Below are 142543 nucleotides of genomic sequence, written 5' to 3' on the forward strand. Positions count from 1 at the left end.
AAAATACCAACCCGGGTTCTAAATGCATGCAAGTTATGTTCCACAGTACTGACTACTAACGCAGTGTTCAACTGGGTGTTTTGCAGTTTGTAGCGATTGCAGACCAGATTTTAAGCAACTGTCCACCACATACATTAACATATGAGGATGTTGCTGGGTCACATGTGGGGGATTCAGCAGAACAGCTCTGCAAGCAGTGGTTGGTTTGCATTGTTGGTAAATGACTAATGTGCTATTTCGTTGGTGTTTCATGCTGGTGGCCACGGTTTCCTTTCAATACATCACTTTTCGTGAGAGCTTTGCTTAAACCACTAGCTGCAATTAAAAAATAAATAAAAATACAATGGATGAAACAAAACCCACACTGAATGTACACATGAAGTTGTTGAGAACCATTGGTCCTGCAAGCTGCAAAACTGATTGCACAATAGATGCTTCTCAACAAACCAAAGACTGCAAATACATGTTTAAAAAGCTCTGAGGAAATCAGCTAAATGAAATGAATAAATGAGGAAGGAAATACTGCTGATTATTTTGATAAATGTCATAGTCACAATGCAAAGGCGTCGAAAAGCCCACTGTCAAATATCTATAGCTAGGTCCTAAATATGGCTCTGGGTCCTCTTTCAGTTGTATAATATTGCTTGAAAATTTGGGGTCAGAATTAAGGAATACTTCAAAAGGGATGCATTAAATTGAACAAAAAGATGATATTTATAATAACACTAAATATTTTAAATAAATGCTGTTCTGCAGAACTCTTTTCAACCCTGATGATAGGAATGGTTTCTTCATCTCTGAATGATTTCTGAAGGATCACGTGGCACTGGAGACTGGAGTAATGATGCTGAAAACTCTTAAAATATATTCAGATTCTAAATACTTATTTAAAATAGTAACAATATTTCACAACAAGAAGTTTTGAATGTATTTTATAATCAAACAACTGCAGCCTTGCTGAGCATGAGAGACTTTCTTCAAAAGAAAAAATCCTTCCCCAACTTTATAATGGCACTATGAGTCTAGTGGGTTCTACTCTCAGAATTTTCTCATGGTTGAATGGTTTAAAACGAGTTACACTACAAAGTTGAATGCTTGGGGTCAGGAGTTTCCTCAAATCCTCAACCCAAAGTTTGCTCAACAGCAAGCTGTACAATGATTCAATGCCATTCAAAAACACTTCAGACGTTTAACTACGAAAATAACTGAATAGCACAAGAACCAGTTCTCCCAGAGTCTTTTAATATAAAACAAAGGGCACAGTACAAATCGAAATGGAAAAAAATGACATTCTAGGCACTTGCCATGACAGAATAGTACTCATCTACTTGTTATCAGATACACAAATAACACAAAAATGTTTCTGGCTGCGAGTGTAATATCAATGCAGCTTAACAACTGATAGTTTTGATGTTACTGAATGGTAACATCAGTAAAGTTCTAAAACTCTGAAAACGATGGATCTCTGATGATTCGTAAAACAGCACCACCCAAATATAATACAAAGGTACTACAGTCATAAGCTCTCTAAAGCTTGCAAAATGGTTTTGTGTTAAATGATGCACAGGCTGGGCAAACAAGGCTGCAAAGTTATAAACACAAATGTCTCCTAGTCAGTGGTGGTGCGGCGATACCAGAATCGAGCTCTGAAGTCATCGCTGCAGGTCATGAAGCCGGGGTTGGTGGGTGAGTGTACGATACAGCGCACGATGTTATTGTGGCCTAATGAGAGCAGGTTTTTCCTCTCGGCTGTGCGTGAATCCCAGCAGCACAGGCTGATGGTTCGCTCATCCGGCAGCAGCACATAGTCCTCCGTGTGGTTGAAAATCCCCTGAGTGCGGTGCGTTTGTCGCCCGCTGAGACCTGCGCCTGCGTAACGGGAAACACAGAGAGGGAGTGTGAGGAATCATGATACAGATTATAGAATTAATTGTTCCAGTCCTAGACGCTGATAACATTTCAGTCTATTACGCTTACAAATAATATACATTCTCTCTCAATTAATAATGTAAATTATATGAGGCAATGTTAGATTGATTTACAGTAAGCCAGTAACCGGTCTTTATAAACTAATTATCAAAAGAAAAGGCTTATGGGAGTTGGACTGCATTAGTTATTGAAAAAAAAAAAAGTAATTAAGAGTAATTTTCTTGTGAACTCGAATGCTTTATGTTTTAGAATAAATCAGATCATAAGAGTCATTTGTCCAGGACTCAGACGCTACTGTTCATGCCGTATGTTTTTTTGACTATTCATAAGCAAATCACTCATGATTCAGTTCAGTACATGTTTTTGATTAACTAGAAAGAACTGGTTCATAAGAGTCATTTGTCTGGGAATCAGAACTCGGTTTATATGTGGTGTTTTTGATGTACTTTAAAGAACTGACAAATTCACTAAAATGAATCGGATTAGAATATACTGGTTGTTGATTCAATATAAAGGACTGACTCGTAGAAGTTATTTTCTTGTGAATCAGACTGCACTGGACAAGCTAGTCAAATAATTAAAAAAAATAAATAAATTGTAACATTTGCCCAGAAATCAGACTAATGAATAGAATTTTTCTTGCCATTATGTTGCAGTACACAGACTTTTTTTTAATAACATTTAATACTGACCGCAAACATTAACATCTTAAGTAAAAAATTATTTGAAAAAAATATAAATGAAAATTCAGCAGCAACAGAACAGAAAAGATTTTAGGAATCGATATCGAGACTGCTTGAAAAAATAAAAAAATAAAAAATGAACACATTGAATCACAATTCTTCATCTAGCCTGCGTGATCTATAATCTAAACCTACCCATAATTCTCCATTTTACCTGTGTACTTGACCAGAGTCCGGCCTGTAGAAATTTCCCAGAGTTTGGCAACAGAATCCTTCCCGCAGGAAAGAACATACTTGGAGTTCTTTGAGAAAACAGCCGAGCAGACCTCAGCGCCGTCGTGGGCTTTCTCAAAGGTGGTCACGCACCGGTTCGACACTCCGTCCCACAACTTGATGCTGCCGTCTTTGCTACAGGTGACGTAGCTGTTAGCGCTGGGATTGTAACAGACTCCGCAGATGGTGTCGGTGTGCTGGTCCAGAGGGTTACAGGACACAAAACACTGGAAAGTGTTAACGTCATAAAGACGCAAGGTTGGGTGTTGCGTGCCGACCAGTAAGAAATCCCCAGATGGATGGAAGGAGATGGAGCGCAACATTTCAGCTTCCTGTAGAAAATAAAAGGGAGAAATATTCCATGCAAACATCTCCAATAAACGAAGGACCACAAATGACCTTTTAAACTCAAATTGAGCTTTTCAAACTAATTCAGAGGCATGACTTATCTTGATTTTATACCTGTATGTGCTTGAAGGCTCTTTTCGCAGACGGCTTTGAATAATCAAAGAGTTTGAGGGTGTAATCACGAGAGCCAGAGGCTAAGATCTGTTCGGTCGGGTGAAAAGCCAGGCATGTGACCTCATCCACATGATCATACAAGGTTCTGATTACAGGGTGGTTCTCCATGTTCTGCTGGGCAGTTTCATTCATCATCACCTAAATCATGATACAAATAAAACATATTATTATAATTTTTTAGGGCAGGAACTTGGTTCTGCATCAGACATTGGAGAAGTGTGGGTGCTAATGTTGTACAAATTTAAAATACAGCTGGATGAAATGTAAGATCTCACCTCAAGAGGCATGGCACTTTTGGCCAGCATGCGCTCAGTATCCAGGATCTTAATGGAGGCGTCAGCGGAGCCCGTGGCTATGAGCTGCCCATCGCGGCTGTAGGTGGCCACACGGCACGGACCCTTATGAGACGTCACATAACAGGTCTCATACTCTGATGCTTCTGGGGACATGGTTTGCACGTCTGCATCAAATTCCAGGTCGATGGCCACACCGGGAGCCACGGTGTCCGAGCGGCCAATGGCGTACTGTACCGCGCTGTCATCATTCTCCATTCCTATGAAAACAGATTAAAGTACTTTTCTGGTTTCTTCGACAAACATTTCTTCAGCCCAACAAAGTTTCTTTTAAAATGATTCATATTTGTGAACTAGTAAATAATAATAAGCATACAGATTGTTTTTCACTCAATTGCTCTTGTATCCGCGCACATAGGTTGCACACACCGTTTACGTATTTGATACTCTACAAAACGGTGCTATAGGGTGACACAGAAGAGACAAATTGTTGTATAAAATCATTATTTTAGTTTTTTTTTTGTGCACAAAAAGTATTCTCCTAGCATCATAAAATTACGGTTGAACAACTGATGTCAGATGGATAATTTTAACGATCTCCTTGCTACATTTCTGAGCCTTGATCATGGTAGGACCGTTGCTGTCAATGGGAGGGTCAGAGAACTCTGGGAATTCATTAAAAATATCTTAATTTGTGTTCCGAAGAATTTTCATTTTTGGGTGAACTATCCCTTTAAAGAACTACTTCAGTTGCTTGTTAAATTCTTTTATGATGTAATACTTATGTTTTAGTTTCAGGATTTTAAGAGTAAAGAGGAAAAAAGTAGATGGAAGTACTTATTAGGCACTTGTTTGGTTCCTTGTTATTTAGCAGTTATACAGTATTGAACACTAAAAGCGTCAGAAAATGCTCGAGTCGTACCTGTCTTGGCCAGCTGCATGAGCTGCTCTGATGGAGACACCACGCTCTGGGGCTTCACCTCATTGATCAGGCTGTTGGCGATGCTGGTGTAGCCGTCATACAGCAGCTGGCTGATGATCAGTCTGTACAGGTGCTGTCTGTCCTTCAGTGTGGGCTTGGGCCGGAACATCTTCGCTATCTGAAATTGAACGAAGCAAGATGCTCAGACTGCAAGAAACGTTTAGTTTAGTGTTTGAAAACATAGTGAGCCGCCTATCGAGACAACACGTTCTATGATACTCAAAATGTTTTCCAGGTAAGTTAAGTTAGGCCACTTGGACTCAAAACAGACCCTTTGTTGTTCATTCTATCTAACGTTAGAGCATTGTTATCGCAAATCGGTTCGTGATATAGATTTCGACGAAACATTTTAGAGGTGGTTTGTGTCTGAATTGAAATAAAGGTGAAAGTAAGCAAAAATTATTATATAAACAGCACTTCATTTATTAAAAAAGTGCATATAATTAACGATTTACCAGTTCAAGACTTCAGGAGGTGCGTGCACACGCGTTGTACGTCTGACGTCACGACGTACGCATATATGGTGGAGTTGTGGGAATAAATCAGACACATTAAAAGTCTCCGGCTGATTTAAAGTAAAAGTCCCTAACTGGCTGTTTTCGTTAACTTGATATTAATAATAAAAAGCTTACATTACGTTATTGCTAAGCAATTTTAGAAGTCAATTAGGAATACAATTAATAAAATGCATGGTCTCCTTTTGCAGATCACTTGCCTCCAGTCGTGAGAAAAATGCTTCTGTGTCAGTCAGGGTTTTTTTCCCCGTGTTCTAATGTTTTTTTTTTTTCAAATGACGTTTATCTGAGGGTTCAAATGAGGGTTATGCTACTGGAGATAGCTAGGGAATATATATGGGAATATTTTTTCACTGTGCCTCTCAATATTAATTCTTATAGATGGTATTATGTTTATACCTTTTTTAAGTATCATTTATTTAAATGATTATTTTCCTTTTAAAATTATGTATTATGTATTTTGCATTTGTTTATTTGTTATTGTTTAGGAGTTACTTTTGTAGTTTATTTGATGTAAAATTCACGTCACAATATCTTAAAGATTCGCTGTTAACCGATTGTATTTCTGGAAAGCACATTGTACGTTTATCATGTTAATACTGAATAAATATGTCATAAAAAATAAAGGAAACAAACAAACAAAGCAAATAAAATATCACAAAGAATATATTTAATATCTAACATATTTAAATATATTTGAACCGAACTGATTTTTTTCATTTATTATTATTCTATGTATTCAAAGACACATAATTAGATGCGTTTAGAATTATATAATAGTGAAAGAGAAATAATTGTGTATTATAAGTAGTTATGCAGCCTTAAACAATCAAGATCTTAATGAACTATGTTTCTTGACACACTTTTCATATTATATATGCTTGTTAATAAGAATTACTTAATGTTTGCTTAAATATTAACAGAGTAAAAAGGACAAATATTTTTTTTAAAACAATATCAAAAATGAGGCAAAAAAAAAAAAAAAAAATTAATTGAATTAAAAAAAACATCAGCAAACAATCGGTTCAAGATGCAGCAGGCGTATTAGCAAAATCCTGTAAATTTCCCTCCGAAGACAAACAGCACACCATCACGGTCATTTTTAATTCTTATTTTTCTCTTTAATGTATTTACAAGCTTAACATTTCCTCTGTAGTTCTTCATTACAAGTACACTGAGCAGTTTTCTGACCTGCATTAGTGTTTGGATTTCACCTTTAATGCATACAGGTGAGGTATTTGATGATGATGATGTCGGAATTTTTATTCCATTCAGGATGCATATTCATTTTTACCGTGTTTCCCATGTTATTTGGAAAGTCCGTTGAGCAAAAGGCAAAGCGGAAGAACCAGTGGCAGGTGTTTCTCAAAACAGCCTTAGCTTTCAGCAACATCAACCAGCCCCCACCTTGAGCCAAAAATTTTATGCATTTTTCTTTTTGATTTCTGAGGAAACACTTTATTTGTTTTGAAGTGTATCACATGAATCCAGGGAGGCTGCTGACACATTGAAACAAAATTAATATTATTGTTATGATACGTTTATTCTGTTATTTCTATCGATGTTCTTTTTTGCCTGCAAATGTTAAATAGAACTCCATACTTGCAGTCTCTTAAAAAAATAATAAATTAAAGAGTTCAGAACCTCTTAAGTCTCTTCTTTTAAAAGTAAAAAAAAAAAAAAAAAGTCAAACTTTAAAAAAAAAATATTTTCTATATATATATATATGATACAAGTATTTAGTGTTCCCTCCGTTTCGTAGAGAGTTCCATCTTAAGGTGGCCAGCATTTCAAAGTCAAATTTCCTTTAGTTTGGATGTATTTTTAAGTTTGTGTCAGTAGGGGGCGTCTGGGCGTCGGCTATCTGTTTATGTCAATTATCCTCAGACTCCTCCTCCGCCTCGCGTAACCAGGTGAAGAAAGCAGTGACCGACTTCAGCGCTACGCCTTTTCCCAGCTGTTCCGCCGGGTCTTTACTCGTTTCCCATTGATAGAAAGCATCCTCCGAAATAACGTCCTCATCGTAAAGACAGTCGAAAAACATTCGGAGTAGATCTGTGAAAAGAAGTAGATCAAAATGACAATCCTAGAAGTCATTCGTTTAGTTTGGCATCTTTATTTGCATCTGCTACATACTGGGTGGTTGATCCAGCGTGACAATCAAAGACTGAAGAGCGTAAAGTGCTTGCAGCTGCCGCTCGGTGTCTGAGTTAAGGTACTTATGTAATATAGGCAGGCGTCTCTGGATGATAGCAGTGTCCACTCTACAGGATGTGCTTTCATCTGGAGAAGAAAAAGGTGAAAGTAATTGGTAAAGGGAAGATGGAGATGAAGCCATTGAATAAAAGGCCCAAGAGCAATTAGTTTGCTCACCTTTAACTGCTGCTTTACAAACAGCAGTCATTAAAGCTCTCAAAAATGGAGAGGAACTCATTTGAGAGTCGTCCAAATTAGCCTGAAAAGAAAAGCAGCTTTTTTTGATAAGGTTTCATACACTTGAATTTTGGCTTTGCAGAACTGCTTGATCCATATAATAGAGGTCCATGGAATCGGTCTCACCTCGACCCAGTCGAAGATCTGTTCATCACTAGCTATGTCTTCCAGCAGAAGGTGCTCCAACTGTTTAAAGAGCTCCTCAGGACTGAGGCTGGGTTTAGCTGTGGCCAGGGACACAGGGGAGACGTCTGACACAGTGAACTCTAACTTCTGGAAAAAGAGGAAAAAGGACACAACTGGTTGATTTTTTTTTTTTATAAAGATCAGCATTTATATGAAATATACATCTTCGTAACACTTTACATAAAGCCTTTATGTATAATCCATTATACAAGTAGTTAAAATGCATTGATTATGCCTTGTAATGCAAAGCAACAACTAATACATTATAACACTTCATTGTCACATGATGTATTTTGAATTCAGTTATATTATTTACAACAAGATATAATGTATTACAATGCACATTATGAATAATTACAATGCATTATACCCTTTAAAAACCATCATACATGAAGGTTTTAAGTGTTACTGAAATCTTAAAGGTCTTGTGTCCTTGCTGAATAAAGTATTGCATTGCTTAAAAGGAAATCTTACTGCTGACAAACAGTAGTGTATATTTAACAGTATTTATCTAGCATGAAAGCAATGAGGACAGCACCAAAAAAACAGAGTTTAAAACAATGATGAACAGAAGAATAGTATTGTTTTATTACTATGCTCACTAGTATGATTTATTTTAAAGTACCATTTAAACAAAGTAATTCACTCTAATAAGTCATCATTTCTGATTAATAAAACATAGAGCTGACATTGGTTTTTGAAAATTTGAATAAAGCTGAATTACTGTCATAAAACGTACTTAATTTGTAAATGTCTGGGAAGGGTGTTTAAGCTACTTTCTCACCTGTTGTGAGATGAAGGTAGGAAGATGTTCTCCCTCAGGCAGGAAGTCGGCCCAGTTCAGGCCAGACTCTCTCCACAAATCTCCAACTTTCCTGTGGCTCTATAGCACAACCAGACGCATGTAAACACACAAACCCGCAGAACCAAAAACAAAGTACACAAAGCTACTTTACTGCATACTGTCACAGTCATAGAGGTGTCAATGCAAGAAGAGCATCATGCAGAAGCACTAACCCACAGGTGACAACTAGATAAAGATGATGTCACTGCTCTAAACAGCATGTCAACAAAAGTTAAGCTTACCATTTGTTTGCATAGTAGGTGCAGTATTTCAGAAAGTAAGATGGCAGCTCTTCCCACAGGGAGTAGCGGTTTACTTAACTCACTGCAGAAACAAAACAAATCTCCATTAGATGCTAAACTGAATCACTATGACACTATGGAGCCTGCTAGGACCTGGAATGACTGTAACTACTGTGCACTGCCTAAAGCCCCAGAAGTCACAGACCCAATACAATGAGATGTTTCCAAAAAGATGGTTTTTTTTTTAATTACTACTGAATTTTTGTAGTCCATCTCATTCAGATTAAGGGTCTCAAATAACTATCCAATATCCATATAATTTTTTTTTACTAAACTAACATTTCTGACTGCACAACCTGCTTTGGATGCAGCCCACCCTTCGATAACATTGTTTAAACAGATTTTTTTACATAAATTATTAAAAAAATATATGGTACAATGTTCTTGTAGCGTAATAGTGAAAAGGTATGCTTTTTGATAAAATGTTAAAAATTACTACCATTCTGCCTGCTTTAAAAATGTCATTTATTTAAATGAATAAGTAAAAAGTGTGTGTGAGAGAGAGAAGTTGAAATATAATGTATAGATTCAGTAGCGAAGCTATTTTATTAATATAAGTTGTAGGATGGCGTTGTTTTATAATATGAATAATATCTTGACCTTGTACTGGAGAGTTAACAGAACATGCATTTCGTAAATCATCCTTTAAAGGAGATTCCACCTCAAAAGAACATCCATCTATTAATCAAGGACAACATGTAACAGCTTTTTATGGGTGGAATGTCCTTTTAAAGGGTTACTCCACCCTAAAAAGAAAATATTTGTCATTAAATCACTCACCCCCATGTCGTTCCAAACTTGTAAAAGCTCTGTTCATCTTCGGAACACAATTTAAGATATTTTTGATGAAAACCTGGAGGCTTGAGACTGTCCCATAGACTGCCAAGTAAATAACAGTGTCAAGGTCCATAAAAGGTATGAAAAGTCGTCGTCAGAATTCTCCATCTGCCATCAGATGTGCAATCTTGGTTATATGAAGTGACGGAAACACTTTTTGTAAGCGAAGAAAACAAAAAAATAATGACTTTATTCAATAATTCCTTTGTCAACGGTCTCCTCTGTGTCACTCCATGTCACTCTGTGTCCATGTCATATTCTGACAACGACTTTTCATACCTTTTCTGGACCTTGACACTGTTATTTACTTGCCAGTTTATGGGACAGTCTCAAGCCTCCCAGTTTTCATCCAAAATATCTTAAATTGTGTTCTGAAGACAAACAGAGCTTTTACAGGTATACATGGGGGTAAATGATTAATGACAACATTTTCATTTTGGGGTGGAGTAACTGTGCGTTCACACCGCCGGCGTCAAGAGCGTCAAAGTAGCCTGAAGTCATTCATTTTCAATGTAAGCCAGCGTCGAGCAACGGCGAGTAGCGGCGCGGCGCGACTTGGCCGTTGAGAGCGTCGAGGAGAGTTGAAATCAAGGGAACTTTATGGTAATGAGCTATGACGCTGTTGGGCAGCAACCAATCGGAACGTAGAAGTCCACCGCTTGAGAGGATTCCAGAGAACGCAGCTCCAACCACATTAGTTCCCAAGCATAATGGAGGACAGGTTGATTATTGCTGTTTCGCGTTTGCAATAATCTATGATGTGTCCCTGTTTGCGTACAGGGACATAAAAAATAAATTAAAAGTGATACGTGGACCAAGGTGTCTGACATTGTTAATTTTCCTGGTGAGTTGCTGATGTGATGGAATAATAATCTAATGATATAATAAATAATAGTACTGTAGTCCCAGTTTACTTTTAAACAAATTTCCCTGATTATACTTATATTAAGTAATGTTTATACTTGATTATATTTACTTAAGTAGCATTTTCAAATCAAGACTTACTTGCATCAGAGTATTTTTACAGTGCTTTATACATTATTAGGTAAAGGATCTTAATACTTCGTCCACAACAATATTTAATGAGGTTAACTTATAACGTTACCCTCCTTAGTTAGTCTGCACGAGATCAGAAAGCTTGTTTGCTTTGCGGCCGCTTTAAATACAAAATAAGCATTCGAACTACGTCAGAGCGTCTGAGCGCTCACGAATCTTTCAGCAGCGTCGTGAGCAGAGCGGCAAAAACGATTTTTGACGCTCTCGACGCCGGCGGTGTGAACGCACAGTAACCCTTTAATCACGAATTATGCTAAAGCACCAAACAGAACTCATAAGACCTTTCGTTTTCAGTGTGCAATCCTGACCTGAACAACTCTCTCATACTGATTCCTCCCTCTTTCAGCAAAGGACTGAGCAGCTCAGCCAGGTAAAGCCAAATGAAGGGAACATCTATGGCCATATCATCAGCCTGCTCCAGCATCTCTGAAAACCTACAGAGCCAAGAGACGGGGACAAACCACAGTACTTTACTATTATAATAAGAAAGTACTAATAAATACATTTGATCTTAATGTATGTGTGTGTGCTCACCCTTTGTAGAGTTGGGAATGGGGTATGATGCCCTTCTGAACGAGCTGATAGTACAGCAGTCCCATGTGCTCTCGGGCTTTCTGGCTGCGCTCCAGTGTGCACTCCAGACCCATGCGCACAAACACAAACAGCAGAGAGGCCTGATCCATCTCCATTACACACTGCACTGCCTCCTGCACACATGAACAGACAAAACACACATTCAGATGGTTTACTGTACTGACAAACAATCACACAGCAGATATTCAAAGTTACTGTACACATCCTTAATCAAACGCAATAATGAAAAGCTGTATGATGGCAGGCACACACATATTACAATGAAATTTTGTTTTTTCTAAATAAATCAAGGTGAAGAAATGAGAAAGGCCATACTGACAAAACAAAAATACATTTATGACTGCACAAGCTTTCTATAATATATTATTGTCTATAAAAGTAGTGTGTGTTGTTTTAAACAGAATTTTTACATAAATTAGATTCTATAATAGTTTTTATTACTATTTTAAATGCACACCTAGCTGTGGATTATCCCACTTAACATTCCCAAATGAAAGCTGTTATTGATGTTTGCAGTGCAATATAATGTTCAACCTATGAATCAAGTTAATACCAAATATTAATACTTCTATTAATACACCGCAGTTCAAAAGTTTGCGACTGGTAAGATTCTGATTTTTTCTTCAAAACCATGAAACATTTTTCTTCTTTTCAAAGTTCAAATGGGCAGCATTTATTTGAAACACAAATTCATCATAACCTAAATGTATTTCCTGTCACTTTGATTCATTTAATGCATCCATGCTAAAAGCTAACTGCTTCTTTCAAAAATAAATAAATACAATTTGTAGTTACCCCAATCTTTTGAACAGTAGTTTGTTTTTCATTGTACATGTTGTACATGTTGTTTTTGTTACTTGTGGGATAGTGTTAGGGTCCCGTGATGTACCTTGTAGTCATTAATGTGCAGAAACTCATCAATGATGGATTTGGACTTCCGTTCGACCTCCTCTTCGGACAGGATGGGCTTCTCTGAAACACCTGCGACCTGCAGCGTCTCAGATTTCACTGCAATGAAACAGAAGCTCAGTATTTTGAATATATATGTTTAGTACACAAGTAATGGAAAATGCAGCTTTAATGTATGCGTGTTCACATGTGTCCTTCCTCACTATTGTTCTCTATTTCACATTTGTCCTCTGAGATGCTGGCTTTGCGTGGTGTCTGGTGTGACTCCGGTCCCTCCCTCCATGTCTCCTGAGGGGCCACGTTGTCTGTTAGCTCCTTTGCGCTGCTACCTCGGCTGAAGGGCCCCGGTCGTGACGGCCCCAAACTCACCGGCTTTTCACTGCGTTCACGACCGGAGCTGCCTCGACTAGCAGACATACAAAATAAGACGAATGAAAAGATGGCAAACTTCTATACATTTGAACTCTACATTTGTATCTCATCTGGTGGGTACCTTCCCAGTGGGCGTCTGGAATCGGAATCAGAGGTCTGGGCTGTGGACGACTGTAGCGCTGAATAACGGTTCAGGGTGCTACTGGCAGAGCGTGTTAACTCTGGAAGTATGAGAATGGATGTGTACATACATGTTATATGCAGAGTTTTAGTGTTGTAGTGTTTTAGTTTTAGTAACTTGTCAGTTATCTAAACAGCAATCATGAATCTTTTCTGGAGATTGCTCACCGGAGTCACTAGCTTTGGCTCCACCACTGCTGCCCTTCATCCAGTTGCTCTGAGCCCGAGGACACAGCTGGATCTTTTCATCGATTTGAGGCTGTAGTTGGGGTTCATAGGTCATAGAGGGTACGAGAGTATTACTACCTCATCACTACATCACAAATGCTAAAATGACTCATCACTGATTGTTAAAGCACATGGAAATGTAAACCAACAATTATCATTAATACTCAGCAGGTGGCAGTGTTTACCTCAATCAATTCTACCCTCTGATTCATATTAAAAAATGAGGTTTGTGTGTTAAATATGAACAGCGTTTTCCATTTTTTCACCTTGGAGATCTTGGGGATCTTTGTGGGGTCGATGGTTCTGCTGTTCTTAGTAGTGGGCACAGTGTTCCACGTCTCCTCCCTCTGAGAGCGCTGATCTCTCTGATCTAGAACCAAAGACGCAGGACAGGGTTACTTCACAAAAGATCCCCACTAGCCTATAATAGCCACCAAACAGTGAAATCAGAAATGGCAAGGGTTTTATTAACTCCAAATGTGTTTTTTTCCTCTGGGTGGCGCTGTAGTTAGTCTGCTATAGCTAGAGAAACGCACTAAAATGCTGTGAGGAAGTGCTGTGGATCTCACCTGGCCTCCTCTTGATGTCCTTAGACAGAAGCTGCTGATGAACCTTCCTCTGTTCTTCCTGTTCCTCCAGCTTGGCTTCTTTATGGATCTGCTCTATGGTTTTAGGACCCTGGTCTGCTCTCCGGGACACCCAGTTATGCTTGAAAATATAAATGATCAGAGAGAGATTAGATATCTGCGATTAATGGATCAGTGTCATTCTGGGAAATAGATAACAATTACCACAAAATTATAAAACGACAACCAACTATTCAGATCTCTATTTAAAGCTGGGCACAATAAAGGCTTCACAAGGTTGAAAGAAGGATCCCTCCTCTTTTTGTCTATTCTCTCTCATGCATTTTTATCACTCAAAAGCTAAAAACAAAAACTGAGGAGCGCAGAGGAGAGACACCAAGCTGAATTATGCCACTTGCAACCAGATATGAATTTAATGTCATGGCCAAATGCTATGACCTTTCTGATACAGTATTTAACCTGTGGCTGTTTCTGGGCCATTGAGTTCAGTGTTCCTGTTTCTGAATACTAGTTTAAACGTATATTTTTACATTTATGGATTTTAATTTATATAATTTTCATTTAAGATATGGTTTTTATAAATTATTATAAATATGATTATTTCTATTAAATACTCTATATTAAAAAGTAAAGATTTTTATACGCATTTAAAAATGATCTAAAATGCTATTATTTGAGATGAATACTTTAATCAAGAGTACATTAAAATTATAAAAACTGTAATAATTCACCATATTACTGATTTTACTGTACTGTACCATTACACTTTTTTTTTTTTTTTTTAAATAATACAGCACTCTTGGTGAGCAAAGGAGAGGTTTTCTTTTAAAAACATCAAAACATTTTACTGGCCACAAAATCACAAATACAATTTGCAATAATTATAAAAGAAACCCCAAGTAAGTAAATTTTTGTGCCCGTTAAGCCATTATAGATTATATAGATTATGAAGTTTTTAATTAAATAAAAAATAAGAGCGTAAAAACACCACACAGATGTTTTTGCTTTCCCTGTTTCTTGTATCAAAGCCAGGCCTTCCTGTACGCTCTCTCAACACACACATACAAACAAACACACTCACAATCCCCTATGGCACTTACCAGTCTCAAATCTATCACATCCTGTAGCATGAACCGTATCCGTGACGATGTCTTGCGCTCTTTGACAATTTTCTCCATCTGGTTGAAGTACTGGTCCATACGGGGCTATACAAGGACACAGAGCAGCGAGTGATGAGAAACATATCAGTCTAATATCAAACACTAAGTTCATGTGTCCATGTCGATAACAACATCTCTGCAAAATGACTGATTATAAATAAAGACAGACAGCGATGTGTGATCATGCTGCACAGATCTTCCTGTGCCCATCCATTATGGGAGCCATCGTAAATCTAAAAGTAATATTTGAGGTAAAGAACTGCTCCTAAATCAATAAGGTCAATAAATGCAGAACCTATTTCCCAACCTGACTCCCAGCGGGCTGAAAAACGCCTGAAGTTCATGCCGCAAGATCAGCAAGAAAGAAACGAAGGATACAGAAAACATCTACTCTCTTGCCTAATACTTTGCTCCAGGGTTTATGGGCGTCTGTTGGGTCCAGCTGGAACACATTTAGGCTGCGTGTGTACAGTGCTCAAATTATATTTACCCCCATGCCTGAATATCCCTCATTCTTTTTGCATTGCAGCATATTTAAATGGCATTTTCCCAGCTCAGTCTATTGTACAGCTACAATGCCATTCTTTAGGATCAGATTAAAGATGAAAATCTCAAAGCTACCACAGTCATGCTATGACGAGAAGGAGCAGCGCTGGGAAACTGCTCCAGTCAAAGCTCAAAGCCCACTGTAAAAACAACATAAACAGGCTATGTTGAGAAGAATAGCATACTTGCACTAGTGCTGCAGTACATACTACTGTACTATGTGTGTAATGTTCACAGAATGAGCATTTTCTCTATGCTTAAATAAGCAAGGTAAGCTACCTGTACAGTACACAACAGAACACGCTGGGTGGAATTCCATTTCCCACAATGCAGATGTGTTCAATGCAATATGATCTTCCATTTAATTTACAGTATAATTGCATTAAAATATTTCTATATTCAATTCTAATGTTATTTTATTTACTGCATGCTATTTAGAATATGCAGACTGCCACGTAATGCAGTCTCAATACAGAAGCCATACACAAACTAAACAATTAGAACCTGCCCTTCCTCTTTGAGCATCACAGTTAACACCTTACAGCATGTCTTTCCAAAGTACTGGACTGATTTATTAGTAGCCTGTTTTATCAGACAAACAAACAGCAGAGGCGTGCTGAAGGAATGCCAAGTAAACAACAGTGATTATGTGATTAGTTAAGAATTCATCTAAAAATCCAGCTTTTAAGAATCCTTTTGTGCTAAATAAAGCTCTAGTCCTTATATACTGCAGTCTCAGCCTCACACAGACTGCATGTCTGATGCATATCGCACACAAAAATGGCGAAAAGCTTTTTGAAAATGTCAAGCTCTACTCTGATTGGCTGGATTTGTGCAATTGTCCTATTAAAAAAAAATAAAATAAAATAAATGTATTAGTCCCGTTTGAAACAAAACGTCGCCACACTGTGCACTTCGAAGGTGAAACCAATTACAGGATTTGCCAATATTTGCAAGGTGCCGGCATTGAATTGTTCCAGGATATCCAATAATTTTCTTTGAGGAACTTAACTTTGAGGAAGCACATCTCTACTTGATTTACATTTACATTTAATAATTTAGCAGAAACTTTTATCCAAAGCGACTAACAAATGAGAACAATAGACGCAATCAGACCAACAAGAGAAAAACAACAGAATAAATGCCATGACAAGTGTCAGTCAGTCTAGCACAGAACCCGTAGCTGTTGTTTTTTTTTTTTTTTTTTTCAAAGAATAGGATAGACAAGAAAATGTATGTATGATTTATGATATACCTTCCTGTTAAAAAAAATAAATAAACAGTACAAAAATCGAAGTTTTGCCAAACTTTGACCAATATTTACCAGTCATACTGTGAATATTTCTTGACAATGTTAAGCTGTTTCATATAAAACTTCATCTTTAGCAATCTAGATAAATTGCAATTTTTTTCCACTAAGGTTTAAGTCATTACAAGATGTGCAAGTCATGAAAATGTTTTTCTTTAGTAGATGGTTTGTATGTCTTTAATTCAAACTGAATCGTCACTTACATCATGGAGGGTTACACTATTACTCTAACAATTTGACTTAAACCATGCATTATGTTGCAATTCCTCACAAATCAACCCTATGTCATGGCAAAAAAGAATTTTTAATCTTATTTGGTGCTTGACGGGTGTTAATTTCAGACCCTACTTACTTGTAGTTCCCTTCCTGTCTCACAGGGAAGTTCTTCGGCGGTTTGCTAAGTGAACCATACTTTTTCCATTAGTGAGATGAGGTTTTACAATGGTTCTAGTTTCCGTAATGGTCATATTAGATGATTTAAATAAAAAGCTAAATATTCCATGCCTTTCAAATTTCCCTTTCCAAGGGATTTTCACCACTGATCTTGTGAAATACGAATCAGTGCGGCTCCAGAATGTATAATGACGAACTGTTGGGCAAGTTACCTTGGCTTTCTCGAAGTCAAGGTCTTTGCCGATGGTAGTGAGGAGTCTGCAGAGGCACTCTAAGCTCTCGTTGTCATGGTTTTTTAATAGTTTCACCACACAGTCATGCATGATGGGCTCTGTCAGCATCTTGAGCTTGAACAGCTCACCGATGAATTTGATATTTCCCGTGGAGCGCCGCCGAGCCTTGTCCTTCGCCTCCTCTAGCTCCTCCTGCAGTTTTTCCCTTTCTGTGGGCTAAAAAAAAAGGGTTGCACATAAATCCCATAATTCTTTCAATAATGCCTTTTAAAGGGGTCATGAACTAAGAAATCAAAACTCCCTTGATCTCTGAACATATAACAGGTCAATATTGTTAATAAACATTGCTTCTATTGTCATCATTTGGATAAAGAATCTGCAAAATGACGAAATGTAAATGGCCATTACAGACAGAAAGTCAAAAAGACTACTAAGATGAGCAAGTCTAAATGAATTCTTGATAATCATTATTGAATAATTACTGATGTGGCAGAGTCCAGCTCCTTTTGTTTTCTCTCAAGTACGACGTCGTCCACTTTGTCCCTCTCGAATTCCTTCTGACAGCGGTTCAATAGCAGCTTCCGGAAGTTTACCGTGGTATTAGGTTTATCTGCCGTGGGCACTTTTAGCTACAATTGGATCACAAGAGGAAGAAATACCCACGACATACTTAAGAATGAATAATATGAGGGAAATTAACGCAGACGTGGAAATTTCACAATCGCGCAATGCACAGTTAACTCCAAAGTGTACGAAACGTACCGTAGCCAGGCAGCGACACATGTTGGCGTAGGCCACAGAGAAGCTGGGCTCATCTATGGCCTTCTCAAACACAAGGTCAATGACTCCCTTCAGCCTCTCCTCTGTGTTGATGGTGAGATCCGTCACCTGCTTCATCAGCTGATTGAACATCTGAGGCGTGAGCTTGTTCAAAATGCTACGAACCCTTCGGAACAACTCCTGAAATGCCAGAAAAGCAACAGATTGCCAACACACTGGGGTTCAAAATCGACAAAACTACCTTCGGATAAAATAAACATGCTTTTGCTTAATGTGACAAATCAGTATGTGAGAACGGCAAATAAAACTCTTGTGCCTGACAAGAACAAAAGCCATCATACGTGACAACCGTCTAATTCAATCTCAAGTGTGTATCTCTTGCCGTCTTGAGTGCTTCTTTTACTGTGAATGTTTCAAACACTTATGCATGATAGAAATCCACACCTGGGTTCTCAGGGCCTCTGGGTCATCCATCACACTCTCTCTCTTCAGCCCGGGTTTCCAGGCATTCTCTGCCTTCTTGAGCTGAACGTCATCAATAACAGAAACGTTTACGATGATTTTGCGTGGTGGAAGTCGCCGCACGTTTATAAGCTTCGAATAAAGAACACAGATAGAAAAGAAGAGTTCTATGATGCACATTTTCCCACCAAATTCACATTACAGTAATATTTGTGGATGTTTGACTTTTTGTCATTTCATGTTTCTACTATGAAATGATATTAGAAAATAGGGGAGAAACTGTTTTTTTTTAAAAACAAATTAAAAGCAGTAATATTAAAATTTTAAGTTTTGACAATATTTTTTCATAGTAATGATTTTTGCATTAATGCAGTAATGAGAATTTAGAGGGAAATGTTTAAGGTTATGAAAATAATGTCATAAGACAAAAAAAAAAAAACCTCAATGGCCCCCAAAAAAGTCTTCATTTACTTTGTGCAAAATACAATTACTTCTATCTCACCCCAAAAATCTAAAGAAAGGACCCAGGTATTATTCTTAGTGTTTTTATTTATTTTTTTATAATGGATACATTTATCTACCAAAACTGTTAAATGTTCTCCCAAACTGCTTAATCATACTTGCATGGGTTGATAGATCAAGATGTTTTTGTGTGGGCATACCTTAGCTGTTTTGGTATTCTTGTCTGTAATTGATTATATGATTTATTAAAACTCACTGGAGCACCATGTCCTCCTGGCATCTGCCTGCTGAAGTCAGCAAAAGCAGGAGTGAAATCCTGGGGAGTACCCCTGGAAATCAACCTGGGGTCCACAGACCTCAGCGGCAGCTTGTTTTGGTTAATCTGAAACAGATGAGATCATTTCCAAGAGTTATCCAGCAGGAGGCGCGGTGAGAAATAGAGCTGTGACATGAATGAAACACCAGATCTCCCTCCCCTCCTGCTTATGCTGATCTTGGACTAGCTGTACCCATTTGTATCTTTATCAAAACCAGTATGAGAGAAGCTGGTTTGAGACCAGCCTTCCCTTGCCCTACAGCACTGAGGGGAAACAGTATCTGCCATGGAGACCAGCTCCATTTGTTATTTATATATCAACAACATGTTCAATGATTTACGCTCCGGTCAGCTTGTGACGGAGGGAACCAGAACAGCCAGAAACAGATGTGAGCGAGCACACATGCAAAATAAAATCTAGGAACTGAAATAGGAAACTGAAAGTACTGCGTGTACATTCAGAACAACAGAAACCGATGTGGTCAATAACAGTAACTGAGAAAGTATATATCAATGACAAACTCACTGTAAACTCTCTTTTATCAACACATTAAACTGAAGTTTAAGACTATGAATCGAACAGGGGCAGGGCATTTCTTTTCTAACGTCTTTAGGCTAAATGATGCCTACTGCCAAGTATGACATAACCGTAATGTAATTTTAATGGAAACAGGACGTCAAGGGAGAGTGCAACTCAGTTGAAGTTTAAAGAGTCAGGGGAACATACTTGTATTACTGTAGTTTATATGTTTTAAGCAGCATTAGACTAAAATGTTAAGTCCCTTTTTTCATTTTTCTTTAGGGAAGTAGGCAAAGAATGTGTTTTTGGCTCTGAAAAAGGTTTGGATCACCCTGTTAACCTCTGGTTACGGGATTTCACATTGTACAAAATGGGTTAAGATTTACCTTGCATATTTATGAGGTTAATAACACTGATTAGACATGTATGGCATGTTTTCAAAAGTATTATGCTCACCAAAGCTGCATTTATTGGATCAAAAAGTACATTAACATGCCATTATAAAAATGTAAAATAACTATTTTCTATTTTCTTTTTTTTTGCTATTTTGTGTTTATTTTGATCTTTCATTTCAGTACAATCACAACACAATATATTTCAGTTTACATAATGCTCATTACAATCACAAAGTGTTTTAACAAATGCAGGTATGAACAATTACATACTGTGTTTTAAGTATGACTTGTACTTTAGGTTTGTTCGATTGTTTCAAAATATAATTTATTTCCCTTTTTTACAAAAAACAAAACAAAAACAAGAGCAAAAATAAAAATAGAAACTATATACATCCAGGGAAAGAATATGTGTCTTAGTTAAACTCAATACTTAACAACCTCAGATGGCTTCTTCTATTCTCAAATGACTTATGGGAATGATTATTACATACACATATAAACATATATTATTAACATATATATTATATATTAATCTTGATCTATTTAAGTATAGAAGCAAAATCTGATCTTCTTTCGGATACATATGCAACCCAATTCCTCCATTTTTCCAGAAAAACATCTCTCTTTAAGTTAACAAAAAAGGTAATCTTTTCCATCATATAAATCTCTATGGTCACATCTATCCAGTCATCTAATGTCGGTCTCTCTTGTTGCAACCATTTGCGAGTGATTGCCTTCTTACTGACTGCTAAAAGGACACCCATCAGATATTTGTTATCTACTGCAATAGTTTCTAAGTTAACACAACCAAAATACAGTAGTTTGAATTCTAGAGGTATGTCTCTTCTAAAAATATGTTCAAGAGCATCCTGTAATTCTTTCCAATATTCCTGAATATGTAGGCATTCCCAAAATATATGATAATGGCTATTTTCTTATATATTTTAAAACTGTGATTGCAAAGCTGAATTTTCACCAGCCATTACTCAGTGCCACATGATCCTTCGATATGTTTCATAAATGACACGGTAATACTATTATTTATCAAATGCACATTGTGTGTGTCTACTACAAAATCCAAGAAACAGTCAGACAGCTCAATTTCCAGAAGGTCCCCACTCTTCTGACAACATAAGGAATAACAACAACAAAACCCACCTTGTCTAGCACCACATCGCTGATTTGAGGCAGTCCCTCTGGCTTCAGCACACAGGCCGGCATAAACTGAAAACCCAACAGGAAGTCCCGGTCATACTGTCTCTTTCCATTAGACTGCACAAGACCTGGTTTGGAAAAAGCACAGCAATAGTAGGCCAGATATATTATGCAATTTATCACGCAAACGTAGCAAGGATATAATCCATGTGACATCAGTGGTTCAACCTTAATTTTACGAAGCTACGAAAATACTTTTTGTGCACAAAGAAAACAAAAATAACTTAATTCAACAATTTGTCTCCTCTGCATGACCCTTGCACCATTTTGGAGAGTTTCACATACGTACACAACATATGCTGTTCTGTGTCAGCAGCACTGTATACGGATACGCGGTTTACGTTGTTTCCACTTTGATCTGAATGTAAACAACATATCCGCGTACATACGTTGCTTACGTATGTGATACTCTCCAAAATGGTGCCAGGGTTACACAGAGGAGACAAATTGTTGAATAAAGTCATTATTTTTATTTTCTTTACACACAAGAAATATTCTCATAATAGCTTCATCTAGGCAGGGTCAGAAAGCTCTCGGATTTCATTAAAAATATCTTAATTTGTGTTCCAAAGATGAATGGAGGTCTTACGGAGTTGGAATGACATGAGGGTGAGTAATAAATCAGATAATTCACCCAAAAATAAAATTTCTGTGCTGTAAACCAAAGTCTAATGGCTATTTAACAAACAGGATGAATTTGATCTCCAGTGAACGAAAGAAATACATATCTAACTAGGGGTGTATTGGTACACAAACATAACGGTTTGGATTGTACCTCAGTTTTTATATCGGTTCAGTATGATTTCGGTACAGGAGGGAGGAAAACTATACATAAAATAGCTTTTTTATTATTATTATTAAACAATGGTTTACTGAACAAATGGCTTTTTCTTTAAACTATATTACAATTAAAGTTCAAATTACAATTTTCTTAACGATAAAAATCTACCTTAAATTGTGCTCTAAATAGGGAGCCCTTTTACATACAAGGTTAACTAGGGTTATAATTAACGTCAGAGCCCAAACCTTTAAATATAATAATCAACACTCAACTTAAAAAATAAAATAAAAAAATATGGCAATCAAGTAAATGGCACATAATGGAGTTTTTAAATTAACTTCTAAATTATAAAATTTCTAGCCTATTTGTTGTTGAAATATATTCATTTACACAGTGGCTATTTCAAGTTGTTTCATAACAGATTTAATTAAACATGCATTAAATAATTAAGAAAAAGTAAATTAAAATATGATGAGTAAGTAGTCCAATATTTAGCAAAATGCTTTTTTCTAGACATAATCTCTCTAGTGAACAAACAAGCTGTCGACACTGATGACTCGCCAGAGGTAAATGAAATGCTATGTGATGTACGAGCGTTTTATGTTTTATGTCAACGTTTTAGTGACATCTTCCCATGGTTACAACAATTATTGAGTGTGATTGGGTCAAGAGACATTCATTCACATTTATTTCACATTAAAATGCGTTTATATAGCGATCTGTCTTGCCACATCAAAGAGCACCAAAACGGCATGTATTGTTTGGATTTCCTGAAAAAATTGTCAGAATTTGAAAGATGAGATTTCATAAAAGTAACAATAAATTAAACTGGAAGTTTCTAATCAAGTTCCACTCATGCATTGGTTAAAACAATGCTGTAGCCTATTTGTTCGGTACACACATCTTTGGTACAAATGCATGTACTGTTACACCCCTAATCTTCACTAAAGTTAAAATATCAGAACTTAATTTAGTTCCTGTGGGAAGTCTTACCTTCCGGCATGAGTGGAGTAGGTGAACACATGGACCCCCTGCTGTCCCCAAGTGTAACGCCACTGTCAGTGCTCTCTGTCTCCACGCCATTCCTGAAAGGCTCCGTTTCAGTCTCACCATTCTCCTCTGAGAGCTTCCCCTGGAGCTCAGGCACTGTAAATGAGCTGCTGTAGGTCCCTAAGGTTGGTTCTAATACCATCTCATCACCAGCAGAGCTGTCCTTTGAGGTCTCCTCCTAATGTGACGCAAAGAAAAGCAGCATTACACAAGGGCCTGGAGCTGTTATGTGACATGAATGACTGCATAGAGGTTTATGCAATGATAACAATGTCATTAATCTGTTATGCTATGTGGAGGGATTTTGCAATTCTCCCTTTTCCAACATCCCAATATCCCTTTTCCACCAACAGGGTACCCGTTATTATAATGTAACAATAACCCACAGTGAAACCCACAGAAAACTAAACTGGTAAGACAAACAGAATTATTGTTACTAACACTATTATTGTTGGTTCTATTTATTTATTTAAAAAAATCAGTCTGTTCATTTAGATTTTATTTTACAGGTTTTATTATTTAATAATTTAATATTATAAAAAAAACATTACATTTATCAACACATTTCACATTTTCATGTTTAATCCAGAAGGACTGTAAAGGTTTAATTAGGTTTGTTTTTTTGTAAGCCTTTTTTTTATGAACCCAAAAATCTAAATAAATAAATAAAATTAATTAATAAATAAATAAGTAATAATAATAAAATAAAAAGTAATTTGAAAAATACAAAAATAATTTAGATTTTTTTTGAGCCATGAAAATCCAAAACAAAAAAAAAATATTTTAATTTGAGTTTTCCCAAGTACTGTATGTTATTTTTATTTTAAATAATAAAACAATTTAATTTACTTTTTTTTTTGTTAAGAATAATATCTCACCTCATTTTCTTTCGTTTCCACCATCAGAACATCTTCATTTGGTTTCTTCCAAGACTTTGGTACAACAGAAACGGCTTGAGATATGACAAAAAGGACAATGCAATTAGCAACTTTTAATTTTGCCTGATTTATAACACAAATCATGTCAAGAACAAATACCTGAGGGTATGAACTTTCTAGAGTTGTTCTGAGTTTGTGATTCAGAAGCATCCTGAACCTTTATTTGGACAGTGTCTGAGGACTTGCTTTGCTCTGGCACCTCAAGGACAACTGGCTGCACAAGTGGTGCCAAACCAGGTGGTGGTCCAAGGACAGTAGTGGTGCAGGAGGTGCTTGAAGAGGCCTGTACGGTTGGGATCAAGGGCACATGTACAGCTAGAGAAGGGAGGTGCTTTGTCTGGAGCTCCTCCAAGGCCACTGGAACTTCCTGACTGGACTCCTCCGTGGATGACGTACCCTGGGTTGGCAGCTGAACCTCGCGGGACAATGATATCTTTAGGGCTTCCTGGACCTCAGGTTCTTCGTAGCTTGATAAAGGAGATGGAGACTCTGCAAGGCCATTTACCACTTTGAGGGACGTTGAGGGCGAAGCAGAAAGTCTGAGAGAAGTTTCAGGAATAGAGTCCCCACCAGAATTAACCAGATGTGTTTGAGCCTTGGTAGCTGACGGAGAAATCAATTCCAGTTCTCCCGAAGCAGTTAGTTTAATGCATCCACTTGAAGGATGAGTGGGAAAATCAGAGGCCATCTCTGGAGAAGAAGAGGCTAATAATGGAAGACTTGGGGCATCTCCTTTCTCTAAAGTGGAATCTGAAGGCCTAGGCCCAGGAGATACAGGCTTTATAGGACCAGACTCCATTTTTGGCCTGTCATCTATAAAGGTCAAGAGCAAAGACAGAGTCAAAACATTAATAAAAGGTATGACCTTAAGAGACAAATGTTATCAATAAAAGTGGGTTGGGTCTGGAGTTTTACCCAAACTAGGTTTGCCATCCACCGGCGCAGGGCTTTCTGAGAGTCTCTGAGGTGGGTTGACACATGTTGTTTGTTCAAGGGTCTGACAGTTGCTTGGCTGTTTTAGGGTGAAAAAGAGAGAAAGAAATGCAGACACATCAGTCACCCATCGCATAGCCTGAACTTTGACTATCAGCATAAAGCCTAGCCCACAGCCTAGCTTATTCTGGCCCAGAAAAAGTCTGGGAAGATATGATAATGATAAATTACTATGCATAGTAATGGTAATACAATGTTTTTGGACATCTATCATAGAAATCTTTTTTGGCATGAATCATAGTTGTTGTGAATTCTTTCCTTTGAAGTTTAAGAGTTGCGATCTGCGTTATATTTCAGTAATTACTTGCATAAATAACGTAGTGCAGTATTCATAGTATGTACGGTTGTAGCGTGACCGGTTATTCACTGTTACTTCAGCACGGCAGTCACGCCGCGCACTCTCACTCAGGTGCAGCGTTTATGTGCAAGAGAAAGTGTGTGATAAAGTAAGTTACTTCAATATATATTGTTAATTACCTAGATTATTACAGTATACCACAATCGTGTTAACTTTAACAGTGTTTACGATGTTATTGATGTTTAGCGATCTTTTTCTGTGTAATTTGATCCTGTTTAACGAGCTGTTTAGCCCGCTAGCATCGCAGCGTGCATTGTTCATGTTTACAACTTTATTACATTGAAGTGTAACATTTCATGGAGATAATTCCTTCCAGCAGCTATTACTAACTTCTGTATTAATGATACATTCTCATTTCTATATATATATATATATATATATATTATATTTCGTTGTTTGTAATTTTACTAAGCAGATTATTCTCACAGATATATTGCTGATACATTTCTCAGTTAATACTCTATATATCAGCGCATTTGACAGTTGTTTATTATAGAGTTTGTTATATGTTGAGTTATTTGTAATATGTGAACAATGAGTATTTATATCTGTTGTTTTATTTATTTCAGAAACTACCTCAAATACACTAACATGTGTGTTAGGTCACATCTTGTGCAATAAACCATCAAAATGAATATGATGACTCCGACTCCTTGAAAAGAGTTCTGCAGCGGTCAATAACTATTAACCAAAATTCAGTGGGACAATCCCCAACAATAGTAATACCATGTTTTTTGAACATGGTACCACGGTCACTGCACATTTTTAATATGCACAATGGTAATACAATGTTTTAGGAAAAGGGAATCTCCTGTTTTTTGGACAGGTACCATAGTAATGCCATGTTTTTAATGACATGGTAATCTCATGTATTTTGAACCAAGCTACCATGTTTTTGGACAGATTTCATGGAAATGCCATGTTTTAGGATACAGTGATCTCATGTAAAAAAAATTTGGGGGGGGGGGGGGGGGGGGTACTATGGTAAAACCACGTTTTTGGACAAGATAAGCATGTTTCTTTGGCCAGATACCACAATATTACCATGTTTTTGGACATGATAAGGGTGCATTTTTTGAACAGGTACCATATTAATACATTGTCTTAACAGAACTCAATACAATAAACAGGATAAAATCTGATGTTTTACATGGACAGGTACCATAATAATACCATGTTTTTTGGACATGGTAATTTCAGATTTTTTTTTTGGACAGGTATCATGGCAATATAATTTTTTTTTTTTTTTTTACATAAACCTTGGTACTACTATTGCATTTTTTTTTTTTAAGTACTTTGGCTTATCATATAAATATCATGGTAAATGTGACCCTGGACCACAAAACCAGTCATACGGGTCAATTTTTGATATTGAAGATAGGACTATATTTGGCCGAGATTATTACTATTTGAAAATCTGGAATCTGAGGGTGCAAAAAAAAATCGAAATACTGAGAAAATCACCTTTAAAGATTACTAATTACTTTTACAAAAATATAATATGGCAGTCACATATGATGTCAGATGCTAACACCTTTAAATGGAGTCCTTAAAAAATTTTTTTTAATTTTTATATATTTACGGTAGGAAATTTACTAAATATCTTCATGGAATTTTTGGCTATTGCTACAAATATACCTGTGATACTTATGACTGGTTTTGTGGTCTAGTGTCACATATATGGTTATCCTTCAATCCCACAGTGTATATATTAAAGGTGTTAGCATCTGACATCATATGTGACTGCCATATTATATTTTTGTAAAAGTAATTAGTGCTGGTTAAGGTCGAGAGGAACTTGATTGTGGTAGTCACTGTCATTCACACTTCTGCTGAAACATTTTGCTGCTTGTTGACACACTTTATCGATTCACTTTTTTTGGATTGTCAATAGACCAAAATATAGATAAACATATAATGGTGCAGCCAACAGCCTAACGCTCTCAGTGTGTTCATAAGGATTAGATTGGGGCCAGACTGTGTGAGCTGGAACTAATCCATGCACACCCTGTGTGCCAGAGAGAGAGAGAGGGGGGGGGGGGGGGGGGGGCTATATACATGTCTGGAAAATAGCATTAGACAGGTAAGCTTAAAACAGCTGAGCCAAGGACCCAATGGAAATGAGTAGTGAGAGCTTAAAATGGTGCTAATTATTAAAGACGTGTTAAACACTCAATAACAAATAACTGAGAAAGAACAAAATTCTGGCACCTGATAAATCACTTTCCTAATAAATTACTTGTAATTTTAGCTCAGACTACACCTGCCCCTGTTTGAAGTGATGCCATTTTGTGGAGGTAATGGACAATATGTATTTCTTGCCTGTGGAGGGGTGGGTGTGGAGGACAGGTGTCCCGTGGGTGGGGTTGGTGTCGAGTAGGGCCGTCCTACAGGTGGGGTTAAGGTGGAGGCCGGGTGCCCTGCAGGAGGAGTAGGATTTCGGCTTCCAAACATAATTTCCTCTGTGATGTCTTTTCCACCCTGGTTGGGGTCTCGGATCCGAATCTGGGAGAACAATGGCGCAAAACAACAAATAACTCACTAAAGCATCCGGGTCAATCGCAGTTCCCTAGAGGGTTGTCAGAAGTACCAGTACTTCAGTACCAACTATATTTTAAGTCATTGTTTGCTAAAAACATTCCCCTTTACATTCCTTTATTAAACCACCAATCAAAAGTTGGAGGTCAGTAAAAAAAGGTTTTTTATGCTTTTTTCGCAAGCATCAAATCAGTGTGATTTAGAATAATTTCTGAAGAATCATGTGATTTAAGAAATAGTAAATGGAAAACAGTTTCTTTAAATTGTAATAGTATTTCAAACACTGTTTTACTGCATTTTTGATAATTTTTGAGACTTCTTTCAAAAATATGTTACCCAACTCCAACCTTTTAAATGCGTCTACTGGGTTTCATTTTTCTAGATCCCATCATTAGACCCCAATACTAAAGAGTTACTTCCAATGAAGTTTACAGGAGGCTGGATGATTTCTAACTGGCTTAATTCTCACTTTGGCATGGGATAAAACACTTCGGCTATGCCAACCTCCCAGCATGCAACAAAACCACCATATCAAACAGTCTGTTCCAAATATGTCAGGAGTTGCATGGCACATACATTGACTACATTCCTGGAAAAAAATCAATACTTACTCTTCATCTTAAATTCTGGAAATTTAATAGACTAGGATGACATAATTACACAAAAAGCCAAGGCCATTCCAGGCTAAAACTAATACTTGATGAATATCACTTTTAATCGTGGGTCTTCCAGCCAGAACCGTTGGGATTAAATCCAAGCCTTATTAGTCTAAAATGAATTGAAAACTAAGTGGATCCCTCTGCGTTTCTAAAATGAGGCTTCAGGTACTCACTGGTTTCTTTTCACGCTTGCTTGGTGGAGGTGGCAGTGGTGCAGGCACTATGATGGGTGGAGAGGGAGGGTACACTGTCTGGCCGGTGTAATATGGCGGCCCGGCAGCTGTTGTTGGAAAAGAAAGGAAAAAAGTGAGTCACGTCGCTGTGTGAGCTGCTTTCACATGAGATCTAAACAGCCTGAGTGAATCGCTTTCTGTAAACGGGGTCATTTCTCAGTTAGTTAATCAGAGACACACTAAACTACCTGGAGCTAACACAAACCAGCTGGGTGTGATGCAAGCACTCTAACACTGAAGTGTAGAGAGGCCTGTACTTGCCATAAGGAGCAGGGTATTCCCCGGGGCCGGGTCCTGGGTAGAAGGTTCCAGACCCTGGCGGCTGGATGGCATATTGCTGCGGGGGTCCCACATAAGGTCCACTATGACGATACTGAGTGAAGAGGTGGAGAATTTCATTGAAACATACATTTATATGTGTACGATTGCATGAAAATATATTTATTAATAGTCTCAGAGCTTCGATTATATTCAATTCTACTATAAAAAATACTAATGCTAAAATAAAATAAAACCTTAATGTTTGTATATAAACATTAAATATAAATATATTTAATGGATATTTCATTAATTAAACATTTATGAAAAATTCCTTAATTATGTTGCATATTAAAAATTTCATATTTACTATAAAATATTTTATATATAATAATTTTATATATGTAATATATATTACAAAAATAATTATGAACCATACAAATTCTAGTATACAAATCTAAATAAATCACAATACCATAGCTAAAATTTAATTAATTTATGCCATAAAAAGACAGCAAGTGATCAGTTGTGTTAAACATCCCATTCAGGTTTTATTTAGAAATAAATTAAATAATGAAACCGATATAATGGCAAATTGGGTAAAATTGTGTTAAAACATTTAATAAATCTGTTAAAAAAATTCATGATATTTCGGGGGGCGAGGGGGGGGGGGGTTAACAGGTTAACTGACTCTTTACCTGAGGAATGTAGTATTGGTGTGTCTGGGTAGGAAAGGGCATATGCGTCATAGTCATCATGATGGCCTGGTTGGGGGGATAAACTGTAGCTGTTGGGGTCTGTGAGCCCGGCCGAATGGAGGGGCTGTTGGTAGGAAGGGCAGGCCGTGCTGGCTGTAACTGAGTCCTGTGGAGGAACTGAGGAGGAATTCAAAGAAATGAGAGTTAAGCAGAAATAGAGAGAGAGAAGAAACAAGTCAGTGTTGACACAAGTCAGTTCACCTCAGGACATTCTCCTGTGTCTGTCAGGCAGTGTATTCAAATCATGAGGCATTTGAATTTGCAGTTAATTGACAATCTGATATTCAGACACTGGAACAGCAGTGATCATACATGCTAGATGAATTATATCAATTCTGCTCATCAAATAGACACAATGAAACGAACATAACACACACACGCACACACAGCAGCCTGGAGAAATGAGCAGTATTCTCATTCTCCGCTGTAACAGGGTGGTGGCACAGCTTTGGCACAACGGTTTATTCATCGGGAGAATACTGCATGCCTGCTGGAGGAGTCGTCCCCTCCCCCATCCCTTCCTCCCCCGCTTTCTCTCTATTTCTCTTTCTCTCTCACTCCACACAGCAAATATTACCTCAGCAAACCCAGTCAGTGGGCGCTAGCAGCCGGGCAGCACTGGAGCAAGAGTTGACCTCCCTCTTTCTCTGTCTCCCTCTCTCTACCAGATCCTACACATACTAAAAACACACACCATATGTAGTTTTTCTCATAGCTAGGATTAATAAAATCTGAATGTCTGTCGTTCTGTGGGGTTGATTCTTCCATTAGGGAGAAATTTTCAATCCCTTAAAATGTTTGTAAGAAAAAAAACATTATAGTCGTAAAGGACAGATTGTTATATATTTAGACATTTTATTGTGCCTATTTACTTGTTGTTTTTGTGTGTGGAATGAATACATTTTACAGTTATTTTTGGCTTATTTAGACTTAATATTATTATTATGTTTTGCTTTATCATCCTAGTCAGCACAGTAAAATCCTCTCTGAGAAATGCCATTTCTTACTTCCTTCTATTTAAAGCCAAATCCATCGATGCAGCATAAATATACAAATTCAGCACCTTTAACAATAAATGTCATTGCATCTACTGTTGAAACTTCAGGTTGCCTGTTGTGAGCAATGTTCAAGTTTATTTGAAAGCCCTAGTGGAGAAATTAAAGGACATTACTTTCTATTGTCTACTGCAGATTTTTGGTGCGCTACTCACTCGTGGATGTCTGTCACAACAGACAGATGATTGCTTTAGTAAATAGTTCCAGAAGAAAACAGGTTCAACAAAATGCTGGATTCCAATTTAAAAAAAAAAATCCATCAGACTAAAGTGACATATCAGGCAGTGACATAAATGTTGTGTTTTGTAAAGTTTGCAGCCTAAGCTGTTGTGGTGTTCATTCACATTGCAGCATATGTGTAAGTGTGATTTAGTACTAGTCATGTAAAATCGCTATCGTACTAATTAGATTGTAAGAGCAGACTGATTGCTATAATAGGAAGGAAGAAGTGCTTCCGATCATTGCGTTCTTGTTAGCAATGGTCTCTTCCAAACAAACACATGCAGCCATCATCACTTTGTATTAAATTGTCCTCACATGCACAGAAATTGCTACAAAGAATATTGCATCTGAAAGACCCATTTCCTGGATCATCAAGAACTTCAAGGAGAGAGGTTTGACTGCAGTGAAGAAGTCTTCAGGATGTCCCAGATTATCCATCAAGCACCAGGACCATCTCCTCCTGAGAAGTCAGCTACAGAATCGAGTCTCCAGCTGTGCAGAGCTTGCTCAGGAATGGCAGCAGGTTGGTGTGAGAGCATCTGCATGCACATTGAGGCCAACACTTTTGGACAACAGCCTGTTGTCAAGAAGGGTAGCAAAGAAGCTACTTCTCTCCAAGAAAAACCTCAAGGACAGACTGAAATTCTGCAGGAAGTAAAAGGATTGGACAGCAGAAGACTGGTGCAAAATTATTTTCTCTGATGAAACTTCCTTCTGACTGTTTGGGACATCTAAAAAATCAGTTGTTCAGAGAAGAAAAGGTGAACGCTACCATCCTGAGACGATCCATGTGTGGGGTTGCTTTTCAACCAAGGGAGTGGGCTCTCATAATTCTGCCCGAAAACACTGCCATGAATAAAGAATGATATCAAAACATCCTGTAAAAGTGACTTGATCTGTGCATTTTCACAAAGCAAGAGAGATAAAGAAGTGGCTCGAAGATCATTACATTGACATTTTGGATGCGTGGCCAGGCAACTACCTGGATCTCAATCCCATAGAAAACCTGTGGTCAGTCCTCAAAAGGCAAGTGGACAAGCCGAAGCCCACAAATTGTGATCAACTCCGAGAACTAATAAGGCAAGAATGGATCGCCATCAGCCAGGATTTGGCCCAGAAGCTAATTTCCAGCAGGCCAGAGCGAATTGCAGAGGTTATGAAGAACAAGGGTCAACAATGTAAATATTGACTCATTATTTAATTTTTTTGCCAATAAAAGCCTTATGACATAACTTATGATATGCTTATCATTTTTTTTCAGAATACCATAGAAATGTGGAAACTTAATCTACAAATACGCAGCAAACTTTGCAAAACACAAATTGATGTCACTGCCAACATTTTGGCCATGGCTGTATGTTCCATTTAATATATTTAAATTTTTTTGTCATTTTAAATTTATTTAAGTGTCATTTATTCTTGTGATTGTGAAGTTGAATTTTCAGTAGCCATTACTCCAGTCTTTAGTTTCACATCCGTCCTTCAGAAATCTTTCTAATATGCTTATCTGATGCTCAACAAACATTTCCTATCAGTGTTGAAAACAGTCCTGCTGTCTAATAATTTTGTGGATACTCAGGCTCACCCAAAAACAGCCAACAACATGGCTCAGAATAATCTAAGTCTATCATTAAACAAACCTCTGAGAGATTTCCCAAAGCCACAAGTGTGTGTAGAGACAAGAATAAACGCAGCGGATGCCCCTTGATGGGTGGCTGAAAAGTGATTTAACACCACAGAACAGATCCGCTCATGTCTGAGAGCAGAGCAGAGACTATATGTTACTGTCTGTGCTCACTCAGACTGTCAGTCCTCCAATAAAAATGAAGTTGAGAGTCTTGAGTTGTGCTCATTATCTGACTATCAAAAAGCTCAAGAAGAACTGGATGAGTTGATTTCGTTAAATACACAGAAAATAAAAGACTGACCCAAGCTGGGTTTCACTTTGTACCCTATAAAACGATGTGGTTATGGGACTGGACTGGCATGCTTCGCTGTCAATGGACACACTGTGTGTGGGATGTAATATTAGTGTGGCATGTTGGGGCAACTCACACAGCTCTGACACTAAAACAACTTGCTGAGAGAAACAGCTCTCTAATTAAATCTACGGCATATGAGGACAATACGCTCTGTTTTCAAAAGGACAAAAGGAAACAACAGATTCAGCGAAAAATGAGCAGAGAGAGAAGCCAAGTAAAGATGGTTAATGGCTGAACAAATGCTTAGAAAAAGATGTGGGAAACTTCAATTACAATAATCCCAAAAGTTTAATTTTGTCGTGACTCCATAACAAAATAATACCAAAAATGTACTTTATTTTTTTATACAGAACCTGTCCTCATAAAACACCTAGAATAAATCACATTTTGCTACTAAAATGACCATTTAACTCACTGTGAGGTTTGGTATTTATAAAGTATTTAATACTTCATAAAATATATATTTTTTAAACTGTCATAAAAATTGGTTTACAGACCTTCGGGTGAAAGGCGAAAACAGAGACCTGACAAAGGAAACAAGAAAGAAAAGAAACAGAAGACCACCACTGGAGAACAAACATTGCTTGTGTGTGTGTAATGGGTGATTTCCTCTCACTGTGACTCATACAGGCCGAGTGGATCGAGCGCAGCCTGGGGCAAAGACCACTCTGTGCTAAACTACTGTCGCAATGCCATACAAGTGTGTGTGGTAAAGAGAGATAGTGTGTGAGTGTGGAAATGCCAGGGAGGGATGGAAGCAGAGACTTGGTGTCTGTGTGTTTGTAAGGGATGGAGATAAGAATGAATGCATGTATCTGAACGGCAGAAAGAGAGAGAAAATAGTCAGTGTGCCTGTAGAAATAGTCCATGTGGAATCAGTGGTTCAACTGTAATTTTATGAAGTAATTATGGCATGGTAATTGCATTGCTATCTATATAGGGTCAGAAAGCTCTCGGATTTCATACAAAATATGTTCATTTGTGTTATGAAAATGAATGAAATTCTTAATTTTGAACAACATGGGGGAATTTTCATTTTTGGGTGAACTATCCCTTTAACGAGGCAAAGGGTGGATTATTTGAGCAAAAACACAGTAAAACAGAAATATTGTGAAATATTATTATAAATTTAAAATAACTGTTCTATGTGAATATATTTTAGCTGAATTTTCAGCATCATTCCTCCAGTTTCCAGAAATCATTCTGATATGCTGATTGGTTTGCCACTCAAGAAACAGTTATTATTATCAGTGATTCAAAGAGTTGTGCTGCTCAAATTTGAGTTATTTTGTATTTTTTGATAAATAGAAAGTTTAAAAGAAAAGCATTAATTTAGAACACTTTAGTCTTTATTGTAACTTTTGATCAATTTAATGCAGCCTTATTGAACAAAAGTATTTATTTCTTTAAAACAAGTCACTGAATTAGAATTATATTAAATATATATCCATCTATATATTAAAATTAATATCTAAATATATTTTATCGCAAGTGCTAGAATCTTTCATCATGCACCACAGAGGCTCTGACCTATATGTTCTTCATTTCTCTTCCTCTGGCCAACTATTCCAACCTCTGCTCTGTGTGTGTGTGTGTCACTCCCTTTCCACTCTCTCCTATTTCTGTTTGTTTTCTAATGGCCGGTAGGCATCAGTTTTACCCAGTCTGCACTGGAAGCGAGCTGGGACTTGCCACAGCCACAGGGGAAAAATGAAACCTTAACTCAGCTCTATTAACATCAGCACAGATGTCAAAGCTTCTTTCACTGCTGCACATTACATAGACAAGTGCTGTTCCATAAGGTGAATCCTTCACAGACCTCTGTAAATGATTATGGTATTTTATTTATTTATTTTTTTACAAAAGTATTAAGGAACAAAAGGTCCACTGTATATTTTCCATAATGTAGCAATACATGAAACATCACACATAGAAGTCTTCAGATTTTTCTGATTCTGAACCCACTGCAAAATATGTATGCATGGGAAAATTCCTGATTGTGGCTGGTTTTGTCAGCAAAAATTCACCAATTGACAGCACCTTTACACTCAAGGTGTGGTGGCATTTACAACTGCTCGGCAAAATTTCACAGACGAAATCCAGTCATCTCAATAGGGATCCACATTATCAGGAGTTTTGTGTGATCACATGAATCCGTCATGTTCACTAATAGAAATCTGCTTGATTTGAAAGTGACTTCTGTGTGAGCTTCATTAATTGCTACACTTGACAATGAACAATAGAGCTCTTGCAGCAATCCCGCCAAAGGTTTGCTAATGTGACCGCACCTTAAGACTTTCCTTATAGTTTGCATCAGTATCGTACTGCAAATCTTGTTTTTTCCTGTGATTTTAATTCTGGTGCAAATAAATTTAAGCCACTGGAAATAGAGAAATGTGTAGCAGGTTGGGGCAGAAAGTCACAAAACTTTCCTTACAGGTCAGATGCATTTTGATGCAAAACGCAAAAACAAATCATAAGCAACAAATGACAAATAAGTTTCTCCTTGTAATGAAACACCAAAGCACAGCAGATGGAATATCTGGAACACACACTCTCATGCATGTACAGACAAGTGTAAAGCTGCCCAAAGCAACTTCCATTCTAATGATCTTAATGTCCTCTCAATGCATTCGGTTACGACTGACAAAAGCCCAGTTCTTCTAAACAGGTACAACAATGTTTCTGCTCAGGAAAGTAACACACTGAAGTATTTCATCTTATAAAAGGTGACAAGCATTAGCAATCAGCATCAGTCTTCATCGCACATCTGCTCATCAGATAACATAAATACAAAACATCATCATTTAGACGCTCCTTCAGAAAAGACAAGAAACGGATGAGTCAGAGGAGATACTTCTAATGTCTGCTTCTCAAGGACGGGGAGCTTGTTACACAGTCGAGCTAACACATTAATATGTAATATGAATACATCTCTAGTCGTAATGGTTCATAAAACTGAAGAGAGGCATTTCTGCACCACAAGCATCACCAAACTCACTGGTTGAGCTATTACTTAGGAGTATTTGTAGTAAACTGAATACAGTAGGTGTATTGTAAGTATTTATATTACACATACAATAATATCAGAAATTATAAATGGCAAAAAAAAAAAAAGAGAAACTTCTTAAGAATTGTCTGTGGGATTTACCTGATGGTGGGTCGGCCGAGGCCCCGTCACGAACTAATAGAGATGGCAGCATCAGGAGCAAGAAAGGGTGAGAAAGAATGGCGAGACAGTGAGGATAACAGATGATTCACCTTGAATAACTTTGCATTTCCATTACTAATGAAACAAGAACAGCAAGAGCAGATCCAGGCACTTAAAGGATAAGCCCACGTATCAGGAACAACCTCACGGTAACACTCCTAATTTTGTAACTTTTTTTATATATTAATGAAGCAAGCTAAATTATTTGTGGTATCTTTCAAAAGTCTGGTGTAAGAGTGAATTTTTAAATGAAATCATACTTTATAATGTTGCAAAAGATTTCAATTTCAAATAAAAGCTTTTCTTTTAAACGTTACATTCGTCAAAGAATGATGAAAAAAAATACACCACGGTTTCCGAGTAGCAAAACTGTTTTCAACATTGATAATAAAAAACTTATGTGTTTCTTGAGCAGCAAATCAGCATATTAAAATGATTTGAGGAACGATTTATGACCCTGTATATACATCAATGAAACTGCATGTTCAAGGCCATGCAGAAACGTAGTAAGGACATTGTTATAAAATTATTTTGGTTTTATTTGAGCAAAAAAGTGCAGTGCTTACCGGCCGAGTTTGCGGCTGTACGTTCATTTGCTGCGTCTGTGGCGAATACACCAGAGGGGCGGAGCCTGCATTCTGAGCTGGGTTGTATGGAGGCTAAGAAGTGAATCATAGACAGCGGAAAGGTTACGCAATTTGCTTTTGAAGCATGATATATAGTTTCCATTCACAGCACAGGATACAAAATAGCAAGAGCTCATCATTATCGGAGTGTGTGCATACTGACTTCATTTCTTTGTCAGACAAAACCCAGGTGAATGCATTAACCTCCAATCAATCCACAGCTAAATAGTTTATATAAAAGTGACTGTGGAGTGTGTATATATCGGTCCAGTGTGTGCGTGTGTGTGAAAGTCGTGGGATCATTACAGCACCTGTGTCGGCTGGAAACACTATTTATAAAATAGCGACAGTGTTCCTTCAGGCTGGTGGTAACCATGGTGAGGAGAGCAGAGCAAAAATCACTCATAACACAAAACCACAGCACTCTGTATTGCGAGTGTGTGTGTGTGTGCCAAAACATCAGCTGTCTAAATGTAGTACACAAGTCTAAATGTCACAGTTAATTCAGACCCCACTAAAGCAAAGCACATAACTCATTTCTGGTACAAAATCAGGTGACCCAAAAAAACATGGCAACACCAAAATGTAATGAGTTCTCCTCTTTCTTAAAAGATAAAATATCAGGTGAATAAGCCTAAAATTGTAGACTGTTGTGTAGGGTGTTGGTACTCACCCCTCCACCTGTCTCCCAGCCCTTTAGGATGCGGTACGAGGCGGCCGCAGGGACCGATACCTGAGAGAGGGCTGGGGAATGGCCGGGAGGGGTGCCTGCCAAATTAGGGTGAGTTTTGCTGAGGTCGTGACCTAGGTATGGAGGACCAGGGTGTCTGGATACCTGTGGAAGGACAGCAAACAACATTTACACAAAGCTCCTTTCAGTTATACATAACAATGTTGTATGTTCCCCTGGTCTGCAGTTTATTCTTTATTGTTTCCATTTGCATATTTATATTGTTTTATTTAAATATAACACATTTCTTGAAAAAATTAAAAAGAATAATTTAGTAAGGATGCATCAATTAAGAAAGTAACATTTATGTTACAAAAAATATATAAATTTCAAATAAATGGCACAGTTTCTAGTTTAGTTCACAATAAAGCAGCCTTTACTGTATTTTTTAAATATGTGCAGCCTTAGCGAGAAAAATGTATTTTTTCAAAAACGCTACAAAAATTCTTGCCAATCCTAGACTTCTGAATGACAGTGGGCATATAAATAAACATGTATATATATTAATTTATATAACAAATATTTTAATTCTGGGAATGTGAGCGATGTTAAATAAATTGATAAATGGTCTATTTTAGGTCAACAGCAGTCTGAGGAAAATCTTGCTAATGCAAATTATTCAAAGCTAGTTAAACTGTCAACATGTATATAGCTAGCTCAGACAGACATATATATCAACTGCTTATATTAATAATGACAAAAGAACCTATGTACAATAGGACTACACATATTCACTAAAAGTATGTTTCTGGCCTCAGGACTTGTCTATGTATATACATTGCATGTGTGTGAGATCACTCACACTGTAGACCGCCGCCAACCCAGAGTGGGTGGGAAACATGCGCTCCTCTAGTGATAGCGGTGCTCGATGGATTCTGGAAAGGGTAAAGTTAGAGAAAATCTTGCTAATGGGTTTAAAATGTCAATTTTAGAAGCCAAGAAGGTCAAAAAAACAAAATATTAGCCACCAGCAAAACATAGAGCGTTGTGTCTCATAATGCCAAGCATTCAGTTCATTCAGCGATAATGGTGCAGACTCTTTCACACCAATTAATATTACTGTCAATCCCCTTCAGCGACTTCGAGAAAGTTAACACAAACACATTTTCTCCCTCCCTTCTTCAAAATGTCCAATTCAGTTTTTCAGTAGACCCCGTACCTCCACAGGCCAGGAAGATGTCAGACAGAAATCCTGACATGGAATTTCAAATATGTGAGAAGCGATCAGCGCCCTATTGGACACAGTGTGTTTTCTAACACATGAAACAAATGGCAAATGTTAAAATAATTCCAGAAATGCAAAATCCAAATACTGTTACTGAACCACCAAAAAGGTCCCATCTAAAGCTTATGCACATCTTTACATATGTTGTTCCATTACAAGAAAGTTATAGTAGATATGTTCAGGTTGCAGGTGGTGAGAAAGACATGGGAACCTACAATCTGTATGATATCATCATGTTTTTACCACCAATTATATGTTGAGCAACATTTACACATCACTCATCTGGTCTTGCTTAAAAGAAGTCTTCCAGCAAGGTGAAAGAGTTCATAATGAACTCTGTGCTGTCATACCTCCCTGAGGTGTTCTGTGACACGAATGACAGGGTCGCGCAGACATACAGTCATAGCCACGGAGAGCTACAAAGAGATGGATGGATGTGACAGAAAAAGAGAAAGAAAATATCAGGAACCGGCTCCGGCGGTTACAATATCGGTGTCTATAAGTGAGAGATGAGCAGATCACATGGTTTCGGGGAAAATGAAGGAGGTCTGGCTGTCCTCCTCCGTGCGCTTCATGAACTCATGGACACTTTCTAGTCTTTTGGTGAAAACCTGCCTTCCGATTTGCGCTCTCTTTCCCATTCCTCCCCCCTTCTACCTCTTTGGCCTTCTGCCAAACTAAACTCTGAGGGGAAAAAGGGGGGATGGGGGAAAAAAGAGCTGAGAAAAAAACAGGCAGGAAGAGAGGTATAATGTGTGACAAGAGGTTTTCCTTAATTTGGAACAACCCATGTGAATGCAGGCTTGCATGTAGGGAATCTGACTTCAGAAACCTTTGTTCCAGGTCATCCTCCTAACCCAAGTTCAGAGAGGTGCACCTGAGGAATGCGGCTTGGGAGACGACCCACAAGGCTATTTGATCAGGCTAAAACTGACAGCTGACACTCGTGAAGCTCTGGCAGGAAACAAGGCATGACTTACTGGAATTACAGGCTGATCTGATTCCTGTGTTCGCAGTTCGGCACTCCATTGAATAACCAAATCCCTTTGCATGGTCATGGAAGTGTTTTGATAGCACGACACGCAAGTGTGTGCACACAGGTGTGAAGAAGTGAAGAAAGAATTTCCCCATTTTCCAAAAGCAAACGGTTAGATAAAACATCATGTACAGAACAAATGTTATGTTTCCAATTCAAAACAAACACAATCTATTCAGTAAAGCTCCATTTTGCTTATGGCCAAAATGGGAACGTCAACTCAATTAAGGAAATTTTGGAGGCAGGTCCATTTAGGAGAAATACGGTTGTACATTGGACTTCTAAAAAGAGCAACCCACTAAAAACAAGTAACATTGCCAGGACACTCATTTTCAAAGAGTAAACTAGGTTTTTGAAACAATTAGACAGTTGTTATTAAGCATCACTAAAATATCCTATTAGTGGTAAAGTCTCTGGAGAGTGATGGTCCTTTACTCTCTAAACATTAGATCTTTAATTATTACTTACAGTTGAATGAATACATAGGAAAGCAAAGGATGAGATGGCAAAATGTGTAGCCTTAAACTTTCATGGTAGCTTACTGCAAATCCAATTAAGCACCATATGGAGTGACAGATAGAAGGGAACTGTGGAAGGAATGAACAAACGAAAGAAAGAACTAAAAAAATAAAAGGAAGAAACTGAGGAAAAGGAAGGAATGGAGGAAGGAATCGAGGAAGAAACAACCACAGTAAAAAAAAATAGGGAAGGAAAAAAATGGAAAGTTTAAATGACTGAAGGGAAGAAAAGACTGAAAGGAGTAAAAACAGCGGAAGGTAGAATGATTAAAGAAGGAAGGAAGGAAAAAAGGAAGGACAAGGGAAGAAAAAAAAGAAAAGTTAGATATACCAGAAGTAGATTGTCTACGTGGCAGACAGAGGGTCTACATCTGAGGGAGGGAGAGAAAAAGAGAGAGAAAGCTCAAGAGATTTATTCCTTGAACCTCAGGTCAGAATGTGCTATAAGCACAGCATGATTTTCAGGACTGTGTTCTATGACCACATCTCATGTTATGACCAAGATACACACATACACATGCATTCATATATGTATGCAATGTATGTAATGCACTCTTAGAGGAATATGTCGTAAGTCGCTGGGGTATATTTGTAGCAGTAGCCAACAATACACTGTATGGGTCAAAATGATTGATTTTTCTTTTATGCCAAAAATCATTAGGATATTAATTAAAGATCATGTTCCATGAAGATATTATGTACATTTCCTACAATAAATATATCAAAACATAATTTTCGATTAGTAATATGCATAGCTAAGGACTTAATTTGGACAACTTTAAAGGCGATTTTCTCAGTATTTGATCTTTATAACTGGTTTTGTGGTCCAGGGTCACATATGTAAAATTCATTAAGTGCAGTTCATGTCGTGTTATTGCCAATACAACAACTCTTACAATTGAGAAACAGAAACCTTAAGGTAAAGTCTCATCGCTTGTTGCTTATTTTGCAGACAACTATACATAAGAATTTATTAGTTCTCCCCAAAATTAGAAACACTGCAGTTTTCTGTTTGACTATCCTGACCAGCAACGATGGCTTGACCAATGGCGTGAGTTTGGGACGGTGTTATCCATTTGCCTAACCAATAGCATATGAAGTGTTTGACAAACCTGTGTGAAACCGTTTTTTTTTTTCTCTGTGTGTGGTAACCTCAGTTTAGTGCACAAACAAACACTGCACCTTACTGTTAAAATGAAATCAAAATGAAACATTCTTAAGGTCTTAAGGCCTGTTCACACTAAGAACAATGTTTTTATCATTCATCAGGTGGAAAAAGTTCTTAAATTGATTCCAACGAAATTGTTCTCCTGTGTCATTATTATCATTATATTTGTGGTGTAAACTCCACCAAAGACTATAGAAATACCCAAGACATGTCACTTGTATAGTTTTGAATGGGGAAAAATGCACCGATCAATATGGCCGCTCTATTGAACGAAGCCCCGCCTTCTAAGTAAAAGAGTTGGTTAACCTAATTAAGTCAGTGCATCACTGCAGCTGCCATTATTAGTCCCGGTTGCTATAGAAAAAGTCAGCGTTCTTGAGATGTGCGCTCAGGACTGCACATGTGCAGTAGGCTGATCTAGCCTGAGAAATAAGCTAATGGTACTTGAGCAAAATAAACAACATTTATGATACAGTTCTTGTCAGATTTCATTGGCGATTTCAAATATGGAATTTAATCTTAAGCTTGGCGAGCAGTTTTTGAGAATTTGATGTTTCCCGATTTCGAAGGGACATACTTGCATGCCCGAGAGGCATTTCAAAGATAGCTGCTGAGTGATACGACTCCCCTTAAATGGACTTTGACTCCACTATTATCATAGAATTAGAACAGTTGTAAATGGTTTAAGTATCATTCTTGGGGTGAACGGGCCTTTTCTGTGAATGACTGAAGAAAGGTTTATCTTCATAACCTTACACTAAAATAATTACTTGAGCCGCAATAAGAAAGTAATTTCTTTTATTTTTTTATAAATGAATACCAGTACTTTTATACAGCAAGGATGCATTAAATTGGTTAAAAGTTAAAACCTTTAAAAATTTAAAAAAAAAAATTATATTTCAAATAAATGCTGTTCTTTTGAACTTTTCCACAAAACTATTAAGCAGCACAACTGTTTTCAACATTGATAATAATAAATGTTTTTTGAGGACCAAATCATTTCTGAAGGCTCATGTGACATTGATAACTATAAATTTATAAAAATGTATTAAAATAGAAAATACGATATTTCACAATATTACTGATTTGACTTATCTGATAAAAAAATAAATAAAAATGCAGCCTTGCTAAGCATATGGAATTTCTTAAAAAATATATATAAATAAAAATCTGACTAAGCCCAAACAATTGACCAGTTCCACATTTAATTTCGACATCAAGTGGAAATGCAAAAAATGTGTTGAAACAGGTTTCCCGGTAGTCCCGCCCCCAAACTCATGCCACTGGCTGAGCCAGAAGCTAACACATCAAATTGCTCAATGTAATGTTTTCAACCATCACAGAGCCAGCCTAAGCACACTACAAACAGCTTACTTGGTGTCATCTCTACGCATTAAACTGAGATCAGATAAATTAAAATCACCTACTTCACTTTCAAGAATGAGAGTTCCTTATTCCTCCTTGTTTAGCATCTACCTTTTAGGCATTCAGGGCTGATTGTGAGTGAACAAGATGAAAAGGGGAAAAGCAGGTGACAAGATGTGCTGGAACTAAGAAAGGGGCTGCGTTGAGAGGTTTGGGTTCGCGGCAGGCGTCGTGTGTATGTGTGTGTGTGTGAGACACTCTCTGTGACCTAGGCGATTGTTGGCAGGCGGTGGGAAGTCTCACACTCTGAATGCTAAGCAGCAATGCCATTGTCTGAGGGGTGTAGTGCCAGTCGCATATGTTACCCGTCGCTCTGGCAACCACTCCCTCCAACACCCCATCCCCCCTCCGCCTTACACACAAGCTCTCGACGCAGCATCATCACCAAAGGCACATCCCACGAGTAGGAATCCCATCTACTAGGTCGATTTTCTCGGTTAGATGAAGCAATATAGTGACTCTCTCGCACAGGAAGGGGCTGTAATTGCGATTTATGCAATCATAAAATCTCTACAATTGGAAGACAGTGATATACATCAAGTGATGTAATCACTGCCATCCAACATAAGTGTAACCATGTGTGCACACAATGGTTCATTTTTATGGCCACATGTGGTTTATGGTCGATGTCGATCACTGCTGAACAGCCTGAGCTGATATAATACGATTTCCAATTACAAAGCAATAATGACTCTTTGTGGGAGATATAAAAGCTTTGTCATAGAGAACTACAGTCTGAAACTGATTGGGAAGATCTCAACAAAGCTGAGATCACCGGGTAATACACATGGCACGATATGCCAATGTAATCAATGAAAAATTTGAAGTTTGAAAAACACTGTTAAAACAGTCTGGAATTTCTGCATGGTAGGGAAACAAAAGCAAAATAAAAATCAGTTTAAAAGAAAACCAGGTCCTAAATGTTTTAAGTAAATTGATAAAAATGCATTTATGTTTAATATAATTATGGCTGGGATATATACTGAATATTCGCAATATTATCTCGATACCTTTGGACGATATATCGTATGCGATGATCACGCGCTTCTCGTCAGTAAAGCTGGTTCCCTGATTAGCGGTAAATCTTCATCACATGCTTTCAGATGGAGCGGCATTTAATAGACAGAGCCGTAATGCTGCTCCCTCTGAAAGCAGGTGATGAAGATTTAGCAGTAATCACAGAACCGGCTTTACTGACGAGATGCATGTGATCATCGCATGTGATATATCGCCCAGCCCTAGAAGACCGTAAGCAAAGTTTACACCTTTCTCATTTTAAGAGTATAACACGCACATGTGTATATTTGGGTGCGCACTCTGTGAAGATCATCAAAGATTTCTATTTACAGCTAGTTTTTGAAGCGGCATGCATTTTAGCCAATCACAAATACGTCTGTCGAGCGCATGAACACAATGGCCAATCAGAGGTAAGTTAGAGAGAATTTGTTCTTGTTTCAGCTTTTTTTATGTACAAGCTCTGTATGCTTGCAAATACTTTTTTATAAACACCAAAGTGAGAACACAACGCAAAAAAAAAATATTCATTGAAAAATATTATGATATATATTGAATATGTCTAAATTTGGGGAAAAAATAATGAAAAATAGTTTATTATTGTATTTTTTATATATTTTTGCTATTATATTTTTATTATATCATTAGTATGACAATCTGAGTATACATTTTTAATTTCAGAAATAAAGTTTCTGATGTTTTTCATAGCATTAGGCAATGACTCGACCTGACATGACAAAACTTAAAGGTTATATTATCCAGCATGATTTTAGAGCATCTTGAGCTTTACTGGTAGCAAGAATTTCTGCAATATTTGCATTTTCTCTGATTAATGCCAGAATTTTGCTTATGTGATTAGTAAGACTACATTTTAAATAGATCTGGGCAAAAAAATACAGATTTTTCGATTAATGTTTTTTAAATGATGTTGATTCAATATCGATTTTCAAAAGTGGAAAATCAAACTTTTCCAGTATTTATTTCAGCACACATTTAAAACAAGATCTGATTAAAGGGGTCATATGATGCTTTTTTAAAGATCATTATTTTGTGTATTTGGTGTTCTAGAATATGCTGACATGCTTCAATGTTCAAAAAACACATTATTTTCCAAATACTGTACATTATTGTAGGTCCTCTATGCCCGCCTCTCTCAAACGCAACGTTTTCTTTAAAGTCCCTCCTTCCGACAAGAGCAGTCTGCTCTGATTGGCCAACTAACCAAGTGGATAGTGATTGGCCGAACACCGCAAGCACTCGTTGGAAATGTAATGCCCCTTTCCATAATCGTGAGCTTCAACTTCCAAAATAAATTGAAAGAAGGTTAATAATGTCCTCAGTTTTACTATCAGTTCAAGCCCGAAAGGGGAACAGAGTCGCATGATAGACACCGTGATGAAGCTCGTTTGTGTTTGCAGAACACAAGCCACGGACGGATAAGACAGCTGACTCCAGTGTGTGACCGTCTCTCTCACTCGCACGCGGGAACAAACATACAGACACGATGTGCAAAACTCCTCATTTGAACATTCAATAGCAAATACTTAAACTTATAACAAATCATACTTAAAGTAGCTAATTCAGAATCGCCAGACTGTCAAAGCAAAGTCAGAATAACCTCCTCTCCTAGGTTCACGAAACGGTCGTCCATAAAATGCATTGCTGTTCTGTTGCAAGTAATCTTAAAGATTCCTAAATGCATCTACTTTCGGAAGGCCAGTGCTTTTGCTTTCCCCTAGGTCTACACACAGCATCTCCCTGACATGGCTGCTTCAACATTAACTGTGGTTACGGAAACCATGCCTTCTTTCTTTGCGTGAACATTTGGGCGGCATTACGCAAATATTTCCAAATAGTGACGTAGACATGTGGGGGCATGTTGGAACAAGCCGTTTTAGGGTGGCGTGGCACATTTGATAAAGAATATCTCTTTGGATTTGAGACTTTAGTTTTTCCAACTTTATAGATCTTATTTACGCACCAAGAGCTTGTAACACTCCAAAGAGAAAGGAAAAATTTGAATCGCATAATATGACCCCTTTAACGTGAATCTTATAATTACTCTTCTCCACTAGATGTCACCCTTATTTACCTTGCGCAATGTTACAACGAAAAGCCTGTCATTCATTCAGCACTTATCATAGTGGAGATACTGTTGATGAGAACCAAGAACAAAGTCATATGCGTGATAGGCAATGTCAGGTGAAATGCTTTAGGAATACAATAAATCTGCAGAAGCATTTGATATGGCGCAATGATTTCCGCAATCAGTGAATGAATGGCAGATGGCACGGAGCACTGTTTTACTAACGTACACGCATACTAAATCGCGGACGATGCTCACAGTGTCTTCTCACTATATGATGATTTTGAATACACGAATATCATCTCCAGCTGCTCTGGGAGTCACTTCATTAGCATTTTACCCTTTCAGTTTGAGAAAACTACCGTCATATCACACACACAATAGCTGCAAGTTCTTCATGGCAACCCATCAAAATAAAAGTTTAGTTTAACGCTAAGAAACATCAGAATATATTACTATTTAGCAGTTTTAAGACTCAGTGCTACTACTGCTGATAAATATTAATAAATATTTATTTTTAAAGCAATAATCACATTTGTTTCTTTTTTAATTTTAACCATTAACCTCAAAAAAATAAAAGGGTTTAATTTTCATTTGATTTGGATAAATTAAATTAATCTTTTATGCCTTTATCTGATTATCAGAAAAATTAAGAAGAACATTTTATAGTCCCCTATTATTGTTTAAAAAGTATACAAATTTACCATATTCCAAAAAACAAAATAGGTTTAAAAAACAGGACTGTGGTTCTTAATTTATTTTTATTAATTAACCAACTGTAAACTGATGTTTACTGTTATTTTTTTTAAATATCAATAGAATCTGTATTAATTTTATTCACTGAATGTAATGAAAACAAAATGTGAATTTTTGATTTTTTTTTTTTAAATTTGTTCAAATTGAATCGGGACATCTGAATCGATACACAACCCTAATTTTAAACATTTCAACTTCTATTTTATCTAACTTATTTGTTTTTACAATTAATTAGAATTTCGAAAACTTTATTCACAGGTTTAAATTTGATTGTTGTCTCAAGCCCCTTTCACACTGCCATTCCGGCAAATACACGGGTAAAGTGTTCTGGCAATTGTTCCCGGGTCGCTAGATTTTGCACTTTCACACTGCAAGTGATTACCCGGGATATGTGCGTGCTGTCACACACAACCCGTAAAGATCCCGTAACGACACGTGACATCAGCGCGTGCCGTGTAATGTACGAGTCGAAAACGTTAGGAACGTTATACTTTCACTGAAGCTGGCGAACGATCTCTTCGTCAGCGCGGAAAGTGAGGAACTAACTGATCTCTGCTTCATTACAATTTGCACATATGTTTTTGTGGCGAACGTTGATCTTCCTTCAAAACAGCCGGTAAAAGAGTCGCGCGGTCATCACTTCGAAACGGCATTAGATCTGGCTTTTGTTCACACAGCGCTCGTCCCGGGTTGAACCCGACAATGTTACTAGGTCCCCGACCCGGGTTCAATGCCGGAATCAATCCCGGGACGTGGTTGCTTTCACACAGAAAGGCAACCCGGCAATGTTCCGGCAATATGCCGGGTCCGACGTGCAGTGTGAAAGGGGCTTCAGACTTTTGGACCCCACTGCAAGTCTTTACCATTAAATGATTAAGGTACATGAAAAAGAGCCAAAGGAGTCACTATGCCACATTATGCTACTGAGGAAGAGCTAAATCAGTGTCAAATCAGTGCATGCAAAAGACAAACAAATGATGACATCCTGAGCAGTGCACATCCAGAGTTACAAAAATAATCAAAGATAGATATAGTGAGTGAAGAGTGGTAGATTTCCCTATTGATTGATTGATATGCTAAGAAAACAGGATGTCATCCGTGCTTTGAATGAGGCATTCAATTTTCAGGAGTATAAAGTTTCATTTTCAATCTACTAAACACTGCCGGATTTGACAGATGTGCGCAAATTCAGTAAAGAATTTCAAAATAACAAAAACTGTTGAATAATATATACGTGTTTGGCAGAATACATAAAGTCATACAGGTGTAATGGCATAAGACTGAGTAAACAATGACAGAATGTTCATTTTTGGGTGAACTATCCCTTAAACCTGTTTGAAAACCTTCATTATTTGTGCAGTTCTGTTTGGGCAACACTTAGTAGTGAAAAAACTACACACTTCACCTTTTATTTACCTCAGCAAATCATGGCTCAGACTTGCAGAACGACAAAAATTGTCAAAGAGTTCAAGAGGGTGGCCCAGATTTGCAGTACGCCTATTGCTCAATGACTCAACTTGACTGTGTCTAAACAGCCTTTACTTGACTGATTACCAAAATCATGCATTGATTCCTATCATACATTTAGCCTGACCCACACTAATGAGCAATGCTTTCAATATGTGATGTGATTTACTTTCAAAAGCAGACTAGAATGACATAACATCATATTATTTTGTATGAAAAATGTCTTAAAAGGTGATGACAGCAAATCAGCTTCAAATACAAGCAGTTATATCCAAATCTTGTACTCAAGACACATTTAATGTATGAATGTCTTAGGCTAGATAAGATCAGGATGTGTAAACAATATAACACTAGACTTTCTCTAAACTAACCTCTTTTCTGAGCCATTTTTTGCAACTAGTTTTAACCAGCTCGTCCCTAAGTTATAGTAGCATGCACATATATGAAGTCAATGTCCCTCAAGTTCACACAGGTGCTCTAACATAACCACAGGTGTAGCGGATTGCCTGTCGGATGGATAAACAGACAAAAAAAAATCTCATAAACTCACACTCAAAATGCATCATATCTCTAGAAAATAATATTTTATGAACTTGCAGTTGAGTGTATTTGGCTCAAGCCAACATGTAGCAATTCATACCACCAGTGCAACGTCCTATTCTTGCCCTAGCAACCAGAAACAACACCCAAGCAACTGTACAAATGCCATTCATGGGTCTCTCAAAGGCCATATCTCACAAGTTCCTTAGAAAAAGCCTTTGATCATAAACCTACAAAATGCAGCAGGTAACTAATACAAACATGCACAGATTGTGAGTGATCTGAAACTGTAACAGACCCCTGTGCACAGAGCTGGGATTGTGGAGTTCTATTAACAAAGCAAGTACCAACAGGACCAACAAACAACAACAGACACCAAAGAATCCCTTCGATGTAATCGATGCACACCCTCTTACCCCCCTGGTCACGTTTTTTATGTTAATATTAGTAGTAATAGTAATGCCATCTTATATTAGAACGTTCATTTCATTATCATAATCAGGTAAACATGCCAGGTGATGTGATCACAAAGCAAAATCGCCATTCGTTTCCCCATTGATCTGTGCTGTGGGACACAAGGGGCTTTGTTATGAAGGATACTGGGTAGGCTGCACGGCTGACGGCGGAGGGGCGCTTTGGGCTCCCGGTGGTAACGACACGGAGGTCAGCGCTGCGCGGAGTTGCGTTGGCGGTGCCGGTCCGGTTACGTGTCCACTAACAGCGACGGCGGCCGGTTTCGGGACCACTTTCGGTGGCAAACTCATTGCAGAAATTTAAACCAAAACAAACAATACGCAGCTGAAAACGATCGCACGTTCCAACAATATCTGGCCGTTTCTTCTCTCTACGAAGGCCGGAACGTGTGTATACCCTTATGCCATGGATTTCATTCAGATCTGGCTGTTAGTACCAAAAATGTCATTTTATCTTTGAAGTCGGCGGCTGTAGCTGCTCTATGCATGAGGACGGTAGGGGGTTTGTATCCCCCTTCAGCCACCCTGGATCTCCCCGGTCGAATTGTTCTTCTCCGCCTCCTCAGATGACCGTCTCGCGGTTTGTTTGCTCCGCTTTGCGTAGTAGCATCACATTAGCGAGTCGCATTATATGAATTTCTCATAAAGATGGGAGACTTCGTTCAACATGGCGTTGTTGCGGCTGCTTCCAGCAGTCCGGCTGGACGGACGGCTCGGTAAACCTCGGTTGAGTTCGGAGATGCTCGTGTTCACCTTACGCCACTTCGTATCGATGAGAAGTCCGACACACTTCCAGGAATCGGTTCTTTCGAACAATTCCCTTTAAAGATGCGGTTCGTAAAATGATTCAGTGGCTATTTAACGTCGTGACGTACTAGACACCTCACGTCGTCCCTGACAGAGAGCTTCAAAGTTTATTTGAGCTTTTACACCCGATTTTATTCTTTAATAATTTCTATATTTTTGTAAATTATTATTATTATTATTAAGAACGGAAATGCATGTATGCTGTTAAAAGTTTATGCAATAAGCTAGTCATTTAGAACCGTGCATTTACACAGTACTAAACTTGGACCTTGGACATGTGGCCACACGTAAGGGTCTTTTTTTTTGTAATTGAGATTATATATAATCTGAAAAATGAATAAATAATTGTTGAAAAAACTGAATTCTTCCCTCATGCAATCCATCTCATGTTCACTTGACAATAAACGTGGAACAAAGAACACATTTATTTAACACACATACTTATTTACATTTCAAATGTGTACCTAACATACCCGTAAATACTAAATAGTTTATTATCTACATTGTGTTTTTGATATTTTGCTGATTTTTGCTGTCTGTTTTGTATATTTGTATATTATCTTTTTTTATTATCTCGTCTCGTCAGTCATTCTGTTGCACTGTGGGGCTTCTGTCACAAAAAAAATGTATGTGTAAACATACCTGGCAATAAACCTCATTCTGATTCTGTTTTTTTGGAAGTATGGTTTGTTAGGATCGGACAATACTGGCTGAGATACAACTGTTTGAATATCTGAAATCTGAGGGTGCAAAATAAATCTAAATTTTGAGAAAATCGCCTTTAAAGTTGTTCAAATTAAGTTCTTAGCAATGCAGATAACTAAACCAAAAATTAAGTTTTTATATATTTACAGTAGGAAATTTTCAAAATATCTTATGGAAAATCTTAACTTAATACCCTAATGATTCTTGGCATAAAAAATCGATAATTTTGACGCATTCAATGTATTGTTGGCTATTGCTACAAATATAGGGTAGCTGTGCTCTTGACTGGTTTTGTGGTCCAAGGTCAAATATCTTGAATGAAAAACAAATATGCAACTATTTGTTTGTAAAAAACAACATTATATGTATTTATTATGTATGTTGCTAAAACTGCGAAACCATCAAGCCATAAACATATTTCCAGTATGTTTTATCTGTTATTTCAGTTCTTAAGAGTCGGTGAGTTGTTGACTCGAGAATCACGATTCAGTTCGATCTGTGATCGAATCGTTCAGGCCGGTTTTGTGAACCGGTTCATTGATAAGATCCAAAAAGAACGATTCGTTTACACATCGCAATATGCCAGTGAAAGTGACGTCATAAAGGCAGTCGCCACATGCCTGCACTGTTTCACACAATGAATGGCATCTCCGTTACATTCCAAGCCATTCATAATCAGTGTAAGAGATGAACGAGTCATAATACACAATGTATTACGACTAAATATAAAACTGCAGTTTCACCTTTTTAAAAGGGGTCGCGCCCAAATGTTGGTTGCAGTAGAAATATTACTTCAAATGTTACTCGCGTTTGAGAAAGGCTCAAATAAAATAGAATATATATACGTTTGCCTATGTTGTGAAGTATGTATTTTTGGGGTTAGATGGTAGGAGCATAATAAATAATAAGAACATTATCTTGCTTTTTGATTTGGCATTTCTGATGCCATTAATATATGTGAATGTGGCGACATCTGTCGGTTATATTTCCAGGAGACGGAGAGAAATTATAAACCACAAAATTACTTTTGAATCAATAGATCAATGAAAATTACACCGATCAGTTAATGAACTAACAATAAGCGATATAAATATTAACTCTTGTGCTATGCTGAAAAAATTATACATATTTTAACATTCCCAGTCAAAAATGACCAGCCTTTTAAAAAATTACTTGTAAATTTGTCATAATTTTTTCCCAACTTGCTTTCAGTTAGCACAGGGTTTATATTTCGTTTTGGAACTGACTTATCATAGGCCTCGGTGTTCTGCACATCAGTTTTTGAATGAAAAAACAAACAAACATTATTTGTGGATAAATGTAGGTAATATTAATTTGACAGATGAAAAAGATCTCATTCAAGGAGGCTGAGAAATAAAAAAAATACCTACATGAAAAAACCTGATAAACCTGTGATTATTGAAAGAAAACGTTGATAAAACGATTTAATTCAATATTTGGCAATGTAATAGCATTATGAGAAATTTAAACACTATTTTTTTGTAGGCCGGCCATTTTTGACTGAGAATACCAAAAGTTTAACAAGGTAGCATTAACATGAATGGTTTATTAATGTTAACTAATGTTAACAAATGAAACCTTATTGTGAATCGTTACCTATAATTGCTATTTATTTTGAGGGAAGGAGGGCAGTTTGAATCAGTGTGTAATAAAAATGCAATTTGCATAGTTTTAAAGGCACTTTCTACATATTCAATACTATACCTATTTTTCTTTTGACATTAAGTGACATTGTGAGATTGATTAAAATCAAATTGTTTGCCTGAGTTCAAGTTCATATTGTACAGGCAAATTCAACAAATAAGATATGATGGAACAGTCTTATAAAACTTATCAATCTATGTATTAAAGTTATCTTACAATGTTGCACAATGTGTTGTGCAAGAATTTGCAAACATTACAGACAAAATGTCCCACCAACAATGTAATACAGAGAACATAAATATAATTTCCAATTAGAAAAATAAAAGCATTTGCTCAAAAGGCACATATTCAAAGAAAACATATTTGCAGAAAGGAGAAGTCCTTCTCTCATTATATTTAACCATTAACTTCCAGTGTTTTGAATGTTTGTAAGAACAAAACTCCATTATATAGACTTCCTTGGAGTCCCTATTTACACCATTTCCCCATTAAGAGGCAAGTGAAAGCTGGAAAATATGTAGTCCACTATAAATCCACCAGCTTTTTGGCAGTCTAGATTAGGCAACCTGAGATGGATGTTTGGGATTTTTGAGCGATAAAAGCTCCAGGTTCGGACCCCCATGTAAGAGTAACTGTCACCACATCTCACACTTTCGTTTGGGGTTCATGGGTAAGTCTGCCTTGCAGCCAAAGTGTGTAGAGAACTCATGGGAATTGGAGATGGTCCCAATGACCCGGAAACGTGATGGACTGTGGGGGTCAGTAATAACCCCTTCATGAGAGCTTTCTGGTGTCCGAACTGAGCACCACACCTACAAAAAAAAACAGGGTTTCGTTAGACGATAATAGGACAAAACTAAATTATTACATTTTCAAAGAAGTGGTGAGTGATGCTTGTCTGTGCAAAAGTCATTACCCTGATTCTGTGCTTTTGTGGGAATTAGTATAGTTTTTATTTTATTTTTTCCAATTTTTATTTTATTTTATTTTTAAGACTTTCTAGTTTCAGTTTTTGTTTTATTTAGTATTTTAGGGCTGGAAAGGTTATGACTAACTGGTATCAGTTAAAAATGTTTAACGTTGGTAAATTTCTCAGTACAGTTTAGTTATTGCCATCTCGTTGCATTTTTTTTTTAACACAGATAGATTGTAAAGGTTTGAAGTATTATAATATAATATAAATAAATGAATACTTTTTTTTTTTTTTTAGATAGTTTGAGTAATGAAATAGTATTTTAGTTTAAATATATAAAAAGTTTTCCAGTTATGTTTTGCTATCTATTTTTTTGTTGTTGTTTGCAGTTAAGTCAAGTCATTGCAATCTAAATGTATTTTTGCTATACAGTGTATCAAAATGATGTATAAGTTTGTCAAATTATTTTAGTTTAAATGTATTTTAGCCCCCCCCCCCCCAAGCTTTTTATTAATTTGTTATACAGATAACGGTCTAGTTATTTCAATCTAGTTACAATTTTATCTTTATCACAGGTCTGAAATATTATAATACACACAAATGTATCAAAAACTACAATTAAAGATTTTAGAATTTTTTTCTTTTAGATAGTTTAAGTCATGAAAATGTATTTTAGTTTGAAAGTATTTTATTATATTTGATGTTTTCATTAAAAAAAAACTCACTCTTAAGTCAAAATGAAAATCTGGTTCCTATAGTAGGGATACCACTTTTACAATATATTGGGATTTATATTATTACAATATTATTTTTTTCCAAGTAATAGTATAACCACACCTCTCTTCAACAATCCACATCCAAGGTAAATAATAAAATCAATACTGATTCTCGCCTCAGCAAACAGACAAATAACAGACACCTTTAAATTTGCAAAGGTGGTGACTAGTAAAATCCTTTAAAACTAGTCAAAAACAAGTGTAACAGTAAGCAAACATTGGCACAAACCTGAGCAAATCCCACAAAAAACAGCTGATGATTGGTCATTCCCAGGGCAGGCAGTGTGGCCTCCTCACCATTCTTCTCGATCCAGTTTATATAAGCCTGCAAAGCAAGTGTGAAAACATTAGTCCGGTAATAATTCTGCATGCTACAGCGCTCGCTGGGATCCTAAATCAACAGAACCCTTGTGTCAATGGTTATTTTCCTCTCCATCAGAGAGGTTAACACAAGGTCTTCTCCGGCCATATGCTTCGCGCATCTGCTCTGTAACCTATGACTTTTCAACCAACGGAAAGAATCCGAGTCACTGGAGGTAGAGCGGCCCATTCCGAGCCACCTGTTGCACTGCGAGGCTTTCCAGCGAGATGGGATCACGACGGCCCCAAAGCGATCAAAGCCGCCAATGAGTAAAATATCGAGATCGTTATGGCTTTCATATCAGATTCTCACATGTCATTCGCCGTAGCTGTTTTCATGTTATGGAAAGTAACCATTGGTGTCTCATCTCTTTATAACTCGCTGATGAGAGAAACAATTCTGTTGATTGAATTAGATCCATTTAAATTGTAATTCCAGCCAAGTCTTGTTCCACAACAGGATCTTCACAAACCTTATAAGCTGCCCTTAGGCCTCCGTTGTCAGCAATATTTTCTCCCAAAGTGTGTTTCCCGTTTAGAGGTTCTTTATTTATACTGTAGTTGCTGTACTGCTCCACCATGCACTGGGTCTGCTGTTTAAAAGCCTCCACTGAAGAATTTTGCCACCACTGACGCAAATTCCCTTCCTTATCATACTCTCTTCCTGTAGGACATATTTAAAATAGTTTTAAAACATATATATATATATATATATATACACACACTGGTAAATGTTCACATACACAGTTTTCAAATACACAATACAAGCTGATGTGTTAATTAACATATTCATATTGTTACAAATGATAAAGGATAAATTATTAAAGTATTAAAATATAAATATAAATTTTTTTTTTTACAGCAGCTGAATAAATCTTATATACTGGAGATCTAACAGTCTGAAATAATATGGAGTAATAATTTAGAGAGAAGTACTTTGTTACCTTGATCGTCAAAGGCATGGGTGAGCTCATGCCCCATAACCACACCTATACCACCGAAATTCATTGCTCTAGAAAACAACAAAGACACAATATGATGAGCTCAGTGATATAACACTATTTCAGGACAGGTTTTGTTAGTGGGAGCCTCTTACTTTGGCCAAGCATGGTTGTAAAATGGAGCCTGGAGAATGCCAGCCGGAAGTACCATCTCATTCTTTGTGGGGTTGTAGTAGGCATTAACTGTAGGTGGAGTCATACTCCATCTGTACACAGACAGGAGAACACTGATCACTGGTGTACACGTGAACTGACAATGGGGGAGTTTGAAATAAGTAAGTTCTTTCATCATTTATTCACCCTCAGACCTGTTTGACTTTCTGTATGACACTTTGGAAAATTGACTCTGGGTCTGACGTGCTTTTGTGTTCTTTTGTATTCCACAGAAAAACGAAGTCAAACAGGTTTGGAATGACAAGAGGGTGGGTGAGTAAATGACAGTGACTACAACACAAAACAAAAATCATCTTGTGTGTGAGCTGAGCTGATACTCACTGATCTCTGTTGGGGACTTTTCTCAGCTGGTTAGCAGTCACTCGTGCAGAGAAGTTGTAATAATTCATGACGTTTTGAAAGTAAAGATCTGAATCAACATCAAACTGAAATACAGTTTAGTTGCAAGATGTCAGTATGGGCTCTCTGCAACATCAAACAACATTATCTTCCATGAACCAAAAGCAAACTGAAATTAAGAAAATGTATACATACGTCATTAAACACCTTGTCCAGCTCTTTGGGGTTCATAATAAACTTTGGATAACCAACCATGTTGTATAATGCATCTGCCTAGACAAGAATAAGAAAATGAACACTTCATTACTTTAACACCAGGTGGCATTAAAGAGCATCAATAAGCATAAAACCTTTATATATTTCCCTTGTTTAATGGGATCTCTTTTTTTTGCCAATTTTTACATAAACAACAATAAAGCTAATACAAATTAGGACAAGTCTGAGATTTTAGCAAGGTGTTGATTTCAGCAAGATCCATCCCTGCAGGCGACAGCGGTGAAGAACATCATGTGGCATTGTGTTGGTTCTCACCTTTTCTTTGGCTGCTTTTTTAGTCTCGGGATCCATCCAGCTGACAGTCTTCAGGCTGTCTTCAAAGGCCCATTTGATCTCGGAAACCATATCTTCAACCTGACAAACATATCAGTTGAGAATATAGTGTATAGGCCTGGAGGAAAAGATGGGGATGGTGTGCAAAACATCACAAGACACTCACAAAAGCTTTGCTGTCTTCGGAAAAAGTTGCTTTGACGAAGAGCGCCCCGAGAGCAAAGCCCAGAGCGCTATCCGTGTCGCTGGCACAAAGTTTCCAGCGTGGCATGCAGCTCTGGAAAACACAAAGCTGATATATTAACAACAAACAACCTCATTTGTACCCAAGTCTTCTTATTCTTAAGGTGACATTTCACAAACAATTTACAGGTCTGAACTTCGGCAGTCTAGTTTCCATCTGTACACCACAGGAATTATTAGCGCTTGAGGAAATGATCACAAATAACTTGTTAAACACATACATTTGCCAGTAACATGCTAAACCGAAGGGTTTTTCCCTCTTTATCAGCCAAACAAGACATTTCATTGTTCTCTTGAAGGCTGCTTGAATATGACGCCCAGAGACGGGCAGCAACAGGACTCGTCACCCATTCCACTTCCCATCTCAGAAACTGAGGTGCTAGAGATAAGAGCTAATAGCTCCTAATGCAAGACTATGACGATAAAACAAAGTGAGTCATTCATTAAAAATTAAAATTCTGTCATCACTTACTCACATTTATTAAACCTGACTTTTTTATATTTTGAACAGTAGTTTAAATATTTTCCACGTAAGACCACAAAAAGAAACGAGATGTTATATTTTCTATGCATTGGATGTCAATGGTGGCTCTCTCTCTCTCTAGTCATCCAAATTCATATTATAGTAACTTTAAAGAGACAGTTTACCCAAAAAAGAAAGTCCTGTCATAATTCTTCTTTTGTGTTATGTAGAAGAAAGTAAGTCTAACAGGTCTGGAATGACTAGAGTAAATGATAACAGAAGATGCGAAGATCATCTATCTTCGCTGGCTTTATTTTGGTATTTTAAGCGGTCACGTGACTTCAAAAGTCTCGGAATCCAGCACATACATTGCATGGACTACTTTTACAGTATTTTCATGTTTTGAGAGCTCCATGTCACCATTCACTTAGAGAAAGCAGAGTCAACATTCTGCCTAACATTTAAGTTCCTCAGAAGAAAGTCATACAGGTTTTGAACAACACAAGGGTGTTTAAATGTTTCATTTTTGGACTATCACTTTCAATGCAATAATAAAAGCTATAACCACAATAACATACCAAACTATGTTGAAGGTGACCGTCGTTAAGGTTCCTCTCTCTATCTCTTATCATTACCCATCACACATATACACATGGTCCAGGGCTCTTTGGTTTGTTATTTCAGCCTGACCCCAGCGGAAAGTGAGGTCGGGCGACAGAATCTCCTCCTGATAAGAGTCTGAATAACCCGGCTCCCTGCAGAACAACACACTCCCTCTCCATACACACCAACACTAACACCCCTTCATCTGAATGAAGCCAAAGGGAGGGAGGAGGAGAAGAAAGAAGACGAAGGAAACAAATTGCACTGACCATTTTAACAACTGGGTAATTTTGTTTTAACATAAAATGATTTCTGCACCAAATGATCCTCGTAAGAGGTAGAATCAGTGTAGAGTAGTAGTTCACCTCCAAAAATGTAAACTATTTAGTCATCATCATTTACTTAGCCCAAATGTTTCTAATCCTGTGTTATTTTTAGACACAAAATCCACAATATTCAAGCGCTTGGATTCCAAGTCAAACCTGACATAGATGACAAAAGATTTTTTTTTAACTGGACAGCTTCATAATACGGAGAATAGAATAATGAATAATAGAGAATAATGGCAAAATGTGTATCCATTTCTCAAATTTTATTTCACAAAGCTATCATATGACTTCAGAAGACTTTGAATATAGTACCCAATCATATGGACCACTTTTATGGCGCTTTTTGTAACTTGGCAGTATTACTCTGCATAAAGTCAAAAGTCAATTTATCAAAGAAACAGGCTAAAAAAACATATATATATATATATATATATATATATATATATATATATATATATATATATATATGTGTGTGTGTGTGTGTGTGTGTGTGTGTGTGTGTGTGTGTGTGTGTGTGTGTGTGTGTGTAGACAGAGACAGATAGATAGATAGATGAGAGAGGTGGTGAGCTAGTTCTTTGACTGTGCAAATATTATGTTACCAATAAAGACTAAAAATATGACTCGTTCAGAGACAGCAGTGCCTTGGACTGACAGACAGCAGCTTTGATCTTCATTTCTCACCTTCTTCGTGCCATACATGACTTCAAGGAAGCGCTGCTCTGCATCTTGGAACCTCTGGTCTAAGATGGACACCATTTTCCGCACCACTTTCATGATCATGTAGTTATTCAATATGCTGGGGAAGACACATTAGCTTTGATCTTAGCTAACAGACAATACAGGTCAGTAGCTAGAATTGTGTTGGTTTTTTAGGCCAGTCTTTGTTAATGTTGGCTTACCTCTTGTTGGTGTTGCTGATGAGTTCTGAGACTCTCTGGAGGTATTCTGTTGCATACACAACCACGGGTTCAGAATCATTTAGAGCAACAGGGGCGAACACTGCAGAGAGGAAAGGCATCCAATCTACTGCAGGAGCCAATGTCTATAGCACAGACACAAACACATGACTGAAATCTCATATTAAATGCAACATAACAATTACTGAAAGAATGCTTTTTATGCATCCAGCAAAGGAAACATAACTGCATGATCTGACAGTTGTATTCTCTTTTTCCTAAATCACAATATATGAGATGTATCGCTCATTGAAGCATTTAAACATTTAAGTTAGTGGTTGTCAACTGGTTTTGTTTTAAGCCCCAGTCTGAGTCTGTATGATTTTTATTTAAAGAAAAAAATAAATTGTTACTTCATTCAGCAAGGATGCATTAAACTGATCAAAAATGAGAGCAAATACTTTGTTAAAAACAGCATATTAGAATCATTTCTGAATGATGTGACACTGAATACTGGAGTAATAACTGAAATTCCTGGAAATTCAGCTTTGCAAATCACAGGAATAAATTACATTTAAGAATAAATTACAATAAAAAACTTGCAATAATATTTCACAAAATTTTTATCAAACAAATGCAGCATTGCTTGTTTTAGGACATGAAAAAAATCTTATGAATGGTAGTATAGATTAAACAGAAAAACTGCAAAACCAACAATATTTTTTCTGTACTAAACATTTGTAGTTGGCACAAATGTTTATCCATTGTCAAGCAATCCGCCCATGTTAGTATCTGGATAATCTGACTGTTTTCAGCCAAGTGCCCAAGTACAGTTGGATCTACTATTGGACGATTGTCCTATTTTGCCATAACTATGATTTTCATTGATTGCATTTCACATTTCTATCTATGTAACCATTTTTGGGTCATGACCAACTGGTGTAGAATCATAGATTTCAATCCAACAGTAGCACAGTAAGCGGGCAGTACTCACAGCTAACTCTTTGGCTTGAATTTTATGGTAAATTTTCATCTCGTCACGTCGCTCTTCCTGAGGGACTGTGATGTTTGCCAGGGCCGTTTCAAAGTCTATGATCTCCTGCATCATCTTCTGAGAGGTCTGCTCCGAGCCGCCCAAAAGCATTCCAAGCTCCACCAAGAAGTTCAAGTATGCTTTCAAATACTGACAAAAGAATAAGAACACAAGCTTTAGACCACAGCAGAACATTTCCCACGTTCATAAACAACACAGTTTACCTTTTCATTGGCTGTCTTATTGAGATAGTATTCCCTAGAGGGAAGTCCCAATCCTGACTGATCCACCTGTGGAAAAAGAGGAATCAGAGCATCAGCTGCGTTTCCATTATCACTCAACAAGCTAAGCTACAGTGACATGCAAGATATAAAAGACTGTTAAAATATATTCTGACAGCCATCATAAAACAAAATATGATATCTAAAACAGTGCAGCAGAGGTTCCCCTAGACATTTAAGAATTGATGTTTTTGTGATCAAAATAATATAACTATAAGTGTTCCCACCTGGATGATGTTGCTGTTGGAGCTTTTGGAGTCTGTGCTGACAAAAACAGTGAAAAAGGGGGAGGTTCGGAAGTTGGCTGACACAGTCCTTAAAACCTCCTGGAAGTTATCTTTCTCCCATGGGCCTTTCAAGCCCCAACCTCCTGTCTAGAAAAACAATCTTCCATTATTAAGAATTATATCCCAGAATAAGAGTAAAAGCAGGTTTTCATTAGAGCCAATATATTAACAACAGATCTTTGGCGTTTCATATTGTTAAATAAGGGTTTGTGCGTGCATCTCAGGTCACCTGATTGATGAGATCCTGAAGTGGTTTTGCTCCGAGTGCTTCAATTTTAATCTCATTCATACAAGCTTGGTAATACCACTGGGCTTTTTGTTCTGCTTTGCTCAGGCTCTTCATACTGGTATTCTCTGAATTTTACAAATGAAGAAAATTTCAATGACGATTTACTGAACGGGTTACACATGAAAAATATACGTAAAAAAAGAACTGAATTAAAAAAAACAATTATATATATTAAATAAGTTACAATTATATTACACTAAAATTTTATAAAAAAATTTAATAAAAAATAATGAAAATGTTAAATAATTATAAATTTTTACCTAATAAGTTCTTCATGACGGCCATGTTGTGTTCCCACAGGTTGCTGAAAGGACCCCAGCGGGACTTGCCTTCAGGTAATGGGTTTTTCCTCATCCATCCCCCGCATGCAAAGTTGTAGAAATCCTGGCAGGGGTCCACTGATCGATCAAGAGCCCCCAAGACCGTACTCGCAACACTTACACAAGGCTCTGACAGGCACATTCCTGGATGTGCTGTTAAAACAATATATGTATATAAAAATACTGCTGCATCCATTACACTAGATGCTTTTAGATCACATATAACTGCCAAAACAAATAAGAAAGTCTTCTCGATGTCTTTTTCACTCAGCGTAATTTACACTATAGGGTAATCATAAATGGGATTTTGGTGCGCTCTACCCGATACTGCATTCAGGCTGCACCTCATAAATATGCTCTGAACATCTCTTTGAGGAAGACCCCAGGACATGAACCCATCTGGAACTATTCACTTATTAAGGGTTGGTGCCAAAATCTGGTCTCTGAGAAAAGAACTGTTTTTTTTTTCAAAATCCAGATCAAATGAAGAGAGTCTCTCGCAGTGACCCGTGGAGAGCCATCGATTAAACCCAAGAGAATGTGTTTCCTCTTCATTGAATACTAACGGTCAAAAAAAAAATCTGGGTGATAGGTGAGCTGTTATGGCAAATATTTGTTGCAGCTACCAATATCCTTATCTTCGAAAAGATATTCTCAGACATGTTAAGAAAACGTAATTTACAGGCACGCATGTCTTTGTTTTCATTTTGGCCTGAAGCCTTTGTGGTTAGGCATGATTCCATTGAATGAGGCTATGCAAGTATTACGTCTAATATTGGAAATAATAAGGGTTAAAGGGCACTGTTTTATTCAGCTTGTGAGTGCAGAGAAAACGCAGCTACAATAGATTCACTGTAAGCTCTTCTAAGAAAAACATTTGGCCCAAAAGATGTATCCATAGCTCCTAATCTGAAGAGATAAGGCCAAGAAATTGGAGGCCTCAGGGAGGCTAAGGAAACTGGAGGTAAACAGTCTGAACCGAAGTCGTTGTTCTTTCATACAACAATTTGTCATGGTTGAGCAACAGTGGATGGCTGAATAGCAGGAAGTGGCATTCAGTTCACTCTGCAATAACTTTGAGCTGCAATAAAAGTGAGTAAAGGGAGGTCCAGAGCATATACAGTCTTAACTTATATACTATGATAAATATAACAGGAAGGACTATGAGAAAATCCTGATTTAATGCAGGAATTCAAACTTAAACTTGAAATCTCAAAGAAGGCAGGGTAGTAAAAAAAGTGTTTTTTTTCCCAAAAAATGAATGTTATATGTTGTTACGCATGTATGTAATATTTGCAACATCAACTCACATTTTTTATAGTGCAGACCCAAAGTCATGATGCAAATGAACAGAGCCACAGACAGAGCGCACACGACGACCACTAGCTTCCTCTCAACGTGGGTTTTCTCTGCCCAGCACCGGAGTCCCAGACCACGCTGCAGCCTCACCTGATAAATCACATTAAGAGAAGATAAGGGTTATCACAAAATAAGGGTTAAGACTGAAATCAATATCCCTGCAAATGAGCAATGTACCATAGATGACGCAAATGACACTGAAACGTACTCCAAAGGAGTGATCTTTGGCAAAGAACTGGTCTTTAAGGGGAAAATGTTTATTTTGTGTTTTCTTAATAAAAGTGATATCTTTGACATTTTGTATAACACTGTGCAGGTTTTATATTATATTGCATGAGAAAATGATACATGATCGTGTCCAACAACAATATTAAACTTTGGTGGGACCCAACACTACTGTTTTTCTGCTCCAGTTCTTACGGGTCAAATTCTCACTTCAAATGAAGAATAAAAGGATGATCCCAAATAATAATAATAATAATAATAAAAAAAAGATTTTTGCTGAATACTTCATGTCATTTAACAAAACTATGAGCTTAACAGCTCTGTTTGTTACTGTAAGCACAATTATTTTCTTTGGTAATCGACAGCATATCGCAAATGCCGTCTACAGAAATGAACTGGTATTGAATATATGGGTATCAAATTAACCATTAAATCCTTAGAAAAGAACATTACACATAACAACACAGTAATAAACATCCTACTTTCTAGGAAAGGCTCTCTTCAAGGAAACACTGGCAATGCTCAAGTCTGTTCTGCCAAATACGTTGCTATTCAAACCTAACCGCTGGAAAGAAATATTCTAAATTAGATATCTCCTATGCAAATAGCTCCCATGCTGAATTTTCTGGACCATCAAATTATATCCACATACACATTCAAATGTTTCGGGTCAGTAAGATTTTTTTAAAGTCGCTTACCAAGGCTGCATTCATTTGTTCAAAAACTACAGAAAAAAACCAGTAGCCTACTATTGTGAAAACAACTTTTTTTTTCTACTGTAATATATGTTGAAATGCAAACTTTTCCTCGGATTGATTCTTTTTTGGTCTAGATTTTGTAATAAGGCTTGTGGATATCGTAACTGATCAGCTCTTCACAGAAGAGGTGCATGGGAAACTAAGTAAATCATCTCAAATCAAGTCCTACCGAGCCAATGGAGTTCGCTTTTAGTCACTTTTAGTGGACAGCTGCTTCGTTTGGATGCATGCAGTGTAACTGTGTTTGTATGTGAGGTCTGTCATCAGTTAACCTCGGTGCCTAACTCAGGCCTCTCAAGGGTCAAAGAGAGCAGAGGGAAAAAGTAAAACAGACTGGGAGATGGTTTCAATAAAGATCAAAACATTTTAATACCCCAAGTGATCCAGCTAGCAAAAGATTCTCACTAGCAAAAAAGACTGCACACTAATATGGAGAGAGAACAAGAACATATCTGGACATCTTTTTGGTTGCCTTCAAAATAAACAAGACAAATATTCAGTAATAATTATTGGGAGATACGGCAGAACAGCTTCAAACATTAGTGTTGCAATTTTTTTTAATGGCATCCATATACATGAGCTTATTGAATAAACATAGCAGATATTGATGAATAATTGTCATTTTTAAGATTTAATTTTTTCCTTTCTTTTTTTAAATGCAAAACACTGTTGGTTTTATAAAAGCAACAGAAAAGACAGTCAAAAATGTTCATTCAGGTAATCTAAAAACATGTTGTGTGGCAACATCTAAATTAAAGGCAGAGTAGGTGATTTCAGAGATGCTAGCAATAGCAAGCTAGCTTTGAAAGCATAAGATCCTACCCTCCCTACAAATCAGTCTTCAAAGCCATGCCTCCTCCAAAACACATACTCAACAAATATTCAGCCCGTTTAATTTCCTCAAGTGCAATTTATTATTTCTAAATCTTCATGCACATTATTTTACTTGTGCTTTAAAACTCATTAGGATCTAACAAACAAAAACACCAGCATCTGGTGATGCAAAATTTTTTAATCAAAAATGGTGAAGCAAAAAATACAGCTAGCATTTGTTTTGACAAATACACAAATGAAAAAAAAAACTATTATGTACTTATCAGATCAGAGGAAGTGTCAGGCATATTTACATGACACAAATAGAACAAACACATCTGGGTGGAAAAAAACAAGCTTCAACAGAATGAGGAAAGAGTTAGGCTACATTCAGTAGTGCTAACATACAGCGGATGTATGACAGGAAAACCACGAGAAAGTGACTCGAGACTTCTTGTTTTCCACTGAAATCACTTAGTTTGGTTTAAAAACGATCACTATCTCAATGGATAGTCTTATACGTCAGTACACATACATCAAGAAACAGAAGTTATAAAAATAGTGAACAAGTGAACTCACCTGCATGGTAGAGGTGTGGTAGACCCCATCGGAGCCAGTGTCCAACAGCTCCTCTTCATCCAGTGTGGCTCGTTTGTATGTTGACATCTGGTATGTTAAATGAAGAACAGATTCCCTCAGTGATTCCATAATTAAACAAAAACTTCTAAAAGTGTTTCAGCAGCTTCTGGGAACCCTGGGAATGTTTGTCCTCCTGAGTTCCATCAGGAGAAGACTGTGAAGCTAGTTTTCCCCAAGGACTAGAGAAAACTTTCGGCTCAGGGTGTCTTGTGCTGGGTGATCTCTGTGTTAATGGGGTTTCCTCTTCCACCCCCCTTCACTTCATCCCAAGGCAAATTTCCAACCCCCCAACGTCAGCTACACCTAGGTAATAAACTCCAAAGCATGGTCAGCTCGATCTTCACAACAAACATGTGTTGGGAGATTTCAAAGCGCTCTCTTTAGTCCAGCCCTCCTAGTAAGGAATCCTAAACAAGGGATTCTTGGGAAGCTTGAACTCCTTCCAGTCTGCGACAACACTAGCGTCAGTAAAAAGGCAGGAACTTGTGAAAAACAGGAAGGAGAGAGGACCTGATGAACATACATGAGGGAGAGTGAGGGTGTGTGAGTATACGGATGTAAGAGAGAGAATGTGTGCATTCCACAATGGGCTTTCATTTAGAACTGGGAGGGAACAGTTAGAGGTGAGTTTCCACCCTCTCATTCCTACCAATAGGACATTACAGGGCAGAGGGTGGGGCTTGTACAAGGCCACTCCCATAATATGTTCTTCAGTTGCCAGATTAGAATAGTCACAATACAGTACAACAGTCAGTATTGCTTAACAAATACACACATGCATGCATTTTTTTTTATTAATTTCACATATTAATATTTGATAAAAATTTGCACATGAAACACACACACACACACACACACTCATATATAAAATATTTTTATATTAATGATATAAACTAATATAAATTATAAATACATTAAAAATTGTCATTCTAGTATTTTAAATGAAAATATTTTATATATATTTGAATGTTTGTATATAAATTTTTAAATATGCAATAATGGCTTTGCTTCCTCTTCTTCATTCCAGTGATATTTTATCTTTATTTTGAGGCTTTTTGTATTATTCATTTATAAAGAATTCACAGAAAAATGTACCGTAAAAAAAAAGAGATATTTAACAGCCCAAAAAATATAATTATGTAACTTAGTGTTTTTGTAAAAGTTAAATGTAATTTATTTTTGTCATCTGGCTGCAAGAAAGACAAATTGTCTCGAGTCTTGTCAAAACCAGGCATCTATCATAAGGCCTCTGTGGCATCTGAACAGCAGACAAATATGTTCACTTTATGCCAAACCCCATTTCAGCCAAGCACGTAAAACACAATTCAGACACGCCAAAATGCCAAAACCACAAAATGACCGGTCCAAACATATTCACACCCAGTGCTGCACAGTTAGCATATTGAATAGAATGCTTTGGCCAGACTCACTTCTCACTACCTCAGAGGGGTAAAGCCCTGTCATTTGATGACCCTGATTGGGCGGGAGAGTAACACATGAGGGTACTGACAGAAAGAGCTGAATTTCTTCCAACTCGGAATGCAAAGTCCCTTTGGCATTTACTAAAAACATATTATGAGCCTAATTTATAGTGTCATTTAGAAAGGATGAGACATATATTGTGTGTGTGTGTTATAATAATAATTATTTTATAAGTATGTAAATTAAGTTGATACAATAATTTATTTTAAACACACACACAGTATCAATACACCCAACAAATAACAAATGTCTTGTACTTTCAACAAACAATATAAACATACAATAAAAATATAATTGTGCTATTTTATGACAAGAAAGAAAAAAAGAGAAATAAAAGAAATGTAAGCAATATAAGGTAACAAATTTTGCCTAAGCACAGGACTAATTAGTTTTAATAGTTTGATGATTTTTCTTACAATAAAGTTGGTAAAATGATTGAGATTAATAAAAACAGTCAATGCTAGAATTTAACAGAAATAGAAAGAATAAACTAAATTTATAGAGTATATTTTTCTTCCACTTGGTTGTGCAGTGAAAAGGATCCATATGATGTTAAGTCCTGGGATTTATGGGATGTCCCATTACTTTAATATGGGGAAAATCATGTGGTAACAGGTAAGGAATGGGACAGAAATGTATGAAAAGTGGCTCAAATATTTATACACATTCTTCATATTCATAGTAAATGTACTTATGGTCTTCAGGCATAATTCTATCTGAAGCCGGACTCACAGACACTTTCCTGGCAGGTCTGCCCCAGCAGGTGTGCAGTCAAGTAGCTGCCAACACCATGTCAGCAAGCGGCAATGACAATGGACTCTTCCCTTTACGTCGCTTTCCAGTGTCATGACTCATTGAAAGTTTGGCTGGAGGCTCAGAGACCTGCCTGTATCCGGTCTAGGGGCTTTGACTTGAGGGCCATCTCAAACATCTGTCTATCCCATATCGAAGCAAGGCGCAGGTGTACAGCGCCAGAGCACTGATTCTATCAACAGTGAGGGTGGATTCATTGCCTCTTTCCCATAGCCTATACCTGCTTTAGTATTTACTAAAGGCTAATCTGGGATCATTTCTAGCGTTTTCCATGCTCATAAAGAAAAAGGAAGTTGGTCCCAGCACAGTGTGAAAAACACTGTACAAAATATGCCAACATTCCTAGACCTTGTCTCAAATGCTATCTTTCAGCAAGGCAGTAAAGGCCACTGATCCTGTGAACCGTCCAATTGTTTGAGGCACGAAAGCATTTCCTTGGTATGACTAAAGCATTTGGTTGCCACTGTGCTAATATGTGAAAGTGAATGCACACTATTTGCGGGTATGTGTGTGTGACAGAGAAAGCACATTTCATTCCACAACTGAGTCAGAGACTCTGTGACTTGGATATGGCCTAATTCCTATTCACGTGCCACTTTTTAACAAATATTTTTGGTCTAAGTCATTCAATGTCAATCTGAGTATTAAAGTTCAGGTTTTGATTTTTATGCAAGGCAGAAGAAGCACCTAAATAAAGAAGCACGTTTGATACTTGGTAACTCTGACACATGATCTTCCAGTTTCGTCACGCATTTCTTGAGGGTCATTCCCTGGTGGTAAGAGTAATATTATCATACATCCCCTGTTAATACTTTCAGTAGTTTGAGAGCAAGGGTTTCATTTACATGCGGAGATTACACTCAGATCAGACACTAAAAGTTTTTTTTCCACAGCCAAGTTAAGGTTGCTTCATGCCTGCTCAAAATTCAGTGCCAAAAGACATAATGCTATACAAAAGCCAGACTAAATTATGCCTGCTCTGACCAACTTTATCCCCCAGTTATAAAGTATATAGTTTTGATTGTTGTACAAATGCATTTCAGCCACCTCTGAGCAGAAATGTGAGTATACATAAATCTGTGTAAATGTCACCTTTGCTGAGTAAATTTGACATACGATATTGGAGATTGTAGATTTAAATCAAAATATATGATAGGAAATTATGTAAAGCAGGTTAGAGGTTTTTTTTGTCAGCTGAAACTCTTTGAAGTCTTTAACAATACATTTACATGTTCACAGTTCTCTGATACTGGTTAATGACATGCAGGTAAACTTTAAAATATTTCAATCTTAATTTAGTAAGTGGGTTATTTTGATTTACTAGATTGTTTTATTAAATAATAGCCCTTCATCAATTCATGAAACAAAACCACCTGCAGTTCCCTCGCCAAATGGTTAGTGCAAAAGAGTTAAAGGGGTAAGTTCACCCAAAAATTAAAAATCTGCCATCATTTACTTACTCTAAAGAAGATATTTTGAGAAATGTCATAAGTGTGTGTGTACATACATACATACATATATATATATATTTTTTTTTTTCATAAAGTGGGAGTCAACAGGAAATAAAACTGCTTGGTTACCAACATTCTTCAAAGTATCTTCTTTTGTGTTCCAGGACATGTTAGGACATGACATGAGGGGTGGCAAACATAGACATAATTTTCATTTTAGGTAAACTATCTCTTAAGAGTCTGGCGCCAGTTCCCCTATGCTTCTGTCATCTCTATAACTGTTAATAATAAAAATGTAAATCATATAATATAGAAAATGGTTGTAAATCATTAAATCAAAGATCAAATAAAAAATGTAGAAGGGAAGTGGCAAAAATACCCATGAACACGTAAGCTGTCATCCAAACAGAAACACTTCAGATGTCTGTGTTTCTACATTTCATAACACATCATCATCAGGGATTAAGAAGATGGAAATCCACAGAGGAGAAGACGAACAACAACATGGTGATCTCCTCTCTGGAACATATGACAATGAAGTCTCATGATAACGACCGAGGTCACAACTTCTCGCGTCAGAGATTCCCAGGCGCAGTCTTCCTCTCTAGGATTACACTAAATATAAAAACTGAAACTACTTAAACTCTTGAGGAAATTGTGCAAGACATGCCTTATCATGATGTCAATAAACATCTTGTACTCAGTGTCTGGTTTAGTCCAAAAAGCTTTCTGGAAACCATGCTTGCGGTCACTTGATTAACTGTAAATATATTTAATATAAACACATAAAGGTCTATTATACATAACAAAATAAGCTCCATTTAATAAATAATAAAATAAAAATTAATTTGACAAAAAGTATATACTAAACATGTTTATCCTTGATACAAACATTAGCTAAGGCTCAGAAGCATTCTTGGCAATATAAACATTAGGCTACATAAACATTTAACGTAATATTTTTATTTGAAGCACAAGACTAAAGGGAGTCACAAGCCAGCCTATGTTTACAGCCTTGCTGTTGGTCAGCGTCTACAGCTGTGACTTTGTTGCCTTAGTAAAGACTCTCATGATGAATTCTAGATAATAAGTAACCTCTGAGCAAACTAATGCAGCACACGGATCTAACTAAATGAGTTCAGTTCCATTTTCACAGTAACGTGGATTGAAGTACTAGAACGATTCGACGAATATAAGTGATAACCATAACAAACAGGGAGTTTTATTTAAGAGCAGTTAAATAAACAGGTTTAAGTTCCACCAGAAGAATTCACGTGAATTTAAGCACGTTGTCTGAAACTACTAATGTAGAGACAGAAATACGAAACTGTGTACTGATATATTAAATTACATTTATACAGCTTTATCTGTAAATTATAGGCTACAACACACCGTGAGCAGTGTATTAACATGCCATCAATTGCTATTTTGACAAACAGGGAAAAGTTCCGTGTCCTTACCATATGTTTTAGACACACTCTCTCTCTCTCTCTCTCTCTTTTCTAGGAAGCAGTCCACTTTCCTTTTATAATCTTGATTTTGCAAACTAGTATCCCCTCCTGACTCGACACAACGTGCACACGAGCGAATACAGTTTAACTGCGAGGAACCCGTCGGAATTATAATAGTAACTTCAGTCAACCAATCATATTCCAAAGCAGTTTCCCACTTTCAACTTCTGACCAATTGTATTTCAACTGTGGGCGGGACGTTGGTGACAGCTCAATACTGATACAAAAAGGAATTGTATGATTTTATATGAACTTCGTGTCATAAAGCGCCGCAACTGCATACCCAATATTTTGTTTAAATTATAAAAATAGTTTGATTAAGACCATAAACTGATGTGGCAGATTCCGTTCTAATTAGAAATTGTGTATTAAAAGTAATTTTAAAGACGTGTTGTTGTTAAGAGAACGTGGAAAATTAACAGCTTTAATAGTAGCCTAGCCTTCCTTCTTTTAGAGCAGGTGTGTGGAACGTTGATCCTGGAGGGTCACTGTCCTGCAGAGTTTTGCTCCAACTCTGAAAATAATTACATAAACAAGTAGGCTACCTAGGCTAACTGTATCCCGAAGGACCTTGATTAGCTTGTTGTTTGATTAGGGGTGGAGCTAAACTCTGCTACAGGATCAACTTTTTCCACCCCTGTTTTAGAGTAGCCTATAGACGGATTCAACTCAGTGATTCGAATCTTTTGAATCGGTTCAATCCAAAGATTCAATAGGTGAAAAAAATGAGGCACTGAATAATTTATTCCAAAACATTGCGTCACAAAAAAGTTGAATTGTCCCTCATTAAAACTTAAACCGGTATATCTAATAGGCTCCACGACGAATGTTACATCTTATTTTTTTTTCCATCTATGGCAATTTCGATGCCTGCACTTTATCAATCTATAAAACAAAACAATAGCCTAGGATTGGTTCAGTTCGTGATGTGAATAAATCTCGTTCACAAAAGGGGGGAAAAGGACTGGAGAAAATGTGCCCCTCTCGTTCAGTCTGGGTTTTTAATGTGATATTTCTGTCAGTGGCAGCGCTTCGACCCGCTCAGTGAAGCATATATATTCCTTCAGCAGGTCCAACCAATTAAATGCTCCCACGCCTCGCGCTCGAATGCTATGTTTACCGCCATAATAATATCGTGAATGTCATAAAGCTGCCTGCGCAGTACATTTGTCACACTGTACAACAATAATTACTGTTTTTGCATTATTGTAAGGGGTAGTTTTATGGTTGAGGTATGGGTAGACGTTAATAAAACACAAAATAATAGGTAAAATACTTATTTTATTGTTATAATTTCTGAAATATGAGTATTTTTCAAAAATATGAGTTAAGGCTGCATTGGAATTACACAGAACATTGTATCACTTAAATTATTTATTCACGAAGCAGATGCCAATAGAGATTACTTGGGGGAATGCAGCTTTGTCTATGCGTTCATACTTAGCGATTAGCTACCCTACTACAGTCTATTATTAGTAAACATTAATTTTACGCAAAACTTGTCATTCTTCACGTGAAAACATGATGTCATCCTTTAAGAAGGCTATGTATCGCTGAAATGCTATGTGAAAGGTATTAGGAGGTTTATGTGGATTATTGCGTGCGCAAGGCTTTTCACAGCTGGAAATCACCGCGAGGCAAACGCCAACAGCAGGTCAATGGGCGATTACCAGTCTTTAGACTTTAATGACCATTGCTTAGACTTTTAACTTTAAATGAGCCTCACTACTCTCTGATGGGCAATCAAGCGCATTGTTGCGTTCTTAGTGACATCTTGTGTTAGTCTATCAGAATGTAGATGAAGTAGCCTATCTGATAGATTCAAGTCCGAGAAAAAAGTTCAACGCAAAGACTAAAGGTAACGTTAGGTAAATGCAAACCGCATACGCATCATTAACAGGGCCATAGCTGGGGTTTGCGGGTTGTACCAGTGGGCCATGTTTGAAATTGATTAATTTGTATGTAAGTTCTATTTTTGTTATTTACACAATGTTTAAGTATTTTCAAATTTGTAGGTATAGGTACAGAAAACGAATAATTAATTGTAAAATAGCACTTCAGTCTTCACTGTAAAAATTACACTCAAACCAAAATCTATTCAGACACCTTCAACTTTTTTCACATTATAACAGTTTATTTGCTATAGTTTAGAAAATGGTCATTAAATAAGACAAGAACTCAGAGTTAAACAGTGTCAGAACAAATTCGTCTTGATAATGTCAGATAATTTTGGTAGAAATTAAGTAATGGATTACAATAAACCAAAAACTCCGACAACTGTTAGTACAATATTTACATAACTATAAATACTTTGTTGAATAATTACCACACAGTGCTTAATTTTGTTCAGTCTGTGGTGTAAAAATGTTGCATTAGCAATTTTTTTTAAACACAAAAAGCAAAACATGGACAGGTAAAAGTGTCTGAATTATTTTTTGTCCCAAATCAATTATCAATTTTACTGGTAGTTCACCACTATGAAGATTTTTTGTGTATAATATGTCACAGTTTATTTTGTTATACTTACTTACATATATTAACTATAGTGCCCTGGACCCACTAGTAAAAAAAAAAAAAAAAAACCTATCTAAATCTAAATTTATATCTTGTGTCTGAATTGTTGGTTTAACTGTAGATTAATTATTGTTCAAAATACAAAGAAAATTCCGTTTAGAGCAGTGAGTGATTTCCTTTCATTCACTTTCTTCACTGTCAGAAATATGGGTACAGCAGGGGTCCATTTCTGTCCCCCAAGGTACAATCTACACTAATGTACCCCATAAGGCTTATTATTGGACCTCAAGGTACATATATGTACCTTTTTGAGGGTCAAAAAGGTACATATATGTTCCCAAGCATTAAAAGGTACATATATGTACCATTTCTTTGAAAGGTTAAGGTACAATATCAAGAGCCAGCCTTGATTGGCTGCTTGATTTTCATTCGAAAAGAACGTCCCATTCGCAGTCTTTCTTTTGGCAGAGACGAAGTCATAGATAGCATGGTTCTTACAGGGCTTTCAGTAAAATCAGCAGTGTAATATTTGCAGTGTTAAAAATCATTAATTGCCAAAGAGTTTAATTAAAAACCTACAGTGTTAAATAGTAATCATGTTCAGTGTTGTTATATGGTGTAATTTCACTTTTACACTAAAAGTGCGGAATAAAAAACAAAACCGCCGAATTGTCTGGACTCCGCCCCTCAGTAACGGCTGCCTCGCGAGGTGATGACGACATTCTTTCCTCGAGCGACCGAGACGTAAGTTGGATTGCTTTTCCCTTGATTAAAGTACATTGGAAAAACATTTTTGTTGATAATTTTACTCAAAATATGATTGGTGGTGAACACATTTAGAAATTACTAACTGCGAGTGTTTTTGTCAGGTTTAATGATGATCGTGAGGTGCAGAGAGATGTAAGTTACAGAAGCTTAAAAGTTAATCATCATTCGGTTTCCTCAAAAAAGGTGATTAACGTTATGTGTAAAATAACTTTTTGGAATGTGCTTACAATGTAAGTCATTTATGCTTTACGCTTCTTTCATTTTTGTTGGTCGACACGTCCTCTCTCTGTTCCCGCCGAGGCCTGGGTTTACTGGAGTCTGGCGCTGAAGACTGAAGCGGCTAACTTTACATTCGGTAGGTGTTCTACTCAAATGAGAGAATTCATCAAATGGTAAATGTATTTGTTTTTGAAAGCATTGAGTGCGGTATTTCATTACGCACTAATAACAAATTTGTTTTTGTGACTCATAACACCGTGTTGAAGTGTCTGTCTCGCCGCTGCAGATGTGCAGTCTTTCTGCAGCCAGAGCTGCTATAACGAGGGACATTTACCAGTCATTTGACTGACGTTATCTAAAGCAAAACTCTGAGACTAGAGCACGTTTAAAAACTTATATTCGCCACTGTCTTGTGTTGCTTGTTCTCAGCGCTGAATATCATGTCTGTCATTTCATATCTGCGTCAAGACACAAACGCACTATCATCAAGTTTTTCTTAAGCAAATTAACGTTACGTTTATGCAAGTATCGTGAAAGTATGCGCAGCCCGCCACGTCACCCGTAGGAGAAGAAAATACAGTCCGTAGCGATGGTTTGCAATCCATCCTGTCAGTTCATAAACCGTTATAGATTGTTAAACCGAGGGAACAGTTTAAGAATTTGTGAGTACGGTTTATTAACCGATGGGACGGATTGCAAAACCGTTGCCACGGATTGTATGTTTTTCTCCTACATGTGACGTGCCGGGCTGCGTATGAAAGTGAGTTAAAGGTTACGTAGGTGAAACTGTAAATCTGTCAGTCTTTCAGTTTCCTTCGGTGTTCACTGGCAGAGCTAGCATGTACTTTATCAATTCATATGGCATCCTATTTTGGGTTGAATAATGTCCCAAATGCTTCCAGATATACAAGGTTACGTGTTAATGGAGAAATATGTCTGAATCTATCTATAGTTTCTTTTCACATTATAAATAATAAATAGATAAATTCTTAACAAGTAATGTAGTACACTGTTCATTTTAAGATGTCTTATTACTTATTACTCTGTGATTCCAAACCTGCAAGACTTGCATTCATTTTCGAAACACAAATGGAGATATTTTCAATGAGATAATTTCCTTCCACCAAATTTTCTGAAGAGACTCTTTCACTTTACAATGAACAGAATTGCTTTTTTTTTAACATTGATCAGGGAACATAAACAGAAAATGTGGACTAAACCACATTATACATATAAATTACTTCTCTTTATGGATTAGATCTCTTTATGAAGTATTAAAGTGGTAGTTAAGGGACAGAAATCTTATATTCTATTAAAATATCTTCAGTTGTGTTTCAAATATAACAAAAGGCTGAGTAAACTGATGAAATGTTTATTTTTAACGAACCCTGTAATAAAAGTATATGGCCATATGTGTCACCCAAGATGTGTGCTATTGCCAGGTTGTGAACAGAGCCATAGTGTGTCTACACAATCAACTGAGTAGAATGGTTCCTGAGAGAGATGTTGTCATTAATTGTTGTTTTGTTGTTGTCATTGTTTTTTTCTTTCTTTTCAAGAAGCCAAGTTCCTGCTTCTCCCAAGACCTTCAAGGACCCAATTGACCTCTGAATCAGCTGTAAAGGAGGAAGAAACCGATTGTCTAAGGTTAGACTATATTTTAGAATAAGAATATCTATATTTTTGCTGTAACTGTAGTCTGTGTTCACTCATTTATTTTATTTTTTTGCTGATTTTGTCATATCTGTTATCTAGAATAGGACAGCGATACTGCATCCATTGGTCTCCTACTTCATTTGATTCCCACATCATCACAAGGCTGCCAGGGACCTGGAAAAATGTCATCCTGTCAAGCTGAAAAACATCTTCAAAAAGGTACATTTGGACATTTCTGTCACTACCTATTGTCTGCCTCAAAATATTGCCAGATGGCTGGTATATGAAAAACACAATTAATATAAATAAAATCAGTTGGAGAGCTGACCTTGAGTGTTACTTTTGTCTTTTATCTGCAGGCACTAACAAGAACAGCTTGATGCAGAGAAAAGACCACACAGTCATATCTGCTCGCTGATGGGACAACGAGGTGTGTAAATTATATATATCTATATATATATATATATATATATATATTTATATATCATATCAAGGATTGTACCCTGTCGAAGCCAATTTTGTACCCTTTTTGAAGGGTCCATTTTTGTACCGTTAAATAAAGGTACAAAATTGCCACCACAGGTACAAAACTCGTCTCTTACGGTTCAAATCACAAGGGTACAAATTTGTACCCTATGCCAAGGGTACAAAAACTGTACCCTTGAGGGTGCAGCCCCAGTGACAAGCCATTGTACCCCTAAAGGTACAATTATGTACTTTCTTTTCTGAGAGTGTTGGATTAACAATGAAGACACCGATAGCAGCTTTTGGCGCTGTCACTTTAAGAGACAATGCATCCATTATAATGATACACATCTGATTTCTTTCTACATTGTTTACTTTCACTTAAAGGGATACTCCACCCTGAAATGAAAATTTTGTCATTAATCACTTACCCCAATGTTGTTCCAAACTCGTAAAAGCTCTGTTCGTCTTCGAAACACAATTTAAGATATTTTGGATGAAAACCTGGAGGCTTGAGACTGTCCCATAGTGCCAAGTAAATAACAGTGTCAAGGTCCATAAAAGGTATGAAAAGTCGTCATCAGAATACTCCATCTGCCATCAGATGTGCAATCTGGGTTATATGAAGCAACGGGAACACCTTTTGTAAGCGAAGAAAACGAATGAGAAAAATAATGAAAAATAAAGACTTTATTTCATAATTCCTTTGTCAACGGTCTCCACTGTGTCACTCCATGTCACTGTGCTGTGTATGATCTTCTGTGCTGAATTGGGATCTTTCATTTACATCATTTACTGTTAACATATTTAAAATGCGATTTTGTATTTGTTCGTTCTGGTGCAGGAGGATGCGATGGAGGGCTCAGTTTGGTATTGATGTCCGTGAGACACACTCTCAGCGCATGAGTACTCAGTTGAGTTTTTCCGGGTCTTGTGTTTGAATGCTTTAAGCTCTTTTGAATGTTTAAATTGGAAAAACACATACAATTGATTGACTTTCATCAAACAGCCCGTCAGCTGTCCTGAGCGTCTGCCTCAGCCATGGGCCTCTATAGTGGGCCCCTAATCGTCACCACCTTTCACCCCACTAGTGTCAGCACTGATCATTAGTAGACGGAAATCGAAATCAGTGAGTGATATATATATATATATATATATATATATATATTTTTTTTTTTTTTTTGTGAAAAAGTCTCAAAGCTACTAACCATGTTGTTTGTAGCTAAGCTTGTATAGACTTATGACTTTTTGCCTTAGGGAAACACTTATAATAAATTCTAGGTAAGATGTAATGAATGAGACAATTGAGAATATGTTGCACATTTGTTGTTGAATGTAGGCCTATATATATTTATTTTTAATAGCTTACTTCATTTTGTGAATTATTTATTTATGTATTTATTTTTATTTTTTATCTAACTTGCTAACTTGCTTGGCTGCACTGTTGCACATTTCATTTTTATTTTGCTTAATATTTTATTTAAGGTTTTATTTAAGGTTAAGTTTACCATACAATTTAGTCATTCTTATTTTATTCTTTTTTTAAAAACTACGGCTGCTATGTGTTGTAGATTTGATACATGTTGACGACCTTTTTTACTCACTACTTATTTTTGTAACCTGACTAAAAATGACAGAATGTTTGGTCAAATACAGCTTTATTATTATTATTATTATTATTATTATTATTTTTACACAAATAAAACATTGACTTCATTGTACTGGCATATGTATTAATGCTGTATTGACAACGTAGATCGAACAAGAAATGCAGAATGCATTAGAAATATAGCTAATGTACATGAGGTTCTTCAACTCAAGCGGCTCCTTTCAACAGGAGGAGCTCGCGCTTCAGATTGCGCTATTATCAATAGTGGACTCTACTAAAGGGGTCTCTCTCTTTCTCTCCCTCTTTGTGTGTGTGTCTCTTTGGCCGGCGCACTGTAAAGCATTATAAAAGCTCGACTAGAGAACAGCACGTGAATGTGAGTCCTGTGTTTCTGGAATCGCAGAGGTGTACAGATACATATAAAACGAGGGTGAGTAGGATCCCTTTTAGCGCGGCTTATATCAGCTGAATGTCTCTGTCCTTTCACCGCTACATGTGACTGGAGTTCTAATGGTAACCCTGGGAAGAGTTAGAGAGTTGTGCTGTCATTAATTCAATACAATCCAACAAGTTGTTCAGGTTGCGTTGGGATCTCCGTTTGCGTAACGGCGAGTTGCTCTTCCAACTTTACTGCAATTAGTTAAGCAGCAAACCGGGAATCACAATGATACGCTCCAGTGATGTGGGGGATTTCGATGGTTTTCCAGCTCTATAGAGCGGTAATCGCGTTTTGGCAGCCTATGGATACAAACAGACATTGTATGGTCTGTAAAGATGAGAGGATGTAACGTTACTTGAAAAAGAAGCGCTTTTCTGTGCATCACTGCACACGAGATACTGGAACGCTGTAGAGTGGCGGGGGAAACGATTATTCCTGCTGAAATGTTGATCTTATTCATATATGCTGACAAGGAAACTCAAAATATATGGGTCAATGATAAATAGATATTCCAGGAATAAAGAAATGTGACCTATGTATTCATATTAGATATAGGCTACATCAACCGAGTACTAAATACTAATTCTTTTATTTTTAAGGTAAAACATTTTTAGAATTTTTCCATCTGACATGAAAACTTAATTCAAACAAGAAAGTGCTATTAAAGTATGTGATTAAAAAATCGACCTCGACACTGTCCTAAAGGTTTGAAGGGGTCCTCTCATGTTTATAGGGTTTTTATTATATGACAGTAAAATGGTTTTCTGCATGTTTGACTTTGATTTGGTAAGACGTTTTTATTCTTCGTCTATTTTATTTTAGGGCACAGTCTCACTTTTCTATACAATTTTACCCTCCTAAACCATTGCATTTCCTGACTGATCTAAACAAACAGAATTTCTATTGTAATTCGGAATCAATCCGAATTGGAGCAAACAAAAGTCATCTAAGAATCATATAATATCATATAAAATCATATAATTTTTTTAAAATTCCTGTGATATGCACATAAACTGACAGTTACCACTTATAAGCTACTACTAATTATTGTAGAAACTTAATTTCTGTAAAGTTGCTTTGCAATGATTTGTATCGTAAAAAGCGCTATACAAATAAACTTGAATTGAATTGAATATAAGATAATGCTGAATAATATTTCAGTTCATCAATTAGGATCATATTTAATTCTTTGAAGATTCCTGTTTGATCCCATTATGGTTGGTTTCAAATTATGATCTAAATTACATTATAGCATGTTTGCAAAAGGGATCAAACTGTCAATCTTTCTGTTTCTGCTTTCTCATATTTGTGTCTGTATGATACTAGAACAAGTTCAGACACATTCCTGTTTTAACTTTTTAAGTTAAAACAGGATTACCTTTTTAATCGGGGAATTTAACAGGAAGAATGAAAAATAGAAAGATCATAAAGAGAAAACAATGCAATGCATCGAAAGGTTTTGTTTTACAAATTCCTAAGTGCTTCCCAGACATAACGTGTTTGTTAGCATTGTATTGATCATGTGCCCAACTGATTTGTATGCAGTGATACTAATGTAGTTTTAGATGTAACAATATCACAACTAGAAAGCCCAGGACAACCTAGGTTTATATGAACTTGAGAACATCTTGTTTAAATTTTGTGCACGCCTTAAAAGGGTTTGTTGTTCAGAGACTCTTCAACATAATTAGATTAATTAGATTTGGTTTTGTCTTGTGTTAGTGTCATGTTTACCAAGATGTAAAACCTAATAGAATCCTTATGTCAGCATTTGATGTTCTGTGATTGAATGGCCTCTAGGAGGTTTGTAGGAGTTTAATGTAAATGCTGTTACATGATGTGATCTAATGTTCCTGTTTATTAGAGCGATAGAGTTAAGCCTTCAGGCGTTCACAGGCATTAAAAAACATAACAGGTTCTGACAGAACACCGTAACTGATTTGTTGTGCAAAAACAGGATGGCAGTCCAGAGCCGACATGAAATTGCATACACTACAGATAGCATTGATCTGACAGGTTTGCAATGAATACTTTATTTTCACTTTCAAAATAATGTATGGTCCCTTTTCATAAAATGAAGATGTGATGGAAGATTGCCTCCATCAGTAATAACACTAATCCTCATCCTCCTGACTGCCTACTTAGAGAACAGATCTAATTCACAGTTGTAGTTCGAGTCCGTGTGTCGAAAACAAGGATAGCTTACATACATGTTTCTGCTTTGGACGGGTTTACTTCCAAAAGAAGGACATCTCTACATTCTGGTGCCATGAATCGAGAAGGAGTTTCAGTTCTGTTGACAACTTTGTTCTCCAGTTTGCTGCTCCTTTGTGTTTTGGCACTGCTGTGTTTCTTCACCTGCAGACTAGCTTCAAGGATTCTGCCAGTTGGAGCCCCACTGCGTTTTTGACAGAGCATTTGAATAAACCTCAAGTCATGGTAAAAGAGTCGTTGTAGCATAACTAATAGGAAGAACATGTTTAGAAGTTCACTGGTTCAGGTCTGTGTGCTGCTGATGGTGTGCCGATTTTAACAAGGGAAACAAATACTTTTAATAACTTGCATTAGTGGTTGGTTGTTGGCTTCATGATGATTGTTAGGGTATAGTGAACATTTTATTACTTAATAACAAAGGTTTGGGCCAATATTATGGAGATTTAAAAAGTAAAACAGCCCATTAAACAAGATAACCACATTCCTTAGCGACCAAGAAAGAAAAGCCACACACACTGAGAAAGTGTGTGTTCATAATAGAAATCTTGCAGTCCTGTGCCTTGGAACAGAGGTGTCCAGTTAATCAGCTTTGTCTTGCCTATTAAGGCACCATGTGCAGTGGCACTCAATCCCATTAAAGTGACCTTGACTAAAGGGTAGAAGGCAGATAATAAATACTCCAGCTATATCATGTTTTCAGGTGTGAACTTTTGGGTAGCCATTCAAATGAATGTGCAAATATGCCACTAAATTATTGCTTTATCAATTTTTGTAACATGCATCCTCACCTGAAAGTAAGTCATATTTCAGTTGTTTTTGCACATTAATTTATGATTGTGATGGAAAAAATGCACCATGGGATATTAAATAGTTGTTTTCTATCTTTAAAGATGAATTGTGTCATTCCACATGTAACAGCAACAATAATAGTTGTTTTCAAACTAAATATTACCAGAGAAATGCAGCCCTACCCAAAACTCACACCATTGGTTGAGCTGATATAATTATGTTAGACTGCTCAAACAAATGGAAGTGCCACAGTAACACAGAGTTCAAATCAGCACATGAATGGCTTACTTTTAGCTATCTCTGAACATTGCTTTGGGAATAGAAGAACAATTTTAACATTGAATAGACATTTCCTGTTTTCATTGCAGATCCGGGAGCCTTCTGACATCCTTGGAACTTAAGATATTCTGCAAAACGGCGGCTGATACAAAATGAAGGTCGCTGCACTCATTATCCTTGGTTGCCTGGTTTGGGAAGGAATTGCAAAGCCTGGATTTCCAGGTCAGTTGAGACACTTTTTTGTTTTGTTTTCTGGCCTTTTGCCATTATTAGATATGACAATGAAACTTTTCTCTACAATGATGAGCATATTGTCATATTGTTTAATAGAGACTGTTTTAAAAAATAATATAGCCAGGGTGCTAAATCTTGTTCCTCTAGCCCTAAATCAAATACTTGTGAACCAACAAATCGAGATCTTCAAGAAGATTAAGGATAATAACAAACATTTGTACTGGAGCAGGGTTGCAACTAAACTCTTTGGGAAAGTAGCTCTACTTTAACAGGAATAAGCACCCCTGCCTTATAGTTTCCTTGCAGTATCTTTGATTTATACAGAGTCATATAATGTCAGATGAGTGTTTCATAAACAATTTAACACCATCTAAGTCTGAAGTTTAATAGACTTCTTTTTGACCTTGTACCAACTATAGACAGAATAAAACTCATTTCAAATGATTAGCTTCCATAAGAAGATTGGACCTTCGGGCCATATGATCCCAGATATGTTCATTTACGTGATTGTGGGTTTTAAGAAGCTTATGTGGACTGAAGAAGACAAGCACATAGAAATTTAGTTGTTGTCGTTGTAACTTTAGAGAGTGATAGCATACTCATAATCTCTAAATGGATACGTCCGGTCTAAGGCCATGATCATTATCTTGTTTTGTAGGAGCTACTTTGTTGGTTGTGTGTTATAATTTGTGGGTAAAGGTGTAAACATGTTTTCTAACTGCTTGTAGAACAAGAGAAGGACCCTGATTTCTGGAAGGAATGGGCTCAGCGCACACTAAAAAATGCTTTGACCCTCCAAGACCTCAACAAGAATGTTGCCAAGAACATCATTCTTTTTCTTGGTGATGGTAAGTCACACAATCTGTGGATCTTTATCATGAGATCACAAAACTGTTTGTGCAATACAAAAAGAGTTAATCTTTTTAAAAGCCCTGTTATAGTGTATGAACCTGCTTCAAAATTAAGCATTAACATGGGCAGTGAAGGATACCAATTTAAGGAGAAATAAACAAAATGCCAGAGTCAATGTCTAGATGAACTCTACACACAATGCATAGAAGCTGGGCAAATTAGAAAAAAAACAGTAGTTATCAAAATAATAAAAGGCGATAAAAGCAAAGAAGGAAGGAAGGAAAAGATAGTCTCAATATTGTTTACAGAAAACATTACCACAGAAATTATCTCATTTTACTGGAAGAATTTTGTTTATTGCATTTGGAAGTAATGCTGGCATATAAGCACATGTTTAAATAAACCAAAAAAAGATATCTCATGAAGCCTCAGTTCGACTACTGTCATGTAGATGTATTGCAGTTTTCACTGTCCGCTATGACAAAAACCACACACCAGCCACAAAAGGATAAATTCACATAAAATATTATCTAGGAGCCATGAAATATAGATTGAAGAAGATTTGTATCAGTTGATTCATGCATTAAAATTATTGAAATTGTAATGTTTCTGTTGATTTTCTTAGAAGGTCAACCAACCAAGTTAAAAAAGACTTGTGAATTTCAATAGGTATCGTCCTATTATATTGAAATATTGAATTACTCAAAGCCATGATAATTTAATGTTGATTATGTAACTTCAGTGAGCTGATTCAAGGATTGAGTTCAAGAGTCCGTCAAACAGTAACTCAAAACTGTTATCCATCTCATGAGAGTCATTTGTTAATGAATTCGAGTTCACTGGCTTCACTGTGTTTCATTCTCTAAAAAGAAGCAGTGTGAAAGAGTCACTTGTTCATGAATCAAACCACACTGAATGTATTTGATGAACTCTTTGTTACTCCAGACTACACCAATCAATAAAAAACGTTACTTGCCATTATTTAGTGGTACACAGTCTATATTTAACTTAATATAACTTATTTTGGTGGTTGACTGTGAAAAAAAGTTGGCAAGATCAGGATTAAGTCAATTTTGTTCAAATGAGGTTATACAGCGTTTTTAAAAGTCATAGTTTTATTGAAGATTATTTTGTCATCATACCAAGAATACAATGTAAACAAGTATGTATTTGCCTAAACATTTTAAAGTACTTACAATTCGATCAAAATGCTCTGTTTTATATTTCAGGGTACTATTGATACAATTTCAGTTTATAGCAACTAAAGCCAAGACCCTTATTTCATACATTAACACATTACAATAATAACATTTTGAAAAATTGTAATATTTCATGATTTATTGAAACTTAATGTAAGTATAAGGTTTAAAGACAGACTTTGTGAACTCTTTTAAATGGCATTGTGCATTTTTAACATTTTCTTCTCAACAGTTTTGTACAATTCTGCAAGCTTCAGATTTTTAAGTGGACTTTAATTTGCCTCATGCTTTTAAGAAGAGTCATTAAGTGACAAGTGGCCTTTTCATCTGACAATTATGAGCAAAATTCAAGATTTAATTCTTGTTCCGTAACAAAATATTCAGGCGTTCTCAAGCACCTTTGATGTTCTAAAGCAAAGGCAAACTATTTAGTTCATGATAGAAGGTGCTTGAAGGATATGTTGTTAAAAATAGACTGTAAATGATCCAACCTTTTTTCGGTATAGGCATGGGTATACCCACGGTCACAGCAGCACGCATTCTAAAGGGTCAACTGAATGGACAGAATGGTGAGGAAACGCAGCTAGAGATGGACAAATTTCCGTACGTTGCCCTCTCTAAGGTACGTCCCACGTGCTGTAATCCCATCATACCATTCCTTTGTGTTCGTAATCCATGCAGTCGCTCACCCCGGGCCACAGAGAACAGATTCAAATCATAGTTTCATTTCTCTAGCTGCCACAGTTCTGGGACTATGACTCTCTTGAAATAAAGATTTCACAGATGTTAGCTATTATTAAAACCATCTGTGAAAGATAGTCAATTATAATCTCCAATTTAGTATAGTGTATAGTGTAATCTCCATTTACCATTTACCATTTATAAAGCCTATTTGAAATACACATTTTAGAGTTTTAGTATAATTCTAAAAACGTTTCCCTTCAAGTCGTGGTGCATTTATCTTTTTGCTGAAATCTTTACTGATTCTTCTAAAGTCAACAATAGTCTGAACAATATTTTTAGTGATATTTCAAGATGAACACTTTAGTATGCATTATCTGCTGTACTGTTGTAAAGATCTCATTGATTTACTTTACAAGTTTAGAATTTCATTTTACCTTTTGGCCACATAAATGACAGCAACTGCACCAAATATATATATATATTTTTTTTGCTCAGCTTGGACATAAAACCAGCTTTTTTTTTCTCTTCCTGTGTATGCGCATATTACATGAGCCATAAAAGCCAGATGTATTAAATATGATACTCAATGAAAAACACATGTGAAAACCTTTTTAGATTTTAAAAACGTATTTTGTCAAGTGTTCCATTTCAGTAGATCTTATTTCATAAACTTTACAGGTTTATGACAATACATTTTTTATCAATTGAAAAAAATACAAATAGTCTCAGACTACTGGACTCATTATAAAAATGATCATTGTTTATAAACGTGCTAGATGCTGAAAAATGCTGAATGGACATTTATAGAGCTACACTAAGTGCACTAAGTACACTTTAATTTTGCTCTCGTAAACAATCCCTGCAGCTATTAAAGTTGTGCACGGTTTTCCCCCCAGACATATAACACCAATGCTCAGGTCCCAGACAGCGCGGGCACTGCCACAGCATATCTGTGTGGGGTGAAGGCCAACGAGGGTACAGTTGGAGTGAACGCAGCAGCTGTGAAATCCCAGTGCAACACCACTCGGGGGAACGAGGTCACCTCCATTCTTAAATGGGCCAAAGACGCAGGTAAGATGCCCTGTTGAATCCTCTCACACAGCAGCTATAATGCCTTTCTGTTCCCGACTTCTATTGTAATTAGAATATAGATGGGATATTTGTTTCTAGGCTTATTTTTATGCTAGCAATCCATTAACTTGTTTTTGCATGAGAGAAACAAAGGTGACACTGGCACATAAAGCAGGTTGAGCAGATAAAAGATTGAAGAAAGCGGAAAAAACATCCTTATCTGAAGTAAAGGAAGAAATGAGAAGAGTGACAGTTTGACTGATGAGCGTGACGCAGACGGCTTGCTCATATTTTATTCTCATGTTGAAAATCAAAACAAATGAAGCGTTTTATAAGATGGAAGTCCTCTGCCGAAGGTAGAGGTGAATGTAAGTAGCCGAGTGGAGTTTGACCAGAATATACATTTAAAATCCAACTGAGAGGTTTAAAAGGTGGATGGTCCAATCAGTGACAAACTGATAATCTGACCTGATCTGAGTACAGAATAAAATGCTTCCTCACTTGGGGGCTTGTGTCCAAGGAATGCATTAAAATACTGTACAATACAACTGGGTGACCTTAGCCAGACAACAAGACTTACAATCAAACATTGCAAAGCTGATGCAGTGCATATTTCAGTTGGTTTACTCTTAAGTCAATCTGTTGATTGAATATATGCTATTGAATTACTAGATAGATGAGGGAAAAAAATACGTAATACAGTTGTAATATACAGTAGATATAGTGGTAATTATGGCAATGTCCCTACAGGAACAATTAACAGTTTCAACCGGTATTTTCCCCAGGCAAATCAGTGGGAATCGTCACAACAACGCGAGTGAATCATGCCACTCCGAGTGCGGCATATGCACACTGTGTGGACCGGGACTGGTATTCAGATGGAGAAATGCCTGATGAAGCACTCCAGAGCGGATGCAAGGACCTCGCCAGACAACTCTTTGAAAATATCCCTGACATTGATGTGAGTTGATTGACTGATTGATTTTTTTAACTGGTTTTATATAGTGTTGGGTTGGGTTATTCATTGTAATATTTATAAAACCAAAATTTACTCAGACATCTTCAACATTTCTTACATTAGCACAGCTTATTCACATTAGTTTAGAAAATGGTAATACAATATGACAAGAACTCAGAGTTAAACTGTTTCAGAATATATTTTTCTTGATAATGTCAGATAACTTCAATAGAAAGTTAAGTAATGAATAAGGCGGAATAGCTGTCTGCTGTTAAATTTAAGTACACAATTGGATAATACCAATTTAGGTCAACTAATTAGCAGGCAATGCTTAATTTTGATCAGTCAGTGGTGTAAAAAAAGTCACATTAGCAATTAAAGAAATACACTTAAGCAAAACATGGGCAGGTCAAAGTGTCTGAATAATTTTTGGTCCCAGATTTTTATCAGTTTTACTGTTAGTCCACTTTATGAAGAATTTTTGGTATAATATGTCACAGTTTACTTTATTTAGCTATCCTTACATGAATAAACTATATGTGACCCTGGAGCACCAAAGCAGTCTTTTTTGCACCCTCAGATTAAAGATTTTCAAATAGTTGTTTCTCGGCCAAATTTTGTCCTATTCTAAAAACCATACATCAATGGAAAGATTATTTATACAGCTTTCATATAATGCATAAATCTAATCTATCTACACTTAAGACTGGTTTTGTGGTCCAGGGTCACATGTGTCCTGCACCCACTAGTAAAGAATATCAAAAATTATCTGGTGTCTGAATAATTTTTGGTTTGACTGTATATACTTAATTACATATACAAATGTCTTTAATTAAAAAACAAATGCGTAAATTATGTTTATTTTTATGTTTATAAGTGACAAATTATATAAAAATTAAAATATTTATTAGAAATTATTATATTAACAACAACTATAAAAATGAATAAGAAGTATGTATTACTATTGTTACTACTAATGAAATTAATAAAATAAAAGTATTATTAAATAAATTATACAATACAATATTTTTGTTGTTATTGATAATAATGTTGATAAAATAAGTTAATATTTAAAATATTTTTTACAAATTATTTTGTTAAATAAATTATAAAATATAATAACGACAATAATAATGAATAATATTAACAATTATAACAACAGCAATATTAATGCTGATAAAATAAATGTTTTAATATTTTAAATACTTTTAAATACACCAATACTAAATAATAATATTTAAAACGACTATTATTCATATTATTTTTCTTATGAAGAATAATAAATATTATTCATTATAATAATTATTTTAAATATAAATTACAAATTAGATTAATTAGCGTAGCCGTTAGAGTTATAAATAGTGCAGAATTGTAAATATTTCTACTTCATTGTACGTCATAACGTTTATCCATTCTTTTGGTTTAAATGAGATTTTCTTTTGGACAGCACTGTGTACAATAAATGTGTGATGTTTCTCTTTTCTTCTTCATTTGGATGGGCAGGTGATTATGGGGGGTGGGCGGAAATATATGTACCCCAGAAACACACCAGATGTGGAATACCCAGGAGACAAGAAACACAACGGTACACGCAAAGATGGCAGGAACCTCGTGAGGGAATGGACTGACAGAATGAAGGACAAGGTGAAAGATGAAACGAGGGAAATACAGGGCACTTCATTCCATCTTTTCATTTATAATGTCATGTTCTATTCAGTTCAGGAAAAGAAAAGCTTCCACGCGATGCCTCTGCTGACAAATCTCTTTTTCATTTTCTCTCTGTGTTTGCCTTACTCTGGCTGCTTATTTGTGCTCTTTTGATGATGCCCTGTTTATTGACTTCTCTGAATCGGATCTAATGCTCTTGAGGCCCCTAAAGCAGGCTTTATAGCTGTGCACTTAATAACAAATGAAGACAAGTAGTACTTGTTGTGAAACGGTATTACAGAGATTTGGTTGCAAGATATTGGATCATAGCAGTGTAACACATTCATAAAGCAACTAGATAAGAGGGTACTTTCATTTATCTAACCTATTTCTTGTTTTTCTCTTAACCTTTGTGTAATCAGAAAGGTTCCTATGTGTGGAACAAGAAGGATCTCGTTTCTTTGAATCCAAAAAATGTGGATTATCTTTTGGGTGAGTTTCATAACCATTACTTAAATGATCTTTTTGAGACATTGTTTTACTTTTCCTGTTTACATTGTCTTTTTTTGTTCTGTTTGCCCTGCAGGTCTTTTTGAGCCAGGAGATCTGCCCTATGAGCTCGAGAGAAACAAAGAAACTGACCCTTCGCTTACTGAGATGGTAGACATGGCCATTAAGATCCTCCGAAAAAATGAACGCGGATTCTACTTATTGGTGGAAGGTAAAAGTATAGAGTACATCAGCAATCATTAAACCACAGGATTGTAATGGGAGGTCAGTTCAACATCTGATTAAACTGCAAACAATTATTTTGCATTTCTCAGTGCTATATAAATTACTGTAAATCTATTGCAAATTATAATATTTATAGCTTTTGGTCATTTATATTAAACATTATATATATATATGAAGTGCATGCAATATGAGTATATACATATGTTTTCAACAATTATTTAAAGTCAAATTGAAATAAGAAAACTGTAATACAACTAAAAGCAGAGTTATAAACTGCGGCATTTATAAAGTAATTTCACAAAATCTTTAGGTGATGAAAAATGAATAAGTTAAAGGCTGTGTTGCAGGGTTAATTTTTCAACGAATTTGTGCAATTTGCTTGTTAGTAATAAACATTTAAACTGTTATCCATTGTATTTTATGTTGATGGGTATGGAACATAACGGAATATAATACGAAAAAGTAGGTACTATCTTACAGCAGTCTCCTTTCCCCCAATGCACTGCATTACGTCACGTTGGGGAGAAAATTTACCAAAGCCCGCCTTGAGAGCATTGAGAGTGACGAGTAGTAGACGAGAGTATTCAGATAGCGCAGATTATAGATAAATAGATAAATACACAGATATAGATAGATATACTAGATATTTAGATAGACAGACAGACAGACAGACGGACTGATAGATATCGACCAACAGCGACCAAAACCCACTCACTTCCCTACAGCACAAGCTTTCCAACGCAGTTTCCATGGGACGGCACCCACACAAGCACCTGTCAAACACAGCGACGCACACGCAGCTACGTTTGCAACAACATTTTCACCGGAGGAAGAGATAAACGATTAGAAACGCCCATATAGCTAGCATGATGCCTTCTATTTCTAGATGACAAAGACAAAGTTTACCAGTTCTACGACACTATGACAAAGGTTACCGGTACTGATCGGAACTAACGTCATGATCACTGCCACTAACGTTTGATATAAAGAAAACGTTGATTTTTGCTATTCAGTGACAGTAAAAAAAATATATGTGTCGTTATTGTGCACTGCTGTTCGTAGACTAGCTCCAGTGCTCATTGCTGCGTTGCTAAATGAAAGCAACTCACCAGGACACTTCACCAACTCTCCACTCATCCTCCTTGGGCTCGGACCATGCATTTAATTGGCTTTGACGGACATCAGTTCTTGGTAATTCCTCATTTGCCCTCTCACGTCTGGCAGGTTCAAAATTACACGGGTGCGGGCCATCATACATGTTGGTTCTTGCCACCTCTTCCTCATCCCAGTCAGTCGCTATAGTTCTGATGCTGCGTTCCAGGCAGGTTTTTGAGCTCGTAATCACTATTTCATACCACGACTAACGACTTTGTACCATTCCAGGCAAGTTACGCAAAACTTTCTGAGCGCAAGGAGTTGTAGCTAGATTATTTATTTATTGCAACGTTACATTGACCTAAAATCGTTTTTTCAACGTGTACCACTTGCATAAACACTGCATCCGTAGGCAGTATTATTCGTAGGGACTGCCATCGTTGTTTCGTGTGCTGTGTGACGTCAGAACTCGGAACTCGGAACTCAGAGTACATCGATCTAGTACGAGTTCACGGGTGGGAAGTCATGGGTTTGACTGCCGTTCCAGTGCACTTTCACGGGTTTAAGGTTGGAAAAACACGGGTTACGGGTTACCTGGAACGCCGCATCATACTAGGCTGAGGCTACCTTTCCTCAACATCTCCCCAACGTGACGTCATCACCGAGTTGCGTAAAAAAAACGTTAATACCAAAAACTTAAAAAACTGGTCTTTAAGACCATTTTTGAGACATTTTTAAAATGATATACATATCTTGAGTGATTTATGTACCCATTAATCGAAAGTGGTAGTTAACCTGCAACATGGCCTTTAAATCGCTCATTAAAATTAATTGGATGATTGCCTTAGTTCGCTTGTAGCGATTGATTTTATGCTCATTTTGAAGTATCGCAAAAAAAAAAAACCTTCTTTGGGAAAATTTTACACACGCTTGAGTTGGTTTTTGACTTGTGCGAAAAAGGGTTGATGTGAATAATGGCAGATAGAAACATATTTTGCTAATAAATTCCTCCATGCACAACAAAACATCATGTGACTTTGCACGATGGTACAGGATAATCTGACTAACCAGCTGACTGATCTGAAATGTTATGATCATTCTTAAATGCCCTAACAAAATCTGTAGTCAATGTATTTCTGTATAATTGCCTCCCAAAACTGTCTTATACGACTGCCTTCCCAAACAGCAGTAATGACCATATTTATTGTCTTTTGTCTGCTTTATCTGAGGTGCAAGTAATTTATTATATATGACATTATTCAGTGGCTTCTCCTTGTTTTCTTAGTGATATTTAGTTCATGTTTATCAGGCAGTGACGGTTTTGTTCTCTTTGACACGTTTAATGGAAACGGTGCTTATTCGCAAATGTTTTAAGCGATATTCCAATTTGCAAGTTGAATTCGCAACTTTGGATGGAAACCCAGCTACTGCGACAAAAAAAATCACACTAAACCACTGATTAAAATTCATTAATTTAATTAATTTAAATTCTGCACTACAACAGTTCCTGAGTTCCTGTGGCTCAGTGGTAGAGCATTGCGTTAGCAGTGCAAGGTTGTGGGTTCGATTCCCAGGGAACACATGTTTGGTAAAAAAATGTTAACATGAATGCATTTGTAAGTTGCTTTGGATAAAAGTGTGTGCTAAATGTGTAAATGTAACAGCTCCACTACTATCACATTACATAGAAATGCAAGATTGCAAGATGCTTTTAATTTATTTTGCTATTAATAAACTCTTCAACATTGTGTATTAATATAGGATGAAATGTTTCCAATGTTGTTGCTGGTATTGAAGGGAAAGATGTGTTGAGATGTATTGTGTGTCTTAATGCTCTGTATGAGACAGCTGACTGGGCTGTATGCTGGCAGGTGGGCGCATTGATCACGGACACCATGATGGAAAAGCCAAGCTGGCCCTACATGAGGCTGTGGAAATGGACCGGGCCATCACCCGAGCCGGTCTCCTCACCAGCATTTATGACACACTGTCAGTCGTCACGGCTGATCACTCTCACGTCTTCAGCTTTGGAGGCTACACACATCGGGGAAACCCAATCTTTGGTAGTTAACGAAAGCTCAATGCATGTTGGGAGAACTTTAATTACAGAATATGGTGTTATTTCTTGGTGGTTTATGGCCCAGTCTCTGAGTTTTATATGTCTTTCCTAAGGTTTGGCCCCGACAATGAGTGATATTGACCAAAAGCCCTTCACATCCATTCTCTATGGAAATGGCCCAGGGTTCAAGTTGGTTAATGGTGCTAGAGAAAATGTCTCTGCTGTGGACTACAGTAAGTAATTATACAGGCTTATTGCTTCCTGGTTCTTCCTTGGGACCTAGTTTGAATGGTTGGGATTTAGGTGTAATTGTTCCTGTTTAGCTGTTTCTTGCAATTCTGTGGCATATGGCAACAAATAATGTAAAACATCCATACTGTAGCATACATTAAGGGTGGATACAGCTCTGATGCTATGCTTAATGGATTGAAATGCTTACAACTCATTTTGCAGAAATGAAAGGGCATGGTTAGAAATCAAGTGGGAAAATAGCACTTTGGGAAATATGCTTTTCTGAAATGGATTCATTGCAGGGCTCTTCAAGATTTTTATTTATTAAAGGACCCCTCACAGGATTTAGAGACATTTATTCTTGTACACTACTGTTCAAAATTTAGGAGTCAGTAATATTTTAATTAAAATAGTTTTATTCAGCAAAGACACAATAAACTAATCAAAAGTGAGAGTAAAGACAATTCTAATGTTACAAAAGAATTCTATTTCAAATTAAATTATTCAAATAATGAATTATAATAGTTTCATGATTTCCATATTAAACAGCTGTTTTCAGCACTAATAATAAGAAATGTTGAGCACCAAAATCAACACATTAAAATGATTTCTGAAGGATCAAGTGACACTAAAGAATGGCTTCTAAAAATGTAGCTTTGCAATCTAAATTACTTATATTAAAAATATATACTAAAATAGAAGTAATTTACAATACAATATTACTGTTTTCTATTGTATTTTTGATCAAATAAATGCAGCCTAGGTGAGCATAAGATAGTTCTTTAAGAAACTTTATCGTTCAAAAGTTTGTGGTTGTTAAAAGGGATAGTTCACCCAAAAATGAAAATTTTATGTTTATCTGCATTCAAGATGTAGGTGGCTTTGTTTCTAAAGAAGAACACAAATTTTAAGCTCAAACCGTTGCAGTCTGTCAGTCTTATAATGGAAGTGAATGGGAATCATGGCTTAAAAAAACATAAACAAAACCAAATTGAACCCAGCAGCTCACAGACACAAAACAGCCTGCTGTTGAGAAAGCGCTTAGGAGAGTTCAAACAGTTCGGACATTGCGTGAATCAGAGGTAAAAACTGTATAAATACTGTTAAATTTCTTGCACAGACTGATCGTTTTGTGTCTTTACAGATCAATGTATCGTCAAAAGACACAGGGTTTAATTTGGTTTTATATGTGTATGTTTTTTTTGGTTTTATTGTATGTTTTAGCCGTGATTCCCATCCACTTCCATTATAAGACTGACAGATTGCAATGATTTGCGTTCTACTGAAGAAACAAAGTTGCCTACATCTTGGATGCCCTGGGGGTAAGCAGATAAACTTAAAATTGTAATTTTTGGGTGAACTATACCTTTAAGGTTTGTTAATTTACATTTATGTTAGAATTTTACATAATACGTTTTAATGTGGGAAATTTATTGAAGACTACATCATTGTGACTCGCCGTCTATATTGAATGGAATCTCTGATGCGCTGTCAGCTATAGCATGTAGGCGCCCTGAATGTCAAACTCAGCAGTTGTTGATGATGATAAAGTGCATCTCTCTTTGATCCCACCACCCATCTTTCTTACTCTTCTTCTATATGTTTGACAAGCCATAGAATTATGGCTATTGTTCTGGCTCAGTCTCTCTCTTCTCTCATTCTCTTCCCCATCACTCTCTTAAGCTTCACACTCACTGGCTTTCCCTGTGTGTCTCATTACTATTCCACAGCATAGGTTTGTCTGTTTCAATTGCTGTTTTCACTGATAGAACACAATCCAAACACAATTAAGTAAAATGCCTTGTCATTTCTGCTGCTGACATTGTTCTGTCATTCATTCCCAGGACAAAGAAATACCAAAAAAATAAGTAATTGCAGCTATTAGTATTGACAAGCCATATGGAAAAGGAAATTCTTACTGCCCTCAATTTTTATGTCTTTGTTATTTATTAAGTATTGTTTTACTAAATATTAATTTAATATGAATTGTAATTTAATTATAAATGAATTGTAAATTGTAATTAAATTTTAATATAACATTAGAATTACTAATTTATTTCTCATTATTATTGAGAAATGCTTTCAAGCTACATGCTATTGTTTTAACTGTGATTGTTAGCGTGTTTTTTACATTTAAATGTAATATTTAGTTTTAATATAATATAAATATAAATATTAACAAATTAACACACTTTCTTCTGTCTTCAGATCAAAACAACTACCAGGCACAAGCTGCTGTTCCCTTGAAAATGGAGACTCATGGCGGTGAAGACGTGGCCATATTCTCCAAAGGTCCCATGGCTCATCTTCTTCATGGAGTCCAGGAGCAGCATTACATTCCCCATGTCATGGCCTACGCAGCTTGCATCGGTCAAAACAAAAACCACTGCCGTACAAGCTCCGGTTCCCCTTCTCTCAGTAACATCTCCCCAACACTGGCCCTTCTTCTCTCAGTTAAATGGCTTCTGTGCTGACCCCTCTTCTCTGGATCCTCTGTTATCCTATTGTGATAAGATCAGAAACTATCCTAACTGGTTCTCTCAAGGGGAATTTATGTTTATTTTTATAGCGGAATCAAGGGATCGAAACCAATTGTTGTATAACAAGCTCACACTACACCATTTTAGCTCCATTAGAGATTTTGTGAGGTCTGTCAAAATTTTGGGATCAATAAGTTTATTTTTATTTTTTTAAATGTGTACTTTTAGTTAGCGAGGACACATTAAATGTATTAAAAAGTGACAGAAATTTTGTGTTCACAAAGTGACTTTCTGTTCATTAAAGAATCCTGAAAATATGATTATGGTTTCCACAAATATATTAAGCAGAACAGCTGTTTTTAACATGGATAAAAATAAGAAATGTTTCTTGAACAGCAGACCAGCATATTAGAATGATTTCTGAAGAATAATGTGACACTGAAGACTGGAGTAATGACGCTGAAATTTCAGAATTGCATCATAGGAATAAATTTCATTTTATGTATTAAAACAGAAAATGTATCAATACTATGATTTTAATGTATTTTTTATATAAATACATGCAGAATAAATGCATTTTTAAAACTGGACTGAAACTTTTGAACAGTAGTATATATTAGCAGCAGATGATTAAAAAAATAATGTTTATAAGTATAAAATTACAAAATATAAAGTATGTTTATAAGTATATAATTACAATGCAATGCTTTCTGATTATGAGTGCTTTGGGCAATGTGTTTGAAAATTGTGTAGTGTGAGCTTGGAATTTTTAGTTACCTTATATTTTCCCCCCAAACAATCAACAAAGCGATGAATAAATGACTAGAAATAAACAAAGAAGACAGTTTGTGCTTATTAGAGAGTACTTTTGTTACATCAGGACTAACACAAAAATTATTCAAATACAATCTACCTCACGAACATGTAATGCCATAAGTTCCCCTGTGAAGACCAGTTATAAATTCCCATCAAAGCAAATCACAAATTTAAAGGGGTGGTTGATTGCAATTTCACTTTTTTAACGTTAGATAGTTTGTAATGTTACTGCTTGAGTATAAACAATATCTGCAAAGTCGCAGCGCTGAAAGTTCAATGCAAACAGAGACATCGTCTTTTAAAATTCTGGTAGTTTAATGCCTACAAAAACATCTGGTAAGAGACTACAACGAGCTTCTTCCGGGGTCCGTTACATCACAAAACCAGATAAACCCTGCCTCCGGGAACACGCAACGAAAGGGGCGAGGCCATGTTGTGCTGCTTTAGAGAAGAGGAAGAGAAAACTGTGCATGTACAACTGCATGTAAAAATCTGTGCATATATGAATTGCGATTCTGTCTACTAACAATTCTAATGGATTCACAGTTTCAAAACCAATGTTCTAAAGCAGCGGTTCTCAATCCTGTTCCTTAGCGTCGCCCTGCTCTCTCTCCCCCTCTCTCTCTCTCTCTCTCTCTCTCTCTCCCTGTCTCATTCAGATTGTCAGATTAGCTCCAACAAACTGTTCCATTTATATACTTATTTTCACATAGCAATGATAAGTGTAATACATGGATGCATGTACGGTTGCTGTGCTGTATTAAAGCCTTAATCAGAATAAAACTGTATATTAAAAGCTAACAGAAGCAGTAGCATTTACAAACAACATCGTATCTAAAAGTATGAGACAACAACAAACAAACATACCATTAAGAGCCGTGCTTGAACAAGTTCTGCACAATCCTCTTCATTAATATTCTCTGCGTCTCAATCTGGCTCATATTGTTAACCAATATAGAGGACGTCATTTTTTACAATACAACTGGAGCACATTCAGAGCTTGAGGGGCGGGATGTTCAGACAGCGCTCAAGGTGGTTTAGCGAATCACAACACACTGAGCCAGCTGGCCAATCTTAGCCCATCGCGTATTTCTGAGGGAGGGGCTTTATAATAACAGGAAATAAATCGAGCTGTTTGTCAGAGAAGGGACAGATCATTGTGGAATAAAGGTAAACTATGTAAAAAAAAAAAAAAAACGAAGCATGAACACATGTTAGACTGCACCCCATGAACACAATCAAGCCTAGAAAAAAACAGTAAACCACCCCTTTAAAGCAACCCTACTGTTTTAATTGTTAATTTTTCAGATGGACTGTTTTCTTTTACTAGTCAAACCATGTTTGCATCCCTTGTATGCAAAGTAAAAATGTACATTGATGTTTGGTTTGGAAATGCTTGATTCAGATTATACTGATTGTAACGATAAAAGACTTCCTAGTCATCGGGAAGAAGGAGGCGGGAACCGGCGGACAATCAAACAAAGACTTTAATTACAAAATAAACACAAAACAGCGCACCAGCCCCTCACGGACGACTGGTGCGCATAAAATAAAAACCAATACACAACTAAAAGCCCAGGCCTGGTCCTCTCTCGTCCTTCACTGTCGTCGCTCCAGTTTTATATCCTTCCATCTCCTCTGTAGGACTCAAGACCGGTGGTGGGTCGCAGTGTAGCGGATTTCCCAATCACTCCACCGGCCTCACTCGTGTTCCCACATCCCTCGGCCCCGCCCCCCTTGTCACATACCCCCATCGCCCCTCGCAGGCCGGGGGGTACCCACGAGACTGCGCTCACCTCCGGGGACCTGCGGGAACCTGGTGGTAGGACAGACGAGCCGAGAGAAACGGAGATGGAAGGAGGAGCGACAGAGACGAGAGAGGAAAAAAAAAATAAAATTACGGTTCCCAGACGCACTGCTGCTCGGTCCCTCCACCGGCTGGGCGATCTCCTCCGCGGTGCCTGGCGGTGGCACTGGACAGCCCTCGGCGGACGGCACAACACCCCTCCGCCGCCCGGTGGACGGCGACGGCTCCTCCGGTTTTGGGCAGCCGGCAGGAGTCCCCCGTTCCCTGCTCCTCCGGATACCTTCACGGAGGCAGCAGGCTCCGGCCCCCTGGTGAACGGCGCCGACTCCTCCGCTCCCTCATGGACGGCAGCCGTCCCTCCTTATCGTGGGCGGTCGGCAGCGAGCTCGCCCGTCCCCTGCAACTCGCTCCAGTCCACCGCCTCGAGCATCCATGGCGGCATCCTCCTCGCCTGCTCCATGGCACCGCGGATTCACCACAGCGGCGAGGGATCTTCAGCAGCGCGTCCCTCCTTCTCCCGGGCTTCGGCACCACTGTAACGATATAAACCTTTGTTATCGTCGGGAAGAAGGAGGCGGGAACCGGCGGACAATCAAACGACATTTAATAACTCAAAATAAACACAAAACAGCGCATCAGCCCCTCACGGACAAATGATGCGCGCAAAATAAAAACCAAAACACAACTAAAAGCCCAGGCCTGGTCCTCTCTCGTCCTTCACTGTCGTCGCTCCAGTTTTATATCCTTCCATCTCCTCTGTGGGACTCAAGACCGGTGGTGGGTCGCAGGTGTAGCGGATTTCCCAATCACTCCACCGGCCTCACTCATGTTCCCACATCCCTCGGCCCCGCCCCACTCGTCACACTGATTTATCTGCAACATAACTGTAACTGTGACCTGTTTGAACATCAGACCAAATGTGGTGTGTGTTTTTGATGTGATAGTTGATGTTTTTGAATGATACTTGTGCAGTTGTCATTTGTTTATAGCTTTTGTGAGTATCTTTATGAATGTATAGGCAATTCATGAATAATGGCAAAACTATGGATTTAAAGTATATTACAGTTTATTTTCCTTGGCTTTTCACTTGGACCCAAATCCAAACATTCTGTTATAGCAGACATTGCAATAAAAAATACAAAGAATAAAGAACACAATAATAATAAAAAAGTGTGGGGAGGAATATTTTGTGTGTGTCATTTTGTTTTAGGTGGCTTTCTTTTACTGGTGTGGTTTTTGTGAAATGCACAGAGCTCAGCCACAGCAAATGGAACTCGGTGAGCAATATGGAAAAACAATATGACTAACATTGACATTTAGACATGAGGATCTATGCTGATAGCTTAAAAAAAGCTACCGTCATCAAATTTTAAAGACTTTTAGGAAAGGATTTTTTATGACACTGTCCACTGACCATTGTGCTCAAATGCATTTCCATAAAGCACACAATTATGCAGTTCTGCGAGAAATTTCTATAAAACAAGTGAGCACCACCAGCTTGCACAAATATGTCCTGCACTGTGATTTAAAGATTATAACCCACAAATTGTATTCTCTCATTTATGTCCTAATGTGTGACAAACCAACCAAACTCTCTCTCTGTCAGCCTGCTGCTTTAATGAGGTAATGTGATTGTAACAATGTTCGTTATGTAGGAAGGAAGACGGCAGGGTCGGCTGTGACTACTGACTGTTTATTTATAAATTTTCAAACAAAAAGCGGGCAAAACATACACCAACAAAAGACAAAACAATCAACATAAATCCAGTCCACAGGTAGCAGCCAGTAGTCCTTCTCTCTCTCTCTCGCCCGCTCCTGTTTCTTCTGGTGTTTTATACTCTCTCCACACCAATTACTGAAACAAGAGACAGGTGTTCGTTATTTGCGCTTAACCCACTCACCGCCCGTCTCCTGACGCTCTACCCTGCTGCAGGGTTGGCTAAAGTGAAGTGAAGTGAAGTGACATTCGGCCAAGTATGGTGACCCATACTCAGAATTTGTGCTCTGCATTTAACGAAGTGCACACACACAGAGCAGTGAACACACACACACACTGTGAACACACACCCGGAGCAGTGGGCAGCCATTTTTTTTTTATGCTGCGGCGCCCGGGGAGCAGTTGGGGGTTCGGTGCCTTGCTCAAGGGCACCTCAGTCGCGGTATTGAGGGTGGTGAGAGAACTGTACATGCACTCCCCCCACCCACAATTCCTGCCGGCCCGGGACTCAAACCCACAACCCTTCGATTGGGAGTCCGATTCTCTAACCACCAGGCCACGACTTCCCCTGATCTTAAACCATGCCCCCCTTGCCACAGTGATATTTGTATTTGATGCGACCAGAGAGACTACCTCTATGGAAATTAGTCCCAAACTCATCTTTAAGCTTCTTTGAACTCTGTCGGTGTCCCAGTCGGGTTGTCTTTATCATCTAGACATTTTGCAATACACTACAATTTGCAAGAGCTTCCCACCCCCTTCTCCAAGGCTAGTGGTTTTTATATCTATATCTGCCTATATCACTCTGGCATTCAAATGCCAGAGCTGTTTATTTCCATAGGCTGAGTGCGCAAGTGTCTTTCTGGCCAAATGTGTTGATAAGATATAAAGCAGTGGGGGAAGTGTGGCTGCTGCTGTACCCTGCACTGTTTAGAAATTGTGCTAAATTGAGAGTTTAATGAACGGGGTACAAAATAGAGCCTTTTTATGGTCAGCAGAGAGCTGCACGGGTCCGATTTTGTAAATCCGCACCCGCCCGTACCCGCAGTGCTTAAAACCGCATCAGACCCGTTTTCCGACAGCAGCACTAATTAAAATCCGCACCCGACCCGACCCGCTTAAAATAAAACTGACACCTGACCCGCACCCGAAATCAAATTAGTTAAGCCAATCACATTAGACACCCTTTTTTCGCATTTTATTGCCAGGTCATACAGAAGTTATTTATGGAAAACTCTTTTTAAAAGATATTCGTTTTTTATACATTTTATCTTAATTTTGATCAATGTTTTATCAATCAATTGCCCGTAGGCCTATTTAATAAATAAGAAGCAAATATATAGCAGACAATGTAATAACCTTAGTGTAATTGACAGAATTACTAAAAAATATTTTGCTACCTAAAAGTGAAATATTTTTGTGTCACGCATGCATGCATTTCAATTTCCCTCATATTAAATATAAAACGCATTTCCAATGTTTGGACTCCTTTATTAATGGAGTATATAAACAGACGTTTCAATATCTTGATATTTAATGCATTTTCTGAGAATTTATATTTCACGTTTTTACGTCGAAATACGTGCTCTTTGGTCCATCAGATAGAGTCACTGATCACATTACAAAGTCATTTTCAGATGCAATTAAAAAAAATAACAACAACCCTGGATAGCCTGGGCCCATATTCACAAATGTGTTAGCTATGGAATGAAATATCTAATATTCCGATTGTCAAATACATGCAAGTGGAAGTGTATTGTTGTTTAAACACCTTTATAACGATCGCGTTAGTTGAGCTGTAGCCTATGCGCGATATAATTTTATGACAGAAATTTTGAAATACGCTTAAATCAAACACATTTTAATTCAGATTCTGTATATATATATATATATATATATATATATATAAACGGAAGACAAAAACAACGAAAAAAAAAAAACAGCTGGCTGATCTTTTATGTCTGTTAACTAATGACTCATGCAGCCGTTCGCGTGGTTGTGATTTTTTTAAAAGTGGAACGTAGGCCTATTTTTCGTTTGCACGAGACTGTTTTGAACCCGTGTTTAGACCCGTGTTTCCCCTGTGTCCGACCTGACCCGTATCCGACACAGTTGGATATTTTTCACCCTTTTCAGGCAAATTTGAAATAATACCCACGGGTACCCGAACCCGTGCAGGACTCTAATGGTCAGTGAAAAAGGTGCTTAAGCCTGAGAATCCTCAGTGGGACATACAAATTATTAGTTGTAAATATCTAATTAGCCAATCACATGGCAGCAACTCATTTAGCAACTTGTAGAAAAGGTGAAGATGATCTTCTGAAGTCCAAACTTAGCATGAGAATAAGGAACAAAGATGATTTAAGTGACTTTGAACAAGGCTTGTTTGTTGGTGCCAGATGGGTGGTTCTAAATGTTTCAGAAGTTGCTGATCTACTGGGATTTTCTAAATATCAAGTTTGTGGCAGTTGTGTCAGGAAAAAAATGTCTCCAAGGTCCAAGGGGAATGGCTAGACTGATTCAAGCTAATTGAAAGGCAGCAGTAACTCAAATAAACCGAGGTGTGAAGAAGAGAATCTCTGAAAAAACACATCAAACCTTAAAGCAGAAGACCACACTGGGTGCCACTCCTGTCAACTAAGAAGAGGAATTGAGGCTGCAGTTCACACTGCTTCACTAAAACTGGATAAATGAAGTTTGGAAAAAGGTTGCCCAGTCTGATGAGTTTAGATTTCTACTATGATTTTTGTTTTCTACTTGTTTATGGCGTGTTTGACTTTATGTGGTGCTCCAGAGACTGACCTGCATTGGAGGACTACTGTATATGCCCCATGCTCTAAAGGCCTTTGAACTTGGTCCACCACGAACTCTACTGGCCATGGCTGTCATTGTCCTTGTGCTCCAAGTCTTGTGGTCACAACAAGTCCACTGGTCCTGAAGGTCATTCTACTGTCCAATGTACATAACCTGTCCATTTGGGCTGCACATACTTCTACTCTTGAGTTGTTTTGGTAAATCTCAGTTGCGCCAAATCTAACATAACCATAGCAAATGAAGTTTAGCTTGGAGACTACAAAAATTCCCCACTCTAGTGATGTTTTGGAATAATGATTTGGTAGCAGAATCTTATATGCTTGTATGAGTGCATGCTTCTAAATTTACAGATGCTCATGCCCCCTTCATGGGTGCAAACACCCCACAGGTTGAAATATCATGCTCGATGTCACTGCAACAAAAGTTGTCCATGAACTTCCTGTGTTCCCTGATGTAGCTACTAAGGCTTTCCATGCCTGCTGAGTCATGGCCTTAGTGGCTGTCCACGCCTGCTTAGTCACGCCTATTCTGTCACGGTCATGGAGGATATCTATGCCTGCTTATGGCCACGGAAGCAGTCCACACCTTTTCTGTCATGGCCACACAGGTTGTCAACACCTGCTTAGTCATGGCCATGGAGGCCACCCAAGCCTGCTCAGTAATGCCCAGGAAGGTGCTCCATGTTTCTGCTTTGCCATGATGGTCTATCGCTATGTTGCTGTGGTCTTTTATAGTGCCATGATGTACTATTCCATAGTTTCTACCTGAGTGGTCTCCATCTTCACCATGGCCACCCGATCCTTTGTGGTCTTGTCATCTGCTTCACGGTCTAGGTGGTCCTCTACAGGTCCTACAGTTCAGGCCTGCAACTATGCTATCCAGACTTGCTACCACTGCATGGCTCATGTCCGCCACCATGCCATGATCATTGTTTTTATCAACAAATGTTTATTGAAAAGGGTGTTTAATGTGGATATTAACCTCAGGTGGTCATATGCATTGTTAGCTATAAATGATTTTTTATTAATACAATGTATATATTTTATATAATATATGTATACATTTCATATATTAATATAATATATACAGTGCCTTGCGAAAGTATTCATACCAAATCCGGTGAACAGTTAAGCTTTAAGCTAAATACTGAGAGGTTTGGTAGCTAATTGGGACCAAATGTTGATGTCTATACTGGGTTCATTTTGTTAGATAATGATCCATATAACTGTTCTCAAAACATATGGGATTTTGCCTCTAAATCTTTTTTTCTTTTTCTTTTTTAAAGGTGTAAGACACCAAAGTATATAATATTTGCAGGATAGTTCCAGTTACAGATGACCCTGAAGAATATTTGATCATATCTTTAAAGCCTTTTTGGAGCTGCAGTGATTGACAAAGAGAATCCATCAGAGGAAGTCTTTATCTGTGAGAGCTGGGAATGAGGGCACTGTCTGACAACTCGCTAGCACGTGGCACCATCGCGACTTTATCTGCCTCTCGTTTCCTCTCTCCTATGCTCATTTTTAATGGGTCCTTCTTCTCTCTATCCTCTTCCTCTAAAAGGATCCAGTGTGAAAGACTGTGTCCTCTGCAAAGCTGATCTCGTGATTGGTCTTCTTGAAAGGCCTGGCATAAGGCATGCTTAACCGGGCTGAATAATTGAGGGTAAGGGGCTTTGGATGGACTCTTGCTCTGTCAGATCAAACCCAGAGATCAGGGCCAAGTTGACAGCCTCTGGCTGCCTTCATAAAGGGAGTGCTGAGGCTGCAACAAGATAGTAATGCTCCCTTTTTCAAAACTCATTTCCTTCCCCTATCGCTCTCTCACCCTGACCTCTTACACAAGACTTAAACAAAACAAGCACACACAGCCTTCAGAAGCAATCATAAAGTGTCAATGCATTTGGAACATTGCATCTACTATTTTTAGATCAATCAACATATTTGATTAAATGTGAGTGTAACAAAGTTCGTAAGTTGGGTAGAAGGAGGCGGGAACTGGCGGAAATGTAAATTAATCTTTAATAATAAAATAAACACAAAAGAGTGCACAATAAGAAACAGAACCAAAACACTAAATAAAACCCAGGCCTGGTCCTCACTCATCCTTCAATGTTGTTACTCCTCCTTTTATCCTTCCGGTGCTCCTCTGTGGGAGTGGTGCAACTGTTGCTCATTATCACTTTCACTCCACCGGCCTCGCTCCGTTCCCATGGCTCTTGGCCCTGCCCCACTCATCACAGTGAGCTTTGTTGTGGCTTAGCAACCAAACATATTATTTTTGTATGCATACATAAAAGAAACTTATGTAATATTCTGCCAACAGGTGATTTAGTCCATTTTTGATTGTTTTAGCTAATGTCCTGGTACAAGGAGAGGTGTCGGATCCAGCAGGTTTGTGGTTGAGCCGAGAGGTCATGAGTTTTAGGTGCATTGACAAACCATTAGTAGTGTATACACTGGTTGTAAGTTTCCCCACAACTCATAAGCCAAGTATATACAGTTTAAGCTTTTTTCAATTTTCTAATATCCTTGTCTGTGTTTTGTGTCTGTACTTTTACTTGAGTATGACTTTCAGATACTTTATACATCACTGGCATATTGGGGTAAAATCACCCTTCGTAAAACCAGCATAAAAGAACAATCCCTCCACACCACAAATTTATGAGCTACACCATGTAAAATCTTACACATAACAGATAATGATCTGGGCCAATTGGTGTAAATATCACGCAAGTTGAAAAAATGTCCGGTGAGTGATGGTAAAAGGTTAACCCTCTACAGAGTTTGAAATGCTCTAAACCACACCCTAAATTTAACTGAGAGTGTTAACAAAAGCAAATAAGAAATAAATACACATTCACTGAAGCAAGCATGCCATTTTAACTTGCTTCTACATTTCTGAGCTCTTTTAATGTTTCTTAGGACACATACCCAAGCACTGTGCATCACAAACGCAGTGCTGTACCAGGTGAGCTACCAAGCAAGTTTATTATATAAGAAAGACACATGGTGCTGGTTAAGCAATGCAAACTTCAAAATGCATCAGTTTACAAATTATACATTTTGATAATAGTGAGTTCATAACATAGTATTTGACAAGAAACCATGTGAAAATAAGCCTATTTAATTAAATAAAAAATGTAATTAAATAAAAAATGGAATAAAAGTTTCCATTATAATGCCTCTAGTATTCGCTCGCAAAAAAAACTGCAGTGAATTGCATATTGTACTAGACAACATTGTTCTTTTGTGTTTCAAAAGAAAAAAGAAACTCACATAGAATTAGTATTTAATTTTGGGTGCACTGTCCCTTTAAATAATAGTGCCATTGTTGTAACTTCACTGCATGTGAGTTGAGTTAATTCATGCGAATACATTAACATTGCACTGAAATTTCATAATGACTGAACAGTAACAAGAAGAGTAACCTGCTGCTCTTGGACAAAGATACTATAATGAAGTCTGGCCTAATGTCCTCCTTAATTATAGCTGTGCATTTAAGATAACAGTCAACAGATGAACAACAGCATTTATGTCAGGTGTCTTTGTTGTTCGAAGAATGTTGTGATGCAAGATGATGCAAACCCGGACTCTGCAACAGGCACTTTGGGATATTTTGGTCTGGTTTTATGTGTCAGTCTTCCAGATGAGCATTTTTTATCATAAATGAGAAATGTCTCATCTGCTCCACCTAATCATGTCAATATTTGTGCTTACAAAACAGAGCATTGATCTACAACACCAACTGCGATTCACTTATCAGGAAAATGAAACCTTCCATCTTCATAATAATATTTTATTATGTAGATAGATGCAATTTGAAAAAGAAGATAATATTTTGAAAATGTCATATCTTCCGTCTCTCAAATGGTTTCAAACTTGCAGATTGAGCTTGCAGTTCAAATTTATGACAGAATTCTTGGCTTTGATATATGACCAAAAATTTTATGATCATGTGTTGTCACAAACTGACCATGATTCTTTGTCAATGGGTTAACTAGGACCTAGTTGTTAAAAAAAAAAAAACACACAAACACACACACACAAAAATTCCGGATCTCTCATGTCATTATGATCTTTTGGCCACACTTTGTAATGTAACGTCGAAGCCCCAAGGTTCTTTTGGTGTAAATTGGTAAAGAGAGAAAGACTTGGCACCAATTCATATAGCATTTGGGGGGATGGTAGTAAGCTTCAGTCTAAGTGGAGTGAGTGCTTGCAGCTGTTATGGGCTTACGCTGAAGGATGAGAGAACGATGCTTGTGTAAATGCAGAGTAGACTCAGTCTTCATCCTGACTTCTGACTGTTGCTATGAGTCATGACATTTTTCATGGGTATGTGTTAACTAATATTATACTGAGTGGGCTTTTTGAAAGGCTAAATTAGAAACAGCAGATCTGCATCCCATTCTGACTGGAGAGGACAGGTGGAAACAGTGACAACTGATTTTTTTATGAGCCAAAATAATCACAATGAAGCAATGCAAATAAATGCAATATGGACCTATTTTAGGTATAAAAACCTTATACTGCAATAATCATATATCATAGCTCTATAAATAGCTATTTATTTACAGCTTGTCTGTAAATCAATATATGATATTATAGTTTATATTATATTATATTAATACAGAGACCCAGTCCTAACCTTAACTGTAAAAAAAATAAAATAATCATCAAGTGTGAATCAGCATTTTTGAACAAAACACTTTTTATGTCACTTGTAGTCACTTGCTGGCATTAGGCTGTAACTGATGCAATCTTTATTATCTATTTTCATTTTGATCTCTGCCATAGACAACAGTGTTATATCCAAACTTTATAGGCCTACTTTTATCGCAGTACTTTATCATTTGAGTATTTGTAACAGAAAAAGCGATACAAAAAAGTTTGTGAAGTTGTTTCATACCTACAACTACTGCTCTCTTTGGGTCAGTAGCAGAGCAAATGCAGAATTGTTCAACTTTATGCAAATGAACAGCAAATTTCACAAGTGACAACCAATAGAAGTGAAGAATCTGTCAGTGGTGCTGAATGAACCACAGCTATGTTTTTATGTTTAGAGATAGTTGTTCATGAGTCCCTTAATTGTCCTGAACAGTTAAACTGTTCTGCTGTTCTTCAGAAAAATCCGTCCCACAAATTCTTTGGTTTTCCAGCATTTTTGTGTATTTGAAGACTTTCAATTTGAAGTCAACAATGACTGCATGATTTTGAGATCCATCTGTTCAGGAGACAACTGAGGGACTCATATGCAACTATTACTGAAGGTTCAAATGCTCACTAGTGCTCCAGATGGAAAAACCATGCATTAAGAGCTGGGGGGTGAAAATGTTCAAATATTAAATTATCTTGAACTTTTGTGCAACTAAATGATTTCAGCTCTATGACTTGTTAATGACTCCTAATTACTGCCATTAACATATGAAAGATCACCAGTCATCGTCCAAATCATTTTATTTAGAACAGTGAGCTGCTACAACAGCTTGCGTTTCCAAAAACCTGCAGTACTCCAGAAAAGAAAAAGTACACACATCTGCTCAGATCCTGACATGATGCGAAGCACTTTTCCATGTCTAAGGCAGTTTTTACAGATATGAGTGTTGACGTGGGTTTAAGCGTACAGTACAGACCAAAAGTTTGGACACACCTTCTCATTCAAAGAGTTTTCTTTATTTTCATGACTATGAAAATTGTAGATTCACACCGAAGGCATCAAAACTATGAATTAACATGTGGAATTATATACATAACAAAAAAGTGTGAAAAAACTGAAAATATGTCATATTCTAGGTTCTTCAAAGTAGCCACCTTTTGCTTTGATTACTGCCTTGCACTCTCTTGGCATTCTCTTGATGAGCTTCAAGAGGTAGTCACCTGAAATGGTCTTCCAACAGTCTTGAAGGAGTTCCCGAGAGATGCTTAGCACTTGTTGGCCCTTTTGCCTTCACTCTGCGGTCCAGCTCACCCCAAACCATCTCGATTGGGTTCAGGTCCGGTGACTGTGGAGGCCAGGTCATCTGGTGCAGCACCCCATCACTCTCCTTCTTGGTCAAATAGCCCTTACACAGCCTGGAGGTGTGTTTGGGGTCATTGTCCTGTTGAAAAATAAATGGTCCAACTAAATGCAAACCGGATGGAATAGCATGCCGCTGCAAGATGCTGTGGTAGCCAAGCTGGTTCAGTATGCCTTCAATTTTGAATAAATCCCCAACAGTGTCACCAGCAAAGCACCCCCACACCATCACACCTCCTCCTCAATGCTTCACGGTGGGAACCAGGCATGAAGAGTCCATCCGTTCACCTTTTCTGCGTCGCACAAAGACACGGTGGTTGGAACCAAAGATCTCAAATTTGGACTCATCAGACCAAAGCACAGATTTCCACAATGTCCATTCCTTGTGTTCTTTAGCCCAAACAAGTCTCTTCTGCTCGTTGCCTTTCTTTAGCAGTGGTTTCCTAGCAGATATTCTACCATGAAGGCCTGATTCACACAGTCTCCTCTGAACAGTTGTTCTAGAGATGTGTCTGCTGCTAGAACTGCGTGTGCCATTGACCTGGTCTCTAATCTGAGCTGCTTTTAACCTGCGATTTCTGAGGCTGGTGACTCGGATGAACTTATCCTCCGCAGCAGAGGTGACTCTTGGTCTTACTTTCCTGGGGCGGTCCGCATGTGAGCCAGCTTCTTTGTAGCGCTTGATGGTTTTTGTGACTGCACTTGGGGACACTTTCAAAGTTTTCCCAATTTTTCAGGTGACTACCTCTTGAAGCTCATCAAGAGAATGCCAAGAGTGTGCAAAGCAGTAATCAAAGCAAAGGGTGGCTACTTTGAAGAACCTACAATATGACATATTTTCAGTTGTTTCACACTTTTTTGTCATGTATATAATTCCACATGTGTTAATTCATAGTTTGATGCCTTCAGTGTGACGCTACAATTTTCATAGTCATGAAAATAAAGAAAACTCTTTGAATGAGAAGGTGTCTCCAAACTTTTGGTCTGTACTGTAGGTCTACGCACACTCTGAGATCAAATCTGAGTGTATGCACGCATTATAAATGAGGCACCAGAACTAAATATTATGTTCACTACAAACAATACACTGTCGTCTTAGTCTAAACCAAAGATTTGGGTTTAGTTTTTATTTCCCAGAACTGTCTACTGCATGTTTAATATTAGTAAAATAATTAAATGAATGCCCTGTATATGTCTCAGTGGAGCTGTTACTGGAGAACTGTGGGAGAGACGAATGAATATGTTTTTATATACCCCGCACAGTTTTGGAATATTTGTCTTGCTCGCGAGGGTGCCGTAGACACTGGTTCCTTTGAGCCTCTTTTGATCTCTTCCTGTATTTTATCAGTCGGCATGTAACCGGTTTTTACTATTAAAGCCTCTGTCTTGGAACATAATGTTTTTCGAGTTGTCTCATCCAAAACAAACCACTTCACTTAACCTTTTATTGGGCACATCCAGACTTTTACCATAAAATAAATCGGTTTTAATTGTGCAGAACCAGAAATTATAAATTCCAATAATGTGACTATTTAATCCAACATAGTCGGTTTAGTACACAAAAATAAAAAGCTAATCTGCTAATTTAACTAGCAAACCAAATAGAGGACTACTGTTAAAAGGGTTAAAATAGTGGGGATTTAGAGAGATGCATGACTAAATATTTTCATATGAAGACTTCAATGCCTTCCCTGTTTGTGCATGCATAACTCACAAGCTAAAAATCTGAGAAAGATAAACACCAAAAGATTAACCAAAAAGGATCTCGATAGAAAATGTTAACTTGTGAAAAACAATTTAAGGGCAAACAGCTGTACTGTAACTTTCCACTGCTCTCTTTGATTGTAAAATGAAAGTTCTACCAGAACAGGAAACTTTAACACAAGACAATGAATATTCAGTAAACACTGACAGTGTTTGACCCTGGCTCCGTCTGTGTCATGAAATAACCCTGGATCAAACAAGTCATACATGTCTGACTTCACATGGGTTAGTAAATGTTGACAGAATTTGTATTTTTGGGTGCACTGTCCCTTTAACATTATGAAGTAAGTGCTGACAACAAACTATACAAACCTATAGGACCAAATGAAACTGAAGTGTAATGATTCATACAACCTCCACCTTCATTCTCATCATCAGTCAGTAAATTCAGACCAAGAACAATTTTGATGAAATCCTTGAACACCTTGCTTATCCTCGAAATGTCTTTCATCAGATGCCTCAGACAATCCAAGGACATTCTCTCTCAGTGACTCTATATGCCCGGCTATGGCATACGCCTTCAAACAGTCCCTCGGCAAATCAGGCGATAATTAACAGTCTCTAATCCCCTCTCCACGACCATACTCTTCCATCTGCCCATGAAATGGGATTATAAGTGGAACCCCAGAGAACTTCCCAACCACCGACAGCTTACTGCCAGGGACCCCGGGTGGAAATGGAATACTTTGCACTGAATTCTGAAAGCCCAAGCTCAGACGATTCAAAGATACATTAAAGGGACAGTCCTTCCAAACAAACAATTTCCCCCCTTATATTTATTTTGGACAGTAATCAGAATGCCGTAGCTTCCCATCAGCCTTCCAGCAGCCAGTCAAACAAAACTTTATTTAGGCTGGTTGAGGGGTCCTGGCCGAGACACGGACCCTGGTATCTCCAAATGATAAAACCATCTCTGGTACCACTATGTGAACAGAAATGTAGAACCAATTAGATTTCAATCATGTCTGGGGTGATGAGAAAAGATGAAAAAAAAAAAAAAAACATTTCTTGGAATTCAGTTGTCAGATTTAAGGAACTGCATGTTATAATAGCATACTTGATGGAGGACTTTTGTTTAATTTCATTTATTTATTATTTTGCCAGGAAAAGTTAATTTTCTTTGTTTGTTTATATGCGTATGTTGTTCTGGGTTAGATTATTCCAAGATCACAGCAGGTCAGGCTAAGGCAACTTTCCAGAATACGCCACCCACTGAGATGGTTGGGTTTACGGTCCATCATTGTGTATTTGGAAATAGGATATCCTTTATACATTTCTCATGCAGGAACTCCCTCTGTACATTTATCTAAGATAAAATCTCAACATTGTAGATAATCTCTTTGTTTTCAAAGAGCGATGGAGTACGTTTCACAAGAAAATACTATTACAGTGTTTTACTTTAAAACGTAATGATTTATTCAACTTGTTAATTGCTGTTTCTTTATCATTTTTCCCCCCAATTTTTTCCATACTGAATACCTTTTTCTCTTTCTGAAAAAGCCTCTGATTATGTACAAGGATTGCACAGATTATCCTTTGCGAACACAGAGGGAGAGATCTGTTGAATATGGAAACCAAATAAAACAATGTTACAATAAAATACAGACAGGCTGGTCCCTGCTCCCTGTGCAAACAACACTTTGAAATCCTTACATAACTGGCTCTCAGAACAACACTTTAGCTAGTTAGTATTCTAGGTGGGGTTGCCTGATTCACACTCATTTTGTGCTTGTGAAGCGAAAAAACTGCTTGATGCTTTTGGACAGGAAACATGCTTAATTCTTTCGATCTGATCAACTGAGCTGTAAACTGCACAAATTATGAGTTGTCAAAGCACTCATAGTCAATACATTTAGTCATGCACAACTTTGAACAAACTGTTTTTCAGCACGATTCTTATTAGTGGAATTGTTTGGGGCAGGCTTTTTATGCAAATGTGTTTCAATAAACACTGATATCATGAGATTTGAAAACAAATATACATCTGTTCTTCAAGTAAACATTTAGCTAACATTACTAAAGAGTTGAAGAATTTCTGTCCAGGCTGGGATTATGTGTTCATTACCTACAGCCTAAGATATTTAGTTCCTATGCAAAAAATAAAAAATAAATAAAAAAGCAGTTGGTAGAAATTAAATGTACCTAAAATTCCCATAGTAACACCATGGAACACCTGCTTATGATATTCCACAAGAGCTGGACAGCAATAAAAGACCAAAAAATTATTTAGGGCAGTGCTGTCCTCTAGTGTAAGAGAAAGGTAAATACATTGAGTCTGATGATGATGATTATTATTATAAACTTTAGACTGACATTGAAATGAAATGAACATAGGAAATATTATTAAAAGTGTCATGTTCATTTTTTATTATTCAAATATTTTATTAACATTGTTGCAACTGTTAAAATGTTTACAAAGGAGATAACATTTTATAAACTTTGTTTTGAAAGATTACATTTTGATATATGCTAAATTCAAAGTGCTATAATATACCATAACAGCTATTCCACTTAAACCAGAATACTTTCCAGAGAATTATTCTGTAACACTTTACTTAAAGTCCTTATGTATGAAGCATCATAAAAGTAGTTTTAATGCATTAATTATGCCTTGTAATGCACCTTAAAATGCATTGTACAATCTCAATAACTTTAACCACAGTTAACAACAACAGATCTCTCCCTATGTGTTCGCAAAGGATAATCTGTGCAATCCTTGTACATAATCAGAGGCTTTTTCAGAGAGAGAAAAGGGTATTCAGTATGGAAAAAGTTTCCATTCAGAAATTGTAATTAAACACAGGCCTTCATCTAGTCTAAAAGGACAATATAGTCAGGAGGTGCACAATAGCTACAACCCAGATTTTACACTCTGCATGCATAGAACTATGTATCATTTTCTAATGTAAATGTAATAGAAATCGTTTTTAGATTCACTAGGTGGCAGTATCTTCATTGAAAACGTCTCAGGTTACGAATGTCCTCAGATCGAGATGGGCCAGGACCCCTTTGTTGTTCGGGCTCGGACCTGGACCTTCGTGGAATGAAGGATTTAAAGGCAGCTGAGCGCGCCCTTGCCTCCCTGAACTTTTCGACCACCATCTCGACGGAGGTACCGAAAAGCTCAGAAGGCGAGACCGGAGCATCGAGAAGAAACCCCCTTTCTTCCCTCCTGATGTCTGCCAGGTTCACCCACAGATGTCTCTCCGTTACCACCATGGCCGCCATAGACCTACCCATGGCGGAGGCGGCCTGCTTGGTAGCCCGGAGAGAGAGGTCTGTGGTGCCCCGCAGCTCGGCTACCTGATCAGCTGAAAGGCCCTCGCCTGTATCCAGGTCCTTCAGCAGGTCAGCCTGGTAAGCCTGAAGCACTGCCATCGTGTGCAACGAAGCCACAGCCTGACCTGCTGCCGCGTATTATTTGCCATTTAAGCGGGATGTATCCTGGAGGGGCTTAGATGGCAAAGAGGGAGATTTAAGAGAGGACGTTTCCCCCACAGAGAGACAGCTAGCCAGCGTCTCTTCTACAGGGGGCATCCTCTCATAGCAGTTTTCGTGCATGCCTTCGATATTAGCATAACTCGTATGCTGAAACCGATGGATGCGAGAGGAAAACAGCCTCTTCCATTCCTTTTCGACTTCTGCATGTAAGTCAGGCAAGAACGGAAGGCTCACCTGGGCTGGAGGGCTATGGTCAGACAAATAACGCTCATCGAGGCGGCCTCGCGACGTTACTTTTCTGGCACACTTCCATGGCAAGTCTAATTTTGCCGTGGCGCAATCCATAACCTCTAACAGCTCCCCATACGCAGGGCAGGAGGATTGAGAAGGCTCAGCCTCAGCTTCTTCGCCACTCTCAGACATCTCCTGCTCTTCCTGGGTAAAACCCAGCAGAGCACTAACTTCAGTGTCAGAATGGGTTAATGACAACGCATCTTCCTCCTGAAGTTCACTCTCGTTTGCCGCCAGAGAGTGTGAAAGGAAAAGTCCCTCTCTACACTCCTCAGCGAGATCCACTTGTGATCCCCATGAGCTCATTCTCCTCCATGCCTCGGCAACGGTGGGTCCTGAGCCGCGGGAACCAGATGGCTGTCCCTCTTTCCTCGAAAAGAGAGACAAACGAGAGTGGAGCTTTTTCACAGAAAAACGTGCACGCAGATTGCCCCCTCGAGGACATCACGCACGTGCTCTTCGCCCAAACAAGAGACGCAAAGAGTGTGTGTGTCATCAGGTGTCAAATAACGCTGACACGGATGCACACACTGTTTAAACGCCTTGCTAGTGGATGCCATGATAACAATAATAGATCGCTCTTACCGTTTTGTAAGGATGGCTGAAGCGAAACAGTCGTTCCGAAGCTTTGCGAGATCCCGAAGCGCAGATGTGTCTTCTTCTTCTTCTTCTTCTTTGTTTTTAACGGCGGTTGGCAACCAGCTTTTGGTGCATTACCGCCCCCTTCTGCTCCGGAGTGTGAATCAGACAATAGGCTTACAATCTAGTTTCTACATAAAAAAAAAAAAAAAAAAAAAAAACAAAAAAAAAAAAAACACTTTCATTCATTACCCAACACACTTACCCATATCCCTATTTTATCTTCATAACCTATTGAACAAACCAGTTTCCCTTAAGAAAGTTAACAATATCCTAACCTGTGCTCTATCACCTATGCTCAACACTCCTTTTAATGTTAAATCCTGCACCCCTATTTCCCTCAAATTATTCCTCATTGTTACTCTCTGTTCCTCATACCTCCTGCATCTTATAATTATGTGCTCCACTGACTCCTCTTCCTGACACCACTCACACAAGCCTGTCTCGTGTTTTCCTATCATTTTCAGTGATCTGTTTAAAGCACCATGCCCCAGCCTTAACCTTGTCACTACAGTTTCCTCTCTCCTGTGCCCACCACCTAACCTATTTATTTTTACACTCTTTTGAATTTGATATAAATGCCTTCCTTTCTCCTCTCTGTCCCACCTTTCTTGCCAAATTTGGTTAGTTTTTTCCCAGATGATACTTTTGACCTCTGCTTTACTTATTTTAATTTGCATTTCTATATTTCCCTTCTTTAAAGCCCTCTTTGCCAATTCATCCACCTGCTCATTCCCTTTCACCCCTACATGTGCTGGAACCCACATAAATTGTACCTGTCCTCCTTGATTTGTTATTCTTGTTACTGACTGAAGGACTTCATATAATACATCTTGACGGCTAGAGTGAAAAGACCTTAAACTCTCAAGGACTGAGGATGAATCGGTGCATATCAGAACCTTTTCTTGACTTGTTTTTTCCACCCACCTTAACGCAACTAATACTGCCACCATTTCCACTGTATATACTCCTAAAAAATCAGATGTTCTTCTATTAATTCCTATTCCTTTAGCAGGTATTGCCACCCCATATCCTGTCACTCCTGTCTCAGGTTTCTTAGAACCATCTGTATACACATGTACAAATTCTTTATAATCTTTATTTATAAGGTACTTAAATGCATTTACCAAATCTATTTGATCTTTTCCATCATCTTTCCTTTTTAATTCTAACAAATACCAGTCAATATCAGGCCAAACAAGTAACCACGGAGCCACCATTGGATATACTACAGTAGGGCTCATCTTCATATAAAATACTCCAAATTCTCTTGCTACCTCGTTGCCTATTCTACTAAAATTCTCTCCTTTGTAACTTGCATTCTCCCAGGTCTCCTGCAACACTATTTTTGTGGGGTGGAACTCATTATGACCCTGCAAATTAGCCCAATAATTTGTCATCAGCTGCCTCCTTCTAATTGCTAACGGCATTTCTCCCATTTCTACCTGCAGTGCAGGTACTGGTGAAGTTTTAAAAGCACCACTACACACTCTTAATGCCTGTGCCTGGATCCCATCTAGTTTCTTTAATAGAGATTTGGCTGCTGACCCATAAGCTACACTGCCATAATCCAACACAGATCTAATCAATGCCACATATACTGTTTTTAATGCATAACAACTAGCTCCCCATTGCCTACCTGTCAAACATCTCATTACATTAATTACTTTTTTGCATTTTCCTTCTATTTTCTTTATATGATCTACCCATGTTAACCGTGAATCGAAAATAATCCCCAAAAATTTGAAAGTTCCAACCCTTTCTAATTCTTTCCCATACATATTTAACTTCATCCCTTCCTTAATTTGTTTCTTGGTGAAAAAGACTGTTTGAGTTTTTTCTATTGAAAACTTAAACCCCCAATCATATCCCCACTCCACCACCTCATCAATTGCTCCTTGTACTTTCCTGATTGCATGCTCCATATTCCTTCCCCTTTTCCACAACGCCCCATCATCCGCAAACAGTGACCTCCCTATATCCATTGGTACCTTAGTAAAGACATCATCAATCATGATGATAAAAAGTAGTGGGCTAATCACACTGCCTTGAGGTGTTCCATTGCCCACATCGAACTGACTTGATATGTCTGACCCTATTCGTACTTCAATTTTTCTTCCAAACAAAAAATTCTTTATCCAATTAAAAACTCTTCCACCTAGACCCATCAAGTGCAACTTTATCAACAATCCTTCCTTCCACATCATGTCATACGCTTTTTCTATATCAAAAAACACTGTAATGACTGATTCCTTATTTGCCTGAGCCTTTCTTATTTCATTTTCTAGTCTTATAACCGAATCCATGGTACTCCTCCCTTTCCTAAAACCACTTTGATAGTTTGCTAGTTTTCCACTTTTTTCTAGTATATATGATAACCTTTCTGTTATCATCCTTTCCATAATTTTGCATACATTTGATGTTAATGCTATTGGTCTATAACTTGTGGGTTTAGAAGGATCCTTGCCTGGTTTCCTTATTGGAATAACTACTGCTTCTTTCCATGCATTCGGTAATCTTCCCTCCTCCCACACTCTGTTATAAAGGTTCAGCAACTTTAAGAGTGCTTCTTTCCCTAGATGTTTTAGCATGACGTAGCATATCTGATCTTTTCCTGGAGATGTTGGTTTAGCTTTATTTATTGCTCTAATCAACTCTGCCATACTAAAAGGTTCATCAATTGTATCATCAGTTTTTTCCCTCCAGTTTAACACACCAGGATACTGATTCATTGTGTTTTCCTTTCTCATTTTGCATACTTCTGACAAGTTATCTGAACTGTGAATTTTTACAAATGTTTTTGCCATTACCTCTGCCTTATCCTTATTGGAGATTGCTGTACCTTCCTCAGTAATTATAACTGGAATTTCCCTTTCCCTCCTTACTCCACCCATCCTTTTTATCATTCCCCAAACCTCACCAACAGGCGTTGTTCTTCCTATTTCATTGCAAAAGTTCCTCCAACTTGCCCTTTTAGCTTGACGCACTGTTCTTCTCACATTAGCCTGTGCCTTTTTATACAGAATCAAATGCTGCATGTTATGGGTGTTTTTAACTAGTTTAAATGCTCTATTCCTGTTTTTAACAGCTTGACGACACTCTTCTGTCCACCATGGTACCAGTTTTTTATTCCTCCTTTGTTTACTCCTTGGAATAGATCCACCTGCTGCCATAATAATTGCTGATGTTATTTGTTTGTTTGTTTCATCTATATTGCCAGAAATGTCTATCTTTGATAATGATTCCTCACTTAATTGCTGGAATTTTACCCAATCTGCTCTTCTAAAACCCCATTTTGGTATTCCTTCACCTGGTCTTATTTCCACTCGCTCTCCCACTGAGCATGATACTGGGTAGTGATCGCTGCCCACTGTAGTATCGCTCCAAACATGCCAGTTACTTATTCCAGCCAAGGGATTAGACACTAATGTAATATCCAATGCCGATTCATTTCCTGTTGTTATGTTTATTCTTGTTCCTCTTCCGTCATTCATACACACCAATTCCTTATCATCCATCAAATCTTCTATTACCCTTCCATTTACATCTGTATGTGAGCCCCCCCATATTTTACTGTGAGCATTAAAATCTGCACACCATATTACTTTGTTTCTATTATTTCCTTGTATCCTTAATAACCTATCTACTTCCAACCTTTTGCAAGGATTATAATAGTTTATTATAACCACTTCCTCCCCTCTTTCCCACACTACTACCTTAATGTATTCTAAATCCTCTCCCTTTTCCAGTACCCTATATGGAACATCTTGTTTAATAAACGTAGCACATCCTCCTCCTCCCCGTCCCCCATTTTCTCTGTCATTTCTTATCCCTATAAATCCATGAATCACAAACTCTAAATTTGGCTTTAACCAAGTTTCCTGGATACACACTACATCTGGATTTATTTTCCTGTCTTTAATGAAATGTTTGAATTCCTGACCATTGGCCAGTAAACTTCTTGCATTCCATTGTAAGATGATAACCATTAATATTAACCAATACATGGTGCTTCCTGGCTTGACTGATTGGTGAGGTTCTCCCTCACTTCTTCCCACGTCAGTCCCACTAGTCCTAAATGATTTACTGCTGCTTTGACAACCAGCTGTATTTTATCATTTTTTGATTTAACTTCAGCTGTACTGTTTATCACTCCTGCAATAAACGTCACCAAGTCCTTTTTATCCACATAAATCTTGTCACTTGTTCTTTGTTGTTGTTCTTCCACCCCCAACTCTGCTTGTTCTATAGTGATATTATTGTGTACTCTTGACACTCTTGCTGCTTCTGCATAAGTGATCCTTCTTTCAACTCTTATTTTCTGGATTTTATTTTCCTGTCTCATCACCTCACATCCTCTATAAGCCACATTATGGCTTCCTCCACAATTACAACATTTTGGTTGCACTCCTGCTCCACACTTTCCGTAGTCATGCTCGCCCCCACATCTAGCACATCTCTTCTTCTCTTTACAGTTATTGGCTATGTGTCCAAACCTCTGACAGTTAAAACACCTCAATGGTTTTGGTACATACATTCTCACTGGGTAGCTCATATAACCTAGGTATACCTTTTTTGGCATATTTCCCCCCTCAAATTCAATCAATACCGTTTCACTATCCTTTTTCACTCCTTCTCTTGTAGTTTTTAATCTTTGTGCAATCACTATTTCCCCCCCTTTAAGATGTCTCTTAAGTTCTTCCATTCCTACATTCATTGGTACCCCTGTGATCACTCCTTTGCATCTTCCACCATTTTGTTCTCCCACCCTCCGTGTGTTTATCACTTTCAGTTTTCCAATCTCTTTTACTTTGATTGCTTTCTCAAATTGATCTTCATTTGCACAATTGACCAACAAATTTCCATCATTTAGGACCTTAGCATATAGGATCTCCCCTATCTTACTTGCCAGATGTTTTGTTAATACAAACGGGTTGATTATCTTCATGTTTTCTTGATCTTTTTCATTGAATCTTATTATGACTATAAAATTCTCATGTATTTCCTTCTCATTTCGCTCATGTTCTTCTTCCTCACTTTCCGAATTCTCATCATTTTCATTCCTTATTCTTTTATTCCCTTTTACCTGACTGACTCTCTTTTTTGAGACCTCTCCCTTCAATATTCCCTCATTTCCTTCTTTCTCTTCACTGTAATCCATTTCCGCCCACCTACCTACGTCTGATCCATTCACGAAGCAGTCGTGCTCAACCGCTCCCAAAACAGTATTTCCAATGTTTTTTGAATTTCCCGCTTTCATTCGATTACTATTTCCTCGATCACGTCCTGCTGATGTCGCCGCCATCCTCCCCCTACCGTGTTACCTCTCAGTGTTGTTATCTTAGTGGCTGTGCTGCGCGTAAAAACAGGATGTAACCGGCCGCAGATGTGTCGTAGTGATGTGTCGTTCTTGAACGATTCGTTCATTTTGAACGAATCTTTAATGTGACTCGGGAAGAACGAGTCGTCTCGGGGAGTGATTCGTTCAGTCGCGCATGCGCATTATTCTATAGGTTCTGTTCTAGTAGTAGTGATTCACCATACATGTCTATGGATTCACCTGTCAGTCAATGGAGTCTTGAGCCGGAAAGAGAATTGATTAGTTCATAGTTCGGGTCTATCGGGTTTTTGACTCGTTCCTTAATCACGTGACAGCCCCATACGCTAACCCAATGCAGTCTGAGCCGGAAAGAGAATTGATTAGTTCATAGTTCGGGTCTTTCGGGTTTTTGACTCGTTCCTTAGTGACAGCCACATACGCTAAAACCAATGCAATATGAGCCGGAAAGAGAATTGATTAGTTCATAGTTCGGGTCTATCGGGTTTTTGACTCGTTCCTTAATCACGTGACAGCCACATACGCTAAAACCAATGCAATATGAGCCGGAAAGAGAATTGATTAGTTCATCTCATGAGTCTTCGGGTCGGGTCGAGTCATTCCTTAATCACGTGACAGCCCCATACGCTAAAACCATAGACAGTAAAAGAATGCAGTATTGAGTCGGAGAGAGAATTGATTAGTTAATCTTTCGGTTCTTCGGGTTGTTCGTTCTTTTGTCCCGTGATGTGACAACATTGGCTAGAGTAATTATTAAATCAGATTGTCTGTATAAACCATACTTTTGTAACATATGACACTTTATAAACATTAAAAAACACTGTGTACATACTTTTGAATTGTTGTTTATTGTTTATTTTTGTGCCATTAAAGCTTTGTAACAAAGAGGACAACTATTCCAAAATAAATCAAAATAATAAAAAAGTATAATAAAGATAAAACTAAAAGATAATAAAGCCACAGGGTCTAATAACCTTAACAAATGAACTTTAAAAGTACAATATAAAAAAAGAAAAACTAAATATTGCACAACAAGCTTTGCTTTTTTTATATAATAATTTAAAATGAATACATTTTAAAATAAATAACACTTTTGTGCCAAAATAAAAACTTTATATCAAAGAGTATAACTATTCCCCAAATAATTTTAAACCATTTAAATAAAAATAAATGAAAATGAAGAGATACTAAAGCTACGGAGCCTTATAACAATAACAAATTACCTTTAAAATCACAACAACAACAAAAATATTGCACAACAAGCTAGTCTTTTTCTAAATAAATAAAAATAAATAAGCTTTAAAATAAATAACACACTGTGGCTATATTTTTAGGACTTGCTTTAAGGCATGTTTGCATTAAAAAAAACAAGCTCCCTGACCTTGGATGGGCTGAGTCTGTTTCTTCTATCTGAGATAATCTGCCCAGTTTTAGAAAAAATTCTTTCAGATGGCACAGATGTGGCCACAATGCAAAGTTTTGTTTTGACTTCAGAAAGGCTTTTGTATACTGGTGAACATCTCCTCCACCAGGCCAGAGGGTCTGATGTGCGGGGTAAGAGTGGCTCTGCAAGGTAGGCCTGCACCTTTATAGCATCTGAGGTCTTAGAAGAGGTAGCAGAAGGCCTCAAGCTTGCTATACCTCTCGTCAAAGTCTTCCCAAAACATGGCCCCTGCACTGGCAGTAGCACCAGGATCTGAAGTATCCTCCTCACTCTGAGCTGGGTTAAAACTGTTAAAGCTGAAGTTATCATAACCTTAATGTTTTAAACTAACATTAATAATTCAAATTCAAAATTTTATTTGCTTTTAATGTATATGTCATTATGTCCTTTTTTGAGCAATCTTCTTATACATATATTACACCAATATGTCAAGTCTGCCTAGGAAAAGCAATTATTATACTAGCAAACTCAAAATTGGAGTAAAAATGAACAAACTAGTATAAATACTTTTTATTGTACGCTTGAATTATTATATTATTATATAGCCTAGTGTTTATTTGCCGATAGACAGTCAAAAAGACAAATTAATCAATATTTTATTTATAACAGGGTTTTATTTATTTATAAAATAATAACAAACCACAGATCCTCAACAAACAGTAACAAAAACACAGTGACAGAAATGTCAGAAATAGCGTATGGGTCTGTCACGTGATTAAGGAACGAGTCAAACTCGACCCGAGACCCGAAAGACTCATGAGATGAACTAATCAATTCCCTTTCCGGCTCAAGACTGCGTTAGTTTTGCATATGGGGCTGTCACGTGATTAAGGAACGAGTCAAACTCGACCGAGACCCGAAAGACTCATGAGATGAACTAATCAATTCTCTTTCCGGCTCAAGACTGCGTTAGTTTTGCGTATGTGGCTGTCACGTGATTAAGGAACGAGTCAAACTCGACCCGAGACCCGAAAGACTCATGAGATGAACTAATCAATTCTCTTTCCGACTCAAGACTGCGTTAGTTTTGCGTATGTGGCTGTCACGTGATTAAGGAATGACTTAAACCCGAGGACTCTTGTCAGATAAGAGGTGAGGTGAGCTAATCACAGACTGAAGACCCAGGTAAAGAAGGAATTTTTTTTCTGTATCTTATAGCATTTTAGTTTTGTATTGTTTTTAGTGGGATCAACGTTTGTGTAAGTACTAGATGTGTTGGGGAAGTAACACATAACATTTTCATTACATTTTGCTAAAATGAACGAAATGAACGAAATGACTCGAAAAAAGATTCGTTCATTTTGCTGAACGAGACTCAAAAGTCCGAGTCGGTAAAATGATCCGAACTTCCCATCACTAATGTGTCGAAACACTGATCCGAAGCGTGATTCGAAACACCCATGTCACGTGACTATGACCAAACGAAGCCTCGAAGTGTTTCACTAATTGTTTCATCAGGTGTGGTCCGCCGAATCAGCGTTTGATTGGAACGGTCGGGAACAGACCACACAATCGCACATCTGTATAAAAGTGAAATAAACGCATTTTGAACTCGTGGGTTTTTGTGAGAGGAGTTTGACTTTGAGATAGCGGATTTTTGGTGATATAGTGACATAGTGCGATTTGATTAGTTATAGGCAATTTAGACTTACATTTAAATTTACACAACACATTGACTGAGAGGCTAGAGACAGACAGAGTATACATATAGTGACACATTAATAGATACATAGATATAAATATATATAGACAGCTAGATTAATAGATAGATACATATATAGATAGATTATAGATACATATATAGATACATAGATTATAGATACATATCTAGATACATAGATCGATTCATATATAGATAGATAGATTTGGATAGATAGATAAAATGGAAGCTCCCCAGAAGAGATGCCGTACATCTGTGGTGTGGGAGCATTTCCATTTAGAAACCCCAAATAAAGTGAGATGTGTGTATTGTGATCGGCAGCTAGCCTACTGCAACAATACATCATCCATGATGCGCCATTTGAGGAGCACTCATCCTGCCATTTTGCAGGGTGCAGAGGATGGCATTCCCCCTGTACCTAGGCCTGCTACTGACACTGCTGGGCCATCTAAGCAAGGTATGCATTGTTTGGGATATAATTATAATTGAAATATAATTACAACCTTTTGGGACACTGTTTATAAAGTTTATAAGTTATATAAAGCACTGATTATAAACACTGGAAGGTTTCCAAATAATGAACCAGTAGGCTATACTTTTAATAGATGTGCACTAATTGAAGCTGTATTTTTCCAATGTATTTGTCTGAAAGTATGTTTTGTCTTCTCTTTTAAAAGTCAGACAGAGGGAATTGGATGAGGCTCTTATAAACATGGTGGTGAAGGATCTGCAGCCCTTCACCATCGTGGACGATGAGGGATTCAGGGCATTTGTGAACAAGCTTGATCCAAGCTATGTCCTCCCATCCCGGAAGGTGCTTAAAATAATGGTCAGCGAAAAGTACAACAAAGCCAAGGAGAAGACAATGGAGGACCTACAAAAGGCCGAATTTGTTAGCCTTACAGCTGACATGTGGTCCTCCATTAATATGGATGGATATCTTGGTGTGACTTGCCATTACATAACACCAGAGGCAAAAATGGCAACTGTTGTACTGGGTGTAAGGAGGTTTTACCAAACCCACACAGCCCAGCATCTCATGGAGGCTAAAGCCTTGCTAATGGCTGAGTGGGGAATAACCTCCAGAGTTCAGTGCATGGTGACTGACAATGCATCTAACATGATCCTAAGTGCCCAGCTACTCCACCTTCGCCATGTCCCATGTTTTGCTCATACTTTAAATTTGATTGTGAAAAAGGCACTAGATCAAACCCCAGTCATCAATGAAATACGCCAGAAGGCCAGAAAGATAGTGGGGTTGTTCAGATCCAGCTGCAAAGCAAAGGACAAGCTTGTGGAGATGCAGAGCTTGATGGGAAGACCAACTCTGAAACTGATACAGGAGGTTGACACGAGATGGAACAGCACATTTGACATGCTACAGCGCTTGTATGACCAACGTGAACCAGTGGCTGTTGCACTTTCCAACTTAAACAATGATACTGCTCCCCTGACAAGTATTGATTATGACATTATTGAACAATCATTGTCAATACTGCAACCATTCAAACTCGCAACAACAGAGATGTCAGAGGAAAAGAGAGTGTCTGCTTCAAAGCTTATACCACTGTACAGGATGTTGCAGCACAAGCTTGAACAGAAAAAAGGAAATGCAACGCAGGAATCAACTGTTCAATTAGGTAGGCCACAATGACCATACTACCCATGTGATTGGCCATAACTGTCATATTATTGTCATTATTATAAATATGTGTTTCTCCTGTTTTGGCTCATAGGCTCACATCTGCAAGAAGGTCTGCACTCCAGATGTGGAGGTTATGAGAGTTTTAGAGCCTTGGCACTGGCTACACTGCTGGACCCAAGGTTAAAAAATGTGGCATTTGGAAATGCTGCCAAAGCCCAGGAAGCTGAAAAGCATATCACACTGGAGTGTGCTTCACTGATGCGTTCAAACACAAATCCTGGTGAGCAGTTTCAGTCTGTGTTATGTTATGTAATCTGAATCATGTAATATAATATATCCTTCATATATGCCGTCAGTTTAGGATTTGTTACTAATTGCTGTTTTCATTTTTATTCAGACCCAGAAATGTCAACATCACACCCATCATCATCATCATCACCATCAACATCAACATCAACACCAGTAGAAACACAGGACAGTTTATGGGAACTTTTTGATACTCTCATCCATCAAACCAAGATTATACACAATGCTACAGCTGATGCCACAGTGGAAGTGAAAAAATACATCAACGATGCGTATTTGCCCAGAACTCATGATCCACTAACTTACTGGAAAGAGAGAGCAGTAATCTTTCCTCATTTGTATGTCCTTGCAAAAAAATATCTTTGTATGCCAGCAACAAGTGTCCCTTGTGAGAGGATTTTTTCAAAGGCTGGAGAAATTATCTGTAAAAAAAGAAGTAGGCTAAGTCCTTCCACAGCAGATAAATTAATATTTTTGAATAAAAATCTCTAAAAAAGTGAGACATTGTGGCTTCATTTCTTTTATTAATATTCATTTTTCATGACCAAAATAACATTATGCACAGTGAGGAGCCTATAGGTTACAAGCTTCACATATTAGAACATTATAATAATAAAAAAACAACACATTTTTTTAATGGCTCGTCAAGGTTGTTTCAGATCAACACCTGCAAGTGACCACTAGGTGTCACCGTTGAGACGGGTGTCGGATTGATTCGAAGCCTCGAAACAATATGGCACATTTGGTTCAACTGTTTCATTGGTTCACGAGGCCTCGATTTTGCCATCACTACCGTTTTGGTCGTTTCTCAGATGCACGCTTCAAACAAAACAGTCAATGAAGATGAAGAAGATAAGTGACTGGTCCTACGGGCGCGTATTTATAGTCGCGCTGGTAGTGACGTCAGAGGCTTTCGCCGGCCAACACGTTTGCGTTTTTCAAAGAATGCCTCAGACACGGTTCACGACGAGGTGTTCCCCATAGTGTCCCCTCAGAGGACGCAGTTCGAAGTTCCCTTGACAGGGAACCAACTTCCCTGTTATATTTCACCTGCTCTTCTGTAGATATATGTACATATGATGGCACGGATGTAGAAATGAACTCTGGGATGCTGGGAGTGTGTCCGCTCTAACAGCCAGTGCAGGCCACGTTGGCACAGATCTCACAGGGATCTGTAGGACTGATGATTTTAACTGTTGACAGAGCATTAAAAAGGTCACATTATGTTTGCTGATAATAACGAGACTTATCCAGTCTGAAAACTTCTGGAGTGCTCTCACATTCAGCAAATAAAAAACAGTCTAGTGTTTAAGATGGCAATAAAAGATATGGCCCATTACAGAGAGAGGCCATGTTTACCAAGAGGCAATTACGTATGTGACAAGATCTGTCTGCCTCCCTAAAGTACAGTTTGACTGCTTTAGAAGTTGTACTTTCAAAGCTTATGACACTTAATGGAGTTATATTTTATTTAAATATCAATTTGACACCTGTTTCTCCTTTCATTCCATAGGAAACTTACACAATTTTTGCAAATCTGCATACTGGAATGAAGAAGGATCATGTCATTCATGTTTAACATATATATTTTTTTAAATCAATGATCTAGTAGATGATCACTAGTAATAATTAACAGAGGGGATGAGGAAGTGCTTGATGCACGACTAGAGAAAAATGATCGGCCATCTGTGATCTTTTTATTTATTTATTTATTATCAGTCCAACTGCCAGAGCCATAATGGCGGCCACAGCATCGCAGTTAAGGTGATTACAACCCTCAACTGCTGTCTGCCTGCCACCAGTGGAGAAAAGAAATGAGTGTCTGGGAGACTGACGGGAAAATCAGGCTGCCCATTAAAGGCGCAATATGTAATTTTTCGCCGCTAGAGGACGTAGAGTTTGATGATGCCATGACTGAGTGTGGAATCATGGGAGTTCTCATCTTCATCCCCACAGCCGATGATATCCGACGGGACTCAGGCAGAAATCATGTTCATGGATTATCTCATGATTTAGTAACATTACAATGTAGAAAGGAAGCAGCGCTGTTATCATAGATACATTTGAAAGTTCTGTTATGCTACTCTGTGCAGTCGTCACCTTTCTATTAAAATGCACAATGTATTATTACATTATTTCAGTACATTATTTCTCTGGATTTAAACATTTGGGATAATGTAAGTACACAAGTCAGCAAAATGTAATATGTTTTAGTGGTTTTTGGATATTTTAATATTTTTTTTACATATTGTGCCATATAATGCAGCTTTATGATACAGTTGGGAACATAATGGAAATACAACTGTGTTTTGAAGATTTCTGTGTGTGTGCGTCATACGTTCTATACATACAGTCGGCATCTAGTCATAGCTGGGGGCGTGGCGAGGGCGGAGTCGGCGTGGGGGAAAACACTGCGAACATCATGTGTATCTGATTGACAAAAATGCACATATTGAGTGCTCATTCCCAGAGACGCGTAGAACAATTTAAGTCTCTTTTAACTTTAATATTCATATACACAAGTCCATATCGAAATTTGATTCATTTTACAGCCCTAATATAGATGTATTCATTCAAAATAGCCAAATTCCGTGACGTTCTGCTTTATACAGCAAGTTCTATTTTTGACTGGATTCCGCGAGTCAATCGTTTCGCAAACACAGACGGGGTGAATTTATGAATGAAAGTGTAAAAGTTCTGACACAAAACTAAGTTGTTACGTGTCCACACACTTTTTAAAGTGGGTAAACGGGTTTATGTTCGACACTAGGCTAACGTTACATAGTTTTGCTTAAGGTAGAATGATAAGGCTAATGTAAGAGTTAAAATTAAACAATTTTATTTCTGTGTTAAAATATGCCCCATGTTAAAGTGCCTGTTGTTATGAGGACTTTTATTCTGATGGGGCGGAAGGCGGAAAAAAGGAAGAAGTGAGGAGTTTGTGAAACAGAGAATAAAGTGGGGAAAAAGAGCTCGTCAGTATTCGAGGGTTTTATTTCTATAAACATTCAATTAAAGCCCCGAAAACACCCACAAGCACTGAAGCAAGCGTTACACTGGTGGCAGCGGTGGTTTTCGTCGGATATTCGAGTTTCTTTTTTATTTACGTTTTGTTTTCGCCAGCGCCTTGCATAAGCTCGGCGTGGACATCTGTATGATACCAGCAGGACTCCGTTAAGGTCGGTGTGCTGTTAATAAACTTGAGAGATGTCGGACAAGGAAGCCCAAGCATCGCGGGAGAACAGTGGTCACACCTCGCGGCCGCACCGCGCACAAACTTCCCCAAAAGACATTCCTTTACCGCCGCCATTTCGCAACGACACCGAAGAGTCCTTCCAGCTGTGGGCTCATCGTTATGAGGTGATTCAAGAGGGTCGCTATAAAGATAGTGGTGTTGATTTGGATGCAGTGTTAGCAGCAGAGTTGCCTACTAGACTGCCACCTGAACTGTTCATTGTTTGGGACAATTTTCCATCTGAAATTCAGCACTCGTCCAAAGCAGCGAAAAAAGAATTAAAAGAGGCGTTTGGCCAGAAGGATGTCATGTTACGACCCCGTGCTTCCTTTTCTTGCCTGCTGGTGGCGTGATGACTTCAGGAGGGTGTGGTCGATTGTACAGCCCTGCTGAGCGATTTCCACTGATTGTGGACAGGATAAATGAATAGACTGATTCCATTGACAGGACTTCACCTGGGGGATTGGCAGCCTCCGGAGAAGTCATTTACTCCAACTTTCTCTTCTTTCCTTATTTATCATTCCTCACCATTTGGATTATTATTATTTTTCTCTTTATTTAAACCCTAGACATTATGTTATGTTCTTTTGTATTGTATCATTTTGGCACTTGAATAAAGAAACTTGCAAGTCAACCAATCTGTGCAAGCGCTCCTATTTTATGTTACGGTCGATATCGAGCTGGCCGTGACATAAATTGGGGTCTCGTCCGCGATCCTTTGGTGAGTAATGTGATTATTTTTTTGTGAATGGTTACCTTTATGAATGAGAACTCCGGTTAGTCAGAGTGTATCCAGCTGGGTTGTGTATACAATCCTTCCGACGGAACACTGTTTGTTGTTTTGTTTATTATTTTGTCTTTCTTGTTTTTGAGGGTTATCCTGGGTGGAGATTTAACTCTCTGTAGGGGGTACGCTTTCGGACTTTCAGTTTAAATGATCGTTACGGAGTTCAGCGTTTAATGCCGCCCCGAGCCCGGTACACCTTTGAAGACTAGGTAGAAATTAGTTAGTGTTTTCGTAGATAGGAGCTGGAGTTTCTCAGTTTATAAAAGTGAATCCATTCTACAAAAATTGGTAAGTAATTGCGCTCGTGTGTGTATAGTGCGTTCTTCTTTTCGTACCTACAATGTGTTTTCGACTTGTAGCTAGTCTTCGGAATTTTTTGTGAATGAGTAGGTTACGTAATACACTGACGTAGTTCCTCTTTGAAGCAGGGGCTTATGGGAGTTGTATTTCGGGTAAACAGCGTCTCACGCGTGTGATCTGGTTGTTGTTTTTTTGTTGTAGCTTAAGTGTATTTACTAACAAAATGTCTTCGGTGCTCGAAGATTTCTTCGCTTGTCCCTCAGAAACCTTACTTGAGAGTTGTACAAAGGAGCAACTGGTGCACATCGCCGAACGCTTCAGTATCGATCTCACTACTCAGGATAAGCGGCTGAAGGAAACACTTGTGACTACTTTGAAGCGATCACTTGTTGACAGAGGAGTTTTAGAGGTAAGCACTAAGTTTACTGCTCCTAGTGAATCGTTTGTGTCTACTCCTTGTGAAGTTGACAGTGAAAGTGAGATAAAATTCCTAGAGATGTCATTGCAAGAGAAACAGTTGTATTTAGAGGCAGCGAAACTCCGCGCTGAGCGTGAGGATCGTGCTGCGAAAGAGAGATCGGTAGAAAGAGAACGCGCTGTGAAAGAGAGAGCGGAAGAGAGAGAACAGCAGTTAGCTGTGCGAAGACTGGAACTTGAGTTGGAGAGAGAACGGGATGAAAGAGCATTTCAGTTAAAGAAGTTGGAGTTGGAGTGGTCAGTAAAACAAGCAGAAGCTTTGCGAGCTGATGTGCCTCTCGTTGAACGGCGTCAGCCGAGTGAATTACACGAACCTGTGTTTGACGTTCATAGAAATGTAAGATTAGTTCCGCCATTTTCTGAGAGGGAAATAGAAAAATATTTCTATCATTTCGAACGAGTTGCCTTGTCTTTAAAATGGCCGAAAAGGTTTTGGACCTTGTTATTACAGTGTGTTTTCACAGGTAAAGCACAGGAAGTCTATTCTGCTCTCACACTGGAACAGAGTGGTGAGTATGATACTGTAAAATCTGCTGTGTTACATGCGTATGAACTCGTGCCTGAGGCATATCGCCAAAAATTTAGGAATTTGAATAAAATTGATGATTGCCCTTATGTTGAATTTGCAAGAGAAAAGGAGAATTTATTTGATCGTTGGTGTACTTCCATGAAAGTTACCACTAAAGAACAGTTAAGAGAATTGGTGCTCTTGGAGGAATTTAAACATTGTGTTCCTCACGCTGTAGCTATACATATCACTGAACACAAAGTGAATAAACTTTCTGAAGCTGCTATCATGGCCGATGAATTTGTGTTAACCCATCGGGGGTCATTTAGTTCGGTCAGTTTTAAGAATGACATGAGTAAGTCTAAGTTTTGTTCTCAAGCGAAGACTAAGTCTCCTATGATGAGTAGGAACGTTAAGGCGACAGTTTCTGATCATTCTAGTAAGCCTGTACTCTCACGAGACATAGTTTGCTATTATTGTAAGAAGCCTGGCCATAAAATATCTGACTGTGTTGTTCTTAAGAAGAAAGAAAGACTGTCGAAACCTGTTGCTTTAGTTGCTGCTTTGCCATTCATTGATGATACTCGTGATGAGAGAGATCCCCCGTTACCTATTCCAGGTGGTAAAACTGTTTTCAATCGGTGTGTAACTTCCTCTGATTATACCCCTTTTGTCACTGAAGGAACAGTGTCATTGCCTGGGTCGAACGAAACTGTACCCGTGCGTCTTCTCCGAGATACGGGAGCTGCCCAATCGTTCCTTCTAGAAGGAATTTTGCCTTTAACTCCTGAAACTGCGACTGGAACCTATGTACTAGTACGAGGTTTTGAGATGGGGTTTGTTGAAGTGCCTTTGCACCGAATCCATCTTTCCTCTGCCATTGTATCTGGTGATGTTGTAGTTGGTGTCCGTTCTGCACTTCCAGTTCCTGGGATTACGTTTATTCTGGGGAATGATTTAGCTGGGGGGAATGTTTGGGGAGAGAGTAGTGTGGCAGCTCCGCCCATAATAGTATCTATACCCAGAAAATCTGTGGAAAATCCTAAAGAATTCCCTGATTTGTTTCCAGCTTGTGCAGTTACTCGATCGATGGCTAAACCGTTGTCTGAAAATCAAGTTGTAGAGGTTCCCCTTCATGACACTTTCTTTTATACTGTTAATACAGGTGAACCAGAATCTGATGCGTCTGAATGCTCTAAACAGAAAGACCTGAAGGCCTGTGCTTCGCTGTCTTCTGACCAGAAAGATTTTATGGTACTGCGAAGTAAATCTGTTGATCCATCTGAGGTTATGTCCACTCCTGAAAAAACTAATGCTGATCTCTCTGATGTTGGTGGCTGTTCTCTGATTTCCTTGTTACAGATCTCTCGAGAGGATTTAATAAGAGCCCAGCAGAGTGATGACACTCTTAAACCTTTATTTTCTGCAGCAGGGTCTAAGAAGTGTTCTGATCACCACTCTTCTTCGTACTTCCTTGACGATGGTCTCCTTTGTCGGACGGAGGTCATGCATAAAGATGTTTCTCTGGAACCTAGAACTCAGATTGTAATCCCTCTTACAGTAAGAGACTCTGTGTTGAATTTGGCTCATCGAGGACTTGCTGGTCATACAGGAGTACGGAAAACATATGATCGTGTTATGCGACACTTTTATTGGCCTAAGGTAAAACGAGATGTGGCTAAGTATATACGATCTTGTCATACATGTCAGATTACCAGTAAGCCAAATCAGAAAGTGCCGGTTGCTCCCTTGCAGCCTATTCCTGCTGTTTCCACTCCTTTTGAACATCTGATCATTGACTGTGTTGGTCCTTTGCCCCGGTCTAAGACTGGTCATCAGTATCTTCTCACTCTTATGTGCCAGACTACTCGTTATCCTGCAGCGTATCCATTGAGGTCTATCACTACAAGGTCTGTCTTGAAGGCCCTCACTAATTTCATGTCGACCTTTGGAATTCCCAAAGTTATTCAATCTGATCAGGGTTCAAATTTCATGTCGAAACAGTTCTCCAAAGCCCTGCGTCAGCTTAGAGTAAGCCACAATATTTCTAGTGCTTATCATCCACAGAGTCAAGGAGCTCTTGAAAGGTTCCATCAAACCTTGAAATCTCTGTTAAGGTCATATTGTGTGGAACTCGATGCGGATTGGGAAGAAGGTCTGCCGTGGATGTTACTAGCTATACGTGAGGTAATCCAGGAGAGCCTTGGTTTTAGTCCGAATGAGCTAGTGTTTGGACATACAGTACGAGGACCTACTGCTGTTTTAGCTGATGAGTGGCGTTCGTCTAAGCCTTCTGAAAACGTTTTAGACTATGTGAGTGGATTTCGGTGTAGACTGTATGAGGCACGAGCTATTGCTAAAAGGAAACTGAGTAAGTCTCAAACAAAAACGCAGCAACTTTTTGACAGGAAAGCTAAGTTGAGAGATTTTCAGGTGGGTGATCAGGTATTAGCTTTGCTGCCTCTTCCTGCTAACCCATTTCAAGCAAAGTTTACAGGACCTTACAGTGTCGCTAAACGCCTTTCAGATAATAATTATCTGTTGAATACTCCTGACCGTAGGAGAAAAGTGCAAGTTTGTCACAGTAACTTGTTGAAATCTTATGTAGCTTCTGTTCCTTCTGTCTCTGTTAGTGTGGTAACCACTTGTGACTCTTTTAATCCAACTCTTTCTTGCGGTACAAGTGGTGATTCTTCAGAGAATGCTGATGAGGATGGGAATCTTCTTTCTCGAGAAAAAGTAGACGGACGACTTAACAACTCTGAGATCCTTGCTAACCTGTCCTCTCATCTTTCATATTTGACAGAGAAGGAGAGGAGTGACATCATTGAGTTAGTGATGTCATTTCCTTCTCTTTTCCTTGATGTCCCTGGTTGTACTTCTGCCATTGAACATGACATCGACGTCGGAACTTCCTGTCCTGTTAAACAGAACGCTTATAGAGTTAATCCACTGAAACGAGATTTGTTAAAGAAAGAAGTGAACTATTTGCTTGCTCATACCCTGGCTGAACCCAGTTTTAGTTCATGGAGTTCTCCTTGCGTTCTAGTAAATAAATCCGATGGCTCATATCGCTTTTGCACCGATTATCGAAAACTTAATGCGGTGACAAAACCAGATTCTTTCCCTTTACCTCGTGTTGACGATTGCGTCGACCATGTTGGTTCTGACCGATACGTAAGTAAGTTTGACCTTCTTAAGGGGTACTGGCAGGTGCCATTGACTACTCGCGCCAAAGAGTTATCCGCCTTCGTTACGCCTGATGCTTTCCTGCAGTACACAGTAATGCCTTTTGGGGTTCGTAATGCACCCGCGACTTTCCAACGATTGGTAAACCGTCTACTGTATGGAATGTCCGGATGTGAGGCGTATCTTGATGACGTCGTCCTGTATAGCTCTTCTTGGTCTGAGCATCTTAACCAGATCAAAGAATTATTTTCCCGCTTAGCTGAGGCTAATCTCACTATCAACCTTGCTAAGTCTGAATTCGGAAAGGCGACTGTTACGTATCTGGGTAAGGTAGTGGGAAACGGATGTGTGAAACCTATCGGGACTAAGGTAGAAGCCGTTTGTAGTTTTCCAACCCCCACCACTCGGCGTGAATTACGCCGATTCCTCGGCATGGTGGGATATTATAGGAGTTTTTGCGAGAATTTCGCTAGGGTAGTTTCACCGCTAACAGATTTATTGAGTCCGAAAATAAATTTTCAGTGGTCTGAGACATGTCAGCAAGCTTTCGAAAATTGTAAGGCTTTGCTGGCACGTGCTCCTGTTTTGACCGCCCCGAATTTTGAAAAGTCTTTCAGTCTTGCAATTGATGCTAGTGCTTGCGGTGCGGGCGCAGTTCTCTTGCAAGAAGATTCGAACGGGGTTCAACATCCTGTTAGTTACTTTTCAAAGAAATTAAATCGGCATCAACAGGTCTACTCAACTATTGAGAAGGAAGCCCTCGCCTTGGTGTTGGCCGTACAACATTTTGAAGTGTATTTGGGGTCAATTGCTGCGCCAATCATCGTTTATACAGATCATAACCCTTTGGTTTTCTTAAATCAGATGAGAAATCGTAACCAACGACTTATGCGATGGAGTCTCATTTTACAACCTTTCCATTTGGAAATTAAACATGTAAGAGGAAAAGATAACGTTATAGCTGACACCCTTTCCCGAGCGTAACATCGAGATGTCTGTGGTATGTTTCTCTCTTCTCGTTTTTTCATCTCTAGGGCCCAGAGGTGTTGAACAAAGTGGAGTAGAGGATGCTTCTTGGACAATTAGAACATTCCATTGTTTGGTCCTTTGGGTGGAGCTTGATTTTTCTCTTTTTGTTTTCTTTTAGATTCGTTGCCGAATCTTTTTGAGGAGGGAGGTGTTACGACCCCGTGCTTCCTTTTCTTGCCTGCTGGTGGCGTGATGACTTTAGGAGGGTGTGGTCGATTGTACAGCCCTGCTGAGCGATTTCCACTGATTGTGGACAGGATAAATGAATAGACTGATTCCATTGACAGGACTTCACCTGGGGGATTGGCAGCTTCCGGAGAAGTCATTTACTCCAACTTTCTCTTCTTTCCTTATTTATCATTCCTCACCATTTGGATTATTATTATTTTTCTCTTTATTTAAACCCTAGACATTATGTTATGTTCTTTTGTATTGTATCATTTTGGCACTTGAATAAAGAAACTTGCAAGTCAACCAATCTGTGCAAGCGCTCCTATTTTATGTTACGGTCGATATCGAGCTGGCCGTGACAGTCATGAAATGAATACATGAAACTGTCATGATTTCTGGCGGGTTTAGATCAAGAACTCCAGATCAAATGCCATGAAAGGGGTGTGAAAATGTTCAAAGACGCATTCTAAGTCGCTACCCAAGCTGAACGGGCACGTACAGCCTGGCTTTTACAGAAGATCTCCCAGCCGTTGCAGCGACCTTTACAGACAACAAGACAACACATACCAGCATAATGACAGAGTCGTCTTATCACCGCATCACAGGGAGAGGTTTGAGGATTACTATTCTCCAAAATACTCCACTGCAACCAACACTGACCACTACGTGGATTACAGACAGGGACAACGTCGTGACACCATGGCTTCCAACAACTCGTCATTACAGCGACGCAGTCCAAGCCCTCATCACAGGCGTGTCACCTTTGATGACTACCAGGACTATAATTACAGACCTCAGCAGCACAGCCTGGATCATCGGAGTGGTTCATGTGATGTCTATCCAGATCATTGCAGCTATCGACAGGGAAACTTCCGTTAGCTGATGCGGCGGGGTACACATCAGCTACTTCATCACCAGCCCCACATGACACCGTACAGATGACAACTACAGACACCAGCTATCCAGAGACTGAACACTGTCCTGCTACAAACATGAAGGACATTTGTACAGCACACATTAATGGCATTGTTAAAGGTACTGACATGCACATCATGATAGATACTGGTTCTAGTATTTCATTTATTAATGAAACTACCCGTATGGCAATTCCTTCATTGTGCAAAAGACCACTAAAGGGTAATTTTATTCTGTCAAAATCTGTAACTGGTCAGAATCTAGACACTCTGGGAACTGTGACTGTTAACCTGAGATTAGGTGCACTGACGTTACAGCATGACATGCAGGTAATCAGAAACGTGAGTCAGGGTATTATACTTGGTTGGGATTTTCTCCAGAAGCACAAGGTTATCTTGAATGTTGGTAAGGGGTTATGTTGTCTTTATGATCAGACTTTACAATTGTTAAGCACGTCTCAACTTGCCCCTGCACATTGCACAGCTCAAATTACTGTGACTACTACCATTCCTCCCCAGTGTGAGATGCATTGTACAGCTCAGCTTATACCGTTTGCTGTTAATGCAGGTTTTGCAGATGGTTACAGTGGGTTGCTTGAGCCATATCTAAGTTGGATGGTATTGCAGTTGCATGCACTCTTACGTAGCTGCAAATGGTCAAACTGTAGTGCGAGTCATGAATCCAACAAATAGCCCTTTCGTACTGCAACCAGGTATGCAGCTGGGGGAATTCACTCCAGTAAACCAAGAAGATGTTGTTCAGCATTCAGATTATATATGTAATGTGTCCACCCCTTCTACACAGGCACCTCTTCCATTTGAGGTTCAGAGTGGGAATCTTTCTGACCCTCAGGTGAAGAAACTACACTCACTGTTGCATGAGTATTGTGATTTGTTTAGTCAGAACTCTACAGATTTTGGTAGTACGAATATAGTCACACACAAAATCAATACCGACAATCCAGTTCCCATTAAAAAACGTGCCTATTGTACTTCTCCTCAGATGCAAGAGGTGATTCAATCACAGGTGGATGACATGTTGGCAAAAGGTATTGTGGAAGTCAGTCATAGTCCTTGGGCTGCACCCGTCCTTATGGTGCGGAAAAAAGATGGCACCTGGTGTTTTTGCGTAGATTATAGGGGCCTTAATTCTGTCACCATTAAGGACGCCCATCCTTTACCAAGAACGGATAACACCTTGGATGCACTTAGAGGTTCCTCTATATTCAGCACCATGGATCTTTCATCCGGATATTGGCAAGTGCAGCTTAATGAGGCAGACAAACCAAAACCGCCTTCACTACTGGTCGTTCTTTATATCAGTTTACAGTGATGCCAATGGGTCTTGTCAATGCTCCGCCCACTTTTCAACATTTGATGCAGCTAGTGTTGCAGGGTCTGTCCTGGAAAACATGTCTTGTGTATTTAGACGATATCATCGTTTACAGCAAGAATTTCAACACTTGAGGGAGGTCTTCCAGCGTTTGAAAGCAGCAAACATAAAGCTGAAACCAGCTAAATGTTCTTTTGCTCAACGGCAAGTGACATTTCTGGGCCATATTGTGTCTTCAGCTGGTCTTCAGCCTGATGTCAAAAACATTCAGAAGGTCAAGGAATGGCCTACTCCTGGAAATCCTACAGAAGTTCGAGCCTTCTTAGGCCTGTGTTCATATTACAGGCGTTTCATTCGCTACTTTGCTCAAATGTCACAGCCACTGCATGCTCTATCTCAGAAAGCGAAGTTGTTTGTTTGGACTGAGTTAAAACAGGAAGCTTTCAATTCCCTGCGACATGCACTTACAAATGCTCCAATTCTTTCTTACCCAGATTTTTCAAAAGAATTTTTACCCTTCACAGATGCTTCTAACACAGCCATTGGGTGTGTTCTATCTCAGCTGCATGCTGACAACAAGGAAAGTGTCATCGCTTCTGGCAGTCACATCTTGACACCTACTGAGAAACGATGGTCAACATATGACAGTAACATATGAGTTGTGGGCTATTGTTTGGTCCATTCGTCACTTCCTTCAATATCTCATGGGTCATTCTTTTCGAATCATTACTGACCAAAAACCTTTGCTTAATCTGAGAAGAATGGTTTTGGATGGTAATCCAACGGGGCGCAGAGCAAGGTGGGCTCTGGAGATTGACCTCTATGACTGGACCATTGAGCACCGACATGGTCACAAACATGCCAATGCTGATGCCATGTCTCGTCGACCTGACAGGGAGAGCAGTGTTTCCAATGAATTGGAGATCAAGATCGACGCAGACTGAGGTAGCCAAATCACATCCTACTTCTGCACAGCCTGTCTCTTCTGGTGTGGGTTCTGGGTTTGAGCCTTCAAACTCTGCGTTTTCTGCCTTTTCCAGTGTTACATGCCTGGGTATAGATAATGACGATATGATACATGCACAGGAAGCTGACCCTGTTTTGAGCGTTGTCGCTGAATGGGTGTTAACACAGAAACGACCCCCATATGCAACTCTCAAAGGTGCTGCTAATGGATTTCGGCATTTCTGGAAAGAGTTTGCAAGGCTTACCTTTGTAGATCATATCCTTTGTCGAAGAGTCAGACCCCTGCCAGCTGAACAGATTCTGCAGGTTGTAGTTCCAATTGCACTGCAGCGTAACGTGTTTGAGATTTTGCATGGTCATTAACTCTGTGGACATTTCAGTTCACAAAAGACATTGCAACGTGCTCTTGTGAGATGCTACTGGCCCCACATGTCTAGGGACATTATACAATGGTGTTCCCAATGTCAAGCTTGTGAATCAAGGAGACCACAAACACCTCATCAACACGCCCCAATGCAGAACATAGTCACAAGCATGCCTTTTGAAAAAGTTGTTGCTGATCTGACGGAGTTGCCCATTACACAGAAAGGGAATCGGTATGTTCTTGTAGTAATGGATTACTTCACCAAATACCTCAATCTCTATGCAGTTATTGATCAACGTGCAACGACTGTAGCCAAGTGCTTGTTTGAAGACTATGTGAGCCAACATGGCGTGCCCCAGAGTTTGCACACTGACCAAGGCAGACAGATTCTGATTTGGTGAAAGAACGGTGTTCCCTGCTTGGGATTCAAAAAACACGGACATCTCCATATCATGCCATGTCAGATGGAATGGTAGAACGTGCCAATAGGTCCATAAAAGATCAGCTTGCAAAATATCTGTATACTAAAGGTGGGGAATGGGATGACCACTCAAAACAGGTTGAATTTGCCTACAATACTAGTGTTCATTCCTCAACCAAACATACACCTTTCTTCTTAGCACATGGCCGAGAAGCTCGCCTTCCTGCTGATTTTCTTCTGGGTGTTCCCACAGCACCTTCTGGAGCTAGCCCAGGATCCCCAAATGAATATGCACATTCTATGCTTGGTCGATTACGTTCTGCTTTCACCACTGTTGCAGACAGCTGGAGCACAGCAAAAGCATTACTATGACCGCCATATCCGCCATACAGCTTATCAGCCTGATGATCTCGTATGGGTTGATCTTCCAGCTATGTCAAGACACAAACTCTCTCCAAAATGGACTGGACCATACAGGGTCTTGAGCAGATTGGATTCATCGACAGGTGACATTGGAGTGACAAATAAAGTGTTAGATTTGCTTGATCCTAGGTCAAAGCCTAAAGTGATTCACTATAATCGGCTAAAACTTTACCGCTCTGTGTGGTCCCCTGAACCACGTCCAGTTCTGATATCCCATCAAAGTAGACGCCCTCCACTTACAGCGCTATCAGGGTCCAGACCGTATGTTTTTCAAGATTCAGTACAAAGGTCTGGAAAGCTTACGTTGTTACATATGTATGATTTTGTTGTGTTTCTTTCAGGAAACGAGGATGTTTCTTTTCACTAATTATATATACATGCCAGTTTCTGAAACAACCTTACACAGTTTTGATAGCATTAATAATGAACACAATGTTAATGTAGCCTGCCTGTGATGAATGCCGACTGCACACATACACAAGCTTAGTCTTGGGATTTCCACAACTTCCCTTGATCATCCTCACAACTTATTGCTTGGAGCCATTTTGTCATCATTTCCGGTCCTGTATGTTTATTAGGAAGGATGTAGAACTTAATTTCATAATTTGTTAGTTTATTGGAGGTACAGAAAACGACACAACAACTCTTCGGCATGATTGTCCCGTGTATTTCAATTGGCGCCAACGCAATGTTTTCCCCCACGGGCTAAATTCACATCACGTGACGGGGCGTTCCCGGGGCCATTCCCAGACCAACCGTCTGTATCTATGACAAATCATGTTAACTGTTGTACTGACAATAGGAAAATAATTCCCAGCATTCACTTCTTTTGCTGGTTAGCGTGGGTTAGTTACCGCCTGCTGGTAGACGCTGTAACCGCAGCGGAGTCACATGATTCTTCAGAAATCATTCTAATATGCTGATGTGGAAACTTACATACATTTTTTTCAGGATTCTATTATGACTAGAAAAAAAAACAAACAAAAAAACATCTTTTATTAAAAAAAAAGGAATAAAAGGAATAATTTGTAAAATTTGTACAAATTCTTAATGTCTATACTGTCACATTTGATAAATTTAATGCATCACTGTTAAGCAAAGCAATTAATTTCCTTTAAGAAAATAAATATATATATATATATATATATATATAATGTATACAGTACAGACCAAAAGTTTGGACACACCTTCTCATTCAAAGTGTTTTCTTTATTTTCATGACTATGAAAATTGTAGATTCACACTGAAGGCATCAAAACTATGAATTAACACATGTGGAATTATATATGGAATTATATACATAACAAAAAAATGTGAAACAACTGAAAATATGTCATATTCTAGGTTCTTCAAAGTAGCCACCTTTTGCTTTGATTATTGCTTTGCACACTCTTGGCATTCTCTTGATGAGCTTCAAGAGGTACAGTAGTCACCTGAAATGGTCTTCCAACAGTCTTGAAGGAGTTCCCCAAGAGATGCTTAGCACTTGTTGGCCCTTTTGCCTTCTGTCTGCGGTCCAGCTCAACCCTAAACCATCTCGATTGGGTTCAGGTCCGGTGACTGTGGAGGCCAGGTCATCTGGCGCAGCACCCCATCACTCTCCTTCTTGGTCAAATAGCCCTTGATGCCTTCAGTGTGACTCTACAATTTTCAGAGTCATGAAAATAAAGAAAACTCTTTGAATGAGAAGGTGTGTCCAAACTTTTGGTCTGTACTGTATATATATATATATATATATATATATATATATATATATATATATATATATATATATATATATATATATATATATATATATATATATATATATATATATTTAAATGTTTGTATTATATAAATGTTTCAAGCAACTTCAAGCACACCAACCCAGACGTTGGAAGGCTTTGTCAGCATCATCTTTTCCGCACAGCACCCTTAACTCTCCTGGCAGGTCAGGGTCGGCACAAAGGGACGCTGCGTCACCATAGGTCTGTAGTGGGTTTGTACTCATGTCATTCTCCACAAGCTTTTGCAGGTTCTTCACTGCCTCCAGGGAGAAACTGTACCCACTGTCCTATAAAACAGACATCCAATAAGAAGTGAATTATTACATGGGTCTGCTATAAACCAGTCATAAAAAGAGAGCCTTTTTTATTTAACTACACAATTAAACTGACAGATATTTGGATGCAGATCTCCTAAGATGATTACTTTACAGATAGCCAGGTTTTTTTTTAAGGGGAGTACTACGAGTGAAGAGCTTATTAGCCACCTTTTAAATTGATTGAAATTGAAAGTCTTAAACTGAATTATACACTGAACCACATTCAGCTATTTGTAAATAGTTGAAAAGAGTAACATGAAATAATTTTCCATCAATGTCAAGTTCAATTAATATTCACAGAGAAAATTTCCATATTTATTCTGAATACTGAAAAAAAAAATAATAACAATCTTGTCATAGTAATCTTAATTATCTGAGGCATAAGCTTAGATGAATCTAACCTGTCAAGAGTGTATCTGCATTATATTTCCCTCCAAAACCAATGAAAGAAATAAGAAATGATATCTATTTATAATTTTAGTAAAATGTATCTGGACACATTGTAGTAATGAGAATTTGGTTGGGAAATTAATGTGCTTAAAGTTTTTTTTGTCAGATTAACCTGCTCACACACAATTTAATTGTTTAGGATATGATAAAGTTAAAACTGTAAAAAAAAATGACCCGTAGGTGACCCGTCCCATATACGGGACGCCTATGATTACTTCACTATATTACAGTTAAATCTAATCATGACAAACTATATATTGTTGGAAAGGTCTAAGACTCCTAAATAGATATTTTACCAAGGTTTATTTGTTAAAAATTATGTAGGAAAAGTAATAGATTAATTTATGACGAGTGCACCCTCAAAAATCTACATCATAACAGGAGTTCTGACCTTTTGCCAAAAAAAAGAGTCTTTTTCATTGCCTTTTTCTCTATCACACTTTAGAAATAATCAGAAATTTTATATCAACTGAAAAAAATTCAGAATTCATCCTTTGAAAACCATTTTAAAAATCAGACATTGCATTACCATAAAAATGGTACATCAATATCATGTTACAAAATTTTTCCGTTCATGAATTATAATAAAATTAAGTTTGGATCATGTATTTTACAAGTCTATGTTTAAAAATGTGAGTGACAGTTAAGGGATTAACATTTTTAAATAACCAAAGGTTACACAAAATAACACATTTGGTTTCACTTGTTTTTACTTGGATGTTCTGTAATTCTGTGGTGCAAATTATTATAGTTTTTGACGACTCACTTTTGGTAAGTTTTTATGTTCAGCAATTGGTAGCTCAGTAATATGCATGTACCATGTAATTTTTATGCATGAGTAATAACAAACTAACTTGTAAGTTTTCAACATATTTTTTGCTTTGTTTTTATGAACACTGTTAATGATACACAAAAAGTAATGTGATTTTCATATTTAGCATGTCAAACTTCATAAAGAAACATTCAAATAAAATGAAAAAAACAAACAAACGTATTTTCACTGCATTATTGGAGTACATTTAACATGGAAATACTATTTCAGTTTTTCTAAAACCTAGCAATATACTTGTCAAGATTCTGAAAGGTACCATTATGTTATCTGTAACAGAGAAAAGAAAATCAGAAACACTTTGAGATTGCAGTACCACAATCAAGCTAGTAATACCTTTCCCCAAACAAACTTCCAATTCAATACAGCCTCACAACGTGAAAAGAGTTTGTGTGAATAGACCAACTGTGACTTACCGTAACCTGCACAGATTGTGAGATTTGAAAGAAGCTTGTGGTCAGGAGG

At 37.9% G+C, this 142543-nt stretch overlaps 5 protein-coding genes across 9 annotated transcripts in view; 1 reads left to right on the plus strand and 4 right to left on the minus strand.

The window, feature by feature from the left end:
• Nucleotides 1-1229: 1229 nt before the first annotated feature.
• Nucleotides 1230-5235, minus strand: cstf1 (cleavage stimulation factor, 3' pre-RNA, subunit 1). The gene is made up of 6 exons (XM_059537626.1): nt 5138-5235; nt 4623-4800; nt 3683-3960; nt 3348-3545; nt 2827-3217; nt 1230-1869 (listed from the first exon to the last, which is right to left on the minus strand). Exons 2-6 carry the CDS (start codon nt 4789-4791, stop codon nt 1610-1612), a joined length of 1296 nt encoding a protein of 431 aa, XP_059393609.1. The 5' UTR covers nt 4792-4800; nt 5138-5235; the 3' UTR covers nt 1230-1609.
• A 1058-nt stretch (nt 5236-6293) lies between these two features.
• Nucleotides 6294-50374, minus strand: LOC132126787 (eukaryotic translation initiation factor 4 gamma 3-like). Its single transcript, XM_059538285.1, has 34 exons — nt 49744-50374; nt 38711-38783; nt 37852-38013; nt 37119-37211; nt 36493-36525; nt 30023-30199; nt 29328-29439; nt 29007-29113; nt 27959-28141; nt 25201-25297; nt 24385-25098; nt 24226-24299; nt 23291-23525; nt 21460-21584; nt 19327-19452; nt 18591-18740; nt 18129-18326; nt 17849-17995; nt 17346-17582; nt 14826-14930; nt 13708-13846; nt 13405-13508; nt 13079-13169; nt 12852-12951; nt 12562-12764; nt 12339-12457; nt 11390-11562; nt 11164-11289; nt 8903-8984; nt 8601-8699; nt 7757-7903; nt 7571-7652; nt 7334-7480; nt 6294-7252 (listed from the first exon to the last, which is right to left on the minus strand). The coding sequence occupies exons 1-34, from the start codon at nt 49905-49907 to the stop codon at nt 7071-7073; spliced, it is 5106 nt and encodes a 1701-aa protein (XP_059394268.1). The 5' UTR covers nt 49908-50374; the 3' UTR covers nt 6294-7070.
• A 1142-nt stretch (nt 50375-51516) lies between these two features.
• Nucleotides 51517-70802, minus strand: LOC132126866 (endothelin-converting enzyme 1-like). Of its 2 annotated transcripts, XM_059538426.1 has the most exons (19): nt 70652-70802; nt 65386-65472; nt 62962-63100; nt 61592-61804; nt 61272-61396; nt 60983-61129; nt 60699-60764; nt 60436-60624; nt 59445-59587; nt 59227-59341; nt 57072-57182; nt 56888-56986; nt 56552-56629; nt 56339-56442; nt 55939-56049; nt 55787-55854; nt 55316-55506; nt 54712-54807; nt 51517-53605 (listed from the first exon to the last, which is right to left on the minus strand). In XM_059538426.1, exons 1-19 carry the CDS (start codon nt 70652-70654, stop codon nt 53429-53431), a joined length of 2262 nt encoding a protein of 753 aa, XP_059394409.1. In that variant the 5' UTR covers nt 70655-70802; the 3' UTR covers nt 51517-53428. The 2 variants fall into 2 exon arrangements, with proteins under 2 accessions (XP_059394409.1, XP_059394408.1); XM_059538425.1 differs by lacking the exon at nt 70652-70802 and having other exon boundaries at nt 65386-66035.
• Nucleotides 70803-78209: 7407 nt separating this feature from the next.
• On the plus strand, nt 78210-95108 carry LOC132126106 (alkaline phosphatase-like). 4 transcript variants are annotated; one of them, XM_059537159.1, is made up of 13 exons: nt 78210-78363; nt 81744-81876; nt 82617-82736; nt 84446-84561; nt 85520-85694; nt 86480-86655; nt 88156-88296; nt 88722-88791; nt 88886-89020; nt 92001-92192; nt 92302-92421; nt 94103-94154; nt 94628-94834. In XM_059537159.1, exons 2-13 carry the CDS (start codon nt 81807-81809, stop codon nt 94686-94688), a joined length of 1428 nt encoding a protein of 475 aa, XP_059393142.1. In that variant the 5' UTR covers nt 78210-78363; nt 81744-81806; the 3' UTR covers nt 94689-94834. The 4 variants fall into 4 exon arrangements, with proteins under 4 accessions (XP_059393142.1, XP_059393139.1, XP_059393141.1 ...); XM_059537156.1 differs by lacking the exon at nt 94103-94154 and having other exon boundaries at nt 94628-95108; XM_059537158.1 differs by lacking the exon at nt 94103-94154 and having other exon boundaries at nt 78220-78363; nt 81722-81876; nt 94628-95108.
• Nucleotides 95109-125630: 30522 nt separating this feature from the next.
• The window catches only part of LOC132126826 (guanylate cyclase activator 2B), a 16968-nt gene continuing 55 nt past the window's right edge, over nt 125631-142543 (minus strand). Inside the window, exons 1-3 of the mRNA XM_059538356.1 lie at nt 142495-142543; nt 140583-140769; nt 125631-125792 (exon numbers count right to left, since the gene is read on the minus strand). The exon at nt 142495-142543 is cut by the window's right edge and continues 55 nt beyond it. Coding sequence (XP_059394339.1) covers nt 125728-125792; nt 140583-140769; nt 142495-142543 — 301 coding nt within the window. The 3' untranslated portion in view covers nt 125631-125727. The remainder of the gene's footprint in view (nt 125793-140582; nt 140770-142494) is intronic.

Source organism: Carassius carassius, chromosome 44 (assembly GCF_963082965.1).
Source record: "Carassius carassius chromosome 44, fCarCar2.1, whole genome shotgun sequence".
Taxonomy (NCBI): Eukaryota; Metazoa; Chordata; class Actinopteri; order Cypriniformes; family Cyprinidae; genus Carassius; species Carassius carassius.

Excerpts from the sequence above, each read along its gene's own strand:
- cstf1 (XM_059537626.1), bottom strand. The coding sequence starts at position 4,791 with ATGTTCCGGCCCAAGCCCACACTGAAGGACAGACAGCACCTGTACAGA. Across the intron at positions 3,546-3,682 it reads AAAGTGCCATGCCTCTTGAG|GTGATGATGAATGAAACTGC; the intron begins GTGAGATCTTAC and ends ATCATGATTTAG. Across the intron at positions 1,870-2,826 it reads GACTCTGGTCAAGTACACAG|GCGCAGGTCTCAGCGGGCGA; the intron begins GTAAAATGGAGA and ends CCCGTTACGCAG.
- LOC132126787 (XM_059538285.1), bottom strand. The coding sequence starts at position 49,907 with ATGAGTTTGCCACCGAAAGTGGTCCCGAAACCGGCCGCCGTCGCTGTT. Across the intron at positions 38,784-49,743 it reads TCAGCCGTGCAGCCTACCCA|AATCCATCGAGCACCGCTAT; the intron begins GTATCCTTCATA and ends TACCCTTTCCAG. Across the intron at positions 30,200-36,492 it reads CTCGGCCGACCCACCATCAG|TTCCTCCACAGGACTCAGTT; the intron begins GTAAATCCCACA and ends ATTCCTCCTCAG.
- LOC132126866 (XM_059538425.1), bottom strand. The coding sequence starts at position 65,514 with ATGGAATCACTGAGGGAATCTGTTCTTCATTTAACATACCAGATGTCA. Across the intron at positions 55,507-55,786 it reads CCATGCCTTTGACGATCAAG|GAAGAGAGTATGATAAGGAA; the intron begins GTAACAAAGTAC and ends TATGTCCTACAG. Across the intron at positions 54,808-55,315 it reads GCCTAAGGGCAGCTTATAAG|GCTTATATAAACTGGATCGA; the intron begins GTTTGTGAAGAT and ends CTTGCTTTGCAG.
- LOC132126106 (XM_059537156.1), top strand. The coding sequence starts at position 81,807 with ATGAAGGTCGCTGCACTCATTATCCTTGGTTGCCTGGTTTGGGAAGGA. Across the intron at positions 84,562-85,519 it reads CGTACGTTGCCCTCTCTAAG|ACATATAACACCAATGCTCA; the intron begins GTACGTCCCACG and ends TTTTCCCCCCAG. Across the intron at positions 85,695-86,479 it reads TAAATGGGCCAAAGACGCAG|GCAAATCAGTGGGAATCGTC; the intron begins GTAAGATGCCCT and ends TATTTTCCCCAG.